Below are 144,179 nucleotides of genomic sequence, written 5' to 3'. Positions count from 1 at the left end.
CCCCCATAAAGCATTTATAAACATTTGAAAACATTTAAAAGGTTAATTCAAGGGGTATGAACTCACCTGTTGCGAGCGGATCGGAAGGAAGTGTCAGATAAGTGCTTGGTGTCAAGTAAAGACTTAGACACGCACAAAGATCCTAATAACATATAAGGACATATGTATATAAACAATTAGTCTTTAAACAACTAATAAACAAGTCAAGACAGTCTAGGACATGACAAACACTTTGTATAAGTGTTGTAAGTGTTAAGGAGTGCATCTAAGTGTTGTAGGGAAAGGCTAGTGTGTTTAGGGTTCAAGTAACACTCCTAAAATGAGTTTACTCCCTAAAGACCAACACCCCTTGAGTTTACGGTCGTAAACTCTTGAGTTTACTACCGTAAACTCCTAACCTTTTGACCATTTGTTGTTTTGAAGTCTTTTAAGCTATTCCAAGCATTCCTTCTTCATGATTAAGCCTTAGGAAGTGTTGTGTGGCAACAAAACACTCCTAAATGGAGTTTACGGTCTAAGGACCATTTCTCCATGAGTTTACTTCCGTAAACTCTTATGGACTAAGGTATTTTGGTGTTTTCAAGTTCTAAACACTTCAAGGTAATAACCTAGGTTAGATTCTAGGCATTAGGAGTAAATATGGGACATTTATACAACTTTTAAGGTGTTTACGGTTTTGGGAGATCCCCAAACCGTAAACACATATAAATGTGAGGTTTTTGTGCTTTTTTTTTGATAAACTCATCAAGGATGGATCTAGACAAGTCCCTAAGGCATTGTGAAGAATCTAGACACCCTAAAGCACCCTTTGGCACTAAACTTGGTGTTTATGGTTTTGGGAGCCTCCCAAAACCATGAACACCTTGTTCATGGTGTTCTTGGGACTTTTCCTTGGTATAAATATGTATAGCAAGCTTTAAATGACTCTAGGATAGAAGTACTTACTTTGTGGAAGCTTGAAATGAACTTAAAGTCCAAGAACACTAGTGTGTGCTCTTGGTGTTTTGGAAATCTAGTCAAAACACATAAATGGATGGATGAAAAGATGTACAATCACTAGATTAAGTGTTATAGTAACTTGAAAGGGCTAGAAACACTTACTAGATTGAAGATATTGAGCAAAAACTTGGATGATACTTGAGAGAGTTTTTGGAGTTTACTCTTTTGGGTAAAAATGAAAAGTGATCTACTTTGGGGAGTAAACTCATGCGTAAGGCATGGGTTTACGGTTTCTGAGGGTGTTTACGGCCCAAACATAAAAGTTTCGCCGTGAACTTTTAAGCTACGTGGTATTCGCGGTTTAGAAATTTCAAGTCTCGAGACGGCCCATCCGTTCACCCGTTCGTTTAAAGATTAATTATTAAAATAATCAAACGAACTTCAATTGCCTAAAAACAAGTAAAAGTGAACTTGTCTTATAATATGGAGTGATTGACTTTTAGGGTTTGACCGAATGAAAATTCCGGGTTGTCACATATATGATATTGTTTGTATGTGTATAGTGGGCGGGGCCTAATGAAAAGTGGGGCCTGGGAGAAACAGATCTGTATACCGAGCGGGGCTTGATGTCGGACATTGTTCGACGCCGGGCGGGGCCCTATAAAGGGGCGGGGGCCTAGTATATGTGATTATGTGTATGGTATGTGGTAATATGTGGAACTCACTAAGTTTCGTGCTTACGGTTTACAGTTTTGGTTTCAGGTACTTCCAGTTGCAAAGAGAAGAGCTCGGGATGATTGCATCGCACACCATTATGATTAGCCTAGGATGTTTATTCTGATGTTTTGATATGATACTCTGACTGATTTTTGGAAGAATACTATGACTTATGTTTTGATGGAATGATTTTAATAAATATGGTTTATTAATAGTTTAAAAATGAAATTTTTGGTCATGATTTTTGGGATGTTACAGCAATAATGCCCTGGCAGGCTCCGTGGTCGACAAGACTTTATGCCAAACGTTTGGCACTTTCGTAGGTGGTTGGGTTAGCAAATATAACTATTCCTTGAATCTGGGGGGGGGGGGATAGTCCCCATATGTAGCGGTCCACCAACTTGGCTTCCGAGGCGACCATCCTGGGGCACAAAACTGCCAAGTCGTTAAACCTGGTAGTATAGGCGGTCACATCCGAGTCTGTCATGGTATGGTTCTAAAGCTCTTGCTCCAATTTCTTGATTTCGCTTCTTGGGCAGTACTCCTCCAGCATCATGACCTTTAGATCTTCCTAACTCATAGAGTTGGCCATAACAAGAATCATGGTTTTAACATGGCCATTCCACCAGGATAAGGCTGAGTTAGAGAAAGTACAAGCTGCATACTTGACTTTACATTCATCTGCGCATGAACAAACTTCAAACACAAATTCGGTTTTCTCAAACCATCTCGTTAAGGTGATGACACCTTCGTCGCCATGAAAAGTCATAGGCTTGCAGTTCATAAAATCCTTGTAGGACACACTCGTTGCTGTCCTTGATTTTCGCCATGATTGGAACTGTTGGCACCGTTCCCATTTCTGTTTGTGCCATTTGTGCTAATTTGCGCCATGGCGGTTGCTACTACGGCTTCCACAACGGCTTGGAACATAGCGGGGTCCACCTGTGGAGTTGATGTTGGTGGAATTGTTGGTGTTTCATCGGTACGTCGGTTACTTTCGCGTGGTGGTATTCTGCTGCCATAGGGATGGGAGCTGGAATGATGGTAAGTCCTCATTAGTTATTATAAATTGGGTATTATCGAAGTAGGACGTATCAGCTATAGGTTTGTTATGTCTCGATTTTATTGTAACTTGTAAACATTTCATAAGAAAATATCTATAATAAGTAAACAATTGCATGACAATTTATGAACTTAACAGTAATACCCAATGAAATAAAATGCAAACCATTTCATTGATAATGTTTCATAGTAATACATGTTGGATTAAGTGTCTAAACTCATAACTATATTTGGTATGTACTTGATTTGATTATGAGCATGGTCCTTTTGGGTTGCCTTCACTCATGCAACTTGATAGGATGACTAGTGGAGAGTGAGTAGGATTTATTATATGAATAATAAATTGGTACTCATAATGATTTTATTGATATATTAAAAGATTAATATATTATTTGGAAATCATATTGTAAATTGGTAATTAATCAGAAATTAATCTAATATTAATTTTGGGATTAAGAGGAACTAATTAATAGTTGAGGGACTGTTGTGCAAATCATTGATAGTTGCATAATTGAGCTGATGGACTCCATAGAGTGGAGTGGACGAAATCCTAAGGGAGAAGCCCTATAGATTTCGTCCAAAGGGCTCTAAGGAGGGAGATGGGCTGCTTGGTGCCTAAGTAAGGTATTAAGGATTACAACTAAAAACCCTAGCAACCACAACTATTTAAATACCCTCTAATTAGGATTTTCGGCTCTAAGAATTCTAAGAAGAACCCTAGCCGAATTTCCTTACCTCTCCAAGTCTTCCTTTACATTGGGTGTTTGTGACTCCATTAGAGGTGCAACACTTGGGGCACTAGGTTTTCAGAAGTCAAGATCAAGCAAAGATTGTACTTGTTATTACAATATAACAAGTGAGGTAATGACTAAACCCTAATTTACATGTGAATTTCGAAATTGTGTATGCTAGTCATAGGGTTTATGCTTTGGATGATTATTTGCATATATAACTTGAGAAAAATTTAGATCCAAAGCATTAGGGTTGCATGTACACCATAGGAATGTTGTAGTGCTCAAAACTAGGGGTGCAAACGAGCCGAGCCGAGCCCGAGCCTGGTCAGGCTCGGCTCAGGCTCGTTTAAGTTATACGAGGCTCGAGCTCAAGCTCGACTCGATTCGAGCTTTCTTGAACTGAGATCGGCTCGAGCTCGTAAATAATTATACAAGCTCGGTTCGGGCTCGGGCTCGACTCGTTTTTTGTTCGACGTGCCTAAATAAGCTTAAGCTCGGCTCGAGCTCGTTAAGAAGATCGTTTATTAATACCATAAATTCCTAATTCCCCAAATATATTTTTATTTTAATATATAAAAATAATAATAAATTATATTATATAAAAGCTCGTTTAGGCTCGCGAGCCTAATCGAGCTTAGTGACATAGGCTCGAGCTTGAGCTCGTTTAATAAACGAGCTCAATATTAAGCTCGAGCTCGGTTCGAGCTTGTTTAAAATCTGTTTCGAGTCGAGCTTTTAACGAGCCGATCTCGAGTAGCTCACGAGTAGCTTGGCTCGTTTGCACCCCTACTCAAAACCCATCAGATGTATCAGAGCCTGTGATGCTTTTTCTATTATATGATGCAATTGTAATGTTTTCAAAGCTGAGAAAATTTTTTCATTTTTTGTTATGTCTGATTCCATGACGTGGCAAAGCCTGCCATGACGTGGAATCGGGTCTGATGGAAATTTCTGGGATTTTGGCTTAAATTAGATAAGGATGGTTACCATAAGTTGTTTTACTAATTAAAAATCCGATTTTCTAATATGGTAATGGAATCCTAATCTAATTAGAAGATAATGGTCAAAATTTAAGATAATTACTAGATTATATGATAAACTAATTATTTGTAAACTTTGAATTGTATTTCTCTTGCAAAATAAAATTGGATTAGGTCAATTTTAGATAATGGTAAAATTATATGATTATTTAAATTATTTTAAATTTGATTTAGAAAGTTTTGAAAAGTTTCAAAATTTGCCCTAAAGTTATGGAATTTAAAATTTGATTAAAAAGTTTTAATTTCGAAATACTAAATTCTAAAATCCTAGTGTTTTAAAAGTTTAAAAATACACCCTCATGGATTTAATTAATTAAGCGTTTTAATTAAAAGACAATTAATAAATCCATAGATAGGTTTAAATTTAATTTATTAAAAGATTAAACCATTAGTATTTTAAATGTATAAAATACACCCTTATACTATATAAAATTAAAAGTCTAATATCTTATATATGTATAAGTAAAAGGTAGTCTCACCGTTAGTAGGCCTCATTCACGAAGCTGATCTATAAGGGGTGTTTAAGGAAGCGGTCTGTAAAATGACCGCCATTGGGTTTCCACTCTTACCCACCGCACACTTGACCCGTGGAGGGTCGTTAGCCGAACGGGTAGGATAGGACATTCTCATTAAAAGTATAATGAACATATATAGTAACTAAACCTTTTATAAATTCTCAATCTTATTTACTTTAGGAAAAATGTTAATTTGATGCTAACCCATTAAATTGCACATTGCACCTTATTGCTCGTTAGTGGAGCGTGTGTGGTTAAACGGCACACTAATATGAGATTAATGAAGGATGGCAATGGGTAGCTCGTAAATTTTCGTTTATTTATGGAGTGTGTGTGGTTAACCGGCACATCGATTAGATGATAAATGACATCGAGAGTACCAAGCTAATTTGCATGGTTATTCACACCTTGTTTGTGATCCTCGGTATCCCAGTCACAAACTTGAAGGGCATAATTGAGATTAAACATGTCATTGAAAAGTTCAATGAATCTCAAAAGATCTAGGAGTTTCATTTAAAAACCTAATTCGTTTAAAATTTTGTTTTCGTGGTGGAATTGGTAAATCGTCATTTACCTACCGACAAATAGTTTACAATTAGATTACGACATCCCTCTTCCTAATTGTGAATTATTGTGTTGGGTCCTAGCCATAATATTTCATTTGTGTGTTATATTAAGGATTAAATCAACTAACTTGAATTTCTCCCTTTTTGTAGATGTCTAGTTTTGACAACTGTGGTCTTCCTTATCCATTTAGAAAAAGCTTTCCTCATGAAGATGATATTCCACATAATGATTGAGGTGAAAGATCAATCCCTTCTTCGTGCTTTGGTGGAACTTCTCTTCATCCTCCGCCAATTACTCTCCCTGACCCACGTGTTCGTCGACTTGAAAAGCTCAAGGTCACTCAAGCCCTATTGGCAAGCAAACACCAAGATGGAAGGTCTGTGTGTGCACACGTCTTGGAGATGACGTCACACATTGATAGACTAGGGATGTTGGGTGTCGTTTTTCCGAGGAAGTTGGTTGTTGACTTGGTTCTTCAATCATTTCCCGAGTCGTATGGTCAGTTTGTTAAAGGCTATTATATGACAAATCACGACGTGACCCTTATTGACCCGACATATTTGCTAATTGCTGCTGAATCAACAATGATTTGGCGCACTGGTGAATCAAATTTGACTGAAAGATCAATCTCCCAAACTTCCATTGACAATGGCAACATTGGAAGTCCATAAAATTTTTCTCTTCCCAATGGAAAGGGATCGGCCAAGGTCAAACCGTTTGACCAAAAGAGAAAGGATGAGTCTGAGATTGCCCCATGTACCATTCCGAAAGAGTCTGTTTGATTTTATTGCCAAGAAAAGGAGCATTGGATGCGAAGCTGCCATATTTACTTGAAGGATCGCAAGGATGGTTAAGTCAAAATGTATGACTCTACTTCAGGTAAGTTCACTATCTAACTCTATTAAGTTCCTATTTATAGATTCTTAACACATGATGTGATAAGATTGCGTTTTGATGTTTTATAGGATCGAAGAAAAGACAGGTAGCTTAAAGAAAGAGTAAGCTGAGTTTGATCGCGAATAGATGGATTTCAATCGCATGGTTCGGTGATCAAAATTTTTGAGCTGCTGCTTTGGAGTTATGATAGATTGCTTAGGAATATTTAGTGACATAGTTTTCATTGTATGGACAAGTTTTCTGTATTTTATATATAAAGAAAAAATTGATTTTATCCAATTTTATGTTTTCTTGTAATTACATTTGTGAAAATTGTTGTTTGTATGTTTCTATTAATAGAAATGTTGAAAATGGTTTGATTATTAGTTATATCGATTGTGGTAGTGTCGTAATTTTCTAATTAAGGAAAGATTCTCATTGCCCAAGTTTCAATTGGAAAGAAACTTGGAATCATGTAATTTGAATTATATGATGTATGAAAATCTTGGTACTTGGGAAATTTGGACTAATTCCTTGTTTGCATATGTATGTGAGTCACGTGAAGGACTAAAGGATCTAGTACACATTGATGTGAACTGGTCAGGTCCACCACAAAGGACAATAGAGTCTATTCATCATGATTTACTAAAAATCCAATAAATATGGTTATGCTTACAAGATTAAGTGTAATTCTGAATCATTGAAAAGGTTTCAATGTATAACAAAGAATCGTTTAGGCAGAAAGATAAAAGGTTTCTCTAGTCTGAAAGGAAAGGAGAGTACTTTAGTATCATGTTTTATGATCATCCTATTGATTGTGGAACCATGTCATGATTGATCCTCTAAGAACACCTTAGTGCACTTATATGGCTAAGAAGAGGAATCAAGAATTGCTAAAATGGTTTAGTCAAAAGGATGAGTCGTAATTCATTCCAAAATCAAGTTTTGAGTGATACTTTAGTTAAATCAAGATTGTGCCTTGAATAACACATCTAAGTTGGTTTATAATGCCTCATAAAATGTGAAGTAGAAATGTCTTCTTACTTTTGCACATTTGAAATTGGTAGTTTTGATGTCTTAGATAAGACAAAGACCAACTAAGACCAGTTATATGAAGTGTTTTTTCTTGATAAGAACCCACACTAACTCTTGAGTATTTGTTTGTCAAGGAATGTTTCTTGAAAAGGGAATCTTATATGTCAAGAGGTCAGTGTGAGTCTCAATGATCTTGAATAGTTTCAAGAACTAATCAAGAATAAACCTATTGATTGTCACTAGCACACGATTTGAGGTTTGTAACCTATCATGTTGACATATTCTTGTTTCTGTGCCCATTCCAATTAGTTCGAATATACATGTGAGTTCTATGAGTTCTCATTTGAATACATAAGGCAAAGCACCTTGATCAATGGAAAGTACATTGATCTGTAGGGGTGATCTACACAATAACTTGGAAGCAATGGTAGGACCCTTGTGCTACCAGATGGCAAGAAATTAAGATTAAAAAGTTCAGTTCATATGAGTTTGAATCTGTCATAGACCTTATCTTCTGATAGTGGTTGGAAATGACAAATCCACATGGATAGGAACATATACACCATAAAATCAAAGTGGTAAGAAGTTTCTCTTTACTTCATGAAAATGATTTTGAGGGAACTTATTCACTAGTAGATTTTATAGTTAGCAGATGTGATATTTGCTTTCTCGAATTCGAATATGATTACGACATCCCTTTTCATAGTTCGAACTATGAGAAATGGCAAATAGTTTGAACATTCAGACTTATTGCTTTAAGTTCTGAAAAGTTTAAACACACACTTGGGATATCTAATGAATGGTGTATGATCTTGAGAAGTCTAGATAAAGACTTATCGAAGCACCACGTATCAGAAATCTGAACTTTGGTATGAAAGTCAATATTTATTGATTTCTAGAAGTCCAGTTGATTTATGGATACATGTCAAAGCTAGTGGGAGCATAAGTTCTATGCTAGTAAGGACATGATTATTGTGCTAGTGGGAGCATAATCATTATGATAGGTGTTGTGAGTTAGAAATGCTATTTATAGGAAACAAAGTTTTATTTGCAAAGCTACAGAGTTTGAAAAGTTGTTTTGCTATGGTAAGGGATAGGATACTTATACTTTATTTCGAATCTAAAAGTTTAGATTGAAGTATTAATCAAACTTAGTCATGAGCATATATGAAGAGCAACTTGAAATGTTTCAATGCTGGAAATTCCATATATGGAAATATTATAATGAGAGATTGGTAAAGTATCATATCTTTATTATGAATCGTATCCCATATGCTTCGGGTATATGATCAATTGCATATGTTATAATATTCGCCTGCTCTGATTTTCCAAATGCCTAGGGCATTAAGAGGGAAAAAGGACAAGAACTTGATATGACTAAAATTATTAAACAACTATCGAGGACAATCTAAGGTTTACCAAAGATTGGTTGCTTGTGGACAGTTGGAAGTATAGTAATGGATGGACCATATTGATATGATTCTAAATAGATAGGATTCTATTTACAATGAATAGTCATATGGAAATTATGGAAATGTTTCCATAATGAGAGTTGGTTATTAAGAATCTATGTGTAAGTTAGAAACTTTCATGCGAGAAGGATGTTCAAGGAACGTACCTTGAATGTTTCTGTAACAAATCTGCAGTGGAATGTTTTGTAATATCATTGGCAAAGTCTCTGTAATTTTAGTGCCTTGACATTACAAGAGGAATATTGCATGTAAGTTTAGATCTAACAAGATTCTAATAGTGGAAAGAATTTGGTATTCTTATACTTGCGATAAAGATTTGGAATTGTAAAATGAGCATCGTTGAAAATGTGTTCAACTGATCTATTTCACAAAGGACGGACCATAGATAAACATAGTGTGCATGCTTGGAGCATGGTATAACTATTGTTTTAATTCAAGTATTTAGTTGATTAGTCGAAACATTATACAATGAATAATGTGTAATCAATATGGTGATTAAATAATAAGTGTTTTTTTTATACTCAATAGTTTGAGACCATATCGGATTAGGTTATTCTTGTGTTTCACTTCGCATGTTTTACTTCACGAATAAATAAGATTATTCAAACATCCACAGTCAATCATACTTTGGAAGTAAGTAATGAGGTAAGACTGTCATGAATCCGACTGTAGATTGTCTAAGTGTTTAGACATAGCACAAGTTTGCTGCAATGTTCATGAGTACTCCTAAAATAAGAATTTGAGTATTGGATTAAACCCACGCTCACTTGAATCACTTCATGGATTTTATCACGAGTGATTGTGAGACGATAATATCTTATATTCTTGAAATGGAGACACATGAGTTGTCGTTTACGAGTTGGTTGCGCATTGATAGTACGTAAACACATCAGTAACTTGATGTTATAAAACGTATTATTGTGTGTGATTTGATGAGTAAATAGTACAAGCATATGAGTCGAAGTTTATCCGTTCCTTTTACCAAAGTGGGATAAAAGCGATATATGTGGTCCCCTTGATGATTTAGTGATGACATCCTAAGCGCTTGGCCAAGCCTGGACTAAGTTGATGTGTTCAATGGTAGTCTGAAGTCAGTCGTCATAAATTAGAAATCAGGAAACAACACATGGACAGAGAGAATGATCATAATCCATGTCTCATGTCCATACGATATCTTGTAGAATGGAGGAATATTTGATCCCTTATCTAAAGGACACGTTACTAATAAGATCAGAGTTCGACAATGACTTTTTAAAGCTACGATTGCTTATCAGATTCTGAAGTCATACTTGCAATAATAGTTATTAGACTTATCCAAGTGGGAGACTGTTGGATTAGGTGTTTAAGCTCATAACTATATTTGGTATGTACTTGATTTGATTATGAGCATGGTCCTTTTGGGTTGCCTTCACTAATGCAACTTGATAGGATGACTAGTTGAGAGAGAGTAGGATTTATTATATGAATAATAAATTGGTACTCAGAATGATTTTATTAATATATTATTTGGAAATCATATTGTTAATTGGTAATTAATCTAGTATTAATTTTGGGATTAAGAGGAACTAATTAATAATTGAGGGACTGGTGTGCAAATCATTGATAGTTGCATAATTGAGCTGATGGACTCCATAGAGTGAAGTGGACGAAATCCTAAGTGAGAAGACCTATAGATTTCATCCAAAGGGCTCTAAGGAGGGAGTCCATGGGCTGCTTGGTGCCTAAGTAAGGTACTAGGGATTACACCTAAAAACCCCAGCAACCACAGTTATTTAAAGACGCTCTAATTAGGATTTTAGGCTCTAAGAATTCTAAGAAGAACCCTGGCCGAATTTCCTTACCTCTCCAAGTCCTCCTTTACATTGGGTGTTTGTGACTCCATTAGAGGTGCAACACTTGGAGTACTAGGCTTTCAGAAGTCAAGATCAAGCAAGGATCGTACTTGTTATTACAATATATCAAATGAGGTAATGACTAAACCCTAATTCACATGTGAATTTCGAAATTGTGTATGCTAGTCATAGGGTTTATGATTTGGATGATTAATTGGTATGTACTTGACCCAACTTGGCATGGTCCATTTGGGTTTCAATTCACCGAAACAATTTATATGGATAATCCTTTGAGAATAGCATGCTTATGAATTATATTAATATATTATAAGTTCTAATATATTAATATATAATCATATTATTTAATTAGTATTGATCAAGAATTAATTTATAATTAATTAAGTGATCAAAAGGAACTAATTAAATATGGACTCTTAGATATATATATGTGTGTAGTGGGCCAAGTTCATTTAGGTTGGGCTAAGTCTTCATGGATAGTCCATGGAGCTTTAACCCATGGATCCTAGGAAATGAAAGGTCATGGGTATTAGGGTTTAACCCTAATCCTCCACACTATATAAAGGGTCTTATGGTTCATGAAATTGGGCTAGTGGCTAGTGTGGATACACTAAAGAGGGCAATAACCGATTTCATAAGTGTGAGCCAAGTATCCATATTCTCTAAAGGTTTTCCAAGGTGTTTTGGTGGTTTGTGATTCCACTTGAGGCTTCCACACTATTGGGGCTAAGATCTTAAAGTTCAAGACTTCAAGCTTCATCAAAAGGTATGTATTCTAACTTGTTATATTACCCAAGTATCAAGGATTGTATGCTAGATAGGGTAATACCTTGGAATATTCATATTTTCATGTATAATAGAGAAAACATAGATCCAAGGTATTTAGGGTTGCATGTACACTTAGGAGTGTTAGAATGCTCAAAACCCAACACTTAGATCCAAAGCATTAGGGTTGCATCTACACTATAGGAATGTTGTAGTGCTCAAAACCCATCAATACATAGTTTTGGAAAATTAACCTTCATGGAGGTTTGTAATACACCTGAACCTGATATAAAATTGGCAACATAACGACCCCTAGAATAGTGTAATCATTTATTCGCAGGGTCATACCTACATACATGAGGGAGTAGCACCAACGCTTACTCACAAAACCTAGTCTACAACAAAAGTTGATTAGCATGAACACTACTCGTGGCGAGTGATATCCTACGGCCTTCGAAGTATGGCTATGAATGCTCGTATCTCCCTTACTTCCTCTCTGGCCCTCGGCTCGACGCTTTGCCTTGACCACCCTCTGCTCCATGATGGAATGCCTGTCCATGAGCTCTCTAACCTCGTCTCGTCAGTCGTGACATCCTCCTGAAGACAATCAATGATCCTGCGTGTCTGATCATGATCTTCATCTAGACAACGAAACCGGGTGGCGATGACCTCAACAGTGGCACCGACATCTAGGATCTGGCTGGTGGACGCCCTAGCCTGCTCGTCCAGGCACGAGATGCGGTGAATCATGACAGGTAGAGCCCTGTCGGCTGAACCGCCGTTGCGGAGGTCGTAGAACTCTCGACTTATACCGTATGTGGGATGTTGTACATGCTCGCGGATCCATCAATGTAGGTCCTCTGCCCAGCGGGGTGTCGGTCCCTGGAGTGTTACATCTGTCAGAAAAATCTCGGGTCTATAAATGGGAGCTATCCTCTTACGAGGAGTGCGCATCCATAATGGACCACCTGGATGGCGATATGCCTGGAAGCTCGGCTCAGGCATAAGTCGGCTCAAGCATAAGATTGATGGGTTTTATGCACTCTAACATCCCTATGGTGCACATACAACCCTAATGCTTTGGATCTATGTTTTTCTCTAATTATACATGCAATATTCTTTTTTCCAAACCATGAAGCCTAACTAGCATGCAACTTTGATATATGAATAATAAAAAAAACTAGTTAGATGGTTACCTCTTGTAGTAGCTTGTAGAAATTGGCCTTATAAGAGCTTAGAACCTCAAGTGTGATGCCTCAAACAAGTCACAAACACCAAGAACAATTAGAGTGATATGAGAGAGGTTTAGGAGTCACCAAAATCGACTAGCCACTTCTAGGAATACATGAGTGCCGATTTTGGAGCTAAGGGAACACATTTATAGTGTAGAATCCAAGAGTCACTTCTTAACCCTAATTCATACACTTAGGATTTTAATCCAACAACACTTCACAAACTCTTATATGAACTTAGTCCATTACTAGTTAATCATGGATCATTAGCCCAAATCATATGTTTCACTGATTTACATAATCAACCCCTATTAATTTAATCAGTCTTTTTTGATCACTAAATTAATTCTTGATCAATACCAATTAAATAACATGATTTCTCAATTAATATATTATTCTTATAATATATTAATAAATCACAAATAACCTCTTTCTCAAATATCCATCCTATCAAATTGTTTTGGTGAAGGAAACTTGAAATGGATCATGCTACTATCGGGTCAAGTACATACCAATTATAGTTATGGGTTTAGACACGTATTCCAACAAGGATTGTGTAGGTCACGGACGGCATATCGTGGGTTGCGGACCTTAGAGTCAGCATCAGATTCCTCCTCCATAATGTCCTCGTCACTGTCCTCATCATCCTCTTGACCCCCCTCTAGGTCCTCCTCAACGACTGGAGCGTCAGACTCGACCTGCTCCTCGGGCTCCCCCTGAATCCATCCACCATTCCCATTATTGGGAAAGTAAGGTTCTCTGGGTAAGTGAAATCCAACCATGTCGACTGTGCAAGAATAAAGGTATAAGAGGCATGTAAGGAGTCCAGGTGTATGGTTCTATAGTATCATAAAACACTCCTATAGTATTTTTAAACTTTATGTTTAGTTCTACAGTTTATTTGTATGGGGTGTTGGTAAGTTTTAGACTTGTTGTTCACCACGACTATTCCCAATCACATGTTAGTCACATCTTGGACAAATATAGTTGATCATGCTATATCCATCCTAGATCTGATTACATACTACCTAGGCCTACTCGTAGTGTTCAACTTTTCTTATTACTTTGGAATTGTTCTTGTTATGACACCGTTCTAGTAGGTAGGTATGTACTTATACTTTATGAAAATATTATTATATTTTAAAAGTATACTTGTATGAAATGTGTTTGTCAGAGAGTTTTAGTCCCATTGTATTTATAGTTGTATATCTTACATGGTTTGATATATTTATTTCACTATAAGCAATGCTCTGATACCAATCTGTCACACCCCCAAACCAGGATGGCGGAAACGTCTGAGGGTGGATGACTTTCATGAACAATACCACAACATAATGTACAATAGTGATCAAAGCAAACACAACCATCATAAATATAATTGAAATTGTTACATTGTTACCATGTATTGTATGTTTCAAACCAATTACATTATGATGACAAAAATGAATAATATGACGTCGTAACGTCCCATCCTCAAAAGCTTTGTGGTTATCAGTTTAACGGTTTCCTGAGAATACAATTAGTTTTGAAAAGTGTCAACAATTAAGTTGGTGAGTTCATAAGAGTTTTGTATGTGAAAAATATGTAGCTTTTTCCTTGTAAAATGATAGTGTACGTTCCCAGAAAATCCAATATTTTCTTAAAAATGAGTTGTATTCTTAAAAATCCTAAGACCAAAAATGTATAAGTCTTTCTATACTTAAAATAGTATTATGAAGTTTTATTTTTATATAAAACAATTTGAATACATATTACCCCGTAAACTAAATGTATTGTTGATTCACCATGTGACTTATTACAACCATGCTAAAGCCGAAGTTGGCCTGCTACGACGTTCTTCAGACATCAGAATGTTATAAAATTGTCACCCCAGACCTGCCAGTGTTGTAGGTAGCAGCTTAGGTGCGGAATTGTCAGTCCCGTATAGATCTATACATAAGAGCCACACTCTCTTACCGAGATTCTGGTTATAATTATGGACTTTAGTGTGTAATCTGGTAGGTACGGTGAAGACCGTGTCTCACATAATTGTTTCAACAAGTTTACGTATAGTGTAATGAAAACCCTTGTAAGTGTAAATATCAAATTTCCATAGTATTTACATAATGTAAAATAATTATACTTTTATATAATTATTCGTATTGTATCAAAATGGTAAAATAGTGTCAATGACCCATAAACTATACATATTATAGTTTATTATACATGTTTTGTTGTGCCCATATATACTCACACACACACACACACACACACACACACACACATATATATATATATATATATATATATATATATATATATATATATATATATATATATATAACTTAACATGTTTAGATGTCCCTAAATAACATATAATTTACATCTAACCCAAGTATATGAACATTTAGTATGGTGAAGCCAATTTGCTAGTTTTTGCCCTTTTTATTTCACCAAACGGTAAAAATTAAGTTATAAATACGGTAAAAGTTATTTTTACCTTTTTTTGGAGATTAAGTCAAGCTAACCCTATATATTTTAAACAACATATTTTAGGTAAATCTCATAAAAATGGTACCATAAGCTAGTCATGACTTTTTTTTGCTAGAAAACCCTAATTTTTACATAAAAACGGTGGGTTTTTAGGTTTTCTTTTTGTAAAACCAAAACCTTGTTATTTATAACTAGTTTCATAACATATGTCCAAAATGAAATATTTTGGTTTATATCCCACAAAAATGATGTAGTAACGTGGTTATAACCCTTTTTGCTAGAAAAGTCATATTATGTTCATAAAAACCCTAGTTTTTTGTAGTTTTGTTTTTATGACTTTTCTTAAAAACATATAGCATGTTTATACTCATTTTTCATAGATTTGCATTTTTAACAACATACCACACATAAAATATTCATAATGCTAGGTAATAACCTTATTTCATATAAATAATACTTTTACACAACTTGAAGACAAAGCATGTATAACAACTTGTGTTATTATACAAATTTACTTGTATTCCCCTCCCACCCCCACCCCCCACCCTAAAACTTGGATGAAAACGAAAATAAGGGGTATAAACTCACCTTGGATGTGTTTCTAGGTGGATAAAGAGGTGAAGATGAAGGTTTTCAAGCTAAGAACACTTAAAGGTTGAATTACCCTATGGATATTAACACATATTAATGTGTGTAATTGTAACAAAACTAGTATATTTATGTGTAGAAACACTAGATTATTAAGGAAAAGCTTACCAAAAGATGAAGAACCAACTTATGGAGAACTAACCTTAAGAAGAAGAGCTTGTTCTTGAGAGGAAATGAAGAGATGAAGAAGTTGAAGAAGATGAAGAGAGAGAGAGAGAGAGAAAGAGAGAGAGAGAGAGAGAGAGAGAGAGAGAGAGAGAGAAGGGGAGGGGGGTCAGCCGCAAGTTAAAAGGGAATGGGGAGGGTGAGGGGGTGGGTAGGGGTTGACTTCTTTTGATTAAAATAATAGAAATTAAATTACATCCTACATTTTATTCCAACAATTATTCCTGCCCACTAAAATTATGACAAATCACCATTCAATTTAATTTTATTTGATATATTCCTAATATAGCCTTAATGAGTTAGTTAAAAAAAATATGGAATGATAACATTTGTCATAATTTTATTGGGTAGGAACATTTGTAGGCATAAAAAGTAGGAAGCAATTTAATTTCTCTTAAAATAATATTTCTTTATAAAAGGTGTCAACACCTTATGGGACAAAATTGAATCTTTTTTTTTTCTTTTTATAAAAGAATGGGTAATTTTATAAAAGTTGGTGTTTTTTTTATAAAAAGTGTGGGAAAATGAAGTATAATCACTTAATTTAAATTGTCTAAATTCAACTAACTATAAAAATCATTATTATCAAAGATAATAACACTTTACACGAAGGTTAGGATACTTCCTAATTCTTTTCGTCAACATTTGAATGTTTAAGTCGGGTATAGAATTTGTTGCATTTTGTGATGAATTCACCAAAAATCTGTATATGTAACTTTTGTTATGAACGTGTCATGTAGTGTAAGGTTTATGAACTCCACTATATTGTGTTATAAATATTATTTATACCCAAATAATATATAATTGAATTATCGAGTTGTTCTGTTACTAACCTTAATTAGGGTTTATATTCGATAATTGGCAACCAGAGAGGTACTATGTATTATAACTTGTCAATAGTACATTAGAAACATTAGGGAATATCACATTTCACCTAAAATTCTAATATGAGTTGAGTTGACCCGATTGACTTTTGTTGACTTTGATTGACCAAAATTGACTGTTGTCACACCCGATCATCACCGCAAGCCCATACAGCTGACTTTATTTCCCCAATACTGATTTCAACTTCCAGCATTTCATTATTCAAGTTCGAAAGTTTTTGAATTCTCGAACTTCTAATTTTCGGTCTCGAGGGCTAACATTCCATGAACTTGGCCGAGAAGAATTTATGCACCTTGTCTTTGATATCAACAGGTTCCGAAATCCAACAGTTATCGATTTTGAATCCATAAATGGGATTTTTCCTTGTTTTATTGCTAACAAACTCATGAAAAAATCTCGTATTTTCGTCTCCATCCATAACCCACTTCACCCTGGCCTTCTGACGCAAATCCAAAGTTGCTATGCGTACCGATTCCATGTATTTCTTAATTCCAAAGCTCTTTCGTCCAATTCTTGCACCGATAACAACCTAGACTCAGCAATGAAATCAATATCATCGATCATTTTTTTTCAAACAAAATCGAATTTGACTCCTTAGGGAATTCACTAACACGCCACTTTTTGATTCCTTCCTTAATGCATCTCAGTTTTGCAGCCAACCTTACATCAGGAGCCCTATAACCACAGAATTGAGAACAACATTGATGCACAATTTGGTCAAAACTTTATCGTAGAAGCCAAGAGTTACAAAATTAAAAAGGCCTAGGGCTAAAGTACGGAGGAGGATCGAGCAATGGTCTAAAAGCTCACGGGGTAATGCAGTCACGGAAGCACCAGGGAACATATTAACAAATTTCGAACGTACCGAGAATCTATTGAGTTTACTTAGCTTGGACCTTCTTGCCGGAAGTATGTAAATTTGTGTCTACCCATGCCGAGATCATGAACCTCTACTTCAATAATAAACTAATTAAAAGTATGAGCCGAAGAAGCACAGAAACGAGAATTGATTCTGTCGTCCTGGTGCCTGACCACATTGAAGTCACCAAGTAGAATCCACATTGCATTCCTGTTACTTTTTATATGGAGTAATTCTTCCCATACTTTTGCCTTTTCAACATAGGATTTTGGACCATAGACATTTACCAATACAACCACCCCATCAACACCCAAACATTCACCAAAAAGTTCTAGAAATGTTTTGATTTTATGACCTCCGACACCTTGAAGAAATTTGCATCTCGGATTGAAACATTTCCCCCAGACCTACCATTGACATTAATACATTCACATGCAAAATTATTATTTCCCCAACATTTACTAAAATTAATTGAAGAGGAATCTGTTGGAATAGTGTCTAAGGCTGCAACTATATTAGGCAAGTATTTGACCCGGTTGTGCATGGTCCTTTTGGGTTGCCTTCACCATAGCAACTTGACAGGATGATTTATTATGAGAGAAGAAATATTATTAATATATTATGAGAATAATATAAGGAATAATAATATTATTTGATTAATATAAGTCATAAATTAATTAAGAATTAATTTGGTGACTTAAAGAGATTAATTGAATAAAGGGGCATAAACTGTCAAGTGTTTGATAGTTGTACTTTGGGCTATAAATCCCTTATGGATAAAGGGGGACGGTTTTAAGGACTATGGATAGGCCTTGAAATCGTCCAAAGGCTTATCAATTAGGGTATTGGATTGCTTAGGGCCTAAGTTATCCAATTAGGGTTTAAGGGTAAAACCCTAGGAGCCTCACTAGTATAAATAGACCCTAGGGGTCAAGGGAAATCGGCACCTATGCTTTAGAAGAAACCCTGGCCGATTTTGATCCCCTCTCCTCTCTCTCAAATCATCCTCTTGCTAGTTGGTGTTTGTAAGCCATTAGAGGAGTGACAATTGTGACTCTAAAGCTCCAAGGACAAGAAGATCAAGCAAGTGATTCAAGGTAATCTTCTAATTCTGATTTCTTATTGTTATTATACTCTATTAGCCATTAGAAGTCTTGGATTCAATGTATGTTCAATTAGAGAAACCTAGATCCAAGCATTAGGGTTTGCATGTGCACATAGGAATGTTCATATGGCCAAAACCCATCAGAATCCACCAACTGAGTTTCTTGTATACCTACAATATTTGCCTTATTTTCTTTCCCGGCCCTTTGTATCCACTCTAATTTTGAGTCTTCGCCCATACCTCTAGAATATATTGATAAAAGATTCATTGGGAAATGATTCTCTCACCATTAACACCTAGGTCTTACAGTTGAACCTCATTGTTCCTATCAATTTCGATCCCAATAGTTTCCCAACTTTAATTGTACGACTAATTTTGTCCATACTGTTCATGCAACCAGTGGGTAGGGTATCTTGTACGAAGCTTAATAGAGAATTTATGAAATTTACAATTTTACAACATTATTTAGAATTCATAAAATTTACAATCTTTATAAATAAATGTATATAACACTTCATGATTACAAACACTAAATTAAACATCATACTATTGTTAGAAGTTCGAAAATGTTTTCGAAAATAAAAAACGATTCTTTTTTTTGTTTTTTGAAAAAATATATCAAAAAGACCTTTTTATTTTTTCCTCTGAAAAACAATCAAACTTTCCCCAAATGTCTCCATGCCCGCACCCGTAAGAGAAGAAAAAGAGCATTTCGAAAAAAACTCCACCTACATATTCTATTCATCAGGAAATTTCAAAGATAAATATTGAGTTAACACCATTCATTGGTGTATACGATGAAAGTGGGTGAAAAACAAATAAATATTTATTTAGATCCATGTTAATTTGAAAACTTTGGATTTACTATATTGAACTTCTTAATTATTTGAGTACCACAACTCTTCAACTTCTAGTATAATGTTCTATTTTTGAGAAAACAACAAATTTAGACAAATCTCATAAGCTTGTCCCAAGATTTAGCCAAATTTTAAATAAAAAATATAAATGGCCACTATTTTGTAAGTACCAACGAAAACCACATCGTTTTTCCCATTTTCTTAGGGTTTCTGATATTTTCAAGAGGGTACCTGCAAAAATGAAGAGGCCTTGGTGCCTTCGACCCATAAGTACAATGAGGAAACTCACCTCTCAATCTGAACAATAGTTGATGAGGACCCGAATCCGAATCTCAGCTATAACCGTCACCTATTCATCCAAATGAGCAATTCTTAACCACAATCCAAAATACCTAAAATACCCTTAAGTCAAACTTGGTTACCCTTGGTCAAAGTTAAAGTCAAACTAGTTAAAATCAACAAGTCAACTGAGTCAACCCAGCCGAGTCAACTTAGGGGGCGTATGTGAGGCGTACTTGAGCATTGACCACCGCCGAGGAGGTTGACCATGTACGCATTGCATACTCAGATTACGCAGGGCGTACGCCCAACCTTCCCAAAAACACATTAAGAGCTTAATGTATTAAGTTCTCACGTCCAACATCCAGATCTAAAGCTAAAATACCATAGAGAGTCATAAAGTTTCCAACTTTATGACTTTGCATGTCCATTAAGTGGTTAACTCAACATCTTAATACATTAAGACCTTCTAAAGAATGCATGGAGAAAAAACAACCATTAAGATCCTATTTTTATGACTCAAGACCCTTCCTAAGGTCTGAAATGACCGCTTATTGGGTCAAGAACATGCTATGCTAAAAAATCACCACTTTGGGACCAAAAGTGTCTTAAAAGACCAAAAGTATAGACCTACAAGATGGAGTGATCAAGATGATAACTTTTTACCTTCTGGAGTTTGCTATCAAAGAAGAAATCACAGATCCAAGGTGCTTCCCAATTCCAAGCTCTTCATACCACACTCTTCTCCTTCAAGAACACTTCTAAACACTCAAATGGGCTTCAGAAAGGCACTCTTTCACTTAGGGTTTGCTTGGGGTCGTTATCACATAGGAAGGAATGGGACACGAGGTTATAATGACGTTTATATAGGGCCAAAACCCTAAAAACTAGGGTTTTGACATCCTATGCGTATGACCTGCATACAAGGTGTACGCTCAGCGTACGCTTCATACGCCCAACGTACTAACCCAACGCTCAAATTATCACAGTGCCACTAAGGGCCATTCATGCAATATTTTCCAATTCCAAGGGCTAAAGTACGTCATTATTCAAACATAGGGTCAAGATTGAATTTACCTTGACATCGGGATGTTACAGAAATCCATTTTAACAGTGAAGGAATCGGTGTACTCTTTCACTGATATGCTTCCTTTTGTCAAAGCCATGAATTGATTCTCCAATTCCAGCATCTTCTCAGCCAAACAGAACTTCCTATTGAAATGGGTCAAGAATTCATCCCAAGTCAGTTGTAATGGCTTATTGGGGCTCAAAATCTTCCCTAATGTGTTCCACTAATGCATCGTCGTACCCTTGAACTGCTTCACAACATAGGTGGTTTGTAGCCTTCTTGTGCATCCACACGCTAGGAAAGCCGACTCCATCTCCGATATCCAATCCATGACTCATACGGGATCTTCCTTCCCATTAAATGATGACGGCTTGCAAGTCATAAAATCCTTATACTTGTAGTAGCCTCTAGGTTCATCATTTCTCTGAACTTCAGGCTGCTCCGGTCCCTGATAACTCTATGAGTCATCATTATTTCCTTTTTGGACCGTCGTAGCATGTGAAGGAATTGGTTCGTTGTTAACTTGTTCAACAACTACCGACTCGTTGACTACTGGCGCTCTTCCTCTAATATTAGCTAGTTCCTGATCTAATAACTCCTTAAACTCACATTGCTGATGATTGAGCATTTCTTGCATCATCGCCCGAGATTCGTTCGTTGGGATTTGCACAACAGCTGCTCCGGCGTTTTGAGGTGCTAGACCTCCTTTCGTGACAGCTCTACTGCTCCTCGTGATGGTCATGGCGTTCGAGTACTAAAGTCGCAGAGGCGATAATTTTAGGATACAGAAGATAGACTATCTACCATATATATTTAGCACATAGATAAGGCATCTTCATATAGCATCCTAAGGAAAGTGTCTAAAGCAACTAAGGCATCTATCACACATCTTACTGATCATACTTAGTATCTAAGTTTAAGTCTAGAAATTTTCCTAAATTCCTAGTTCGCTTAAACTAATGCTCCGATACCAACTGTGATATCCCCTATTTTTCATATCCGATTTAAAAATTTCCTTTACGCTTTTAAGTATTGAAATGTGGAAGTTCCCAGTTAAATAAACATTTTTGAAATAACAAAAGTTATTTTATTAAAACCTTCGGCGTGTCATTCGTTTATATTCGAACATACGTTACAGCGTAAATAAAAAGGTCACGAAATAACTAATGCAAGCCTATCATTTATTCCACTCAGCATCCTAACTAGGCAATTTCAACTTTGGCACCACTACCTGCGATGCAATAAAATGAGTGGGTCAGGTTTGGAAAACCTGGTGAGATACGTTGGGTTTTCAAGCCCATACCATTTTAATGATAAAATATCATTCTTGCAAAACATATATATATATATATATATATATATATATATATATATATATATATATATATATATATATATATAATATAATATAACCTGACCTAAGACCATCTACCCAATCTCAACCGATCCTCACAGATCCTAATTTGATAATCATTTGGAAGAATCACCTTACTGGATGAACTGTCTAAGCAACTGCTTGACTGTACTTCCTAGTGGAGTCGTTGACTAGTGTAATTCATATAAGGCAACCAATGTTCAAAGATTTTGATGAATATGGCTTTCCACTTCATCTACGTCCATGGGTTATAAAGCCATGCTAGCAACGTAATTCACAAGATCGCCTAGAATAGCCAAGTGTTGGTCATCTACTATGGTCGATGACCCAGACATACCGTCCGGTTGTCTGATCGGGACCCACCATTTTAAGTCATCCCAAGACGGGGAGGATTACACTCTGATCTGGTCCCACACTCTAACCCAACTATGAAACCTAATCGATTTCAAGCCTATCTGACACTAAGCAATCCTTTATAAGTCTTATTCCTAATCTAAGGTAACCTATATCTAAAGACAATTGATTTCTACAGTAATTCCTAATCCAAATGTTACTATCTTATCTTTACAAATAACACATAACACAGATAATACAAGCAACATTTATTATATGGATATTTTAAGTTAAGATTATATTCTTGATAATAACTACGCACTCACTTGACAAAGTGTCTGGCGAGGGGTGAATCGGGCAGAGCGTCGCCTTACACCTTTCTCGAAAGACCTAGATGTACATAATGCTACGTCTTAGTCTAGTTTCATACTATGCAGAACTATTATCTTAAGAGTTTAGATTCCTCGACAATTCCAAAGTCTACTTCAAGATCAAATAAGTATGGATCAGCTAAGCAGGACAGTCAGGAGGCATGATCATTTCGACATATAGTCTTTCTGAAATCCAACAACCAACCGACATGACCATTCTAGACACCTCTCCCATAGTACATCAATCAACATGAAAAATTGGAATCATTGATAAGTCTTAATTATAAGATCCTAGTAATGACTTACAACTATAATTATAAATTACACAGGGCTAGAGTAAGTGTAGCTCACTTATAGAGTACAATAGACGAGAATTGGGATCAAAACGGGCAGAATGCTAACTTAGGTCCATACTACACGAAGATTATGGCAAGCTGCTCGCTCGAGGTTCACGAAGATTATGGCAAACTGATCACTCAAGGGTGTCGTAGGGCTTCGCCGCAGGTTAAAATGAAGAAAAATGGGCTAACTATCAAAATTTTCAGAGAGATATCGACTGGAGGGTGTGAGGAGGAGTGAAAGAATGATTTTGTATTTATAGGTGAGTTTGGAGTCTTGCGAGCCACAAAACAGGAGCTGCGCCACACATAAGGGTGACGTCAATCCACTAGGTTGCCGACACGTGACACGATCTGGGTGGGTCTATGCGGCCGACTTCTCACGCAAGCTACATGCGACGTGCGTGCGTGTGACTTTTTCTTTCTTTAGAATTTCTAAAGTGTATAACTTCTTTATACGAGCTTCGTTTTTATGTTCTTTATATCCGCGGAAAGCCCTCGACGAGATCTACAACTTTCCTTTAGACTCCTTCGGCTAATTTTGACTTTCTTTTTATTTACACAGGCTTAGTCTATTAAAGCATGTATAAAATGCATAACTCTCACATCTGACTTCCCTTTTCGATGGTTTTTATATCGTTGGAATCCTAACCACGATATCGCAACTCTCGTTTAGATTGTTTTGGCTAACAATCTATCGATCTAAAATTCGATATCGGTGCGCACATTGTTACGCCGAATTTTAGAAAAATCATAAATTCCTCTAGTGAAGTGAGATTTAGACAATACCTATATGCAATATTACACTTTTACAACATCTATGAATTTCGTTTAGAATTCCTAAGCTAAAAAGCAATCTAACCCAGATTCACTTTTTACGCTATCCGTAGGCGTGTCGGTTTTAACGTGAGACTTTGGCGTTTCCTAACTTCTTCGTTCTAAGTCGGATTAAGGCGTTCTAGATATGTACGGGTTCCTAATTATGAATACTATAACTAGGTTGAGATTATTTTCCCTAAGTGATCTTTCATTTTTGACGTGTATTTTAAATCTTATTTATTTTATTATATAATATATCTTAATATCAGTTAAAACACATAAGCACAAAATATATGAATAATATTGTCTTATTCATTCACAAAATTACTACATGACTTGACCACAAGGGTTACATGTTTGATTATTCATTCACAAAATGACTACATGACTTGACCATAAGGGTTACACGTTTGATTACTAAGCCTAGCTGGGAACGCGGATGTAACATCTCGAGTTCAGGTGTGCAAGTTCAGGGTTCAAAGTGAAAATGTGGATGGTCAACTCGGCGAGTAGGGTCGCGATTTTGGTCACGTGTTAAGTGGCCAACTCGGCGAGTTGGTGGCTGGACTCGGCGAGTTGGTGCTGTGTGGAGAAAACCCTAATTCCGGGGGTGGAGCCCTATATAAAGGACATAATACCCTCTCCCCTGCCTCTTTAACCTCCATTGAAGTCCAGAAACCCTAATATTCGTTTGTGAGAGAATTAGAGATTATTTGGATCTTGAAGTGTAACGCCCGGGTTTCAGGGCTAAGCATTTTTGTCAATGTAATAGTCTAGGTCAACTCTTGTAACTCTTTTGAAGTAATAAAGACGAAATATTTGAGTATTATGTGTATTTATGTGCTTATAATTTAATTATAAATGTATAATTAATAAATAATAAAAATAAGCGTCAAAATTAAAGTATGAGATAATCCCGATATCTCTACATAAAGTTGTATATTATGTCTCAAGGTTTCCGTGCATATAAGGAACGCCGAAATCCGAGTTATAACGAAGAAGTTATGACCCGTCGAAGTTTTACGGCAAAACCGGCACGGCACCGGGAAGCGTAAATAGTGAATTTACGATAGAGCGAGATTTAGCCTTAGCGATCTAAACGAAAGTCGTAGAATATGTTAAACTAAGAACGTCGATAAAAAGAACGCCCAAATCTGACTTCGTATGAAGAAGTTATGATTTTTCGAAGTTTCGGAATAGCAGTGTACAGCCCGAAACTCGAATTTTAGTTCGAGTGGTTTTTGGCTTACGCGACCTAAATGAGAGTTGAAGATCTCATTAATAGGAACTCAACGGCAAAAAGATGGACGAAAACGGAGTTCGTATGAAGGAGTTACGAATTCTTCGCGGTCATTTAACAGCCTAAAGGCCTCCTACTGTTAAATTTGAGATCGGTCGAGAATTAGCCGACGGAGTCTAAATGAAAGTTGTAGATCTTGATTTTACCTACGCGTGGATATAAAGAACGTCGAAAACGGAGCTCGTATGCGAGAGTTATGATTTTTCTAAGTTCGAAGGCTGACACGCGATAGGGGGTGACGTGGCACCACCAGAATTGGACACGTGGCACCACCAGAAGGCCACCACATGGACCAACTCGGCGAGTAGGTCCCCCCTACTCGGCGAGTAGACCAGTCAGCACCCCTATAAATAGAGGTGTCGGGCATTCACTTCTCTTCACACCTCTCCAACTTTCTTTCTCTCTCTACACTCTCTCTCTAAGCCTCCTTAAGCCCCCTAAAGCCTAGGTAAACCCCCTAGCACCCGAAGGAAGCCCCGAGGCTCCCGGAGTTCCGAGAAAAGAGCCTTTCGGCTCGGGAACGCTGCTCCAGCGAAGCCCGGTTTTCGAGAAAACCCGCTGTAAGTGAGCTATACCTACCCTAACTTTAGTTTAGCTTATGTTTTAATATAGTAACGTTATTAGGAACTTATAATAAGTACGTGGGCTATTATTATGAGTATTATTAACGCTTAATAATACTCGGACTAATTAATTTGTTGCGGTTATCGTTAAACTAAACCCTAATGGTACCGATACTAGGTTTCATCGAAGGAATATTGTTTTGAGAGTATCGAAGCGCCGTCCGAGTGCTGAGTCACCACCTTTCAGGTGAGTGCATAGTTACTTTCAACTTACACATAGATATGAAGTATTTTATATAAATTACGTGCTATGTGTGCATATTATTTGAATACTTGCTATCTATGCTAGATGAACGTTGTTATACATGTTTTCAATGATTTAAACTGTATATGTATTTTATATCTACGAAAATGTTGGGGTAAAACATGGGTAGATGCAATAGGTGATGTGTGATAAAATGATGAGAGGCCTCGATGTTGATGTTGTTGTTTCTGTCATCTAGCGGAGTATGGATGACGACCACGGACTCTTCTAGACAGTCCAGTGGAACACTAGCAGGCTCGCAACCTGTAGGTGTTTGTGAACGATGTGTTCACCGGTGTACTCCATCCCCCACATGGTTGCCTTTAGGACATTTATTGCTAAGGAATCCCCTTAGCAGTAGTGTCCGTCCCGATGATGATCCTTAGGCTAGGTCCCTTATGATAGGTGTTTAGGGACGTAAAGTGAGGATAACGGGAACGGGTAATCGGGTTATTGTTGATTGATGAAATTAATAAACTTATTTATTGTGGGTTGAAAACCCTATGTGCTCACCAGGCTCCCAAGCCTGACCCACTCAGTTTTATGTATTACAGGTAGTGGCGCATGAGCATAGATGTGATGTTTTGGACGAGGGATTACGGATATAGGCCTGTAGATATGGAATAATGTAGTAAGGCTTATATTGTACTGTTTATGCTTTTGATCTGTACGAACATGACATCCCAAGTCTTTTAATGAAATACATTTCTATGGAAATGCTTTTGATAAATCTTTATCATATTTTGTTTTGGGACAAATTCCGCAACACTTTCATTTAAAATGTAACTCTGATTTTTAAACAAAGCATAAACAAACCGGTCTTTTCTGGCCGTGATTTTGGGGATGTCACAGTTGGTATCAGAGCATTAGTTTAAGCGAACTAGGAATTTTTAGGATTTCTAGACTTAAACTTAGAATGCTAAGCGATGATTGTGAGGTGTGAGCACTAGCTTATTTTAGGAATTGTGCCTAAAATGCTTTTATGTGCTAAAAGCTTTGTGCATAATATGCTGTTAATTGTTCGGATCTATGGTCTGTTGCCGACCGGATCTGGAAACCTTATGTGTTTAGGATTCTAAACGTACGACTACGATATTAGAACTAGCATGTAAACGTTTCGGAGTGATAAGGACGATTTAAACGTCTATCCTAAATAAAGATCTAAATTCACCTTATTCGGTGTATAGATCAAGATGGTAAGGACCCGTAGCGGAAACGTGAACGCAAATGGAGGTAGGAACCAACCCCCAGTGGTTCAGTAAATACCTGTTGTTGAAGAAGTTGCACCTGAGCCAGTCACCATGGCTGGAGTTCAAGCCTTGATTCAGGCTATGCTAGCTGAACAAAGGGAAGAAATGAGACGGATGCTCCACGAAAATAGGGACGAACCTACCATACATGTTGAACCGACGGAGCCAGTTCCCGAGCCATCTGAGGAAGGGAACTATAGCCGCCAAGTGAGTCAAGTAGGGACTCAAGGTGAGCAAAAGGATGGCCCAGAAGGGAGGAACAACAAGGATGGGCGGATGTACAAAAATTTCTTGGGTGCAATGAAGAAGGGCACATTTTGAAGGACTGCCCGAAGAAGAAGGAGACAGGAAGACCCAACATACCACCGAAACCGAAGGCAAGAGCCTTCCAGATGACGCTCGAGGCTGCAAAGGAGGCAGCAGATGTCGCTTCAGGTACCTTCCTTGTAAATGGTTTGCCTGCAAATATACTATTTGATTCCGGAGCCAACTACTCCTTTGTATCGCATAAATTTGGTGGGAAATTAGCATTGCCTGTAGAAAAACTAGATAATGCCCTGATTGTAGAAGTTGCCAGTGGCAAATTCGTACCTGTTAGTAATCGTATTAGGAACATCGTCATCGACCTAAACGGAAACGAATTCAACGAAGAGCTATTACCCATAGAGTTAAACGGTTTCGACATCGTTTTGGGTATGGATTGGCTTAGCGCCAACGATGCTGAGATTCAATGCCGAAAGAAGATAGTAAAGGTAAACCCACCCGGAAAAGAATCATTTATGGTGTATGGGGACAAACGCAGAGTAAATTCTGGAATCATCTCCCTGATGAAAGCCAGGAAATGTTTGTCCAAAGGATGTGCATCATACTTGGCATTCGTAATCGATGCCAAGAAGGAGAAGAAAGAGGTGCAGAATATACCGGTTGTGTGCGATTATCCGGAAGTCTTTCCCGAAGATCTTCCCGGATTACCACCTGATAGACAAGTGGAGTTTCGTATAGACTTGTTACCAGGAACAACACCAATAGCAAAGGCACCTTACCGATTAGCACCGACGGAGATGAAGGAGCTCATGACGCAACTTCAGGAGCTGTTGGACAACGGTTTTATTCGACCTAGTTCATCACCCTGGGGAGCTCCGGTGTTATTCGTGAAGAAGAAGGACGGAAGTATGAGAATGTGTATAGACTACCGAGAGCTGAATAAGGCAACGGTGAAGAACAAGTATCCATTTCCGAGGATTGATGACCTATTCGATCAGCTGCAGGGTTCGAGCTACTTCTCAAAGATCGATCTTAGGTCAGGATATCATCAGCTGAAGGTGAGAGAGCAGGATATTGAAAAGACTGCATTCAGAACAAGATATGGACACTACGAGTTCTTGGTTATGTCATTTGGACTAACCAATGCTCCTGCAGCATTCATGGATTTGATGAATAGGGTTTGTAAACCATTCCTCGATAAATCTGTGATAGTGTTCATCGACGACATTCTTATTTACTCGAAAAGCCAAGAGGAGCATGGCAAGCATCTACGGGAAGTATTAGAAGTGTTGAAGAAGGAGAAGCTTTTTGCAAAGTTCTCCAAATGCGACTTTTGGATACGGGAAGTCCAATTCTTGGGTCATGTTGTTAACCAGGAGGGAATAATGGTTGACCCCGCAAAGATCGAGGCTGTAATGAAGTGGGAACGTCCAAAGAGTCCCACGGAAATTCGAAGCTTTCTAGGATTAGCCGGATATTATCGACGATTTATCCAAGGCTTTTCTTCGATAGCTGCTCCATTAACAGCTTTGACTCATAAAGGAGCTACATATACGTGGAGTGAGAAACACGATGAGGCATTTGAGAAACTAAAGAAGAAGTTATGTGAAGCACCGATACTTTCTCTACCCGATGGAGTCGAAGATTTCGCGGTTTATAGTGATGCTTCTGGAGTCGGGTTGGGTTGTGTTTTGACCCAAAGAGAAAAGGTGATAGCATACGCATCTCGACAATTGAAAGAACACGAAAAGAACTACCCCACTCATGATCTGGAGTTGGCAGCGGTAGTTTTTGCCTTAAAGATATGGAGGCATTACCTCTATGGCACGAAGTGCAAACTCTTCACTGATCATAAGAGTCTCCAGTATCTCTTTAATCAGAAGGAGTTGAACATGAGGCAACGACGCTGGCTAGAACTTCTCAAGGACTACGACTGTGAGATACTTTACCACCCAGGTAAAGCAAATATTGTTGCTGATGCTCTCAGTCGGAAAGTTAATCTTGAAAGGAAAAGGCCAAGAGCGTTAAGAATTGAAGTCGTCTCGACGATTGTCGAAAGCATCAGGAAAGCTCAAGAAGAAGCTTTAGAGAAAAATGACCGAAAGGAAGAACGTTAGTGTTCGGTACAAACAGTCGAGGACTGAAGGTATTCCAAGATCGAATTTGGGTACCTAAGACGGGAGGAATAAGAGATCTTCTGATGGAAGAAGCACACAAGACCATGTACTCGATTCATCCCGGTAGCACTAAAATGTATAGGGACCTAAAACCCTACTACTGGTGGCCGACGATGAAGCTCGATGTTGCGAAATATGTGGCCGAGTGCGTAACATGTGCGAGGGTTAAGGCACAACATCAGAAACCGTATGGGAGTTTAGAACCCTTACCTGTACCCATGGGTAAATGGGAAGACATCACCATGGATTTTGTGACTAAACTGCCCAGGACGAAGAACGGTCACGACATGATTTGGGTAGTCGTGGATCGTTTCACCAAGAGTGCACACTTCATAGCAGCCAACGAGAAGTGGTCTATGGATAAGCTTGCAAATGCTTACGTGAAGGAAATTGTAAGACTTCACGGTGTCCCTCTTACGATTGTATCAGATCGTGATAGTCGTTTCACGTCAAGGTTTTGGAGGAGTCTACAAGAGGAGTTGGGTACAAAGTTATGTTTGAGTACTGCTTACCATCCGCAAACTGATGGTCAGAGCGAAAGAACGATTCAGACACTGGAAGATATGCTGAGAGCATGTACCCTCGAATTTCAAGGAAATTGGGACGAGCACTTACCTCTGGTAGAATTCTCCTACAACAATAGTTTTCACTCGAGCATCAAGATGGCACCTTACCAAGCCTTGTATGGACAAAAGTGTCGTACGCCGTCTTGTTGGCTTGAAGCCGGAGAGAAGCAGTTTATGGGCCCCGAGATAGTCCATGAGACTGCCGAGAAGTTGAAGGTGATTAGGGAAAGAATGTTAGCAGCCCAGGATCGTCAGAAGAGCTATGCTGACAAGAAAAGACGACCGATAACCTTCGAGGTTGGGGATTCCGTTCTGCTTAAAGTCTCACCATGGAAGGGACTTATAAGATTTGGGAAACGAGGAAAGTTGAGTCCAAGGTTTATTGGACCGTTCAAAGTTCTTCAGAAGATTGGGAACCAAGCTTACAAGCTGGAATTGCCCGAAGAACTCAATGGTATTCATAACACTTTCCATGTGTGTTATTTGAGGAAATTCACGGGAGATGTTCCCGACATAATTCCAATCTCAGAGTTAAGGATGGATGAGAATAAAAGGCTGATTGAAGAGCCTGAGGCAATTGTTGACCGTAAGACTAAGAAGTTACGACGCAAGATGGTCGACTTGGTGCTAGTCCGATGGAAACATTCGAATGGGCCGAATCTCACTTGGGAAACAGAGGATGACATGATGAGTCGCTATCCACATCTGTTTGCTGATGCATGATTCCGGGACGGAATCATCCTAAGGGGGAGAGAATTGTAACGCCCGGGTTTCAGGGCTAAGCATTTTTGTCAATGTAATAGTCTAGGTCAACTCTTTTAACTCTTTTGAAGTAATAAAGACGAAATATTTGAGTATTATGTGTATTTATGTGCTTATAATTTAATTATAAATGTATAATTAATAAATAATAAAAATAAGCGTCAAAATTAAAGTATGAGATAATCCCGATATCTCTACATAAAGTTGTATATTATGTCTCAAGGTTTCCGTGCATATAAGGAACGCCGAAATCCGAGTTATAACGAAGAAGTTATGACCCGTCGAAGTTTTACGGCAAAACCGGCACGGCACCGGGAAGCGTAAATAGTGAATTTACGATAGAGCGAGATTTAGCCTTAGCGATCTAAACGAAAGTCGTAGAATATGTTAAACTAAGAACGTCGATAAAAAGAACGCCCAAATCTGACTTCGTATGAAGAAGTTATGATTTTTCGAAGTTTCGGAATAGCAGTGTACAGCCCGAAACTCGAACTTTAGTTCGAGTGGTTTTTGGCTTACGCGACCTAAATGAGAGTTGAAGATCTCATTAATAGGAACTCAACGGCAAAAAGATGGACGAAAACGGAGTTCGTATGAAGGAGTTACGAATTCTTCGCGGTCATTTAACAGCCTAAAGGCCTCCTACTGTTAAATTTGAGATCGGTCGAGAATTAGCCGACGGAGTCTAAATGAAAGTTGTAGATCTTGATTTTACCTACGCGTGGATATAAAGAACGTCGAAAACGGAGCTCGTATGCGAGAGTTATGATTTTTCTAAGTTCGAAGGCTGACACGCGATAGGGGGTGACGTGGCACCACCAGAATTGGACACGTGGCACCACCAGAAGGCCACCACATGGACCAACTCGGCGAGTAGGTCCCCCCTACTCGGCGAGTAGACCAGTCAGCACCCCTATAAATAGAGGTGCCGGGCATTCACTTCTCTTCACACCTCTCCAACTTTCTTTCTCTCTCTACACTCTCTCTCTAAGCCTCCTTAAGCCCCCTAAAGCCTAGGTAAACCCCCTAGCACCCGAAGGAAGCCCCGAGGCTCCCGGAGTTCCGAGAAAAGAGCCTTTCGGCTCGGGAACGCTGCTCCAGCGAAGCCCGGTTTTCGAGAAAACCCGCTGTAAGTGAGCTATACCTACCCTAACTTTAGTTTAGCTTATGTTTTAATATAGTAACGTTATTAGGAACTTATAATAAGTACTTGGGCTATTATTATGAGTATTATTAACGCTTAATAATACTCGGACTAATTAATTTGTTGCGGTTATCGTTAAACTAAACCCTAATGGTACCGATACTAGGTTTCATCGAAGGAATATTGTTTTGAGAGTATCGAAGCGTCGTCCGAGTGCTGAGTCACCACCTTTCAGGTGAGTGCATAGTTACTTTCAACTTACACATAGATATGAAGTATTTTATATAAATTACGTGCTATGTGTACATATTATTTGAATACTTGCTATCTATGCTAGATGAACGTTGTTATACATGTTTTCAATGATTTAAACTGTATATGTATTTTATATCTACGAAAATGTTGGGGTAAAACATGGGTAGATGCAATAGGTGATGTGTGATAAAATGATGAGAGGCCTCGATGTTGATGTTGTTGTTTCTGTCATCTAGCGGAGTATGGATGACGACCACGGACTCTTCTAGACAGTCCAGTGGAACACTAGCAGGCTCGCAACCTGTAGGTGTTTGTGAACGATGTGTTCACCGGTGTACTCCATCCCCCACATGGTTGCCTTTAGGACATTTATTGCTAAGGAATCCCCTTAGCAGTAGTGTCCGTCCCGATGATGATCCTTAGGCTAGGTCCCTTATGATAGGTGTTTAGGGACGTAAAGTGAGGATAACGGGAACGGGTAATCGGGTTATTGTTGATTGATGAAATTAATAAACTTATTTATTGTGGGTTGAAAACCCTATGTGCTCACCAGGCTCCCAAGCCTGACCCACTCAGTTTTATGTATTACAGGTAGTGGCGCATGAGCATAGATGTGATGTTTTGGACGAGGGATTACGGATATAGGCCTGTAGATATGGAATAATGTAGTAAGACTTATATTGTACTGTTTATGCTTTTGATCTGTACGAACATGACATCCCAAGTCTTTTAATGAAATACATTTCTATGGAAATGCTTTTGATAAATCTTTATCATATTTTGTTTTGGGACAAATTCCGCAACACTTTCATTTAAAATGTAACTCTGATTTTTAAACAAAGCATAAACAAACCGGTCTTTTCTGGCCGTGATTTTGGGGATGTCTCATGAAGGAGTGTTGTTGAAGACATCTTTGAAGATTAAGAGGCTTGGAGCAAGGGGCTTTGCAAGGCTTTGGCTTATTCTTCTGTTGGAGTCTTCTCTTGAGGTAATGATTCGTTGTTTGAGCTATTATCCATCTAGATCTATCATTTGTGGGATTTTTGGGAGTATATCTAGTGCTATCTTGAGTGTGGAGGTTGGATCTGAGGTTGCTACCTCAGATCTAGTGTAGTGATGATCCAAAAGAGCGTAAAGTCCCTGTTCAAGAGTTGTTGATGAAGCCTTTTATTCCCAAACACTAGCCCTAGAGTGTATTATGCTTAGATCTCCTTGGATTCACGTAAAGTTTGCCACTTTACATGATGGATGGCTTGTATAAGTGTAGATCTATGGATTGGAGACTCTGCATGGCTTGGAAAGCCTCTATATGGGTTAAGAGCTAGGGGTACTCGGCGAGCCACATTGGTGTACTCGGCGAGTTGCTTGAAGATAGGCAGCAACTCGACGAGTTGGTTGAAGATAGCCTTGGACTCGACGAGTCTGTTCTTGGACTCGGCGAGTCTGGTCGTGAGGTCTTAACCTCTCCTGGTTGAGCTGTGAATCGGTAAGTCAAGGGATAACTCAGTGAGTTGAGTGCGATTAGACTCATAGTTGTGGGACTCGGCGAGTCTTGGGGCGACTCGGAGATTTGAGTCGTGTTATGGGAGTTTCAGAGCATAGGGACTCGACGAGTCAGCGGGGTGACTCGGCGAGTAGAGATAGTCTTGTGTTGGCTAGTTGTCTTCCAGGGGTATTTTGGTATTTATTGATTTCAGTGTTTTGGTTGTTGATCAGTGGTGAAGTTCGTGTCAGAGGTTGGAGCAGCGTGATCTTTTCTCTTCAGTCGGCAGTTGCGAGGTGAGTTATCCTCACTATATCGACAGGGTCTACGGCACCAAGGCCGGCCCTTTATCGGATTGTAATCTGGGTATTGTTGTTATGTTTTGCTTGCTAAGTTTGCATCTTGGTAGTTAGGATGGTATATGTTAGAGACCTGGTTAAGGTCGGTATCCTGGTATATAGGATGATGGTATGTTCGTGACCGATTAGGTCGGTATCCTGGTTAGGATGATGTTATGTTATGTGATCTGCTAGATCGGTTTGATTGGATGTGAATTGTTATATGATTGAATGTTTATGTGCACATGGTTGTTGAACTAGGGTTGGGTTGAGGCGGGTCCAGCTTTGTGCTGTAGGCCACTATACCCAGGGAGGGCCGGATATTCCGAAGGCCCAACGAGCGGTCTGGATAGGCTGTAGGCCCAACGAGGGTGGACCAGACGTGCCGATGCTCGGAGAGTGGACCAGGCCGACTGAAGGCCCGGTGCGGGCGGACCAGTCATATTGTAGACTCAGAGAGTGGACCAGGTGGGTTGAAGGCCTGGTGCGGGCGGACCAACCACACTGCAGAATCAATGGATATGGCTAGACTCGGAGGGTGAACCAGGTGGACTGAAGGCCCGGTGCGGCGAACCAGTCACACAGTAGACCCGAAGTGCATGGTTGTTCTGTGTTCTGTTATGATATAGCATGTTATGTGTATGGTATATGTGGTTAGTATTTTGGGGGTATCTCACTAAGCTTTCGGGCTTACAGTTCTGGTTTAATGTTTTCAGGTACTTCAGGAGACCGTGGCAAGGCAAAGGTGTGATCGTACCGCTCCTCATGATTATGTTTTATGATATGATTCTGGGAAGACTCTGATAATAATTGTACTGAAAACCTTTTTGTAATAACTTAATGAAACTGGGTTGTTTTAGAAAAGTTTAAATTGGTTGGAATTTTTAGAGCGTTACAGCGGACGTTACAACATACCCCACAACATAATGTGGTTGTGGAAAGGAAGCACAAACATTTACTTGAAACCGCTAGAGCACTGATGTTTGAAGCCAATTTACCCAAAAGATTTTGAGGAGAGTATATTTTGAAAACCACTTTCATTATCAATCGATTGCCCTTAAAAGTCATCGGTAACATAACACCTTATGAGATTCTATTTAATCAAAACAAAATTATGATTATATGAAGGTTTTTGGCTGTCTCACCTAGTATAGAAGCACCTTTACCAAAAGAGATAAGTTTGAAATAAGGGGGAGACCAGGAGTGTTCTTGGGATACCCACAAGGAACAAAATGTTACAAAATTTACGACATGGAAGACAAGAAGATAATTGTGTAAAGAGATGCAAGGTTCTATGAAAACAAGTTCCCTTTTGACAAATTGACCCATACAAACGATTAGACAGACCCTTTTGACTCATAGGTTGAACTGGCCCAATATGATGATCCAGGTGAGAGTTTCGAACCTAACAACCCTACCACAAATAGTCAGCAAAGAGCTGACAAAAACTTGGACCACAATACCATCCATGAAAGCCAAAATCACGACACAAATAACCCGACTTCGAACCAATCAGACGACACGAATAACGTTACCGAAGACGAAACATTTTAATCTTTGAATCAACATGAAAGACACAAATGACATCGATCTCAACTAAAACACCTTGATGATTTCGTTGTAAAATTTCCCCCCTTCGGTTGACAATACAAGAACTCCACTACCTCAAGCTTCCTCGATGGTACACTCTCTATCAAATTTTCTTTCATATAATCTTTTCACTGACTCGCACAAAGCATTTTTAGCGGCCATCAGTTCCACTGATGAGCCAAAACTCTTTCATCAATCAGTAAAAGATGAATGATGGGAAGAGGGTATGAGGAAATAAATACGAGCTCTTAAAGAGAATGGAAGATGAACACTCGAAACCTTACCCAATGGAAAACATTTCATTGAATTCAAGTGGGCTTACAAAGTAAAGTACAAGCCTAATAGGGAATTTGAAATATATAAAGCACGCCTCGTCGCAAATGAGTTCACACAAATCGAAGGAGTAGATTACCATGAAACCCTTGTTCCTGTCTCCAAACTGGACAAGGTTCGAGTTCTTTTGGTTGAGGCTACCAAAAACAATTGGTTAATTCACCAACTTGATGTGAACAACATGTTCTTACATGGTGCTTTGGCTGAAGAAGTTTATATGAAAAACCGACAAGGTTTTGCTAAGGAAGGGGAAACGAAAGTTTGTAGGTTGAGAAAATCTATTTATGGCCTAAAACAAGCTTCATGAAATTGATATAAAAAATTCATTAAAGCTCTTCTTGCCCTTGGATTCAATCAATCCAAAGTTGATCACTCATTGTTCATTCATCAGCAGAAAGGAAGCATTGTAGCAACTCTCATCTATGTCGACGATGTCATATTAGTTGGCAATGACATCACCAAAATGCAGCATGATAAAACAAAACTCAATGACAGATTCAACATCAAAGATCTCAGAAAACTCAAGTATTTTCTTGGAGTAGAAGTGGCTCGCACTTCTGAAGGTATAGTCTTAAATCAAAGAAAATATATATTGGGCTTTCTTGTTGATTGTGGTTTTGAGGGATGCATGCTAAGATCTTTTCCCATGGAGCAAAATCACAAGTTAGATAAAAGTAACAATTACCCAAAGGTGGATGCCAGTCGTTACTGTCGCATAGTTGGTCATCTTCTATACTTGCAAGTTATTCGACCAGATATTGCCTACTCGATTAACATCTTGTCCTAGTTTGTTGCTGACCCTAGACAGCCACACATGGATACTATTCACCGGGTTCTCCGTTACTTGAAATCTACACATGGTCGAGGTGTGTTGATGTTGCGAACAAGAGGTCATAATCTCAATACTTATTGTGACTCGGAGTGGCTTGGATGTCTTTATACACAACATTCCAGAACTCGATCCATTCTTCTTCTTGGTGGGCCCCCATCTCTTGGAAAACAAAGAAACATTTTGTCGTTTCTCTTTCGTCTGTTGAAGCAGAGTATCGTTCTATGGCTTCCACTGTTAGTGAAGTTCTCTAGGTCAAATGGCTTCTTCAAGAACTCAACATTGCTTCTGCTGGACCGACCCCACTATTTTGTGATAATTAGACTGCTCGTCACATTGCAAATAACCATGTTTTTCATAAACGCATAAACGGACCAAACACATTGAACTGGATTGTTTTTTTTTTGTTCGTGAATGTGTCGACTCCAAAGAGATTCATCCGTGCCACATTGACTCCAACATGCAGATTGCTGATCTAAAACAAAAGGGTTAGGAGATCAACAACTTTGTTTCTTACTTGACAAGTTGGGCTCTCATGATCTCTATGCTCCAACTCGAGGGTGAGTATTGGATTTTACACATTAATTTATTATTATTTCCGTATCTTGTGGCTTGAGTTTAAGACATTCTGTTTTTATCTCTTTGCTTGCATTTAACCCATTTTGTTTCCATAGCTGAATCTTCTAGGCAATGTGTTTAGTTTTTAGAAACCATGAATTGTGGTTACACGTATTTTAATGTATCAAAAGATTGCATAATGCAAAGTCATGGCATGATAGTAGGAATGAGTGTAAATTGATCAAACCAAGCGACCATGCAAAGTAATCACACAACCGTGTACTCCTTGATCAACACACACGACTTTGTAAGATACACAACTTTGCAGGAAAGAAGACACGGTTGTCTACCTCCTGACATAAAAACAAAAAGTACTATCTCAACTTTCATGACTTTGCATAGGAATTACCATTGATGCTTATGTGTGTACTATGAGTAACTTTGTTGACCATCTCATTAAAAAAGTCAAGTCATGGGGAAATATTTATTTCACTCTATTATTAGTTTGGAAACGTTGTTGTGAAGTCAAGCGAATATATTATATATATAGGCTAGGAGACGGATTCCTTCGGTTTTTAGTAAGTATTTTTTTTTAATAAGTTTGTCACTCCAAATTGAATATATAAACTCCTATTCTTTATCTTTTGACCATCCATGTTAAGTTAGAGTTAGTGTTCGGCGGTTTAGATGTTTAGATGATAATAGTATGTGAGAAATGTTGTGTGTAACTGATTTAATCAACATTTTAAAGAACAATTTCAACTTTATTAAACAAAATCAAAGGATTTATCCATGGGGTTCATGTATAATTGGGTCTAATTGTAATATGATGATGAATTTAGTATTATTGATGATGGGTATAGATTTCATTAATATATAATAATTGAGTACGAAATAAGAACAAATACATGGCTAAAGAATATATATTTTAAATATTCTCAATGATTTTAGTCCCAACAATGATAGCTTAACGATTGGGACATATATAAGTTTCAAACTTTGCTAAAGAATGTATTTTTTAAATATTGTAAATGCTTTGTGATCTACTCACCACAGTTCTATAACAAGTTGTTTTTAGGATGCGATTTACCCATTTTTATAGCTAATATATTAAATATGTAATTTATCTGTTTTTTCATAATTCATTATACAGTTTACTATATCTTCTGTATCCCAAATCATTGAATATTCCAACTTTTATATTCTATATTTTGAATAAATGCATTAGATTTTTTTTTTTTTTTTTAATTCCATATTAATGATTAACAATTATATGTATTTGGTTAAACTTATTTGTCAAGTTATTATTCCCTTTTCAAACAAAAAGTATTCTTCTTCATTATAAAAAATGTTGGCACTTATTTCTTGGTATTAGCAGTGTACAGTGTACTCATTTACCAATTATTATGATATACTATAATATATAATAAAATATTTAAATCTATATACCATTAAAAATATTCCAACTATAAACCTCAGCTTTTCAAATAAAAAAAAAACTATATATTATTAAATGGTACCAAAATTGGTATAAACATTTTAAATGTGGGAGGTTGGATCGGATAAGTTGGTTAAAAAATGGATGTATTCTAATAAATTCCATCAAATATTTAATGCTAAAATTTTCCATTTGATGACACGTAAATCATATCAAACGGTGGCTTTTTTCATCTCCTGATCTTTCAAGAAAACGACACACACACTCTCTCTCACACACACTGCAAATCAATTCGTTGCAGCTACTCTATTGTACCATGTGAATGTGTGAGAGAAAGATTGGTTCTGCCATGTGAGATGATTTAAAGCTTCAACTCATGGACCCAATAACACATCTCTCTTCATTTACATCTCACTTATTATGATTTAAGGTTCTGGTTTTTGCCCCAATACTCAAAAGGGTTTCGCCTCTTCTTCCTCTTCTTCTCCTTCTTCTTCATCTTCTTGTTCTTGATTTACAGCACCACCGAACGACCACCGCTTTCCGGCTTTTTACGGCGGCAGGATGAAGCTCCACAACTCCCGTCGCCGCTTCCGGTCACTTTGTGGCCTGTTAGTGATTCTTTTGCCTGCCTTGTTCGCTTCTCTTTTCGCTCAATTTGGTTACGCTTCGCCTTCGGTTCTTTCGGTGAGATTCTTTTTCGCAATTTTAATCGAACATTGTTATTTAGATTCAGTTTCTTGTGTGTAAAGTGCATTATCAGGTGGGGTGTTTTTTAGATTTTTATTTTTTCTGTCAATAAAGTTTAGCTGGTTTTGGTAAAGAGAAATTTCTCCATGATTGTGAAATAAAAGATGGATCTTTTGTTGTCTTGCTAACATTTGTTTTTATTTTATTGTTACTTTTGGCCTTTGGGTGTGATTCCTTTCTTGAAATAACATAATTACACTTTGTGAAGATTCATATAAACTAGATTCCTCTGAATTAAACATTTAAAAGATGTCTAATAGATGAAATGGGGAATGCATGTTTGGGTCAATCATGCAAATGGAACCGAAATATCTTGACCTATTTGTGTCTTTTAATCTAATAAAGAAAGATGAAGTCTTTTTGAGATTGAGGAAATCGAAATTCAAAGTTTATGGTTTTGAGGCAAATAAAGGCATCTACACAACCAAATGTTCCATGATTGAAAATATAATAACTATCTAATCTTTTCATGCAATTGTGTACTTGTAGATTCATTTGCTCTAAATGTAATACTATCATCGATAAATAAAAGCATGAGCAAATGAATAATCCTTTTGGGGCTTCTAGTAGATTATCATGTGGTAAAATTTCTATCCCTTCATTGTGGATTACCATTAGTGTTTGCAACTATCTCATGCTTCTTCAAACACTTTTATGTAGGATTCAAGTGTTCCAAAGTTGAGGCACTCACGTTTACTCAAGAGTGCATTACAACACCAAACTGTGAGTCTGTTAAGTCGTTCTTTCTGTATTAAGTCAAAAAGAAACTTTCATATATAGCTTACTAGATTAAGTCATTATTTTATATTCACTTTCTTTGTTTTTTGTATAGTTGAATGAACAACAATCGGATCTTTGGACACCTTTAGCTAACCAAGGATGGAAACCTTGTATCAATTCTACTTCCTCTTCTTGTAAGTAATGTAAATTTATAACTTTTTTTTAATGTTCAAATAACATTCTAATGGTTTCATGTCTAATTTAAAGCATCGATACCCGAATCTTCCGGATACATCCAAGTATTCCTTGATGGTGGATTAAACCAACAAAGGATGGGGGTACGTTACATAAATATCAAACCAAAAAATTCCATAAAAGAACATTTTTTTATAAAAAACTATTAATTTTCCTATTATTTCTTTGATTAGATTTGTGATGCAGTTGCTGTAGCCAAAATACTCAATGCCACTCTTGTAATTCCATATCTTGAAGTGAATCCCGTTTGGAAAGACACAAGGTTCTTACTTTTTACAATTTACATTTTCGTACTTAATAATATTATAATCTTTAATCTAATTCATATGCTTATTTGCAGTTCTTTCGAGGATATTTTTGATGTGGATCACTTTATGAATGTATTAAAGAATGATATATCAATAGTTAGGGAATTGCCTGATGAATACACATGGAGCACAAGGGAATATTACGCTTCTGCCATTAGATCCACACGAGTTAAAAACGCACCTCTTCATGCTTCTGCAAATTGGTATCTTGAAAACGTGTCTCCTGTGTTAGAAAGGTTCGAATACATACATATCTTTTAATACATTCGATTTTCCATATCATCTAAAACCCTAATTTTACCTTTTTTAGCTATGGAATTGCTGCAATTTCCCCGTTTTCCCATCGGCTAGCTTTCAACAACATGTCCAATGACATCCAACGGTTGAGATGCAAAGTCAACTTTCAAGCATTGACTTTCGTTCCTCATGTTAGAAATCTTGGAGATACGCTAGTTAATCGCCTTCGATACCCTAACCACCTTCAACAAGTAGTCGACACAAAGGGCAAAAAAGGAATAGGAAAGTTCGTTGCTTTACACCTTCGGTTTGACAAGGTACATAATACATTGACCCTAAAAAGTCAAACTCAAAGTACATTTGCCATTTTTGGTTATAATTTTGGAGTTTTAGGATATGGCGGCCCACTCTGCGTGTGACTTTGGCGGAGGAAAGGCGGAGAAGGTGGCTCTGGCTAGATACCGCAAGGCGATTTGGCAAGGACGCGTGTTGAATTCTCGATTTACAGATGAGGAATTGAGGAATCAAGGTCGTTGCCCTTTGACCCCTGAAGAAATTGGTTTGTTGTTGGTGGCTTTAGGGTTCGATAACAATACGCGCTTATACCTAGCTTCCCACAAGGTATATGGCGGCGAAGGGCGGATCTCCGCCTTACGGAAGCTATTTCCACAAATCGAAGACAAAAAGAGCCTCGCCACGTCAGCAGAAAGGGCGCAAATTACAGGGAAAGCTTCTTTATCGGCTGCGGTTGATTACTATGTCAGCATGCATAGTGACATTTTTGTTTCGGCTTCTCCTGGAAATATGCACAATGCAATGGTAGAGAAAAAAACATTTGGGACCAAAATTGCAAAAATTAGATATACCCAGGGACGAAAAATGTAACTTACTCTAAATCTTGAATTTTTGACAGGTGGGACATCGTGCATACCTGAATTTGAAGACGATAAGGCCAAATATGGCGTTATTGGGGCAGATTTTTATGAATAAGAGCATGAGTTGGGTGGATTTTCAAGAAGCAGTGGTGGAAGGACAAAAAAATAGGTTAGGGGAGATTAAGGTAAGGAAAGAGAAACAGTCGATTTACACGTATCCTGTTCCTGATTGTGTGTGTATCAACAAGGTTGAAAATGATGAGTGACATCATCGTTTCATTTGTGTTGTGTAGTTTGTAATGACTGAAATAAGTTGGTGGTGGTTGTTTGATGTGATTGTGAAGTATGTTGTAGTTGTAGAAAGTAGTGTCTAAGTGTGGCATTGTTGTTGTAGGTATTATTACAAGGATGGATGATAATATATGATTATAATGAGTAGTGTATTGCATTTGTATATTGTTTGATCATGTTTTGAGAGATTGGAGTTGTTTATAGTTACAATTTGATAAAGGTATATGCGATATTTTGTGATGAATAAAATGAGGTGGAGAAAAATGTTAGAAAAATGGGAATTGTAGACAAATAATCAGTTACATGATCTTTTTGAATGTGAGGTGATATTTACATTTTATGTTTTTATTCATATATTTTGAAAATAATATATTTTGACTTCTATACCTTTCATTTCAAATGAAGAGTGGGGATGTAATGAGGGTATAAATGTCAAAACATCTTTTATTTTAAATGGATAAATAAAAACATAAGTGGAAATATCAAATCCCTAAATGAATAGAGTAAACAAGATGGTCCTGTGAAATTGAATCTTACAATAAATATTTTATCAGCTTTCCAACGGTAAAAAAAATCAATATAGAAACAAGCCAAAAGAAAGAAAATAAAAAAGGGAAAAGGAAGCAACGGTCACAAAAGGCAAATGAAAAAGGAAGTAAATTAAGATAATAATATAATAAGTGATGAGTAAAGAAAAGCTTTGTAGTCTATAAAGGCTTTCTTGTCTTGTTATCTTTCTTTGAATGCTTTTCGCTTTTCACTACAAAAATAAAAGTTAATTGTTTTATTATATGTTTGCAGTGTGCTTGCACATATGTTAAAGCCACGTCCTACTTTAACATAAGACTATATTCATGGTTAGAGATAAATTATTTGTTTAATGTTTAATTATGAATCCAAGTTGATGTTGTTTTTTAAAATATAGATGTGAGGAGTTCAAACTAAATTAAGTTTCGATTTTAACCAACCTAACATATAACATAATTCGGTTGGATTAGTTTTTATTTTTATAATTCGGTTTTCAAAAGTGATATTAAAAAAAAACATATAACTTTAACATTTAACATTATAGAAACTTGATTTATCAAACTTAAAATCCACAAATTATTCATTATATGCCATCTTAGTGAACTAAAAAATAATAATAAAACAAATGACTTAACCGTGAATCAAAATTTATATTAATTAAGAGTTTTTCTTTTTTTTATTTAGGACATGCTTTCTAATTTAATTTTAAAACTATTATAATAGATTAACAAATAACTAAATATACATTACAAAAACTATAAATAAATAATTGTTATTTGATTTGTTTTGATTATTCGGTTTTTGTATGTTAACTAAAACCAAATTGAAATCTAAAATAATAATTTGACTTTTGTCAAAACCAATTTAAATACCTTAATCAAATAGTTCAATCAAAATTGTCGAATTAGACAATTCGATTTTAAAGATACAGACTTAGTTTTATTACATAGTAACTTGTTATTTTATTTATATTTATATAGGTAGCTTTAATACGTAGTTTATAAAGAAAAAGCTCTTAAATCACATTCGAGTTTTGAGGATTTTTTTTTTTTTAATATTTGCATTTTTTAGTAGTTGTATATAATTTAGTAAGGTGTGTAGAAGATATAGTAAATAACTTACTGACCCATGTTCAAATCCTAACACTACTCAGTCCTTGTGGTCATGAAGATCCGCCTACAGTGACTCCAAAGCATAGAACATAACCTCATGTTTGCAGCGGGATATTAGTTGGTGCGCGAAAGCTGACCCGAATTCCCTTTCTAAAAAGAAAAAAAAACTTAGATTTTCTTTATATAGAGTGCCAATTTGCAGATTAGTGTTCCAAACAAGATGGTTTTTTTAGCACGAGCAAACAAATCACTCTGAAATTTAATTTTGTTTATGTTTTCATAAACTTGCATCATAGTAATTCTCTATTGGTTTGTCATATATATTCTCAATTTTAAATGCCATCTTAACCATAAAAAAACTATATCTTCATACCATTAAAATAGTAAAAACTGTCTTATAAGAAATGTTTATGTCGAATCATAGTTGACTTTTATGTTGATTCTTATATCAAACTTTTGTTTCATCTTATGCTTAAATATGTTAGATAATGTATTATTTGACATAACAAAAATTAAAAATATCCAAACATGCCCTAAAGGAATCCGAAAATATATATATATATATATATATATATATATATATATATATATATATATATATATATATATATATATATATATATATATATATATATATATATATATATATATATATATATATATATATATATATATATATATTGTTTGTATTTATATTTAGCATGCCTAAATAAAGCGAAAAATGAAGCATCCAACGTATTCACATAACACTGCATCACAATTCAATGAAATATAAATCAAAAACCTATCCATCACCCCCAATTATAAAACCTCAGGAGTGGAGTCAACTAGATTAACTTGTTTACTTCTTATCAACCACCCGTAGAGCCAGGGGTATTTCCGTCTTTCTTATCCTTGGTACTCGCGGTTTTAGTAAGCTCCTTGACTTCACCACCACTCTCCATTTCTTCATCTTCAATAGGAAGAGTTCTCTTGGATCCATCCAAAGCAACACCAAGTACAATATTCTCTTCCATTGCATTCGAACCAACCCTTGACCCCTTTTGTTCTGTTACACTTGATGATGACGTGGCATCTGAATTAGGCTTCTTATCTGTTACAGACACTTCTTTATTAATGTTCTTAACATTAACATTAACATCAGCAGCTACTGGTGGTGGTGTGTCTTTGGTTTTGGAGTCGGGTGTCTTGGTGTTGGTGTTTGACTTGACCGAAGAAGACTTGGTTTGACTTTTTGACTTGTCTTCTGTGTTGACTTTGTAGTTGGGTTCCATCAAGAGCAAGGGGCGGTTGGAAGGGCCCCGCCCACGGGTGAAGGCTGAGTCAGCAAAGGGGAAGCCGTCCAGGTCAGCATCGTTGTATATCTTTTGAACTGTACGGATTGGAGTTGCAAGTCGGGCCCGGTGGTGACTAATCACTCTCAGAAGATCCAACAAGATCCCTTCCTGTTTTTCGTACCATTTCATATCACAAAAATAGAGTGAATTACAACTTTGGTCCCTGCGTTTGCCATGTTTTTTCAGGTTTGGTCCCAAAAGAAATCTGTTTGCTATTCTGGTCCTTGTTTTGATGTTCCATAACAATTTTGGTCCCATGATCGTTGAATTTAGAGTAAATTACATTTCCGGTCCCTGGGAATACCTGATGTTTGCGATTTGGTCCTTATTTAAGTTTTTGTAATGTTTTTTTATCCTGGTTCGAAGTAAACCAACTATTTTTGGTCCCCGAGTTTAGCTGGTTTTTACAACATTGGTCCACAAAAATAGTCATTTTACTTGAAACAGGGACCAAAAATGTTACAAAAACCTCAAATAAGGACCAAATTTGAAAAAAAAAAAACTTTTTGGAAGCAATATTGAAAAAATCAGCTATACTTAGGGACCGAAAATGTAATTTACTCTTGAATTTAACTACTCAGCTTTTAATTTTTTAAAATGACCATTTTGCCCTTGGACCAAAACTGGGAAAAAAACAGTAAACCATAGAGACCAATATTATAAATCTCTCTTAATTTTATTATCAACCTATTTTCTAAATTATAACGTATTCAATTTCAACTTGTCTTGATAAATATAAGTTTTAAAGCTATTTTACATGCAAAATGACCATTTTGTCCTTGGCCCACATCACTTTTAGTTCCTTTTTTTTTTTTTTTAATTTTGTAGATACTAATGTTCTTGATACGAATTTATTATGAATATAAATTTTTATAATATTACCTTTACACATAAGTACTCTTCAAAATGAGAAGTTTTCACAAAGCATGATATCAGAATCTGCACAACAGAGCCATTAAAATAAGTAAAAATGGAAACAAATCAAAAAGCACATTGCTTGCTATTAAATATAAAATAAGATTTAACACCAACCAAAAGAGCTTGATTTTCAGGATCAACATTTTCCAGAAATACCCTCCTATGCAATCTTTGCTGTTCTACTTGAGGATTCTTTGCCAATACTTTTCGCATATCAGCCACAATACTCTGTAATTAACAGTTAAATCTTAAAACTTTGGTGTAATAAAATAAAATATATAAAAGTTTTATAGTTTATATAACTTACATTAATCTTGTTGACATCTAAATGACTAATAGCTAAATGAGTTTTAATTCGCCAATGAGTCTTTTGAGTCATATTTCTCACAACATTCATAGTAAACTTATGGTTTGGAATGTGAATAGCTTCACGATCTTCACCTCTTATAACTGTAGGAGACCACCATCCAACATGCTGCAATTTCAAATTTTTAAAAAAATAAGTATACAAATATATAAAAGTTTTTATATTTTTTATCATTAATAAAAAGAAACAAACCTCTACAGTTCCAGAAACTTCATAGCCTTCAATCTTTGCTTTAATCCACTCATTCACAACAAATGGCCTTGTTGCATGAATCATTGCACTTGACAGAAAATTCGTGAAGATCTAGATATATATATATATATATATATATATATATATATATATATATATATATATATATATATATATAAAGATTAACTTAATTAAATATTTAAATATTTGATTAAAGATTTGAGAAATAGGAAAATATTTACACCTCACGCCCAGCAAGTGTCAATAAAACTGTCCCAAGGCCTCCTGCAGTAAGCCATTTTTGAGTAGAAAAACCGAGCAACTCCATGAAAAGTGATACAGCAGCAACCCATACACCTGTGTATACAGCTTTTCCAGCAAATTGAAACCCCATCTGTGAAAAAACAATAATTAAATTTAAAAGTTACTAAAAAGATTATTATATGTGTAGAAAGAGGAAGGAAACTGAAAATCAGAAAATGAGAAAATCGTACGTTTCTTGTATCAGTAGCATCATTTTTCTCCAGTAAAAAGTTTTGTGTTTGTTGAATTGCACTGCATAGATGATTTAAAGATAAAGTATTAGTTATATGAATAAATTATAGTCAAAACATTTTTATAACTCATTACTCACCTGGATAAACAGTAAGCAAGTGCAAGAACAGTTGACAATGATTTCACAAAAGTTAAGAGGCGTTTTATAACAATTTGGCTAGCTTCTGATGGAAGAACAATTGGATCCAATGCACTGAAAGAAAGTTAGATGTTATTAGTTTGAAATTAGAGTCAAGAATTTCAAAATCATCCCCTAATTTATTATAAGTTTTAAACCTGCAAATAAGCATTGCCCCTGTCCATAGCAACAAAGGCTGAAGGTATGAGGTCATGACAAAATTTGTGCTACTCTTTCCCCAACTCCCATCACTTTTCTGAAGAAAGAAATGTGAATACAATGTTAACAAAAAGGGAAAGAAAAAGGGGAAGAAAAAATGAGATGGAGATGAGAAAAAGACACAAACATGGAGAAAGATGTTTCTGCTTTGTCTCATTAGTGGCCCAAGACCCCATACAGCAAAAACAACAATTCCCACTGCTGGAAGCAGCTTGAGTATAATAGGTTTACCTTGCAAAGCACTGAAAGAAGTTTTCATCAATGTTCATATTGATAATATCTGAATGTTCAAGAACATGTAGTTTTTGAAAAAAAAAAAAAAAGAGAGACTAAGATCTCACCTTGACAAGGCTAGAGCAGTGTTCTTGATTGCAGAAGCCCCAAAAGATTGGGTTGGATTCAGAACACAATTGCATTTCAATAGATTGAATCTGTTAGGAGCAGTGGTTAATGGTTTCTGTAATTGAATAGAAAGCTTGATGCTCAGGGAATCGTGTTGCTGAAAGAAAGAGATTAAAGAGTTATTACTTATTTTTGTGATTTATGTAAGTAAATTTTCACTTCTAGATTCTATTCATGATGAAAAGAACCATACTGAAGCAAGTGATGAGAGACTGGAGGGTAGTGTATGTAATTTGGTACTTCTAGGTATGCCCTGTTGAGTACACATGACATTTTGTGAAAGATGTTATTAGCTTTGAGAAGGGTTAATATGATTATTGGAAATAAAGGAGAATAGATTCATACCTGAAACTGCTTGTTGTAGTGCTGATTCTTGCAAATTCCCCATTTGTGAGAAAAATTCAAAGAACCAGTCATAGCCATCATCTGATGAGGATGCAGTTACCAACATTCAGCATAAGATAAGAATGGAACTCAACATTCAACAAACTGCTTTGGCTTCCACCAAGCCTTTAGAAAGAGACCTAAAAATTTAGGAATTAGGAGCAATGTCAATATGGAATGCATCAAAATGCGAAGTACAAAAATGAAGTTTACATTCGAAAAACAAACAAACAAAACCTTGTAACGCATCAACGATTCACCATTTGAGACAACTAGATATTCAAACTGGCAATAATTCATCAATTTTCTCAGTGACGGATTATTCGCAGACTTAATAAGTAAGTATCATATAGAAAACAGGACTAGGATCTCGATTAGACACAAAGAAACCTCTCGAACCCTAAAGTACCAATTGTTTATATTTTTGGGATTACTTTTTTCTAGAAAGCAATCACAAATTGATGACGGTGGAAGAAATAATAACATTGAAAGACGTTTGCTTAGTAATAGCTCGATAGCATCCATATACACATCGAATTATGTAAACAATAAGTCGAAATTTAGGGAAACGCTGAGGTGTTATTGATTCATTGAGGGAAGAATTTGAGAGTAAAATCAGGAAAGCATTAACAAACTACATTAATAAGAGGAAAGTGATAACCTCTACAGCAAGAAATCAGAGCAATATTGGCTGGTTATCCAAAGAAGAGAGGAACGATGGTTGTTTTTCCCGAAGGACGTGCGCCTTTTTCCTTCGTCGTCAACTTTGAAGCTCCTTCGTCTTTTAGCCCTCCCTTTCTTCCAAAATTTATTTGCTGATTCACGTGTGAGTTGTGACAACTTCTTAGAACATCTTTATTTTAGTCAAAAATTACGTTTTGTCCCAAAATAGTTATCAAAATGGTAGGCCATTAAAATCGTCTACTATTTTGCTTAAATTGTCTACCATTTCGAGTTATGTATTTAAAGATTTTTTTGTTTCATTTTTGCAAAACAAAATCTTAGATCATAAAATGGTCTACGGTATCCTCTAAGTTGCATAATATATCCCAAACCATAGACTATAAATCCTAAACCATAAACCATAAATGGTCTACTGTTTCAGCCATGGTCTACGGTTTTGGTGTTATTTTTTTCTTTTTGGGTATTTAACTACTATTTGGTAGAAGTTGACTAATAATTCATGAATTTTGACTATTATATACTACAATGAGTATCTTTTTTAGATAAAGGTTAATGTTTTTGATCTTGTTTTCTCTCAAAATTATAGTATAAGTTGTGAGTATTTCGTATTGCTTATCATGACGGAAGATGATAATTTGTTATTTCCCAACTATCATATGTATGGCCACCGGGATATATTCTGAGAATGTTTTGCTACGGTGTTAAATTTTACGAAAGCACCACATTCGCTGAATTTGTTCATTTGGTGAAAGGTATTCCCGATGAATCAAAACTCAGTTTGTCTTATCAACATCCTGAGCAAGTGTATTATTGTGCTATTTGTAACATCCCAAAACCAAAATAAAAATTTTCATTTTATAAAGCATTTTCACAAAAAAAAAAAAAAAAAAAAAGAAAAGAAAAGAAAAGACAAGACAAGGTCGTCAAGTATTGTTTTCAAGTCAAAAATCCATAGAACCAAAGTAAAAAAAAGTGTAACATTCGTAATTTGGTATGTTTTCCTTTTATCCCTTAATGCAAAATCTTTACCTTTTTGGTCTCTAGGTAGTACGCGGGGAGTACTCTATGAGTACGCTTAGCATACTAGCTCTTTTCTGGATGCAGGATTCATCCACGTACGTGGGGCGTACATAAAGTACGCATGGCGTACGTGGTGCATGGGCAAACCCTAATTTTTAGGGTTTTGCACCATATTTAAGCAACATATACCACCTTTGGACATTCTATTGATCTACCTCCATCACTCTTTACCACCGCAGAGAGAGAGAGAGAGAGAGAGAGAGAGAGAGAGAGAGAGAGAGAGAGAGAGGGAGGGAGGGAGGGAGGGAGGGAGGGAGGGAGGGAGGGAGGGATTTTATTTTTTGTTTTTTATTTTAATTATTTAAGTACCAAAATAAATAAAGAAAATAGTAAAATGAAATGAAAAGGGCAAAATCGACTTTTTCAAGTGTATCATGGACCAAAGACCCAGAAAAACCTTGATTTTGGACCTTCAATACAAGTTGAAAACTTTTTGAATCTTATCCAAAGTTTTTTGAATACTACAGGGACCAATCTTGTAGTTTTGTCTTTTTTTTTTGTTCATATGAGCTTTGAAGGTTAGTTTTAGTGTTAATATACTATGAATTTTGAATGCTTGGACATGGAAGAAAGTATTTTTTTTTTTTTACTGGTAGATGATCCATTTTGTTGGTATGTTGCAAGAGAATTTGCTGGAAACATGGAACTAAGCTCAAGTCTGATTCTAATATATTCTCTATAGGTGAAATCGAAGGTCATGGATTGAGTTTTGTTTTGTACTTCAAGATTTCTGATGATAATTAGTTGAATGAACTTTCATCCCAATTTCAAGGCAATTTAAGGCTAATATTGTTTATTCTAATACAATCCTTAAAAAATATTGTATATGTAGATGAGGAGCTTGATTGATTGAGGGGCAATGTGACAAAGGTCTCTATCGGATGGATTTGGCAACAACAAAAAAAAAAAGTTGTCATGTTTCCGTTTGACATAAAAGATTAGGACACACTTCTGAAGCAAAGTTACATCAAGTAGATTTTTTTAGCTAAATTTACATTTGAATTGAAGAATAAAGTTTGTGACTCATGTGTAAAAGAAATATATACTCGTTTACCTTTTTTCAATAACTCTATTAAATCTAGTGAGTGCTTTGATGTTTTACATTACGACATATAGGGAAGCTATTGTACACCATCTTTATCTGGAGCACGTTACTTTCTCACAATTGTTAATGACTTTAGTAGAGCAGTATGGGTATTTCTTATTAAACACAAATATGAAGCAAACAATTGTGTAATAGATTTTTACAATATGGCCAAAACACAGTTTGGAAAGAGCATAAATAAAATAAAGAGTGACAATGGAGATGAGTTCACATTCATCTCAATGATTGATTTTTATGCTCAACAAAGGACCATACTTGAAAGCTCATGCCCTCATACTCCACAACAAAATGGGGTGGGGGTAGAAAGAAAACATAGGCATTTGCTTAAAACAACAAGAACGTTAGAAATTTGAGGCAAACTTGCCAACCAAGTTATGAGGATAATGCATCATGAAGGCTGCCTACATAATAAATAGATTACCTTCCAAGGTAATAGGGTCTAAAACGCCTTATGAAATCTTATTCGGAAAAGTACCCGGCTATGAGCATATGAGGGTATTTGGTTGTCTCTTATATGTGAGAAACACGGAAACAAAGGGAGATACGTTCGAAGTACGGGGGACCATTGGATACCCGCAAGGCCAAAAAGGTTACAAAGTATTCGACGCCGACAACAACAAGATTATCACTTCAAGAGATGTTAGATTTGTTGAATATGTCTTCCCTTTCACAACAGGGGCCAAGAAGAATAAAGATGAGGATGATAATTTATGTAACTAAACATATTATGACGACATAGTTGCAAACGATATTCTAAAGAAAGAACATAAAGAAAAATTAGAAAGGACATTGTTATTTATTGCATTTAACTAAGTAATTTTTGGCTTCGGTTACAAAGTATTGAAAGTATGATGCTTTAATAATATTTTTTTTTGAAAATATATTGCTATTCTTGGTGATAATAATTTCTAACATTTTTATAAAATTCTTATGATTATTATGTATTTTTAGTATATTGGTAATTTAATATATTGAGTTCATAATTGCAAAAGAGTTTGATTTGTTGCTTCCGTTCTTTATTACATTGTGTAAATCCTTCGGTATTGATTTATTCCTTCATATTCAGTTGGAGGTTAGGAAGATGAACTTGCTTACTATAATAAAGTCTTGGAAGATGAAATTTTCAACAATTTTGCTTGGAATGAGGTATATTTTTGGCATATGATTGAAGCCCAAACAATCTAACATTACAATGGTTTACCCTTGTGTTTAAGAGTGATTCTAAATAACAAATGACCCTTTATTTTAGGCATGTTATTAAGAAAGTGTAAATAAGTATTTATTTGATATAAATCCATTGCTTGTTGTTTTGCAGAGGTACACTATTATCACCGGATTGGAAGCCGAAAAGTGTACTAGAGCTTCTGAGGTTAGTTACACTATGAATAATTCAAAGAGAGAAACCCATGGATATATCTTCATGTTCTCTTTAAATCCAACATGCAACCATTTATAACAAATCCCAAAGTCTCAACGGTTTCCCTAAAAGTCAAATGTGTGTTATTTGTTTGTTGGCAAGTGTTGCCAAGTTGTTTAATTAGATGGAAAACAAGTTCTATGCAAAATTTGTTAATATAATAGCCATAACAAGACTATATGTAAAAAAAGGACAACCAAAACCTAAACTAAAAGTGAAAAAGAGACAAAAGATAAGTACACTTCACTTTCCTTAGCATTAATTTAGAGTACAACTAACATAATTATATTGAAAGAATGTTGAGGAGAATACTAAAGTGTATGTTGAATGGCATGTGGAGTTTGAAACATATTTTGAACACTTGTTTAATTTGTGTCAATTTTGATGGTTGTTATATGTCACTTTTGTTAATCAAAATTTCTCTTTCAATATTATCAGTTTGTATGTAAAATCTCAAACACAATCAACGACATAAATGCAGAATTAGAGATGAGAATTATCAAGGAATGATCAAATCAAGAACACAATAAGAAGATACAAAACATTCAAGATTTCATTGAGAAAGAATTGAAAAAATAGCCTTCTCATTAAATCTTTAGTTATGTTATTTTTAGCAAATGGATTCATACAAATTACAAACAAAAGAATCAAAAAGAATAAAAACAAAATACATTGTTATATGTAAAAAGAAAAAAAAAATTAACTGTTGAGAGCTCTCAACGGTGACCGAAGATCATGACCACTTTCCACCATAGTCCTCCTTTTAGGAGACTGAAACACATTTGTGTTTTCTTTCACAGGGTCAAAACGGTCTTTTTCATCATCAAAACTCCTCACTATACTTCTCAAAGTCCCCATCATTTGTCCATCTTCTCTTGATAACTTATTAATCCTTTCAGAAACACCTCCAATAATCTCCATCAACTTTTCTTTCTCTAAAAATATCTTCTCTAAATCTTTTTCCATTTCCACAATCATCAAATCCCTTAATTCCACTTCAATCTCCTTCATCACCACACTTGTTCTTATCTTCTCCCAAGCTTCATGAAAAACATTCACCTCACTTTGCATCTTTGATAATTGAGAAGAAAAACAAACACTCGAATCATTAAATTCTTCCTCCAAAGATTCCATAATCTTTTGAAGATTCTTAATCCTCTCATCTTTCTCTTCTACAATCTTATCAAGACTTTGTTTTTCTTTACTAAATCTCAAAAGGGTATCCATTTCCATTTTTTTCTTTGATTCTTCAAGTTGTTGTTCAAGATCATTGATTCTTTTACCCTTTTCTTCATTTTCTTCTTTTAGGTTTACTTCAATGGCGACTTGAGATAATAAAGAAGCTTCCACTTCGCGTCTCATTTGATGGTTGACTTCTAAGTTGACTTTTAGATTTTCAGCAATCGATTTCCATATCTGGAGCTCAAATTCAACTTCATTTACTTCACAACATTTCTCAGCTACTTCCTCATTTGCCATATCTAACAAATCGCATACTTTCTTCATCTCTTTTTTCAATGACTCCATTTCTGCATCTTGTTCTTTCATACTTTCTTGAAATTTAACAAGATCATGAATCTTTGACTTGGCCTCCAAAAGGGTTGACTTTAATGCCACTATCATGACTTCAGACTCTTCTTTCTCCATTGTTGACTTGAACATTAAAGAGTTATAATCATCTAACTCTTTTGTAATCTTCATCAAATGTGAATCTTTCTTTTCTATCTCTTTTCTGCAAGAATTCAAGTCTGAAACAACTTTTTCCATTTGAGATCTCCATTCAGCTTCTTTGACTTCAATTTGACCAGAACATTTACTATGAATCTGTTCCAAAGTCTTAAGCTTTTTTTGAAGCTTTGCAATAGAAGATGAGTTACTCGCTTCTTGAATTTGATTCTTTCTTTGATTCTTTTCATGAGCAAGATCTTGATTGGATGCCTCTAATCGTCTTTTTAGATCTTCTGAAAGTGTGATTTGAGAATCTAACTTTGTTTCCAATGTGGATATTTCATCAAAAAAAGAACTTTTTTCCATATCCCATTCTTTTTCCTTTATGCGAAGTTTATCTCTAAGTTTTTCATGGGCTTCTTCTAAGTGCTTAAACTGTTCATTCTTCCATTTAATCTGTTCTTCAAGCTTCACTTTTTCCTCTTCCAGCTTTTCAAACATATCTCCTCTTTCTCTCATTTGTTTAGAAGCTTTAGCCACTTTGCTTTCACTTGCACATTTCTTCTGTGAAACAGACACAATCCCTTCTTTCAGAACCTCAATCTTGTCCATAAAATCACGGTTTTTTTGCTCTAGATCTGAGATTTTCATATTGGCTTCATCTAATGAAGAAAGAAGGTTGATTTTCTCCTCTTCGGTTTCCTGGAGTTTTGAATTGAAATCAATACGAAGCTTCTCATTGGTAGAAGTGAAACTCTTGATGATATTCTCTTTATCTTTAAGTTTTGATTGGAGTTCTTTGAGTGATTGATTTGCAGCATGGATTTCATCTGTCTTTGCTTCTACTTCCTGTGATTGTTGCTCGAGTTTCAGATTGAGTTCTTGGATTCTTTTGATTTGATCATCATGTGATCTTTTCAAGCTGTTACACAGATTGGATTTCACATGATATTCTGACCTGAGCTTTTCAATTTCAGCTTTTGCCTTATCTAACTCTTCATAAACTTTTTCAGTCATGTTCACTGTTTTGTATATAACCTGTGACAAACTAGTATATCATTAGGAGAATCACAGGAGAAAATGGAAAATCAATATTGGCCAAAAGTCATCATAAAATTAGCAATATGAAGCTTCCAATACTCTTATCACATTTGTCATGAACACTAAACTAACAGAGTCATTGAAAGCATAAGATACTAAATTCATCACAATTTCAAGATATTAGTCCAATTTCAGAGGCACTATTTGACTTTCGAGTTCAAAACCTACCCTCATTTTGGATATAAAATGGGAACTAAAGAACTAATTACCATGTTATGAACAATCGAACTAACATTTCACAAGTGAAGAGGTCCCAAAAGCCTGGATATGACGATTTGGGCAAGATCGGTTTTGTTTACATCACAAAATGATGACTATATTAAAATCTAACATCATATTTGGATACCTAGACATGTTTAAACTGAAATATATATAAAACCCTGTGTCAAATTTCAAATTGGAATGCTAAAGGTTCGAATATAGAAATATTTCACCCCTCACCTGAATTCAATCGATTACAGCAACCACATAAAGAATACGAACAAATTAATGGCTTAGGGTTTTGATAATTTGTTTGTGGAATGAGAGAGAAGGGGAAACAAAAGTGTACCTGGTGTTCGGAGTCAAGATTAACCCATTAACAACAGAGCGACAATCGAGAGATTGTTGAATGTGATCGGTTTATTGAAGCGAGTTAGGAGTTCTACGAGTGGAAAAAAAAAAATGGGGGAGGAAATCTTGTTGCAGGTAGCCGTTGTAACTGAACTCTGAACCATACCTTATTTTAAATTGTTCCCAACTAAGTTACCGTTTACCTTCCGTACGGCGTCGTTTATTAGTTTTATTTCTTATCTCCACTTTTTTGTACTGCCCCATAAAAAAATAAAAAAGTAAACTCATCATTGGGTTTCTTAGTTATTTAAATAATATATATAAGTAATAAATATATAAGTAATTTTATTTAATATATAACCGAACGGGGCGAAGCAAATAAAAAAAAAATTAGGTTCTTTCTCAATTTAACATGAGGAAAAAGAATACAAATGAGGAAAAATGCTTAGGAAAAAAATAGAATATAACATAAATATCCAAATGACATTTTATTTTTAAAAGCAAAAAAAAAAAAATTGAAAATGTGAGGGTGGGCCTTGGTCTACCCTAGTCCTAGGGTGTTTCCGTCCTTGTAATAGAAAATCATTAAAATAAATATGATATTGTACCAATGACCTTGTCTCATTTCATTTTTTTTTTTCTTCTAAATATCAGACGGATAAAAATAATCAAATTTGCCTAACTAGTAAAAAACCCCCGAACTACGTTACGAGTTTGAAACAGGTTAATGTGTCGGGAAACTGTAACATGCAAGTTTTATGATTGATGATTTGTTTTTATGCTAATTATTGGTTGTTTTGTAAAATGTTGGGGCAAAATAGGCAAAGAAATGTGAGCAAAAGTAGATAAATGTGGATAACTAAGCAAATTGAGATAAAAAAAAAAACAGAAAAGACAGATGAGTCAGCCACATGATCGGAAGTTAACAAATGTTGGGGCAAAAAGGCAAAACAGAAAATTTTATTATTTTAGGGACTAAAATTGTCAAAACAGACAAAGAAATATGACAAAAATCTAAAACATAAAAGCTTTACTATTCCTAAGACAATTAGGAACTAGTAATAAAATATAATATTTATCTTGACATTTTACGAATTTATACACAACTCTCATTCCATAAGAATCGACATTTTAAAATTCTTTGGCTCACAAAAATATTTGATGAAATCTGACATTTTGTTACAACCTAAAAAAGAATTGTTTCCATGGGAAACGAATTTGTTGTCTTATATATACAAAAACAAACATCAAAAATTCCAACATCAAAAATAAAATAAAATTGAAAGATGATTAAATATAATCTCACATTACCTATTAATATATATCTTTGTTACCAAATCAACAATCCTTGAAATGTTTGTTTAAGAAGAGACAAACCCTTATATTAAAATGGGATATGATATGGGCATGTATATGTTGACAGTAATGTCTAAAAAAGAACGAGAGTGATTGTGTTACAAGTGATATTCACCGTGTGCAAATAATAACTTGTAAATGAGAGAAATAAGGTGAAAGTAATCAGAGTGTAAGACATAGAAACGAGTAAATAATAATACAACCATACACATCCAAGCACTTGGGGAAACAAAGGAACTAAGTCAATGTGAGCAGTAAAACAATATATGAATAAATCAAACACATCCAAGCACCTACAAAAGGAGTAAGTCAATGTCAGTAGTAAACCAAAACATGAATAAATCAATGTATATATGAGCAATAAGCATATATGAACAATAAAGATGATAAAACAAACAATACAATGTGATAATGCTACCTATCTATCTTGATGTTTAGCTTCATTACATTCATATCTTTCTATCTAAGGTCATGTCAAAGGAAAGAACAAGATCCTACATGTCAATCCTCATGCTATCTTCTCAATTCCTTCTAGGATGTCATCTCCTCCTTTTACCTTCCATACTGTTGATGATGGTAATTTTATTTAATGATGGTAATTTTCTTTGGACATGTCTATACCACCTCAATCTTCTGTCCCTCCCTTCAGTGTATGGTGATTGTGCCACTTCCAAGGAGTTTCTTAAGAATGTGAAGCTATAAGAGGTTTTATTTATATAATAATTGTAAAGATGTTCGTTTTAACTTGTAAAAATAGCATTCAACTTGATGTGATACTAAAGTGTAGGAAGACTAAGTTTGAATAAATATAAAAATATTCTGTTATAATTGTGGGTCTTTCAAAATGAGAAAAAAAAAATAGAAAAATGACAAATATGGCAATTTTGCTTAAGTTTATCAAAATTTAGCAAAAAGCTAATATTTTTCATGAATAACCATGTATTTCATATCGCATGTACTCTGCAAAATGCTTATAGGTATTGCGAAATGTCATAATGACGTTGCTTGGCATTTCGCAGCGCCCATAAACATTTTGTATGGTTCTCTACGAAATGCAAAATGCAAAATATTTATGTTGTATGAGATGTTAGTATCTATAAAAATACAAACAAACATAAGAGAAAAAGACCTTATATATGTGAATCAAAACTATTACATAAGAAAAACCTACTCGAATAAGCCTATGTTCCTTTTTAGTATATATGAATTATGAGTGTTTCTTAGTTTTGCAAAATGTCGAGAGAAAAATTGAGTTTTCATAGTAACATCGACTTAAATATAAGGTCCGGATCCGACCCATGACAACCCATTTCACAGGGGACAAACATATTTCGCAAGGCACTCTCAATATATTTATGGACATTGCGAAATGCCAAAATCAATGTAAATTTAGGCCAATTTCAAAAGGCATTCTATGAAATACATGGTTATCGGTAGAAATTTGTTAATTTTGGTTAGTTTTTTAAAGACAAAATTGCAAAATTGGTCCATGTGGTATGCATTTTTTTGGAATTTTAGTCCAAACCCTGACTTTTCTAGATTGGTGGTCCTTTTGAGCTAGTTTGCTTGTAGTTTTGGTCTCTGTCCAAACTAAAAAGACTATTATACCCTTAATGAAATTATTTTTTATTTTTCTTTCACTTTAATATTATTATTATTAAATATAAAAATGGGCCCACTTATCCTCTCTCTCTCTCTCTCTCTCAATTAGTTTTTGGTTCACACACACACTTCTTGCATGATTTCTTTCAATTTTCTAGTTTTTTTTAACTACATGTTTGTATGATTTCAATTAGTTACATATTCAGGTAACACTGAATGAGTTGGTAACAGAAGTCATTGAAATCGAAACGTAGAAACATTGCTTTTGAGGATTGTAGATGAAAGGGATTTCTTCAGTTCTTAGAATACATACACCCACATATGAAATAATTTGGGTCCATTCACACATGATTTTCTAGAGTAAAAACCAAAGATCATAGATGTATCCTAGGACATGAACATGAAGATCAATTCATTTTACTGTTCAGTAGCCTCCCCTGTAACCAACCAGTCACAAATTCACCACCGTCTACCATTTTTGATGAATTGAAACAATCCATCTCCCTCTATGCCTACCCTTAATCTTCCTTTGAAATCGATTCCGGATTGTAAAGCAAAAACATGAAGAACAATGGTTTGAAATTGTAGGGGAGGTTTTAGAGAAAACGAAAGTGGTACAAACCCCGATTCCGATTGTCGGATTTCAAATCAAACACCGCCATCGTGTTCCCCTTGATGTTGAAGTCGAGTGCAATCCCGAGAAAATCGAAGCAAGCAGAATTGACCACACGATAACAATGGTCGGATTTCAATCAAAACTGTGGTAGGTGGGATGAGGGGCATCGATTTCGGTGTCTCCAATCACCCTTTTCGTCATTTGGCTAAGATTTGACGATGAAACTGGTCACTGTAAACCTAAGTCACCACATTATGAATCTGCATCTGAAGAGTACTCTATCATCTTCTTGAAAATCCCAATTTGGGTTTGATCAATCCTTCCTGAAAATCCCAATCCGTGTAGAGAACTAGCTGCTGCAATAGTCGAATAATAGGTTTGCGTAAAAAGATGAAAAAACGAAGGCTTTATGTTTTAGGTTCTTGAAGGTGGTCAATGAAATTGAAGAACCAGGTTTCTTTCTCTTGGGTATCTCTTTGTGAATGTAATCAGTGGTTCTTCTGTAACGATATATATATATATATATATATATATATATATATATATATATATATATATATATATATATATATATATATATAGAGAGAGAGAGAGAGAGAGAGAGAGAGAGATGGGGTGGATAAGTGGGCCCATTTTTATATTTAATAATAATAATAATATTAAAAAATGAAAAGAAAAATAAAAAATAAATTCATTAAGGATATAATAGTCTTTTTAGTTTGGACAGGGACCAAAATTGCAAGCAAACTAGCTCAAAAGGACCACCAATCCAAAAAAGTAAGGATTTAGACTAAAACCCCAAAAAAATATATACCACAGGGACCATTTTTGCAATTTTCATTTTTAAATAATAAGAAACAAAAAAAGTAGCTATTGTATATATAAACCCCTTAAATTAGGAAGACAAATGTATCAATATAACATAAAAGTTTGTAGGGTTTAATAAAAAGAGAAGTTTATTGTTTTCAAGATGTCTTCATGTTCATACCCATCCCTCTTTATAGGATGGGTGTAAAATGTAAATTACTCAAATTAAATACCTAATCAATCGTGTGATTTAGGGTTTAGGGTTTATAGAAATCATGTATACCAATGAACTTAACTACTTAAAATTTCTCAATAACATGGTATGTTTATAAAATATCATAAATATGATTTATTATTTTATTTAAGAGATTATACATGTGGCATAAAAAAAATCCATTTTCCCAACCTCCATATATATTTGTAGGTGGTGCAAAGATTTTGGCGCTAAATAACCTCTCAACATTTTATTATCATTTCTATTTTGAGCGCCAAATTCTCTTCATAACATTCCCCATCACCTCAATGCTTCCTAATTTGCCTCAAGAAAAACAAATTTTGTTGTTGTTAGTGTTGCCTAATTATCCCATTTACCCTTTTGCTCTTTGTCTGGTTTGCTACACAATTTTCTCTCCAACTTCCCTTCCTCTTCTTCATTCTCTCTCCCCTCTGTGTGGATTTTCCGGCGTTAAACTGGAGGGGAAGAGAAAACACGACGGAGTAAAACAAGAGGAAAGAAAGCAGATCTGACGGACGTCATTGATCGGAGAAGATGTTACAGAAAGCAACAGGCGGCGGGCATTCGTGGTGGTGGGCTAGTCACATTCGAACTAAGCAGTCCAAATGGCTCGAACTAAATCTCCAAGGTGATTGATCACTCCTATCGATCGATTGATTAATTATCAGAATTTGGAAATATCATCGGAAATGTAACAAGTTTTTGTATGATTGTTTGCAGATATGGATATGAAGGTGGATCACGTTCTGAATTTGATTCAAAACGATGGCGATTCATTCGCTAGAAGGGCGGAGATGTATTATAGACACCGGCCGGATGTTATAAGCTTCATCGAGGAAACTCTTCGTGCTTATCGAGCATTAGCTGAACGATATGATAAATTATCGGGCGATTTGCAGAAAGCGAACACCACCATTGCTTCAATTTGTCCGGAAAAAGTCGATTTAAGCCTCGATGAAGACGACGATGATTTCAACTACGATTCTCCGAAAACACCTAAACTCAATCGTCAAAATCGAATCAAAATCCCTAAATCCCCAAAACCTGTTAACAAAGACGTGAATTGTGTTCTCGACAATGCATCAAAGACGATCGATGCAACAAAGACGAGCGAAGAAAAGGAAAATCAAAGTCCTCCGAAATCTGGATTGACGAAAGACGATGCTCTTGAAGAGATTGATAATCTTCAAAAGCAAATCCTCGAGATGGAAACGTTGAAGGATTCCATGAAGAATTATTACGAGAACAGCCTTGCTGAGTACTGGGATGCGGAAACCCAAATAATCGAAAATCAACAGAGGATTTGCAGATTAGAAGATGAATATGAAATATGTAAGAAAATCGAAGAAGACAATAAAGGTACTTTAATGGCGGAAGAAGCTTTGAAGTCATGCCAAGAGACCTTAGCTATGTTACAAGATCATCAAAAGAAATTGAGGTACGATGTTAAATTAGAGCACCAGAGATTCGATCAAGCTAAACAAAAACTCAAATCAATCAAACAGAAATATAATTCGGAATCAGATCTAGAGCAAGAACAAGAACACGAACAAGAAATCAGAAACGTCTCAAATCAAAGCTTGGAAGGCGTATCGAAGAATCCAGAAAAAATTACAGAATTGGCAGATACGATTGATACGCTTGTGAACATGGTGATTACTTTAGAATCCTCGATTTCATCCCAAACTGTTCTTGCAGACATGTTACGAAAAGAAGCAGATGATCTTCAATCACAGATTCGAAAAATGGAAGACGATATGCAAACACAAGCTCAAAAATTTGAAAACGATCTTCAAACTCAAACTCAAAAAATGGAAGACGAGCTTCAAACACAGATTCAAAAAATGGAAGACGAATTTCAAACACAGATTCAAAAAATGGAAGACGAATTTCAAACACAGATTCAAAAAATAGAAGACGAACTACCAAAAGAAAGTGATCATACTTGTGTATGCAACGAAACAGTTGTTGAATCAAAATCAGAAGAAAAGAACATTGACATTAGTTGGCAATCGATGTTGTTGAATGGGATTGAAGACAAAGATAAGATCATTCTAGAAGAGTACATCACGATCTTGAGACACTACAAGGATACTAAGAAGAAATTGAGTGAAGAACAGAAAATAAACCAAGGATTAAAACAGAAGTTGAGACTTGTTCAAGAAAACATACCTCATGAAGATGAGAGCAAGACCACCATTGATGAAGAAGCTCAAGCTTTTTCTGCCATGGATATGATTCTTGATGAGAATGTCAACTTCTGGTTGAAATTCAGCACTGCTTTCCATGAGGTTCACAAATTCAAAACCCAGATTGAAGATCTAAATGATGAGATTAAAAAGGTGAAATCAAGGTCAGATATTAAGTTGATATATAAAAATCTTAAGGATATAAAGAGTAAACTTACAATATGGTTGGAGGAAAGTACGTTGCTAAAAGATGAATTAAGGATGAGATTCACGTATTTATCGAATATCGAGGAGGGAATTAAGTTCAGTAGCCATGAAGAGGCTGCAAAGTTCCAAGGTGAAATTATGAAAAAGAAACAAGAACACAATGAAATTAGTAAAGAACTTGAAGCAAGTTTAGATCATGTGGTTGCTATAAAACTTGAATTGGAGAAGAATTTGGAAAGGGTAGAAAAGGAATTTGGGCTTTTGAAGAATCCAAATCAACAACAGAAGGGGAAATTATCTTCAAGTAAGTCGATAATACCCTTGAAGTCATTCCTTTTTGGGGTTAAGTCAAAGACGCAAAAGTCTTCCTTTTTTTCTTGTATGAGCAGCCCTAAGAAATCAAGATCAAAGAAAGGTGGATGTATGTCCATATAAATATATAAAAAACCATTGTACAAAAATGTATCTGAGTTTAAAAAACATGGAACATATATACAAAGAAAAAAAAAAGTGACATCATTTATGAATTGTGATTCTGATAGCTTTTTAAATATCATAAACATGGGAATGGGAAGATCACTTCTTTGATGGTGTAAATGACACTTCTGACACCACAATAGCTCCCCTGCTTTTTGCCATGTATAGCCCAACATGGTGCATTAGTTCCTGTTAGTGAGATTTAAAGTTAAGTGGCAAAATTGTAAATAATGAGTTTCTCTGATAGACTCCAACATATACAAAGACAAATTGGACTTGATAGGAGCTTTGATTATTTATGGGACCCACTAATTTTGTTTTTATTATTTTATTGTTTACAATTGGTTGAAAACCAATGGGGCCCACCACAATGGGAGATTTTTCTTAATGAACAGATGTGACTTTGTCTAGCTGATGTGGGACCCTGACAAATTTGCATGAATGAAGACACGGGTACCTGAGGATGAGCAAGAGCACCGGGGATGTCTTTTGCAACATGTAGTGGAAGATCAAAAGTTGCACATCCACCAGAATAGACAATAACATCCTTTAGAGGCTTAAGATAACCACGGTTTCTTGCAGAGAGTGTAGAACAAACAAAATCCAATACACATACATCCGTGCATATCCCTACAACCACAATCTAAAAAAAAATAGAGTGGATATAAATTACTATTTGTTTGATTGCATGATATACAAACACAATACTTACAACTTCAATTTGGTGTGTTTTCACCCAATCTACAAACACATTTGATCCATCATTCTCAAAAGAACCAAGAAATCCATCAATGCAGTCTTTTCGTCTAAGTGTCACATTCGACTCGTTTTCCAACCATTGTAAGCCTACAAAAAGTCAAAATTAGAGCAACAAAAAGTAGCTTGAGATGAAGAAAAGTCAAATTTACCAGGAACCAAATTTGATTCATCTGTCCCGATTATACAGTGAGGAGGATATGGGGGTTCAAGGACATCTGGATGATGAGAATCAAGGAAAGCAAACACAGGCCATTTCTTTTCACAAAACACTTTCGCAAGTTGTATTGATTCATCAACCATTCCAGATATTTGCTTATCAGGTACTCTTGGAGCCTGAAACAAGATCATGATACGCATTAGAAAACTAGCATAATTTAGCATCGCATTCATCGACTAAACAGTTAAATTGAATGTAATGTGGTCGATTGTAAGATCAATTTTAGGTTAAAAGTCGAAACCACTTCCATGATCTATAAAAATTTGGTTCAGAGCTCGATAGGTACTTATTGCTATTCATCAATGGTAATAGAACATATGAATTTGAAGGTGATGAGAGACCGATTGGATGGATTATAACATGTTACAGCAACCATAACCATATGCGATCGATTGCACAGTTGAGAGAGAGATGAGAGATGAAATTGCGAAAATTTAAATGAGAGGGAAAGTTTTACCAGATTTCCAGCGCCAACGGTACAGAAGCCGTTAACGATATCGACGAGGACAAGACCGGTACGGAGGTCACCGGAAAACACCACCGACTCCTCATCCACGGGTAGTTCGTTCTTCACCAGATCTATTGCCTTTCTGGACGCCATTTTCGCCGATCAAAGTTAGATTTTCAACTCAACGCATTCAACGCAATATATATAGTATACACACCAATTCAAGTGGACCAAATCTGTGTTAGATTTTTTAATTATTAATTAATTAATTAATATATGATATATCTCACCTTTTTTAGATTGTTTTTTTACGGATTTATTTTACAATTGGCTCCCCTAAGGATTTGAAAAATGTTTTGCATGGTCCTTTTTTGCTATTTTATTTAATTATCAACATGAAAATGGCTATATCCGTCTGGTCAATATGTGTTTGTTAAGTCCATGAAGGAGGTGGTGGAGTCTTTCGAATCCAATACACTTTAGGTTAGTTCTTTTATTTTACCAACCAAAATGACATATCATCAGATAATATGTCTAACTCTAATATCAATGATCATGTCATATAAGTATCATGTCAACAAATATGTCAACTCCTGAAAATTGACTCCATAACATGCTAAATGGTCACAAAAATGGAATCCAGTGATTTTTTTTTTTTGCCAAAATATGAAATTATGCTGAAAAAGATAATGGGTTATATTGAAGTGGCTTTGTTTGTAAGTTGTCTTTTAATATAGTTAAAGGAGAGATGTTTGTCATTCATATACTAAATTTTAATTGGTCACTATTAATTCAACTTAGAAACTAGAAAAATAAACATGTCTCCACCCAAAAAAAAGTTTAATCTCAAAGAAGGAACAACAAAGAGATGTGAATATAGTTTCTAGGGAAGAATTCTTTTATATAAAGTTATCTTTGTTGGAACTTTGTTAGTGTAAATTACCTTTGTGAGACTTATCCCACATTGGAAGAAAGAAAGAAGAAACTTCTAGTTCTTTATAAAGCTCCATCTTAGTCGTTTACTAGTTAGACCAAAACTTTGAGTTAAAGAGATTAAATTGGATTTGGTAATTTGGCTAGTTAAATTGGGGTCTTGAGCGAAAGCCTTGAGTTAACATCTTGGATCTTAGTTAAATTGGTCTTGAAAGAAAGACTTGAGTTAACATCTTTGGTGTCATTGACTAATTAAATTATTTTTTAAATATTAATTTCGGTTTTTACTTTTTATTTATAATTAAATATGTTAATTTCGATTTAATTGCTTTGACAATTATTTTTGGGTGTATCAGTTATTGAAAGGAAAGACAATTATAAACTGTCAATCTATACCTATAAATGGATCACCAAAGAACAAATTTTGGGGTTGGAAAAACTCTTTCATATCTTCTTACAATTTATTTTTTGGAACAATGAAAGAAACATAAAAATTTTCAAAGATTCAATATCATTTTTTGGATTGTTTGTTGTATCCTCAAGTCAGATCAATATCCTGAATTTTTTTGCTTTAGGGCACTACTTGCAGGCCTCAATCTTTTACAAATTTCGAGATTGTAATTTTGTATGTAATCATTATTAAGTACGTTTTCCATGAATTAATTTTTTACATTGTATATAATTGAATTATGTTTGTATTATTCTATTGTTTTTCATTGATTGTATACACTTGTCATAACAATCTTCATTATCATTTTATTTTGTAAGAAATGCAATATAAGATTAGACATTTACTTTTGTTCTTTGTTTGTCTCATATGGACAAAAGTGTCAAAGTATATATCTAACTCTTTCATTTTCCTTTATATCAACAAAAAAAAAATCAATTTCGGTTTTGACTTTTTATTTATAATTAAATATGATAATTTCGGTTTAATTGCTTTGACAAATATTTTCGGGTTTAGCAGTTATTGAAAGGAAAGACAATTATAAACTGTCAATCTATACCTATAAATGGATCACTAAATAACAAATTTTGGGGTTGGAAAAACTTTCATTTCTTCTTACAATTTGTTTTGTGGAACAATGAAAGAAACATAAAAATTTTCAAAGATTCAATATCACTTTTTGGATTGTTTATTGTATCCTCAAGTCAGATCCATACCCTGAATTTTTTTGCTTTAGGACACTGCTTGCAGGCCTCAATCTTTTACAAATTCCGAGATTGTAATTTTGTGTGTAATCATTATTCAAGTATATTTTCTATGAATTAATTTTTTACACTATATATAATTGAATTATGTTTGTATTATTCTATTGTTTTTCATTGATTGTATACACTTGTGACTTGTCATAACAATCTTCCTGAACATTTTATTTTGTAAAAAATGCAATATAAGATTAAACGTTTACTTTTGTTCTTTGTTTGTCTCATATGGACAAAAGGGTCAAAGTATATATCTAACGCTTTCATTTTCCTTTATATCAACCAAAAAAAATCATATAGTAAAAAAAACCTTATCAACTACGTAGGATTCTAGTGTGAACATATAATTAACCATACTAAACAATGAGCTCGAGTGGACCTCAATAATGTTGAGTCGGGTCACGAGATGAAAATGGGTCAATTTTAATAAATAAATAAATAAATAAATAAAGTGTTCCCCTCGATGAAAATGGGTCAATTTTAATAAATAAATAAATAAAGTGTTTACCTCTTTTTCTTTTCTAAGTTGGTGTGGGATGAAAGTTTTACTTTTGCTATTTGTTTGTCTCACAGGAATGAATGTACAAAGTTACTTCAATCTATTACTAGAACTAGAAAAGCAAAGTATTCACAGAAAATTAACATAATTTTTACAAAGTTTTCTGTGACAAATCCATTGTTTTATATCACTGAATGAAAATCATTTTGTTCAAGAAGCATACAAGAATATAAGGGATTCATTATTACGATCAAAACATTGTCATATAGTGATCTCTTATTTACTTATATTTAACAGAAATATATTCATCGATCATGACAAGAGGGAGAAAGAACATATTATTATCTGCTAAATAAATCGATTAGGGAACTTTCATAATTTAGATTAATAGAAACAACTAACATAAGGATAATAGAATGAAACAAGTAACATTTTTTTTGGGAAAAAAAGTTATTCATCTTTGCAACCACCAATAATGTTTTATATTTAGCAATTTGATTAGAACTTGATAAAAAGTAATATAAATCCGATTATGAGAACATAATCTTTTATTACGAAAAACTTTTTCCACTAAAATTAAATGACTCCACAATGGCACAACTAATAAGTAAGGTTAATAAAAAGTGACTGTATTCATGTAATAAGTGACGACTACTATGTGTCTCAGTATAGGGTTATAAGAGCAATTTCTAAAATTAGCAGGGAGTCAAATGACATTAAAGCTTATTACGAGGACCATAACTTCATAGAATCAAGGTAGGCCCCAATACTTTCCCATTTCAAGAGATTTCCCGAAGCGACAGGGCATTCAGAACCTTACTAGTTACTTCTCTTTTGTCATCATCTTACAACACATTTCTGAATGACTGAATGTTGCAATAATAAAGTAACATCTTTTTTTTTATAACATGTAATTTGTTATTTTCTTAATCTAGAAAATTTTAGGTTTTGAAAATTTGTTAAAATAATCATGACAAATTATATATATTATGTTTTATATCGAACTCATTTTAAAACATTTGATGATATTTTGTAGTGATATGCCATATGTTGGTTTCACGTCAAATATTTAATATAATGTGTTTGATGTAAAATAAATAATAACACACCCAAATTGATATGCTACTAATAATTTGATGTTGGATTCCATGTCAGTTGTATGGAAATTGGACATTTTGGTGTTATCACATGTAAGAACACTTTAATTTCAAATTGATCAGATACTTTCCGGATTCAATCTATGCTTGTATATTTCTAGATTAGTTAACGAATATTAGTCTAACTTTTATAAAAGCACGTCTTTTTAGTTCTTCACCTTTTGTTTTCCAAAATATATATGTGTATTGAAAAATTATTTATGTGTTAGATGATTGATTGATTGTATTGTATAACTATATAAAACATAAATTATAGTGTATGACCAAAAAATTATGCATATAAATCATAATTGTTTTTGAAGTCCTCTCTAAGTTTATAAAAGAAGTCCAAATAATTTGCCGAATTTAAAAAGGCACAAGAATATCATGAATTTTAAAATTGGTTTCATTTATAGTTTCATACCAAATTTGATTGTTTTGGTTAAATGTTTTTTTCAAAAAAAAAAAATCCAAACTTCACCTCCTTATATATTATTTCATGCAATGCAGACTATTAATTGAATTAAGTTTCAATAAATTCTTCTAGTGCAAAGATAGTCATGTTAGTATATGTCATATTGATATGTCTTTATATATGTTGGAGTTGTAAGATATATGTGGAATCTTTAGTTTAGTCTTCAAAAGAGTCCTTATGGACAAAAAAATATGCCAACATATATAGTGATATATAAGATCGTGTAGCACCGTGTGATACACTAACACTGCCTCTAAGAGGAGGCTCGATGAGTATAGACAATGATGTGTTAAATTATTGAGGTGCTAGACATCAACTCTGATATCATGTAAGATATATGTGGACTCATAGGTTGACTATCCAAAACAACCCTTATGGCAAGAGGGGATACTATGATATACACAAAGATGTATACGATTGTGTTACGCATATGTGAGATACAATAACAAGAGTCCTCCCTCTATCTCTAAGGTCCCTTTTGGAAAAGTTACACGGTGTTAGAGTCGGTGTCCCACACCCTCGTTGCTTAATCCATCCTTATGTGATGGTTTTCCTCAGCAAAGACTTTTATATGTTGTTTGGTTAGCAGAATGTTTATGAAGGAAATGGATTTGGAATTGGAATTAGAAAATGAATCTATTAGGAATTTGAATCCAATTCCATATCCTGTTTGGTTGATAGGAAATGGAATTAGAATTAATTCCAAATTATGTTTAGTTCGCAAAAAATGAAATTGTAATCCATATAAACTGACATAATTACTTTTTTTTTGTCTGCTTTGCTTAATTTTACTTTATTTTCTAACTTATATGTAAAGATACATTGTATAAATTACAAAAATAGTAAATTGTTAAAAATGGCGACGGTAGTTGTGGCGGCGGTGGTGGTGGTGGTGGTGTCAGTGGTGGTGATGGTGCCAGTGGTGGTGATGGTGGCTTTGGAGACAGTGGTGGTAGGTGATGGTAGCAGTGGTGGTGGCAGTGTTAGTGGTAGTTGTGGTGGTGGTGTTGGTGGTGGTAGAGGGGGTGGTAGTGGTGGTGGCGACAATAGTGATGGTAGCAATGGTGGTGGTGGTAGTGGTGGTGGTGGGTGCTGATAGTGGTGGTAGTGGTTGCGGTAGTGATGGTGATGGTGGCGACGACGATGGTGGTGGTGGCGGTAACGGTGGTAGTGGTGGTGGTGGTGTAGAGGTGGTAGCAATAGAGGTAGTGGTGATGATAGTAGTGGCGGTGGGTGATAGTAGTAGTGGTGGCGACGACGGCGGTAGTGGTGATGGTAGTGGTAGTGGTGGAGGTGGCAGCGAAGGAGGTAGTATCAGTGGTGGTGGTTGATGGTAATAGTGATGGAGATGGTGGCGGTAGTGTTGGTAGCGGTAAGTGATGGTAATGATGGTGGTGAAGGTGGTGGTGGGTGATGGTGGTAGTGGTGGTGGTGACGGCGGTAGTGGTGGGGGTGATGATGGTAGCGGTGGCTGGTGGTGGAGAGGGGTAGTGGCTGGTAGCGGCGGTGAAGGTGGTAATGGTGGTGCTAACGGTGGTAGTTGTAGGTGGTGGTGGAGGTAACAGTTGGCGGTCAATAGCAGTAGTGCTGGGTTTTGGTTTTCTGATAAGTAAATGGGGTATTTTTTGTAACATGTCACATTCTGTAACGCCCGCAAATCCGGGCTAGTCAAATTAGAGGCAATAAGTGTCGAAAACGACTCTTCGACAGAAGCTTATAAATAATTTGAACCAACTTGTAGTATATGTCACTAGGTTTCCGCACATATAAAGAACGCCGAAATCCTAGTTATAACGAAGAAGTTATGACCCGTCGAAGTTTCGCAACGGAACCGGCTCGATACCGGGAGGCGTAAATAGTGAATTTACGATAGAGCGAGATTTAGCCTTGGAGCTCTAAATGAAAGTCGTAGAATATGTTAAACTAAGAACTTCGATAAAAATAACGCCCAAATCTGACTTTGTATGAAGAAGTTATGATTTTTCGAAGTTTCGGATTAGCAGTGTACAGCCCGAAATTCGAATATTAGATCGAGCGATTTTTAGTCGACATGACCTGAACAAGAATCGAAGATCTCGTTAAGAGTAGCATAACGAGAAAAAGATGGGCGAAAAACGGACGTCGAATGAAGAAGTTATGAGGATTTAACGGACCAATCCTGTCCCGGCCTGTTAAAAATATAACTTTAAAAATAAAGTCAAAATTAGCCGATAGAGTCTAAACGAAAGTTGTAGAGTACGCCTCCACCTACGCGTGGATATAAAGAACGTCAAAAACGGAGTTTGTATGAACGAGTTACAAATTATAATAGCATATTTACGTATTAAAATAAAGTATAAATCATATATACGTACACATATATATACATATGTATATATCATTAGAAAGGTATCGACGATGCGGTCATTATAAGACTAATGTTGAGTCCTTTCGACATTATTTTAGTGCAAATATTGTTAAATCTATTTAAAATAGTATTATAAAGGGGTGTTTAGTTGTTTATATAACTATAAGGTCATTAAGTAATTATGGAGGGTAGTTTTTGTAAATTTAATTACTGTAAATAAGAGGCTTGGGCTCTCATATTTCTTGCACCATTCTCTTGATTCAAGAGTCTTTCTCTCCTTATCCCCCGAGCATTTCGGCCCCTCGTGATTCGACTTCTCTTTCTATAGTTTTAATATAGTAAGGTGAGCGCTGAAGCGCTGCACGAATCTTTCTTAGAAAGATTCAGCGACGAAGTTCTGCCCCTACAGAGCCCGACTCCTAGCTAAAATCCCCTTGTAAGTAAGTTATGCTTACCCTATTTTAAATATAGTTTATATTTAAAATTAGTATTGTTATTATAAATTTATAATAAATATTCGAGCTATTATTATGACTTATATAAGTGTCGTTATAATATCTTTTTAACTACTCGCGGTACGGAGAATCTGGTTTAAAGGGCCGCATAGGGTTGTTGGATTTCAGAAGTGCTATATGTCAAAATGGTCCTGCCCTCCGGTGTTTTATGTCTGGCCCCTGTCTGTACATAGTGGTTGGAAAGTATTGTTTAAACGCTTATATAATAATAATAATAATAAGACTAATAATTAATCACGGTAAATATTAGACTAAAATCTAGTGGTAATAATACTAGGTTTCGTCAAAAGAAATTATTTTAAAGTATACGAAGCGCTGCCCGAGTACCGAGTCACCACCTTCTTAGGTGAGTGCATAGTCCCTTTCATCTTACACATAGATATGAATTATTTTAATATAAATTACGTGTTGTGTGTGCATATTGTCTGAATACTTGTTGTCTATGCTGGGTGAAAGATTTTTATACGTGTTTTAAATGATTTAAACCGTATATGTATTTTATATCTACAAAATGTGTTGGGTAAAACATGGGTAGATGAAATAGTTGTTTTGTGATAACACGATGGGAGACATCAATGTTGTCAGTGATCCAGTCATCTAGTGGAGTATAGATGATGACCATGGGCGATACTAGACGGTCCGGTGGAACGCTAGTAAGCTCGTAACCTGTAGGTGTTTTTGAACTAGGTGCTCATTAGGTATTTTGAACTGAGTGTGTTCACTACGTATCTTTGAACTGAGTGTGTTCACTAGGTATTTTGAACTAAGTGTGTTTACTAGTTACTTTTGAACTAAGTGTTTACCAGATGTTTTGGACTACGTGTTCACCAATTGTAATCTATAAGCTTTGGTAACGATGGACTTCATGCCGATTCCTTAAGATAATCCTTAGGAATAAATGAACAAGAAATAGCTGATTCTTAAGGTAGATCCTTAAGAGTAAAAAAGATAATGGGGATGGGTAATTGGGTTTAATTGCTTGATTGTTTAAACATAAGAATTATATTATTGTGGGTTGAAAACCCTATGTACTCACCAGGTTTCCCAACCTGACCCACTCAGTTTATTTATATCACAGGTGTTGATATGAAGTCACATTACACTGAGAGATTAAAGAGATGTAGATCACTAGTGTAAATAAATGTAAGTTCTGTTTATACTTATGTTTCTGTATTGACAATGACATCCCAAATGTTTTAAAATGAATAAAATACGTTTCTTCGAAAATGTTTTAATAACGTATTTATCGTGTTTTTCTGGGAACAAATTCCGCAACATTTTTATGAAAAGAAGTACTCTGACTTTTATAAAGCATAAACAAAATTGGTCTTTTCTGGCCGTGAAAATAGGGATGTCACACATTCCTTGATGAGAATGAATGTTTTCCATCCAACTTTGGAAGAAATTAACTTTCCTCCGTATGGTGGAAATTTTATTTCATTTAGGAATCTATTTTCCCCCTCTGGTTGCGAGAGGGTTCAGGTCGAGAGTTGTGTTAGGACCTCTATGTCTGTTCTGGTATGATAAAGGCTTTGGGGTCTGAAGCACGATCCGAACACCTGATAGAGTCGGGTAGAACGGGGTTTTTGACTCGTAGAGTTTTTGGTTAGTGTGTTGTTGTCGGGGTGATGTAAGACTGCGGAGCAGCTGTAGTATTCCCCAAGCTAGTGTGCAGTTGTGGGGGTGTTGTAATACTGCAGAGCAGCTGTAGCATTCCCCAAGTTAGTGTGCAGTTGTGGGAGTGATGTAATACTACAGAGCAACTGTAGCATTCACTAGGATAGGATGCGATTGTTGAAGTGTTATAAGACAACGATGAAGTCGTAGCATTCACTAGGTTGGTAATGATAACAGGGATGGAAGTCTATGACTTGGATCATGGTATTCTCTAGGATGATTTAGATCATCATGAATTTGGGTGAAGGGTTGTGAGTGGGCCTCAACATTTGTAATACTTGGGAAATCATAGACTGGCTTGGTGCCAATGTGATGTGAGAACTCGGTTCGGTTTATAGCCATTGTTGGGGTTAAGTGGACTTGGCGATCGTCGAGCATTGGTTGGTTGAGTTATCCTTCATCGGGAGTGAATGGTTGATGAAGTTGTATTGGTGGATAGACCAGGACCACCTATACATGTTCAAATTTTGATTCTGAAGCTAATTTTGTTTTCGATGAGAATTTTTCAGTATCGGTAAGTTGTCGGGGCATATATGTTTCGGGTATCCGTGAACCTGTTCATGACATATTGGTTTGTGCGGTTCGGGATCTAAAGTTGAGTCATTATGGAAATGGTTTGGAGTGGTTTTGCCTTCCTGGGAGTCAGACATCGAGTAGGGCTTTCAGTTTCAGGCATAGCGGTTGGACACTCATGGGCTTAAAGCAAAGTTGAGGTTAATTCTTCGTTAAGGATTGCGATTTTTGCTATTTTAGGTTCAACAATAATAAGGGTGGATGGTTACCAGAGTGAGGTGATTTTCCTAGTCATCTTCGTAATTCAGAGAGCTCAGTCAGGATCGTTTGGCTTTGCAGAAGAGATAGTAAGGATGGATTTCGAGGATCAAATTTAATTTAAGTGGGGGAGAGTTGTAACACTCTGTTTCAGGTCGTCTCATAATTCATGGCCATGACCCGAAGATCAAGTATCATAAGGCTTCAGGCTTTGGTAACGAGAGGTTTAGACCTATTTGGATGTGGGTAATGTAGATTGTGTGATCCAAGAGTTCGATTTGTGCTTTGGAGTCAAAGGGTAAAATGGGAAGTGGTGTTTTAGGCTTCTTCATTGAATTATGGATTTTTAGTTCGATGAGTTTTAAGTCAAAAGTAATTAGATAGGGTTGTAGATCTACTCAACACCTTTTTGTGGATATAAAGAACATCGAAAATGGAGTTGGAACGAAGAAGTTATGACCATTTGAAGTTAGGGCAGTTATGGGTTGAGTTGCGTACGTTGGACGTACTCAACGTGTACGATGGGCGTACTAGGGCATCCATACTAAGTTGGCATAATTTAAGTACATTGGGCGTACGCGATCAGTGCCTAAACCCTATTTTCGTGGTTTGAGCCTTATTTAAGCTCCTTAACTCCTCCAAACCCATTCCATCGTCAACCTCCACCTCTCCAACACCCTTTCTTGAAACCCTAACCCTATATTGAGCCTTGTGAGCAAAAAGAATGTGCTTTTAAGTGTTTTGGAGTGTTCTTAGTGAACCTTGGAGAAGAAGGAACTCATTGAAGAAGTATTGGTTACATCAGAGCTTGTAGATCTGGACTTTGTTCACCTTGATCTCTCTTCTAGAGGTATAAAGTTTGAATCTTGATGATGCATTTGTTAGATCTAGCTAGTTTTTGGTTATTATGAGCTTTTGGTCATTTTAGAGCATAAAGTTTAGATCTTGAAAGTTTGTGACCTTTTTATAGATAAAGTTGAAAATTTTATCCATCTAAACATCATTGTGATTTAGATATGAAGGTTGGAGACTTGGTCTTAATGGATTAAGTTGAAAAAGATGCATTTTTGGTCCCTTTGCTACTTAAAGTCTAGATCTTGATCCTTCTGTTCCTTCCATTAAAGTGGCATGATGTCTTAATGGATTAATAAGTTAAAGTTTTGGCTTTTGGACCTTTTCTAGACATGGAAAATGATAAAGGTGGAAACTTTATGACTTAGAATGATGTTTTTGGACTAGATCTAAGTGTTGGATGAAATGGCTTAAGAGATTAAGCACTTAATGGAAAAAGTGCCTTTTGGCCGAGTACGCTGGGCGTACTCGTGAGGAGTCTCGTCCCTGGATGGTGAGTACACCATGCGTATGAGCTGAGTATGTTGGGCGTACTCAGCCTGAAGTTGACTTGTTGACTTTAACCTCCGTTGACTGTTGACTTTTAGACCAAGTTTGATATTGGGTCAAACTTGAGGGTTTTGGGCTATTAATTAAGATTTTATCTGATTCTGGTATTAGTGGATTCGCGAGTACAAGCAATGTAGAAAAGGGATCGTGTCGTAGTGTTTCAGAGTTCTTCAATTCAGGTGAGTCTTATCCCTATGCTTGTGAGTCGAAGGCACCAATGTCGGCTCACTAAATTGTGTATGTAGGATGCTAGATGTCTTTATGACTTTTACATGTTTGTATGAGTCTGTGTGGTAATATATGTATATGTGTACTGACCAGCTGGGTCTTGCCTGTTGTTACTATGATATGTGATAATGTATAATGAGACTACTGATAGTCTCCAAAGTTTCCGATAACCCACCGGGCATGTTGTTTGCCCACTGAGATTGCTGATAGTCTCCAGGGTTGCTGATAACCCATCGGGGGTGTTGTTTGCCCACTGGGATTACTTATAGTCCCCAGGTTTGCTAATAACTCATAACTGTTTATTTGTGATGTGCTATGTGTGATATTTTGGGTAACTCACTAAGTTTTGTGCTTACGATTTGTGGTTTACATGTTTTAAGATCATCATATTAAAGGAGGCGCACGGCTCGATTGCATCGCATCAATGGGGGACTTGTGTACTTGATAAATTTTAAGGCTACTCTGATAAATGTTTTAAGATATTGCAGTTGTGATTTAAATAAATACTTAAAGTTTTAAATGGAAATTTTGGGTTGAAATTTACGACGTTACAAAAATGTATTATGAATTCTTTAGGTGCGCTTTTATTCATTTTAAATTATTTCCTAATGGATAATTTGGTCCATCTTATCCATAGATATAAAACCAAGGAGTCTTTGATAATATATTTAAAGGATGACTAAACTATTGTGATCATCATACCTACACACTTAATGACATAGAAAAGATGTGGATGAAAATGACATACAACATAACCTGCATATCTCCATTTTTGAAATGATCTAATTGTAGTCTTGAGTGAGGTCCTTACTTTATTGAAAACAAATATTATAACGTCTTGAATTCAGGACAATGATAAAAATATCATCGACTTTATTCTACAGAATAACATTAGTCAATGTATGGATATAAACCACATAACACATAAGGACTCTCACTAAACCAATATATTAAATATAATAACGCTCATATGAGTAGTCTGCTAATGCACACCTTATGAGTCAAGACTTTAGTTAGGGGGTCTGCTAGCATTAAATCGGTTCCTATATGTTTATAGAAACTCTTCCATCCCGAACTTTCTTATTGACAACTAGAAACTTGATTTCGATAAGTTTTAACTTCATCGAGCTACTATTGTTGTTAAATTAAAGTAGTTAAACTGTTATCACAGTAAATCTTTAATGACTTATCAATCATATTTACTATTCATAATTTCATGATTTTTTTTAAAAACCAGATTCCATAATTAGCTTAAAACAATCTATGAACTCAACTACGATGTTGAAGTAGCTATACGATGTCGATTTATAAGACTTCTTAGATATAGCTTCTCCAGCCAACATAGTATGATATATAGAATTTGTTGTATGGGTATCCAAGAAAGCTCGATTAAGAGAAACCAGTGACCTCTAAAATCTTGATTTTTGATAAGTTAGCATATAGTCTTCTTGTTATTTTATTTGATAACACGTCACATGTTTTGCCTTCTTTTAATGTTGAATACATAAATTATTCTATATTTTCATTCTCGGGAGGATGGGTGCTTAAGTATACCTAAGACTCCCCACTTATGAAGCATATAATATATTTTGTATATGATTTCTCCTAAGATCATTTTTGCACATTGTTTAAAATTGAATGTCTCATTTAGCGATAATGTATCCCATGGTATACTATCATTCCATGTCAAATCTACTTAGATCTTCATTGATATAACTCTTTTGTGACAATACAATAACAAATTGAGAGCAATCTCTTATTATATTGATTCCTACTATAAAAGAGACATCACGAAGATCTTTCATTTCAAAATTATTTCTCAGTAATTTCTTGGTTTAGAGAAGTATGCTTATATCGTTAATCACAAGAAGAATGTCATCAACATATAATAACATAAAGAAATACTTATTCCTACTTAACTTGTGATATACCCAATGATCAACATCATTTACCTTAAAACCATTCGAGATGATGACATGATGAAACCTGTGATACAATTGACGAAAATCATGTTTGAGACTATAGATGGATTTTAAGTTGCCAACCATAGACTTTCGATCTCTCCATACAAAGCTTTCTAGTTAACCATATAAATATTTTTCTTAATAACTCCATTTAGAAACATGGTCTCTACAGCCGTCTAATGTATCAATTTTCTTGATATTTTGAAGTTTAAAAACAGTATGTTGATGATTGATTAAATAATTTTCAAACGACCCATGCAAAGGGTATTACGAAACTGGAAAGATTTTTGTGTACCCTATATGTTATAAACTTTCCACCACCCATGGAGACACGAGATTTTGTATGAAGTTTGAAATTGTTGATGATGTACACATAGAAAGAAAACTCCCAAATCTACGAAAATGTTTGTATTTTTGAAGGTAGAGAATAGCCTCACCATCTTTATGGTTAGATTACAAGGTTTTATCAGGAGAAAACGAAATCCTTACCTTTGGGAGAATGAAATGGTAATATCAATAATGAAAATGTTATTGAGCATGAATATGTTCATTTATGATGATGTTGATGAAAATCTAACGTGCGAAAGGATTTACATCAATACTAGGCATGATTTAATTGTTATAAAAAGGGAAATCTCCAAAAAAGTCCTAAAATTTTAGTCCAATTTATGAAAAAATCCCAAAATAAATTTTAATTACAGAAAAGCACAGAATACCGGTTAAAACTTCGAAAAAACCCTTTTCGGCCGGTTTCGCAGATTTTGCAGGTATTCTGTCCTTTTTCGTTAGTTTGCTCAAAATTTTGGGACTTTTCCAAAAATTACATAATAACCAAAATATTGGGACTTTTTTTGAAAATTACCATGAAATTAATGGATATTATTATTAACAAATCATTTATAAATTACATAATAACCAAAATAATGGTGGTCTAAGTGCTCCTCTATTGTTTTCTGACCACTTAAACTCTCTATGTTCTTCCTGTGCATTGTTGTGGGTATGATGGTGAGATGAAGTTAGTTAGCATTCCTCTAATGTTGGTGTTCCTCTTATGTTGTTTTACCTAACTACCAACCAACATTCATACCTTACATGTTAACAACCATCGGCTAACACACATCTATAAAATGTGAAAAGTGAACCGTGAATGATAATTTATATGGAACCAAGTGAAGGGTGATTATCTATTTAAATTGTCATTCAAAGTTTAATTTTCACTCTCTATAGATGTGTGTAATTTCATGGTTGTTACCGGGTAATGTTTGGAGGTTAGGTGGTAGTTAGGTTAAAGAACATAATGAAAGATCTATACGTTCATGTAATGATATTTTCTAATAACACATGATCATATAGCATCACGCCTAATAGCAAGTAGACACTTATTGATTGTGTATTAATAAATATTATCAACTCTTGTATTGGTCACGCCTAATAGCAAGGTTGTAGAACTCGTTACTCGGTACCTGTTCGGCCGACTACCGAGTAGCGAGTACTCGGGAGTACTCGGGATTACTCGGGGAGTACTCAGATTTTGTAATTCATGTATAAATATTTTTAGGGAAATTATATATGTCAAAATCATAAGTTAAAACCATCAGTTGATTGAAATATATAACAAAATTAGATAAGTGTGAATACACAAAAACTAAAAAACACATAACGGTCTCACTTTGAGAGTAATTACTGAAAATTTAAGATATATATGTAGTAATAAGCACATGTTTTTGTGCTAAATAATAAATCATTAAGTATATTATACATATTAATCACCGAGTTGACCGAGTTTTACAACATTGCTTAGTTCAGTAAGGGACCAATCGGGGAGTACTCGGGATTCTATAACTCGTCTCGGTAACGGGCCGAGTAGCGAGTACTCGGAGGAGTAATCGGCCAACTCGACGAGTTTTACAACACTGCCTAATAGAGTATTTCTCACTATGTCACCCACAACTATACATAGGAAGAACATAGAGACTTTGAAGTGGTCAACAAACAATTGAGAAGTACATAGTCGACCATTCCATTCCTAGAAATTAGCAACAAATGTATTTCATTTGTTTATAATAAAAAAATATTTTTTATGTCTATAAATGATTTGTTAATAATAATATCCATTAAGTCCATTGTAATTTTAAAAAAAGTCTCAATATTTTGGTTATCAGGTAATTTTCAGAAAAGTCCTAGTATTTTGAATAAACTAACGAAAAAAGACAGAATACCGGCTAAATCTACGAAACCGGCCAAAAAGGGTTTTTTCGAAGTTTTAGCCGGTATTCTGTGTTTTTCTATAAACAAAAATTAGTTTGGGACTTTTTCATAAATTGGACTAAAATTTTAAAACTTTTCTAGAGATTTCCCTTATAAAAAAGTAAAGATTGAAATTAAGGTTAACCCGTTGATTTCTTGTCAAAATTTTCAAACCCAACCCAATCTATCAAATCAGACCCAATCTATCAAATCAGACTGCTTCATCAAACCCAGCTGCCTAATTAAGCGACTTAAAAATCTCAATCCAGCATATGATAATTTAGGTATTTGTACTATTATACAAAATAATATATAAAATAAAGTTTTTAAAATCATTTATCCTTATGATCTTGTGGGAGTTGAAGGCCCATAAGTCCAAGCAAATTGGAAGCTGGACCCGGTAGCCCCTCTTGAGAAGAAAACGAACCAAGAAAATTCTTCACAAGGTTCACATCCACATCCACACGACTAAACTCTTCTTCTTCTTCTTCTTCTTCCACTTTTGATGTTCCCTGAAATTTTTCATAAACAACCCCCATCAATATCACTTGTACAAAAATGATCCAAAATTCTTTAAAATATAACAAACAAACCTCATCCTTCTTTAATTCCTTCTCATTTGCATTTGCACGAACAAAACTTTTATCAAGTGTTGTCCTCTTCAGTTCCTTACTCAAAACATCAGAATAAGAATTCATGAAATCCATTTCTTCATCATCATCATCATCATCATCTTCAATATCTTCATCATCATCATCATCTGCCACAATTTGCACTTATATTATTATATATATCTAATTAGATATTTTGGCAACAACAGTTTTGTATCTTGGCAGGTTTGGTCCCTATGTAGAAAATAAATTACAAAAACTGTCCCTCTAATTTATAGAAAAGATCCATGTGCACAACTTTTTTTACATAAATGGTCTATCTGTTTAAAGACTTTCATATGATGGCAGGTTGGGTCCCTGTGTAGAAAATAAATTACAAAAATTGTCACTGTAATTTACAGAAAAGGTCCCTGTGCAGATTATTTTTACAGAAATGGTCTATATGTTTAAAGACTTTCATATGTTGGCAGGTTTGGTCCCTGTGTAGAAAATAAATTACAAAAACTGTCCCTGTAATTTACTGAAAAGGTCCCTGCGCAGATTTTTTTTTACAGAAATGGTCCATATGTTTAAAAAAACTACAAAAATGGTCCATGTCTAATAGAAAACTTACCCAAATCCATATCAGAATCAAGCTCTTCATCTCCATTTGAAGGATTCATAACCGAATCAATTTCTTTCATAAACCGCTCCACATCCAGATCCACATCTTCCGAATTTCTAAAAGTAACAAAAAAAAGAATTTTATATAAAAAAAGAAAAGAAAACATGAAGATTTATTTAATAAACGGATAAAAAAAACTTGCCTGTTTCCAGGAACTTCTGCTCCTTCAAAGCTTGACATCTTCTGAACAAATTCTTGCATTGATTTTGCTATATCACCAAGATCATAATCATTTAAATCTGAAGAACATGAGGGACCCACATCATCCTCTTTATTCTTTTTCATATCATAAAATTCCATCTCCTGTTGTCTCTCAAAAAGAGCAGCATTTAATTCATCTTCACCATTATAAAGCCAAGAATCATCATCTGAAGGAGGAATTTCTTGATTTTTAAACTCATCTAATGAAACATTACAATCAGCAATGATATCATCTATTCGCTTCACAGGAGCACTCATAATTTCACTGCAAAAATCGCCAATGTATAAATAAATATACATATAAAACTTTTAAATTTATCTATTAAAACATACCTTTCTCTAGAATGCAATGAACTTTTCTTGTAATAACTTTCTGCATTCTCCATTAATCTTTTATACTCTTTTGACCCTGAAATTAACCCTTCAAAGTATCCATTTTTTTCCAAACTCTCTTTATAAACCTCCCATGTGCTTCCTTTTCCTTGTAACTTTTCTTGTTTTTTAATCTGATAAATCATCTCAAACCCACAAGCTATCTTCATACCCAACTCTGCTGACGTGTACCCACTCTCACTCCTAGCTGGCATTGGGTAACACTTTGGTGCTTGAAACGTTTGTTGCATCAATTGTGCATACATTGCACGTGACATTATCACTGACACTTCAACAATCTCATCAGAGCTTTTATTTGGCAAAAATCTTTCCATTTTTGCAGCATACTTCATTGAATCTATATCACGATCATAAAACCCTTCAACTGCTAATGAGATTAAACACGGTTCGTGTTTCAAGATTTGGGCTATTAGAATCGGAACCCTAACCCTAACTTTATGCATATTCTTGATTGCTCTTTCTGGGTAATCCCCAATTCGATTCTTTATGGATAATTGGACTGAATTTGGAGCTTTGGTTTGGTTTTCTTGTTTGATTAGATATGAAAGAGCATTGTCTAAAGTGGGATTTGAAGGGAAGTGATCTTTGGGGATGATGTGTAGGTTTCCATTTCTGATAAAGATTCTGTTGGTGGTGGTTTCAGGGTTGACCCATTTTGGGAGGTGGAAAGCCGATTCGATTAGGAGAAACTCTCCATCTGTATCCCATACATGGATTGAAAGATTTGGGAATTTTTGTGAGGTTTGAAAGAGTAGGAAAACAATGAACCATTCGTCTTCAAGATTGTCTCCATATCTGAGCTTTCCATGAAGATGAGGGATGTGATTTGAGGGGCAAAAGGAACAGGGTGATTGGGTAGAGGGGGAGAGAGTGAAGGGTTCGTGTTGCCATATGTAATTGGTGGTGTATTGGGAGAGATATTGGAGGATTTGGAGGTGGAGAGACTGGAGGTGGGGGGAAAGAAGAGGGGTAGTTTTGGAATTTTGGGATTTGGGGTCTGGTGAAAGGGAGGAGACAGGGAATATGGTGAAGAAGACAGTGTCTTCGGGGAGTCTAGAGTTTTTTTGGGAGAAGATGTATGAAGGGTCGGATTCTGACATTGTTATTACAGCTTATGATTACAGCAACCAAACTGTAAAACAGAATCAATGAGAAAAGTTTAATACGTGAAGAAACCAAATCTACACATGCAAATTAGGGTTTACAATATCTTGCAATTTTCAGGCAATTGAATGGCTACCCAACCACTGTGTTTGAAAATAACAATCAAAAAATAACACAGTATTGTTTTCTCAATTGGATACACAAGTGTGCTTAAAATGAATGAAAGAAAGAAACAGTTAGTGATCTTTAAGGTTTTGAGGTTATTTATTAGGCATAAGACAGCTATGAGTTCAATTTGGAATCTGATGTATTGTTGTGTTTTTATCAGATGTTACATGACATGTTTTCTTAAAACTTAGAATAATAGTTTTATATAGGCATTTCATCAAACACTTCATATGCTTGTAAAATACAAACATGTTGAAAACATAGCTCACGTCTTCACAGACTAGATTGGAGCAAGGAATTATCAAAGACGACGAAAGAAGCGATCACATACCTGTGACTTCGTATTGGTAGATGCGAGATGGAGTTTTCGGTTGATTGTTCAACAGCAATTCTTCAATGAAGTTTTCAGTCGAGTTTTCAACAACGATTCTTCGATAATAAATTTTTAATCTGGAACGGAATGACTGATTTCATTCCCTCCTCTATTCCCGCTTACCAAAAAGACACAAAGGGACACAGGTGAAAGGCGGCAGACAGAAAATCTCGCTGGTTACTTCCAGAATCCAGAATGGGTTAGAACTTAGAATAGAAAGGCTGTTTTTGGACTGGATCAAGTATTTTGGGTCGTTTATGAATTTCGGCCCGTTAGTTTTTTTATTTTTTTTTGACAAAACTTCAAAAATGGTCCTTGTGGTTTTCAAAAATATCAAGTTTAGTCCTTAAGTTCAAAAAACCTCACAGATGGTCCCTGTGGTTTCAAAACTTTTAACAAATGGTCCTTCCGCCTAACTCCGTTAGCTTTCTACCGTTAAGTGAGGGGCATTTTCGTCATTTCAATACACAGAGACCATTTATGAGGTTTTCTCTATTTAATATATATATATATATATATATATATATATATATATATATATATATATATATATATATATATATATATATATATATATATATATAATTATTTAATTAAAGAGCCCCACCCTCTCTCTCTCTCTCTCTCTCTCTCTCGTCAACCACAAGTTCATCTTCTCCTGTGAGACCAAAATCACCCTTCTTCATCATCATCCTAGCTACCAGAAACCACCACCTAGTCCACCATTATACTTTCTCTTTCCCGTTCGATTTTTTAGATATGGAATCCACAAAACTCAAACACCTTGCATCCGATTTCAAACTCAAACACGAAGATGAATGAAAGAAGAGGCAAGAAGAGGAAACAGCCTCCCTCGTTCTCCACCACTGTTCCTGTCGAAGAGGCTCCACCCAAACACCCCCTCACAGTCGCTAAAAACCCCAATCCAATTTTCTTCATTGGCTCACGGGAAAAACGAAGCAGAACACGAAGAATGATCAACAGGTTTTGAAGAACGAAGAATGATCAACAGGTTTTCAAGAACGAAATTTTCGTCATCAAACACCAAATCAACCATGAACTCAAAAGACACGACGATGAAGACGACCCCAATGCGTTAAACCCTAGTTCTACCGCTGGCGACGCTCAATCTCAGAGTTCAGGGGGAGCCGGAGTAATTCCTCCGGATCTCAAAACCCTAATCGCATAAGAAGATACTCTCGTTCCAAGAGGAACTTCAATTCCGATTTGGACACCAGTTTAAAGAATGACGATGGTGATGATGATAACACTGAAAACGATGAGGCACTGCACAACCACCACCACTGGCACAGGGAGAAGGTTAGGATTTCGTCTCTCTCTCTCTCTCTATTGTATAAAATTCTTCCCCCTGTAAGTTGTATAGATTCCATGTCTCATTCATCATTTGATTCCATATCTTCATGAATCAAATTGAATCTGAATTTGTTTTGAATCGCCTTTGTATACCTTCGACTCCATGGCAGTGTAGAGTCCATTAGATGGTCTACTGTGGGAAGATACAGAGTCGATGTAGCATCATTCGAATCATTAGCTTTGCCTGAGTTACAGGTTCGTTTAGCTTCATCTCCAATTTCTCAGTAAGAAGTTGATTTTCGATTTCATTTTCAATTCAAAGAAGATACAGATCTGTTTGTGATTGATGAAGTTGGAAAGATGGAGCTCTTCAGTTCGTTGTTCTTCCCTGCAGTGTTACGTGTTCTTGAGTCAAAGAAGATAAATCTCTGGTGGTTGTTTCTTCCGACGGTGAATCGGAGAGAGAGAGAGAGAGAGGACCCTTGCATATTAAATATTATATATTTATTTATTTATTTTTTAAAAGTAATTAAAAACCTCATAAATGGTCCCTGTGTAGTGAAATGACAAAATTGCCCCTGACTTAACGGCTAAATAGTAACGGAGTTAGCCGGAATGACCAAATGTTAAAAGTTTTGAAACCACAGGGACGATCCGTGAGGTTTTTTAAACTTAGGGACGAAACTTGATATTTTCGGAAACCACAGGGACCATTTTTGAAGTTGTCTTTTTTTTTTATAAGTATAATGCCCTTGTAAAAAGGAGTAGTTAGTATATTGTGGCAAATCCTTTTTGACATAAATACGTAAGATTAATGGTAAAATGTATATAAAAATTTTTAATGGTAAAATGTGTAAAAAAAAAAATTAATGGTATAATATGTACATAATAAACAGTAAAATTCATGTCAGCAGCCTGGTGACCTACTACTACCGGTAACATAATGATATTTTTTGAACAAATATGAAGTTTAATGGTCATATGCACAACCATTATAGTTGATTGACAATATGTGTACAAAAAAAATTCAATAATAATTATACACTTCTAATTCTTTGTTACTTTACAAGTCATTTTTCCTATTAATCGATGCATATTGTACAAGTATATAGAAGAGAAAGAGAGGGCTATCTAAACCAAGAGGAATCCCATTTGGCTGTAATGTTGTGAACCCATTGGAAAAAATCTACACCCTTAATAATATTGAAATAGGAATATTAGCATCGTTTTGATTTTATATTTTTATATTCATTTTTAAAATCAAAGTTTGAGAACAAAAAATATTTGGTAATTATTTTTACATGCATTTCAACATTTTTATAATTTTTACGTTTTTTATAGTAGCTTTTTTGTTTGCTTGCACTAGATTCTATTTTTTTTTCAAAAATATTTTTCTATTTTTCAAAAATATTCTTATTGTACTATTTAAATAAATACTAAAAATACCACAGTGCAAACAATTCATTATGAACAATTTAATCACTATATCTTTTAAATAGTTATTTTATCTATCGAACATTTTTAATAAAAAACTAAAAATAAACTATTATTTAGATAAAATATATAAGTGCAAACTATCATATAATAAAACGATAACATTAAATATGTGTTATGTTTCCTCGTAATCGTCTATTAATTTTAGATAACTGATGTATAAAATGAAAGAAATATAGTATTAAAGTGTATAAGTACCCATTAATTAAGTGCCAAAATATAATATTGGAGAAATATATACTACACGTATCCATGAATGAAAATGTTTACACCTATTTAGTAAAAAACTTATTATAAATATATTTTCATTATGTAAAAGAATGTTATATAAATGAGAAATATAATTAAAAAAGATAAACATTAATATAAAAACAAAAAGCATAAAGATAATTAAAATATGGTTACAGATAAAAGCGAATAAAAAAAATTAAAAATACATTTAATAAATCATTTTGATAGGATATTGACAAAGAAACTTGATGATTTTCACAATATTAAGGTATCATCAATAATATATAGGACCCATAGTTGTAGAAGGAAACCGATGGGAATATTCTAGAAAAAGACTTTCAAATTGAAGATCAAAGTCGCCCATGAACAAACCCGAAGCTATACCCAAATCGTCTTCATCGTCGTTACTCTATGAATCGCTCTTCCATTGCATATTAAGGTTTAAGTCTATTTTCATGCTAGCGTTATAGTTTTCCTTCTTTTTCTAGTCTAACTGCTACTAAATTAAATTTACAGATCGAATCTAGTGAAGTTGCTTTTGTTTGATGAAACAAAGTGAACTTAAGGATACGAGAACGAATTTCACTTAGTAAAATGTGTGATCTATATATATGTTTTTTTTTTTGGCTTTTTGTATGATTTCAATGTAGTTGTGGTTATTAATTATATACAATACAATCACATTGCAGCTAAAGCAACATGAGTAACACAATTCAAGTGTATGGGTATCCCACTTTAGAATCAGCAGATGTAATCAAAATATCTCTAGAAAACTACACAGGCCTTGGGACTATTCATGCACTAGAGGTTAAAAAATCAAATCGAGGGTCAAGATCATATGCAAAAGTACAATTCACAACAAGAGAAAGAGTTGAATATGTTCTAGATCTTGCTAATCATAAGCGTTTGAGATTTTGGTACAACGTATTTAAAGGCTTATGTAATGGATCGTGACATAATTCAGAGGCCCAAACAATTTGCATTTGAAATGGAAGATGCTACTCTTTATTTTGGTTGCCAAGTGTCAAAGGAGAATTTATATGTTTTATGTATGATGCAAAATACTTCAGTGAAGTTTGGATTTGGATTAAGAAGGTTATACTTTGTTATTTCATATTCTACTACTTGTTACAAGTTGCAACTCTCTTATGAGAATATTTGCCAAGTTCAACTACATCGTTCACATGGCAATACTACAAAATTTGTTGTTATTCAGGTTAGTTTGATTAGAGTATTATATTTTTATCTTTATCTTATAGTGACTAAATCAATTTTATCTTTTTTTTTTTATAGCTTTATGGTGCTCCTAGAATATTTCAAAAAGTTGAAGAAGACATTCATAACTATTATAGTGACATTCCTGATGATCAGTGGATTAGGGCGACTGATTTTACTCCATATTCTTCAATCGGGCAATCTTCTCATTTATGTTTGGAACTTCCATATGGTGTTGAACTCCCTAATCTTTCTCGCTATTTCCCATATTATGAAGAAAATAATCGTCAATTCAAGTTGATGAAAGGCCATAGTTTCTCCAAAAACTTGGATCTAGTCCCAATAGTGGGTCCCACTTTTTATCTCCCATACAATATAGTGTTCAAGATTTGTGCATTGGTTCAACATGGTTGCATCCCGGGCCCACTACTTGATTCAAGTTTCTTTGAGTTATTGGACCCACAAAGAAGACACATTGGTTCCATAGAATATGTTCTTGAAAAACTCTACTATGTTAAAGATTGTTGTTATGATCCTATAAGGTGGATAAAAGATGAATACAAAAACAATAATAGGATACGATCATCCCCCGCTATATCACTTGATTCTGATCTTGTGTATGTGAGAAGGATTCAAATTACACCATCAAAAGTTTATTTTTGTGGGCCAGAAGTCAATGTGTCTAATCGTGTTCTACGCCATTTTGCACAATATATCGATAATTTTATTCGTGTGTCGTTTCTTGATGAAGAGTTGGAGAAACTTTATTCAACGGATTTATCTCCACGTGCGAATAATATATTTGGGAAAACAAGAACTGGGATTTACAAGAGGATTTTGTCTGTTTTAAAAAATGGAATAGTTATTGGAAACAAAAAGTTTGAATTTCTTGCTTTTTCATCAAGTCAATTACGTGATAATTCTGTATGGATGTTTGCTTCAAATGGTAGATTAAAGGCTGCTGATATACGCGAATGGATGGGTGATTTCAGTAGTATAAAAAATGTTGCAAAATACGCTGCGAGACTCGGTCAATCCTTAGGCTCTTCAAAGGAAAGTTTAAGTGTCGCACATCATGAAGTTTTAAAGATTCCTGATGTGGGAGTTATAAGAAATGGCGTGAAATATATTTTTTCTGATGGAATCGGGAAAATATCGGCTGAATTTGCAAAAAGGGTATCCATTAAATGTGGATATGATTTTATTCCATCTGCATTTCAAATTCGATATGGTGGGTATAAAGGTGTTGTAGCTGTGGACCCCACTTCATCGATAAAATTATCATTGAGAAATAGCATGTGTAAATTTGAATCGCAAAACACAAAGTTAGATATTCTTGCAATAAGCAAGTATCAACCTTGTTACATGAATCGCCAACTCATCACACTTCTTTCCACCCTTGGAGTCAAAGATCATGTTTTTGAGAAAAAGCAAAAAGAAGTCGTGGACTTATTAGATGCGGTTTTAAGGGAGCCAATGAAGGCACAAGAGGCTTTAGAGCTAATGTCACCTAGTGAAAACACAAATATTATGAAAGAAATGCTTTCGTGTGGGTATAAGCCTAATGCTGAACCATTTCTTTCAATGATGTTGCAAGTTTTTCGTGCAACAAAGTTGTTAGAATTGCGTACAAAAACACGGATTTATGTTCCTAAAGGAAGGACAATGATGGGATGTTTGGATGAAACTCGAACACTTGAATATGGTGAAGTTTTTGTACAATTTTCTGAAGCAGGAAGAAGGACGATGCATCATGATAATGATGTTAATGGTGGTGGTAATAAGTGTAGAGTTGTTGTTGGGAAAGTGGTTGTTGCTAAAAATCCATGTTTGCATCCGGGCGATGTACGGGTTTTGAGGGCTGTTGATGTTCCAATGTTACATCATATGGTGGATTGTGTTGTTTTTCCACAGAAAGGGCATAGGTAAAAATATAATATACATTCAAGTTAAATTTATATATTGTTTTATGAATATGTATAAATATGTTTTTTTAGGCCTCATCCAAACGAATGCTCGGGGAGTGATTTGGATGGAGATATTTACTTTGTTTGTTGGGACTCGGATCTAATTCCGCCAAAGCAAATTGAACCGATGGACTATAACCCCACACCAACTATGCAACTTGATCATGATGTTACTATTGAGGTACATATACTTTTACATTTTAACTAGATATACTTGGTCCTATTGTATAAGTTTTTCAAATTAAATATTTGATAGTAAGGTAGTGTTTTTGGTACAAAGGAATCAGAGACACAATGGAATTCTTCATTCCATTGCAATCGAAAAATAACGGTTTGTTTTGATTAATAGAATGCAATGGACCATTCTTGATGGAACGTTGATTCTTTCCTTTTTGTTAAGTTTCATTTCTAATAAAGAATTAATCACAAAAATACCAAACAGATTACGTAGTCTTTTTAAAACTTAAAAAAATACAATTAAATCATAAGCATGTAGTAAATTTTAAACTATCCAAACAATTTAAATAAATCCTTTGTTTCTAAAAAAATACAATTAAATCATATATGTTGTTTTATTTTGTAAATAAAACAAGAGTTAAAACTATAAGTTGTATTTCATTCTAGTCCAATACTAAGTCCATTTCTTTCCATCCAAACAAATAAACAAACCAACCCTAACTTCTACAAATGTGGTAATATGAAGATATTTAATTTTTATTTTTTTGCGTTATTTTTTATTTTTAGGAGGTGGAGGAGTATTTCACAAACTACATAGTCAACGACAGTCTAGGAATCATTGCAAATGCCCACACTGTCTTTGCAGATAGAGAACCCGAGAAAGCAATGTCGAAACCGTGTGTAGAACTGGCGAAGCTCTTCTCAATAGCCGTCGATTTCCCAAAAACCGGTGTCCCCGCAGAAATTCCCGCAAATCTCCGTGTCAAAGAGTACCCAGATTTCATGGAAAAACCAGACAAAACCACATACAAATCCCAAAATGTAATTGGTAAACTCTTTCGCGAGGTCAAACACATGGCCCCACATAACAGCCTTGTCATCCACACATGACGTGGCAAGACAATCATACGATGCTGACATGGAAATAACTGGGTTTGAGTATTATATCGATGAAGCATTTGATTTTAAAACCGAATATGATTACAAATTGGGAAATTTGATGGATTATTATGGGATTAAAACCGAGGCTGAATTGTTAAGTGGTAGTATCATGAAAATGTCGAGGTCTTTTGATAGGAGGAATGACGCTGAAGTGGTTGGTTTGGCTGTGAGGTCTTTGAGAAAAGAAGCTAGGAATTGGTTTAAGAAAGGGATCAATGATGATCATAATGTGGAAATTGGAGATGATGATGATGATGTTTATGCAAAAGCATCTGCTTGGTATCATGTGACATATCATCCAGATTATTGGGGTCGATATAATGAGGATATGAGACGTGATCATTTTTTGAGTTTTCCTTGGTGTGTGCATGATAAGCTTATTGAAATTAAGAGATCCAAAGCGAGGTTTAGAAGAAATGTTGCTTTTAACTTGATATGATCGGACAAGTTTGAACTTAATTGTGTGGTATTTTTCTTGTTGGATTGTGAATATTGTGATTCTTGATTATTTTATTTAATCTCAAACATTACATGCATACATTCTTAATCAATTGTCATCATAACACCATAATTATCATCATGATCAAGATCAAGAAACTCCATGTCTCCATTTATACATTTTGTATAGTTACACTTACACTTACATTTACATATAGTTTATGATACAGAAATCGATCTTTTGTTATGCCAATCTTGAATCAAAGAACGAAGGATATGATTAGGAGTAAGCCGATTGTGTTCTAGCTCTAAGTTTGTCAATGGCGACGTATTATGCCCCATTCCAAACCACCTCTCTATAGCACTAAGCTCATACGAAAATCCATCTGAAGCAACATGTGGGTCCCTCATTATATCCTGCAATATAGGACAAAAAAAGAAAGAGGGTATAACAGTCTCTTCATCAAAATCGACACTAATCTTACTATTTCCAACTTCATCCGCCTTCTTCCTCAACTCCTCCATCTCCTTCATCACCATTGTCATCCCTGTATTCCCACCTGAACACCTTATTGCTATTCTAGCAAGCTCCATAGCCACCTGCAATGGCCACTCTCCATCTCTCTGATCTAATACCTCCATAACCGAAGCTTCATTTACCTCATCAAGAATCCCACTCCAATTTCTTCCGGTTAGCAGCTGTAACACCAAACTCCCGAAATCTTTAACATCAGATCTGATATCAGATTCATTATATGAAGAATCCAACCGAAACCCATGTAGTTTTGCAACATTATTTCGATCCAAAAGGATGTGGGTTAGGTTCAGATTGCCATGAACGATGGGTTTTGGTTTGGATAGATGGAGAAAAGTCAACCCTGAACAAACTTCGGTTGCAATACAGACTCTCGATCTCCAGTTTAAAGCTTGTTTCTTCCGACCATTGGAGAAAAGAACATTCCGGAGACAACTTCCGTGCATATACTCGAATACGATGCATTTAAGCTCTGTACAGAACCCTAACATGGCTACCAAATGTGGGTGTTGTAATCTGCTTAGAATCTTTACCTTGCTACCAAATTCTTCTTCTGAAACTTCGTATAACTTGACAGCAACTGTTGTATGATTGATTCGAGCTCGATACACGTTTGTGAAATCCCCAGAACATTTTATTCTGGAATGTTCTGAGAAGTGTTCAGTGCTTGATTTGATCTCATCGGGTGTAAACTCTTTGTAAGAAAAGGTCAAATGATTCAATCTTGCGGCTGTTTCTATGGCTTCTTTATCTCTGCAAAACTCGATTCTTCGTTGCATGACGTCTTTTTGTTTCCGGAGTTTTTCGATCTCTTGAATCATGTCAATACGTCTGTGGATCATTTTGGTTAATTGTTCTTCGGATTGGGATTTTGAGAGTGTGGATGATTTGAGTTTGTTTGAAAGCTCCCGTTGGATTTCGAAGGTGGAATCAATCGTACTTCTGGTTTGCTCGATTCCATTCCGGGTTTCGATGAGTTGCTCTGTAACGATTTCTAGTTCCTTCTCTAGATCTCCTCGTTTTGTGGTTTCTTCGTTTAATCGAGCTTCAATATCATCCACCTGTGTAACCCAGAATCGATTTATACAAGAAAGTAATATCAAAAACAGAATCGAATAAGAAATCGATGAGAGTTAATTACCCTTGAATTACAAAGGGTAATCGCCCATTCCGCTTTTGAATATCTTTGAACACTTTCTTTGGCTTCTCTTCTCTTCAAATGTATGGTGTCCTTCGCTTCACATATTTTAACTCTCAGGAATCCAGTTTTCTGTCTCGAATTCTGAAAATTGTTCTTGGTTTATTCTTTTTTGACCTAAATACATAACTATTCCAGTAATACGATAAGAAATTTACCAAATCTTGGGGTATATCCAGTTCCGTGGATCCATTGTTCTCCAGAATAGCATTTGAAGCTTGCCCAGATTCTTCTTCGTCTTCATTTGAATCCAGCAATTTGTTGAAATACTCTTCAATCTCTTCTGCAGATCTCTCCCAAATTGAAGGTGAATCCGCGCTTGATGAAGAAGAAGGCGAATCCGAAGGGCTTTTTGGATTTCTGGGGTACATTTTGCCGATCCAACCTTTAAAAGTACCTCTCTTTTTGTTTAATTTAGCTATCATCACCCCTTGATCGTCTTCTATGAATCCCTCATTATTTTCTTCTTTCAAAAAGATCAATTTCCCTCCACTTATTAAGTATAATTCACAGAAATTAGGCTTCTTTTGCTGAATTTTCTTTAATCCCATTATTAAATTTCCAAATTTCCTGTGGAAACGAAGAACAGAGTATAATCGACCCAAGTATAAACGATAAATTTTCTTCGCAATTACCATGAGGATTACCTGAAGAAAGTAGCTCCTATCACTAGTTTGCATATTCGAAGACCTGATATGAGTTGCAGGATTCGTTTGTGTATTGGTTCATCATATTTCTCGATATTTAAAGTTTCTGTTTTCACCTCGCCACAAAAATCTATGTATTGCTGTAAAATCTTGTTCAGTTTTCCTTGTTGATACTTATTGAGTAAGTCGACACTCTCATCATTCACATAACTTGCAGGGAGTTTTCCATCTTGAATCAAGAAACCATGTGAGTCAAAATGTAAAAGAAAAAAGTCAAAATTGAGAACTGTGCGATGAACTTACAGTATGTGTAAACGAAGTCCCGGTTGATATCTGCATGAAGGATAACAATGGAGATTTGAGAAGAAGACCATTTTCTTAGTGTCCATTCGAGAGTTGCAAACCCTTCTTGTACGTCATTCCCGATTGCTACATACACCTTCTCCATCATTGTCTGTGTGTGTGCGTTTATGGGGGTTGTTTACACTAAATCGGGTCAAATGTGAATAAACTCATGTAGAGAAATGATTTTTCTTGATGGGTTTTGAAATTTGAGAAAAGGTTGCTTAAATAAATCCAAAATAAAAGGGACGGTTTTTCTTAGGTGAAAGGGTGGAATTGGACCATAATATTGTAGTCGCCGTCTTTGAAAGCAATTTTTCCTTGGATATGTCATGAAAACCAAAATTATACTAGTATTTTATATACTAAATTTCGGAAATGGTACCTATGATTTGTGGAACATTGCAATTTTAGTCAAAGTTTTCAATTTGTATCAATTTCTTCCATATGGTTTTTAATTTTTAGACAAAATTGCAAGAATGGACTGTATTGGCAAATTTTGTCCAAACAAGTTTGGACAAGTAAGGATGATCCAAAATTTTCATTTTTTGCGAATTTAGTCCAAAATTTTCAAAATATTTTTTAAAGACATATTTGCCCTTGGTATTTTTCCTTTTTTGATTTTTTTTATTACAAAATCTCTCTCTCTCTCTCTCTCTATCTCTAAAAAAGCTTTAGCACGTTGTATGCTACAACCCAAACTTGTTATTGCTTACAAAAAGGTTAGAAATTTGAGTTCTTGAGTTCATATCTTGTATTTGTATGTGTTCATGTTCCAGATTTCTTGTGTGTGTTCCAAATCCATTTCTTTGATGCTCTGATTTTCAAAAATTTGATCTGGAGATAAACTACAACATGTGTGTGTTCTTGTGATCTGAAAATCAAAAATCAATCATTACACTCCATCTCTCTCATACACACAACATCAAGAGCATAGTAGAATCGATGATTTCAGGAACAAAAACATTTCTATGTGTGTGTTTTCTAACCCAATTCCAACAACATAAAACATTTTTTTAGAACTCAAGAACCCAAGAAAGTTGCAGATCGATGGATAGATCTGAAGCAAAAAACCCTAACTGAAGAACGAAGACGAAAACCCTAATTGAAGAACGAAGCCATCGTCGAGATCTGAACATATCTGACGCGAATCGAGAAGAAGAAGATGATCGAAAGCAAGAACACGGGTGGATCGATGGTGGTTGAGGAATCACGAAGAAGGGAAGCCTGTTTTTCCCGCAATCCTCTTAGCCTCTTTGTCATCTCCGACAACAATTGAACCGAAAAAAGAAACAATGGTAACAGTCGACCAATGGAGAGCAACATCAGTGCTCGATCTGACTAAAAAAAGAAGGAGAACAGAAACGAAAGCAGGTGTGGGTTTCTTGGGATTTCTCAACAACCGGATGATGGGTGGTTGGAACTGAGGCAACAACCTCCTTCATTTTGTTTCGTTTTTCCGGTGAGTCAAGGAAGAAAAAAGGGAGAAGGGAATCGGGAATAGCAACGGTTGAGGGTGTTTGGGTGGTGCTTCGACAAGAGGAGGGTGAGAATTTGTGAAATCGCTGGTTCCTCCTTCTCTTTCTTCATCGGAGGTCAAAACGAGAGAGAGAGAGAGAGATGAGTATTTTCTTTTTTTTTCTTTTCTTTTTTAGATTTTGTAATATAAAACAGAAAAAAGAAAACACCAAGGGCAAAATCGTCATTTTATAAAAACAACATTTGTAATCGGTTAGCGTAGGTTTTAAGAGTTAAATTGCAAAAATAAAAATCATGGATGACTTTTTCGTTAATAAGGTTAAAGTTTAAAAACTTTTCTAGAGATTTTTTTATATATACTGAATTTATTTGAAGAAAAATTATATTTATTTATTAAAAAACTCAAAATAATGATATTTTTTTATGAAAAAACACAATAATGATAATTCATATATCATTTTTGGATTTTTTTATTCTCTTTAATAAATATCGTTACTAATGTCATAAAGACCATCTATACTATATATAACTTAAAAGAATTTTGTTGATTTGTCGCAAGAAGTGCATTTTTTCTAAGCCAATTACTACTTTATTGTTGAATTTTTAGGTCTTGGGTGTAAAACGTTTACCATAAAACTACAGCTTACCGGAAATCTTTTCACAATCGAACGACGCCTTAGAAAATAAAGTTTTATCAGGGTTTGTTATTCCTAAATAGAACTCTGTTATACACACTATGTGGCCTAAAGATGAACTACTTATGACAAGTCAACAAAACTCCATTTTTATGTTCATTAATGCCTCACATCTGTCAATTTTTTCATTTTAACATTTTATCAGGTTCTATACCCTCTTTGTCGGTCATCATTACAATAAAAGCCCTCATATTTAAACATCACCACCACCACACTCCGTCACCACTACCACCATTTGCCACCAACAACACCATCTTCACCACAAAACACAGGTATCCCCCATCAACACCATCTCCAAATCACCTTCTGAGTTCTTCATCTTTGACCAACCATCATCACCATCGTTCACTTACTATTATTTCTCTTCACAACCTGATAAAAATCCCAAAATGATAAAACCTACCTATTTGTGAGACATTAATGAACACAAATTAGGACATATGATATAACCTCACATTTCATGTAAATATGAGGGCTTTATGACAATAACCCTAATACACGAGCTACAATACTTATGAAATCACATGTTAAATATAATTAATAGGACTTTTGTTGATTTTTCATAAGGAGTGTGTTTCTAGGCCATATATATCATGGAGCTCAATTTATGAATTATATTTAAATGATACATTTATAATTGTAGTAATGGTATTTACTAAAGAGAATCATAAAAAAAATCCCAAAAATGATATACAATTGATCATTATTGTGTTTTTTAATAAAAAAATATGATTTTTTTAATGAAAGGGATGTAGATGTTATCTTTATTTTATGATTTTTAATAAATAAATATAAGATTTCTTTAAATAAATTTAGTATATATACAAAAGAAAAATCTCCAAAAAAGTCCTTAAACTTTAACCCTATTAACGAAAAAATCATCAAAGAGTTTTTTTTTTAGCAAAATTAACCCTTAAAAGTGACACTAATCAGGTAAAAGGGTTGTTTAGCACGTGTTTACCGGTTTCAATAGTTAAACTGCAAAAGAAAAAAAGAAATCAGTGATTACTTTTTTGTCATTAGAGCGAAAATGTAAGGACTTTTTTATTATTATTATTATTATTATTATTATTATTATTATTATTATTATTATTATTATTATTATTATTGCATATTTCCCTAGTTTTTGCAATTTACGAATATTTTTATGGTTTGTAAATTTTTTTAATCTTATGCAGGTAAAATTTAAATTTAGAGATTTTCTTAAAAGTATTCATTTTCAAATAGAAAAATAAATCTCTGATTCCCCGCTAGAGATCCCTGGTCCCCATTAGAGATGAGGATGAAGATTGAAATAAGGATTCTAGGATGGGGATAGGGATTCGGGTCCCTACTATTCTCCGACCCCATTTCTATATCTATTCTTAATGCATTGACCACAAGAAAACCTGTGGCACATACTCTCATTCCTTCAACTCCCGATCTCTCCTTACATCTCATCCCATTTCCTTATGCTCGTAATCTCACCATCATTGTATCTAGATCATCATTCCTTCCATAGAGGAATAGATAGTTGTTCCTTCAGGGATGTATGTGTGGGTATCACATCGGAAACTCCTAGGAAAACATCTCTTTGAATCTAGTTGTTCCTCTCTGGAATACCAAAGATTAGTTCAGAAGATGCTCGAACCACTCAGGTTGAGTGTCCGTGGAAGGGTTGGTTAACTCGTTGTACTGATTTCTATCTTTAGCAGGGGAAGAGTTGATGTTTATCTATCAACCAACCTTAAGGTGTGGTGGATGCATCTTCATATGGGCTTTGTTTAGTAGTTGAGATTGCTGAGGGTCTTCAAATTGTATCAGTTGATGGTTCTTTGGGGTGCATAGATCTTACATCAAGGGTGGAATGATGGATTTTTTTTATTTTTGGTTAAGGATCAGAGCAGCGTTGTTCATTTTTCAAAATGGGCCTCAGATCTATACAAGATCCGATTTGGTAAGACGTGTCGGTAGGATTAGTAGGGGTGTCGATTTGATCGTGGTCCTGGCAACATTCATGTCAAATTTGGAGTTTTCTTCAAGTATGAAGTTAATAATTTGTTTGGCTAACTAAGAATGGGATATTTCTTTGAGTTTGGAAGGTTTATGGTAGGGTTGTTTATTGATATGGATTGGGAGCACAAGTTGGAAATCTTGGGGTCTTGTAGCTATGGATTTGCAATCGTATAAGAAAATGGATATTGGAAAGTAAGATGGTGGTGGGTAAGTAGAGGTGGGGTAGGATTGCTATTATTTTTCTTTTTCTAATTTTTTTAATTAAAGAAAAATATAAACTTAATTAAAAAGATTATATAAGTCGATCTATGTGGGTGAGAGACCAACCATAATAGAAATTGAAACCACATGGACCTTCCATGAAACATAAAAAAGTTAGGGACTAAAATTGATATTCCTGGAAACCATAAAGACCATTTATGAAGATTAGTAGTCTTTCTCAAGGCTGTCAAGATCAGGATCCTACATAGGACTGTTTTTGGGTTTGCAAGACCAGAATCCTAAGATCGGGATCAGGATCCTATGATCCCACTGAAAATGATATAATTATAAGTTTAAAACATGAAATATATATTCACCAATCACTTTACTGTTTATTGTTCTTCATATGAAACATAATCAACGAGGGTATGAAGCGTAATCATCGGTTTATATTTCATAAAATATGCAATGGATGAGATTATTCTTGATTGACATGTAGGTATGGAGACCGGGTCAATCAACAAAGGAGTAAAGAAAAGAAAAATCATATTACAAATTTTCAATTTTCATAGAGTGGTATGACGGGATTGGATTCTGATATGATCCTACGATCCATTTTGTGATCTTACATATAAAATTATCTATTATGATCTGATACGACTTATTTAGGTAGGATCTTAAGATCTTACGGTCCTACGATCCGGATCAGGATCTTAACAACCTTGTCCTTCTTTTATATATTTTTTTTAACAGTTGAATTTTTATTGATTAAATTTAGCAAACCACGAATGAAAAGTAATTACAAATGAATAGCCAAAATAGGGTTTGAAAACCATGACACCCAACTAACACTTACTTTTGTATTCCTATCGACAACCAATTGTATAAAGTCAACCAAACTCTCGATCAACATATTTTGTCTAACATTATGAGGACCAAAAAGAATTCCATTTCGAAAGTTGCAAATAAACCACCACATAGTCATAACTATTGATTCTAACGTCAATGATTTCATACTAGACATCTGAACCGAGTCTAACCAAAGGATAACATATTCAATCACAATGAAACCTGAGATAATAATATCCCACCATCTGCCCACAAAATTCAAAATGTCTAACATCGCTTTCACAATAAACTAAAAGATTTCCAATATCCTCCAATTCCAAATTACAAGAAGCACAAAACAATATGGGAATATCAATACCTTTTGCATCCAAATTTAATCTAATTAGAAGCCTATTAAGATGACAATTGTAATGTCTCAAAAATAACGATACAAAATTTTATTTTTAAACCATTAATTATGTACAATCATTTGTTCCAAAACCCATAAGAGTGAATTGTATTTTCCAAACATCACGGTAAAACAAATATAATCAGTGCGGCAAAGCCATCGGGAATGTTATGCAGTCAATCCATGCATTTCCCTTTGAAACTGGAAGTACCTGAAAAATCTTAAACCACAAACTATAAGCACAAAGCTTAGTGAGTTCCCCAAAATACCACATACCATACATAACATTGCGTCCCGCCCATATATCGGTCCCCGCCCAACATACGAATGCGCCCCACCCAACATACATTGGATTGTCCAACATACATAATGGGCCCCACCCAGCTTTCAAATAGGCTCCGCCCAACATACATGATAGGCCCAACCCAACATATAAATGGGGCCCGTCCAGCACACAATGCAAGAGTCAGAAAGACAGCTAGCATCCTACACAGTATAGTGAGAAGACTCACCTTAACCCCAAAGATAAGATAAACCGCCCACTCGATCCGACGAAGTCAAGCCTCCTCTTGCTGAACATATCCATAATAAAACCCTAATTAACAACTAAGGAAATGACTAACTCACAAAATGTCTAGGATCATAATTAAACCTCCTTTGGGCAAAAGAGCGTTTTACCCTTCCAGGACTAGAATCCACCCCACTTGACCAAGTATCCATTAAGACCTTTAGAAGAACCAACTTTGAGATTTTAAGCTCTTGAGGTTAAGGGATAAGTGCTTAATCCATTAAGCTGCTTTGGACGCTCACCATGGCACGGTGAGTGGTGGGTTGATGCATGATGGTAGGTTTCAACAACGTCTGTTTTTCATTTTGTGACCAATATACGGTCAAAGGGTTTGGCCTCGGCGTGATGGTCCAGGATGGTTGACTATTGACTTTAACCGTTGACCGTTGACCTGTTGACCGGTTCGACTTTTGGTCAAACATTGGTAGAATTGAGTATTTGACTAAGGACTAGTCTCGGATTAGTTATTCTGTAATTATTTTGTTGAGGCTGTTTGTTGAGTTTCTGTTGTTTAGCTCATGTGAGTATTCTCACTGTACTACTAAACACTGGGTGTCATTATATGTTTTTTGTCTTTGTGACTCTTGTTGATATGCTTGTATGATATATACATGTTGTGTTGAAACAAACCTGTTGGCTGAAATCTGTTGTTGGGTTGAAACAAACATGTTTGATGCAATAGGTTATTCGGCTGAAACAAGCCTGTTGGCTGAAAATAGGTCGTTGGGTTGCAACTAGACTTGACAAACATGTCGTGTCGTTTCAGGTTCATGTCGTGTCAAGACATTAAATGAGTTGAGATGGCTTGACCCTAACCTGGCCCATTTAATTATTGTGTCATGTCATGTCAACCCTTTTATTTTCGTGTCGATTTCGTGTTGGGTTCCGGGTTAAGGTTTAGACCTTGTAAATATGTAGTAGTATGTCAGGTTGAAACATTTTAAATGTTGGAAAGTATGATACGGGGAGGCGAAAAGGAAAAACTAAGACACTAAAGGATGTAGAATGACAAAATTCATACTAAATTTAAATGGTAAAAAGAAAAGAGTTAGAGCTTGGGAGCAAAGGGGATAGTTGGCGAGGATGAGTAAAATTAAGTCACTTTGAAAGTTTGAATTTTAATTTTAGTTCTTGAGTTTGGCACACTACAAATCTATAATCTATAAGATATTTATAAAAATATGAAATTTAAAAAAAAAAGATATATAAATTAAACAATTCATATTCGAGCTGTAAGTCTTAACCCTAACCCAACCCGTTTAATTTTTGTGTCGTATCATGTCAACCCGTTTACTAAAACGTGTCGAAATCTCTGACCTAAACCCGCTAATTTCGTGTTAAGTTCGTGTATGTTTGTCGTTTTGTAACGTCCCATTTTCCTGAACAAATTTTTTTATTTTTGTTTAAGTAAAACTTACCAATTATAAATCCATTGTTGAGAAAACATTTATTCCAAATACATTTTTTAAAGATCAGATTAATATTTAAAATGTGGAATCTTCATTGCTACTGATGAATGTGTATAGTCACGCCTTTGCCTTCCCGAGATAACCCATGATACGTGAAACAATTCACAACCTGGTAAGCACAAAACTTAGTGAGTTTTCCCCAAAATACCCTATACGATAACATACAAACATGGATCGTGTCCACTCAGCCATCATGCTAGAATACCCTCGAGTCCACAACCATCGGGATGGATTACCCCTGAGCCCATAGTTTGAGTCTGGTTGCCTTTCAGGTCCACAATTCATACCTGGTTTGCTCCCGAGCACACATCATAAGTTTGGCTAGCCCTTCAGGCCCACATCTTATGTCTGGCTTGCTCACAGATTTGTTGGCTACCGCACACAGTAGTACCACCTCAAACCAACCATACTATGTCGAAAAATAAACAGTCAAGGCTCACGTAGGCCCACAATACAGGAAAACAACAATCATACAGATCACTACCGCTTACTAGTCCTTGCACCGCACACTATCCCGCTACCATCTAACCTCCATGAAGTGTGTAACTACAAGTAACCAGAGGTGAGATAGCCACCCGAATAATGATCCTACTCTAGAGCCACAACCAAACAAGGAACATGAAAGAAAGCTTAGATCAAGAGTTCTCAGGCTATCCTACATGACCACATACAGTACCTAGGTCATTCCACAAGGTGATAACCAACAAGTAGAGATAAACATATAGTTCTACAAATCACTACTGCGTAGCAACATCCTATATACCAGGACATAGATCTAACCCATCACTACAACATAGAAACATACTCAATACCATGATACATATCTAACAACATAGCAACCTACTAAATATCAACAATCTAAGGAATGCATAATCATATATACTTAGAGGTGAGATAGACACCCAGACAGGTGATCCTACTCTAGAACCACAACAAAACAAGGGAAAAGTAAAAGAGCCTAGGTCAAGAGTCCTCAATCTATCCTACATAACTATATACAATCCCTAAGGCATCCCTCTACTAACAAATAACCAAAACTAGTGGGTCGGCGTTGGTGCCTTTGATCCACGGTACAATGAGGCAAAATTCACCTGAATCAAAGAACTCTGAACACTGCGATACAGTCCCTTTTCAGCGTTGCTCGTTCCCACGAATCCACTAACACCAAAACCAGATAGAATCTCAATGAATAGCCCAAAATCCACAAGTTTGACTCAAAGTCAATTTTGATCAAAAAGTCAACGGTCAACAAAAGTCAACAGACAAACCCTCACGACGTGAACATCTATGGCCTCACGTCGTAATCTACTACAAGACAAATTAGTCGGGTCTTACAATCCTCACGACATGACATGCATCTTCCTCATGTCGTGAGAATTCGTCTATACCATTTTGATCCAAAAACCTCTTAAAGCCATTAATCCATCTTTTCCAGGAGGCTTCCTAATACTCCTAGGGTCATAAAAATCGATGATTTAAGGTCTTGTATGTCCAATACAAGACTTGAGCTCAAACTAGGTCATTAATGAAGAAAAAGTATGTAACATCTCAAATTTTAGAAGTATGATTTAAGGAATGAAAGTGCAATTTGAAGAAGGGACTTGACGAGTAGGCTCGCTTACTCGCCGAGTTGGAGCGGGGTTGGGTCGCAGATTAAGTGACCAACTCGCCGAGTCGAGTTGGTGCTGAAAGGAGAAAACCCTAATTTTGGGGGTTGTACCCTATATAAAGGGTGTTATGTCCCTTCCTCAGCCTCCATATCACCCTAGAGAGCCTGTAAACCCTAGATTTCGTGTGAGCTTCCATCATTTGAGAGAAAATAGCTTTGGAGGAGGGAATCTTTGAAAGGAACTTGAAGATCAAGAGGGTTGCTTCAAAGGAGAGGTGTAGATCCGAGATATACTTCAGTTTGTGCTCATCTTAGAGGTAATGAGTTGTTATCTTCCCTCCTTTGCATCTAGATCGATTTTTGTTATGAGATTTTTGGGGTTTTATGGTTGTTTGAGATCTATTTCGAGTTTGGGGATTAGATATGAGGTTGCCACTTCAGATCTAGTGTTGGGATGGTCCTAAATGTCATAAAGCATCAGTTATTGAGCAGTTGGTGAAGCCCTTTTGTCTTAAAACCTAGCCCTAGAGTGTTTTGAGCCTAAATCTCCTTAGTTATACGTAAAGTTTGCAACTTTACGTAAGGAATAAGCCTTGGAAGAGTGGATCTACAGTTTGAAGTCCCTGCATGACTCAAAAAGCTTCTGATTGTATGTAGGACTGTATAGACTCGGCGAGTCCTTCGAGTGGACTCGGCGAGTAGTATGAAGATTAGGAGGAACTCGACGAGTTGGATGAACAACTCGGCGAGTCTGTTGAAGTTTTCCTTGGACTCGGCGAGTCAGGTCGCGAAACCCTGAACCCTTCGATTTAAGACTCGAATCAGTGAGTCGGGTGGAGACTAAGTAAGCTGGACAAGACAGGACTCGGAAATCGGTGGACTCGGCGAGTCATGGGCTGACTCGGCAAGTCGAGTCGCGAATGAAAGGACTTTGAGCATATGAACTCGGCGAGTCAGTAGGCAGACTCGGCGAGTAGGGTTGACCTGTAAGGTTGACTTTGACCAGGACTTTGACTTTGACCAGAGTTGACTTAGTTGACTTTCGGAGGACAGTTAGACTAAGTGTTATATTGATATTGATAGCTCGAGGAGCTAGTAGAGCCGCAGTTCATAAGAGTTGTCAGGCAGCAGCAGAGGGGTTTCAGCAAGTTCAGCAAGTGCAGGTGAGTTTCCCTTTTGTGTGAATGGGTCTACAGCCACAATGCCGACCCATGTAGTTATGAGTAGGAAGACCCAGGGGTTAGCCCTAGGCACAGTATGCTAGTATGATATTCAGGACGAGGTCCAGTGTAGCGGGCGGGTGCCCAAGGGAATGGTTTGCATGATAGTTATACATGTTGTCTGTGTGATACATGTATGTGCCTGGTAGGAAGGTGAGTGTGAGCGAGGTCCCGTATCTCACCGGCAACAGAGTATGGACGGTGTTCCATGTCTCATTAGCAGTAGAGTAGGGGTGCGGCCCAGGTGAGGGAAAGAGTGAGTATGGGTCGAGCCCGTATCTCACTATCAGTAGGAGCGTGGATGGGGTTCCATGACTCATCAGTTGCAGGACATGGGCGAGGCCCAAGATAGGCGAGGCCTTTAGAACAGGATTCGGTAGTATATGTTTAGTGTATGCGTTGCGTTATGTTTATGTGTTAGTATATGTTAGTGGGCGAGGCCCAATGACAGACGAGGCCTAAGCGAAACAGATATGTATCCGAGCGGGGCTCGAAGCCAGGCGAGGCCTGGAGCAGCGGGGCCGTTGTAGCGGGCGAGGCCCGAGGTAGGGGCGAGGCCCAGAATAGCGGGCGTGGCCCAGTATGTGCAGTATGTGGTTATGCATGGTATGTGGTAGGGTGGGAAACTCACTAAGCTTCGTGCTTACGGTTTTTCAGTTTTGGTTTCAAGTACTTCCGGTATCGAAGAGAAGAGCTCGGGGTGATCGTATGGCACACACCATAGATTAGGCAGCATGGGAATGTTTTACTCTGATAACGAACATGTGTTTTGGAAATTAATACTCTGATTATGTTTTGGATTGATGATTTTGCTTTAAGTAATGTTTTATTAAAAGAAATTTTAAGTCTTGAATTTTGGGACGTTACAAAGTAGGTAATTTCTTAAGCATGGACTTAAACATCTTCCAAACTTCAGATCCATGACATATAAGCACCAACAGACCCTAAGGACTCATAAAGTTGCCAACTTTATGGAGTCCCAACAATCTAACTCTTAAGATCTTGGATAAATATGCATAAAAACTTAGATCTAGCAACAAGGAAACATAAATCTTGGACCTTGATTACTCACATTGGTTCAAAAATGTGTCTAAGGGTTGCAAATGAAACTTCCAGGCTGAAACTATGCTTCCATGGTGATCTCTGTTGGATTAGTGTCTAAGCCCGTAACTATATTTGGTATGTACTTGACCCGGTTGTGCATGGTCCTTTTGGGTTGCCTTTTCCAAAGCAACTTGACAAGGTAATTTAAGGAGAAAGAGAGAGAGAGAATATTATGGTTTATTAATATATTATAAGAATAATATATTAGAGGAGAAATCATTTTTATTTAATTAGTATTGGTCATAAATTAATTAGGAATTAATTTGGTGACTAAAAGAGATTAATTAAATAAATGGGTATAAACTGTCAAATGCATGATAGTTGAGTTTTGGGCTGGAGATCCTAATGGACTAAGGGAAGAACGAAATTATGATGGGGATCCATCATATTTTCGTCCAAGGCCTTATTCCAGAAGGTTCCATGTGCTGCTAGGTGGCTAAGCTGTCCATTAGGGTTTAGACTGAAACCCTAGCAGCCTGCAAGCATAAATAAGACCCCTAGGCTATGAAAATCGGCTACACTTGATTCTAAAAGAACCCTAGGGCTGATTTTAGCATCTCTCACCCTCTCTCATATTGCCTTCTTGCTTGTGGGGTTTGTGAACCATTAGAGGAGTTACAATTGTAACTCTAAGCTAAAGATCAAGAAGATTACAAGGATTCAAGCCACTTGAAAGAGGTAAAACACTTAGATCTATTTTATTAATGATAATTTCGAATTATATATGATAGATCTAGGTTTGTAAGTCTTGGATTCAAAGCATTTACAATAGAGAAACCTAGATCCAAGCATTAGGGTTTGTATGAGCACATAGGATTGTTCTTATGCATAAAACCCATCAGTGGTATCAGAGCCTTGATTGGTTTCAATTGAATGTGATGCTTTAACTATTTGCTTGCTAAAAATCGTTTTTCTTGCTTCTGCCCGACTCAACTCGGCGAGTCAGTATCTGGACTCGGCGAGTTTATGCGTCAGGCAGAGGATATTTCGGGATTGAGTTGCTGTTTTGTCATGGATTTGATGCCTAAATCGTTTTTTGAAGTTAAAATCTGAATTTTACTTTAATTAAATGATTATCCCTGCCAAAACAATAGATAATTTCAAATCTTTTGAATATTGGTTGTTTATATGATAAATATGGATTATTTAAAATTATTTGGTAATTATCTTATGACTAAAATTGGACTAGGTCAAATATAGATAATTATGAAATTAATTGTTTAATTTAAATTATTTGTTATTTGATCCCTTTTGTTTTGAAAAGTTCAAAACTTGCCCTCAAGTTTTGAAATTTGAAATTTGTGATTAAAAGTTTAATTTTGAATAATTTTAATTTCAAACCCTTAGAGTTTTACAAGTTTAAAATTCAACCCTATACTATTATATATTATTACAAGCTTAATATATATATATATATATATATATATATATATATATATATATATATATATATATATATGTATAACTTAAAATGCTAGTCTTACCGTTAGTAGGCTTCATTCACGAAGCCAGTCTATAAGGTGGGTATAAGGTTGTTGCCTATAAAATGACGCTTAATGGGTGTACACTCACACCCACTGCTTGCTTGACTGGTGGAGGGTCGTTAGCCGAACGGGTAGGATAGGGCAACCCTCTCCTCATTAAAAGTATAATGTAAGATACAAAGTAACTACATGTTTTACAAATTCCCAATCTTAGTTACTTCAGGGTAAAATGTGAAAAATGATGCTAATCCATGGAATTACACTTCATACCCTTGTCAAACGTTGGTGGAGCGCGTGTGGTTAACCGACACACTAATTTGGGGATGACATTGGTAGCGAAGGGTGACTTGATGTTTGTCATAGATCAATGGAGCGTGTGTGGTTTACCGACACATTGATTAGGTGATAGAGACATTGAGTGCACCATGTTGATTTGCATGGTTATTCACAACTTGTTTGCGATCCTCGGTATCCCAGTCGCAAATTTGAAGTGCATATCGAGATTTAAACATGCCAATGAAAAGTTCAATGAATCTCAAAGATCTAGGAGTTTTCAATACATTTAAAACCTAAATCTCTTTTTCGTTTTTCATGGTGAGAATTAGTGAATCATCATTCACTTACCTTCAAATTATTTACTTTTAGAGTACGGCATCCCTTTCTAAGTTGTAAATAATGTTGTTGGATCCTAGCCCTAATTTCTCATTTGGGTGTTTAATTAGGGATTCATTTATAATCAAACATTGTTCCCTTCTTTTTCAGAAGTCTGCAACCAACAACAACAATGCTTCTGGGTCATTCTCATTGATGAACCTGTGTCAGAAAGTGACATTTGATGGGTCAAACTTCAACGAGTGGATGAGGTATATTCGCATGATCACACGCTACCAGGACATAGAATATGTCCTCGATGAAAAGATTGAAAAGATCATCCCAGATGTTGCTACTCCAGAAGAGTTGGCCACCATGAACCTCGAACTCTAAAAGTCCTATGAGGACATGTATCCGTATGAAATGCATTATGATTTGCTGGACAGGTATCACCAGAGCGCGAGGCAAGAGCGCTATGAGATCAGTACTAACATGATCACCGCTAAGATAGGGAGTGGAGAATCCCTAACCTCTCATTTGCAGAAAATGCAGAGGTATGTTGATCGTCTTCTCAAACTTAATGTTAAGTTTGATGAGGATTTGGCTATCAACATAATCCTCCACTCCATGCCCTCCTGCTACAACCAGTTTAGGATGACCTACCACATGAACAAGGAAGAGGTCTCCTTGAGCAAGCTCCAAGGACTTTTGAGGACTGCTGAGAGCAACCTCAAAGACAAATATGTTGCATCTTCCCCTGCTGTGGCTGCTCCTGTTATGGCAATAAGTCAAGGAAAGGGTAAAAAGAGGAAGGCTCCATGTAAGAGCCACCAAAAGGGGAAGCCCCGTGATGGTTCATCCTCAAGTGGGACTAAAGCAGGCCCTGCTAAACCCTCCTCCGATCCCAAGGAAGCAGATTGCTTCTATTGTCACCAAAAGGGCCACTAGAAACGAAGCTGCCCTCAATATCTGCAAGATATAAAGGATGGGAAGATTAAGCCCATCTTTGCAGGTATGTATTCTATTAAATCTAATAACTCATCATTTGCTACTTCATGGGTTATTGATACAGGGTGTGGTTACCACATTTGTTCTAATATGTAGGGCCTAAAAAGAAGTAGGGAGGTGGAACATGGAAAGATGAACCTGATTATGGGTAACAGAAGATCGTCGCCTGTGACCAAAGTCGGTGTTTATTCTTTAGTGTTGAGTAATGGGTTAGGGATAGATTTAAACAATTTCTGTTATTCGCCAGATATGGGAAGAAACTGTTGGGTTTTGAGCATTCTAACACTCCTAAGTGTACATGCAACCCTAAATACCTTGGATCTATGTTTTCTCTATTATACATGGAAATAAGAACTTCCAAGGTATTATCCTAATCTAGCATACAAAACAATAATGTAACAAGATAGAATACATACCTCTTGATGTAGAAAGTCTTCATGAAGCTTGAGTGCTTAGTGCCCCAAGTGTGACACCTCAAATGGAATCACAATCATCAAAACACTTAGAATGACTTGAGAGAATTCTACACTCACCAAAATCGGCTAGCCCTTTCTTGAATAATACTAGTGGCCGATTTTTCCTCAATAATAAGATGCTTATATAGTTACACAATTAGGGTAAACTCTTAATTGTCATGGCTTTCCATTTCCTTGGATCCATGGGTACAAATACACCATGGAGCATCCATGGACCATCCTATGGGTTTTAGCCCAACTTGATTATCCATGGAGCATTAGCCCACTATACAAGTATGGATGATTTACACAATCAACCCATATATTTAATTAGTCTTCTTTTGATCACTTAATTAATCCTAGATTAATTCTTGATCAATACTAATTAAATAATCTTATTATTCTTATTATTAATATACTAGAACTTATAATATATTAATAACCATAAGTGTCTTATTTCTCTCATTCAAGTGCATGATGGTATGCAACCCAAATGGACCATGCCGGGTCGGGTCAAGTCTTACCAAATATAGTTATGGACTTAGACATTAATCCAACAGTCTCCCACTTGGATAAGTCTAAAACTATTATTGCGTATGACTTCAGGAACCAACCGGCAATCGTAGCTCTCAAAAGCTTCTGTCGAACTCTGACCTTGTAGATGAACTCTGACCTTTGTCAGTGACTTGTCCATTAGATAAGGGATCATATATTCCTCCATTCTAGATATCATATGGACTGAGACATGGATTATAATCATTCTCTCTGTCCATTTGTTGTTTCCCGATTTCCGATTTATGACAACTGACTAATTGAACAAATCAAATCAGTCCTGGCCCGGCCGAGCACTTCCATTTGTCATCATCAAATCATCGAGGGGCCCACAGATATCGCTTTTATCCCGAAGGTAAAAGGAACGGATAAACTTCGACTCATATGGCTTGTTCTACTACTTGTTGAATCATACACAAAGGCACGTTTTATAGCACCGAGTTACCAAATGCATTTTCGTGCTATCAATGTACTATCAACTCATAGTAACAACTCATATCTCTAGGTTTGAAGAATATAAGATATTATCGTCTCATGATCACTCGTGATAAAATCCATGAAGTGATTCCAATGAGCGCGGGTTGAATCCAATACTCAGAACTTATGAGCACTCATGATTGTTGTAGCCTTGTCCAACACCTTAGACCTCTACAACCCATCATGACAGTCTTAATTCATATCTACTTCCAAAATATGACTGACTGTGGATGGTTTGAATAACTTAGTCATTCCGGAAGAATAACCCAGTTTATTCGGGAAGTCAAAACATGCAAAGTGAAACACAATAATAATTGAATCCAATATGGTATCAACCCTTTGAACATAAATAAAACACCTTTTATTTATCACCATATGATTACACATTATTCATTGTACACTGTTTCAGCTATCAACTTTATTCTTGAATTTAAAACAATAGTTGTCCCATGCTCCAAGCATGTACACTATGTTTTTTTTCAAAACACTAGTCATGCCACACACTAAGTATGCATACTATGTTTGTCTATGATCTTTACTTTGTGAACTAGATCCATTGAACATAACTTCAATGATTCTCTTTTCACACTCCCAAATCCTTACTGCAAATGCAAGAATTCCAAATTCATGCCATTTACTGGAATCTGTCAGATTCTAAACTTATATGCATTGATCCTCTTGTAATGATTATGCACAAAGTCATAAAGACTTGACAACAAACATTACAGATCATTCCAAAGGAGATCAACTCCTTGGAAATATCCTTCTTGCATTAAGTTTCCTTAATCTTACACAGATTTGAAAATCCTAACTTTGAAACATTTCCAGATTCCATTTTGACTATCACTTCTGAACAAGAGTTGTCTCCTTACAGATTATGTCAATATGGTCCTTCCAGAATTATCACTATACTTCCAATTGTCCTTGAGTAACCAATCTTTGGTAAACCTTAGATTGTCCTCGACAATTGTTTAATCCTTTTAGTCATATCCAGTTCTAAACCTTTTCCCTTCTTAATGCCCCAGGCATTTGGAAAATTTTAGAACGGATGATTATAGCACATGTAATCGATCCTATATCCGAAGCATATGGGACACGATTCATGATGTCTCACATAAAGACTAAACCAGTCTTTTGCTATAACATTTCCATTTCAATTTGCCAAGTTCTCATAATTCAGATTATGAAAAGGGATGCCGTAATCATAATCGAATTTTAGAACGCAAATAATGGACTCATATACAGAATTTCCTTATGTTGAGCCATTCCAACATGAAATTCATATATATATCCTTGACTAAATGATTAAAACCTCAGATCTAAACCTTATAGATTTGATATGAAGTATAATTTCCTCTCCCTTAATTATAGCAAAACAACTTTTTCCCAATTCAAATTTTTTGTTTTCTATAATTAACATTGCTAACTTGCAATACTTATCATAATTATCATGCTCCCACTAACATGATGATTATTAGCATAACACTTATGCTCCCACTAGCTTTGACATGTACTCAGAAATCAGCTGACTTTCTTACCAAAGTTCAGATTTCTGATACTAGATTGTTTTGATAAGTCTTTATCAAAATCATACACCTTCCCTTAGATAGCACACTTGTGTATCTAAACAATTATGAAGAGGGATGCCGTAATCATAATGTTTAGACCTTTTTGCCACTTCTCACAAGTCCAGGTTAGTGTGCCGGTTAACCACACGCGCTCCACTAACGACTTTGAGAATGCAAATATCACAATTGCTATCTAGATAAAATCTACTTAGTGAAAGTGTTTCCTCACCATCATTTTCATGAATCGGAGAGAAACCTTATGACACTTAGATTTATATGGTGTATGAGTTCCTACCCATATGAATTTGTCAAACCATAATCACAAGACAAAGATAATGACAAATCCAAAACCATATGGATTGAACTCAATCTTAACTTCTTGCCACCTGGCAGCTCAAGGGCCTGCCATTGCTTCCAAGTTGTTATGCAACAAACTGAGAACTCTAAGAACTCATATGCAAAGCCAACTTTAACTGGAATGGGCACTGATATGTCAACACAATAGATTATAAACCTCAAATTGTGTGCTAGAGAAGAACTTTAGGTTTTATTCTTGATTAGTTCTTGAGACTTTCAAGACCTTTAAGACTCCCACTGTCCTCTTGACATATAAGACTCCCTTGTCAAACATCCAAGAGATAGTGCGGATTCTAATCAAGAAAAACACTTTACCCAATTGGCCTAAGTTGGTCTTTGTTTTATCCAAAACATCACAACTTACCAATTTCAAATGTACAAGAGTAGAAAACTTTTACTCTTACATTTGACAAGTGTTTTAAACCTTCTTTAAGACATGTCACTCAAATGACAATCTTGGAGTATGACTCTAAGACTTGTATTGGAACGAAGTATGACTCATCTTCTTGATTTAACCACTTCAACAATTCAAGTTCCTCTTCTTAGTCATAAGAATGCACTAAGATTTCCTTAGAGAACTAATTGTGCTATGGTTTCTTAATCATTAAGATGATCACAAAACTGATACTAAAGTACTCTCCCATCTTTTCAGATTTGAGAAACTTTTATCCTTCTGCCTTATTTGATTCTTCTTATCGATCTTTAGTGGTGGACTTAATCAGTGCACAAGAATGTGTACTCGATCCCTTAGTCCTTCACTTGAATCACACATCCATGTGAACAAGTAATTAGTCTTAATTTTCCAAAACTTGAAAGTTCTCATTCATCATGCTATATAACTTGCATGATTCCAAGTTCCGGTCCAATTGAAACTTGGGTGATGAGAATCTTTCCTTATTTGGTAAATTTAGACATTACCACAAATGAAAGAATCAATTTCATACTTCCACTCTTGCTACTAATGGAATCTTATAAGCAACAAAAATTTCCACAGATGCCATTGTAAGGATATTTTAAAATAAATAAAATCAAAAATTTCCTTTTATTTTAAAACTTTGCGGAAAAACTATCCTTACAATCCATATGAAAACTTGTTGTTATCTATTCCTAAGCAATATCTCATAACTCCTAAGAAGTAGCTCAAGAATCCAATTTTTCAAACTATGCGATAGAAATCCATCTATGCGATAAGATTCAGCATATTCTTCCTTTAAGTTTCTTCACTTTCCTTTGATTCTTAAACCATCACCATGCGACCCGGTCACATCATGTATCAAGAATCTCAGAATAGAAACTTAACAGAGTTAGATAGTGGATTTTGCCTGAAGTAGAGTCAAACTTATTGACTTTAACATCCTTAGGTAAATTTGGCAGCTTCGCAACCAATGCCCTTTCTTTGGCAATACAAACATATGGACCCTTTGATAATGGTACACAGGACTATCACAGACTTAGCTTTTCTCTTTACCATTTGGTCAACCGAGTTGACTATAGCCGATCCCTTTCCATTGGGAAGAGAATGCTTTACTGGATATCCAATGTCATCATTGTCAATGTCCATAAAGTTTTAGGAAGTTGATCTTAACAAATAGATAAGATCATTAAGGGTCTTGTCATAGTCTTTTTCATAGGTGTTCCAAAAGAACTCACTATGTGACTTAGAAAGTAGTTGAACCACCAACTTTCTCAAGACTTTGACACCCAACTCTCCCGGCTTGTCAATATGTGACTACATCTCCAAGATGTGACCACACCTAGACCTTGCCTTGCCTAATAGGGCCTGAGTGACCTTAAACTTTTCAAGAACTTGTAGGTTAGGGAGAATAATTTGAAGAGGTGAAGAAGTATGATATCCATGGGACATCATCTTCATTAGGAAACCTTGTTTCAAGAGATTTGGGAAGATCATAGGTGTCTAAACCAGACATCTTTTGGGAGATATTCAAGATAGTTGATTTAAAGTCCTTAATATGACACCCAATATGAAATATTAAGGCTAGGACCCAACAGACTATTTTATAACTTAGAAGAGGTATGCCGTAATCCAAGCTATAAAATATTTGAAGGTAGGTGAATGACGATTCACCAATTTCCACCAAGATAAACGAAATGTATTATTAGGTTTTAATTGGTTTTGAAACTCCTAGATCTTTGAGATTCATTGAACTTTTCAAAGGCATGTTTCAATCTCGAGTGTGCCCTTCAGGTTTTGTGACTGGGATGCCGAGGATCACAAAACAAGGTGTGAAGTAACCATGCAAATCACTTGGTACCCTTAATAAATTACCCCTCAATCGATGTGCCGGTTAACCACACACGCTCCATCGATACTATGATAAATATTAAGTCACCCTTTACCTACCTTGTTAAGTCCAAGTTAGTGTGCCGGTTAACCACACACGCTCCACTAACGACTTAGACAAAGTGTAAAGTGTAATTTCATGGATTAGCACCTTATTCACATTTTTCCTAAGTAACTAAGATTGGGTATTATTAAGAGTTTAGTTACTTAGTATTATCATTAATACTTTTAATGAAGGGAGAGTTCTAGTCCTGTCAAACCCGTTCGGCTAACGACCCTCCACCAGTCAAGCAAGCGGTGGGTGAGAGTGGACACCCATTAAGTTGCCATTTTATAGGCAACAACCTTATACCCACCTTATAGACCGGCTTCGTGAATGAGGCGTACTAGCGGTAAGACTGACTTTACTCTTATACATATATATATTATTAACTTATAATATTATAAAGTATAAGGGTTGAATTTTAACTTTTAAAATTCCAAGGGCTAACTTGGAATTAAAGTATTCATAAGTGAAAACTTTACAAATTCCAAAACTTGAGGGCAAGTTTTGAAACTATTCAAAACTAATTAATTCCATAACTTATGTGTTTAAAGTAGTTTTAATCCAAAAACTCTTCAAGTTCCATAACTTGAGGACAAGTTATGGAAGACTTTAAACTAATAAAAGAATTAACTTTTCTTTATTTTATAACTTATGGAATTAATTAAGGTTACACCTTTTTTTTATTTTATTTTATTAAATGAAGAGACTCTTGGTCCTCCATAACTTGAGGACAAGTTATGGAGTCATAAAACCATTTAATTAGAACTAGACTCTTCATTTTTGTAACCTTTGCCAATTTTTATGAGTTTTATGATTCTTAAATGTGACTTTTCATATAACTTGATGACAAGTTACAAAAACACATTTTAGAATCAATTCTTAGATTAATTTGGATTAAAACCAACTATCACATAATTTTATTCATTAATCTAAATTCACTCATAAAACAAGCTAACACAAAAAACTTTTGGTGATCCATAACTTATTCTTAAGTTATGGAATCCTTTAAAACATTAACACCAAATTTTTTTTGTAACTCCATAAAACTTTGAATCAATTTTTTTTTAAAACCTTTTCATATCCATAACTTATGGAGGTTTCAAAAAATAAAACTCTTTAGATCAAACTTTTAAAACTAATAAAATAATCATATTATTTTATCTTTTATTAAATTTGACCTAATTCAACTCATAAAGCAAATTATTCAAATTTTACAAATAATTAGTTTTTTCACAAGAACAAGTAATTATCTTAAAATTTGACGAACTTCATGTTTTTTTTTCTTTTTTTTCCAACTTTGAAAATAAAATATTTGCATCAATATAACAGAAAACAACCCGTGGCTCTGATACCACTGTTGGGTTTTGAGCATTCTAACACTCCTAAGTGTACATGCAACCCTAAATACCTTGGATCTATGTTTTCTCTATTATACATGCAAATAAGAACTTCCAAGGTATTATCCTAATCTAGCATACAAAACAATAATGTAACAAGATAGAATACATACCTCTTGATGTAGAAAGTCTTCATGAAGCTTGAGTGCTTAGTGCCCCAAGTGTGACACCTCAAATGGAATCACAATCATCAAAACACTTAGAATGACTTGAGAGAATTCTACACTCACCAAAATCGGCTAGCCCTTTCTTGAATAATACTAGTGGCCGATTTTTCCTCAATAATAAGATGCTTATATAGTTACACAATTAGGGTAAACTCTTAATTGTCATGGCTTTCCATTTCCTTGGATCCATGGGTACAAATACACCATGGAGCATCCATGGACCATCCTATGGGTTTTAGCCCAACTTGATTATCCATGGAGCATTAGCCCACTATACAAGTATGGATGATTTACACAATCAACCCATATATTTAATTAGTCTTCTTTTGATCACTTAATTAATCCTAGATTAATTCTTGATCAATACTAATTAAATAATCTTATTATTCTTATTATTAATATACTAGAACTTATAATATATTAATAACCATAAGTGTCTTATTTCTCTCATTCAAGTGCATGATGGTATGCAACCCAAATGGACCATGCCGGGTCGGGTCAAGTCTTACCAAATATAGTTATGGACTTAGACATTAATCCAACAGAAACATTATTTCATTTCATTGGTTGTTTAGACAAGGTTTCGGATATTCTTTTGATAATAGTATTGGTTCTATTAATGTTTATTTGAATGGTGTCTTTTACTTCAATGCATTACCTTGTAATGGGATTTATGAATCTTTGATGGTTGTTGATAATTTAGGAAATAATGTTTTGAATATTGATTCGTCTACTAGTCTAGACAAAGCATGCTTGTGGCATTGTCGCCTTGGCCATGTAAACAAGAAACATATAGCCCAACTCCAAAAGGATGGAGTGTTGGAGTCATTCGACCTTAGGGATGATGACATGTGTGAATCTTGCTTACTTGGGAAGATGACCAAGTCAGCCTTTACTGGCACTTGTGAAAGGGGTGAGGGTCTATTGGATCTCATACACACTGATGTGTGTGGGCCCTTTAGATCCACCACAAGGGATGCTTGCCACTTCTACGTGACTTTTACAGATGATTATAGCAGATATGGATATATCTACTTAATCAAGCAAAAGTCGGAAACCTTTGAAAATTTCAAAGAGTTTAAGAATAGAGTGGAGAATCAGCTAGGCAAGAAAATCAAGATGCTTTGGTCAGACCGAGGAGGAGAGTACCTAAGTCTTGAGTTTCACGACTATCTAAAATAATGCGGAATTGTTTCGCAATTGACGCCTCCGAGGACGCCACAATTGAATGGTGTGGTTGAGAGACGTAATCGGACTTCATTACCAATAGCTTTCTGGGGGTATGCCTTAGAGACTGCCACCCATTTCCTTAACTTAGTTCCCACCAAGAAGGTTACCAAGACTCCTCACAAGATGTGGACATGGAAATTTCCCTCGTTGGCACATATCAAGGTTTGGGGTTGCGAGGCTTTCGTAAGACGAGAGACTCACGACAAACTCGAACCTCGTAGTGAGAAGTGTTATTTCATCGGCTATCTGCAGAAGTCTTTTGGCTATCTTTTCTATAGACCGAGTGACAATGTTGTCTTCGTTGCTAGAAGAGGAGTTTTTCGAGAAAGGGAATTGATAAGCCAAGAATTCAGTGGGAGGCAAATTGAACTTGAAGAGATTCAAGATCAAAGCGATGAAGGAACCTCTGACACTGGCACTCAACCTGAGGAGGAAACTCCTGTTGAACCTGTTGACGAGTCCTTACTTCTTCGACGTTCCACTAGGGCTAGTGTTCCACTCCATTTTTATGGATTTCATATTACTACTGAAGGGGATACATTTATTAGTGATAGTACACTAGTAAATTTGGACGAACGTAGCAGCTACAAGGAAGCCATGGCAGGCCCGAAGTCTGCTAAATGGAAAGAGGCGATGGACAACGAGATTTAGTCCATGTACGACAACCAAGTTTGGAATTTTGTTGATAATGTACCGGGTCGTAAGACAGTCGGGTGCAAGTGGATCTTCAAGAAGAAGATGGACATGGATGGGAAAGTGCATACTTATAAAGCGCGATTGGTTGCGAAGGGCTTTACTCAAACTCCCGGAGTTGACCATGATGAGACCTTCTCACCAGTTATAAAGATAAAGTCTATTAGGGTAATGCTTGCAATAGTTGCGTTTCATGATTATGAAATATGACAGATGGACGTGAAAACTGCTTTCCTTAATGGAAAGTTGGCTGAGGATGTTTATATGAATCAGCCAGAGGGTTTTGTCGATGCGAAGCATCCAAATAGATTATGCAAGCTTGAGAAATCCATTTATGGATTAAAACAAGCGTCTCACAGATGGAATCTTTGTTTTTACGAGAAAGTTAAAGAGTTTGGCTTTCTGCGAAGCGAAGATGAATCTTGTGTATATGTCAAAGCCAGTGGGAGTATAGTGAGCTTCCTCGTACTGTATGTCGATGACATACTACTCATAGGAAATGATGTCCCAACCTAGTAAGAGGTCAAGTCCTGGCTTGGGAAATGTTTCGCTATGAAGGACCTCAGAGAGGCTGCTTATATTCTGGGAATAAGAATAGTAAGAAACAGGGAAAATAGACTGATAGGACTCAGTCGGGATATATACTTGGATAAGGTACTAAAGCGTTTTAGTATGGAAACTTCCAAGAAAGGAGAGTTGCCAATCCAAAGCAATACCAAGCTGAGTAAGACTCAGAGCCCGAGTACAGAGGCAGAGATAGCTGATATGAGTCGAGTAGCTTACGCTTCCGCAGTAGGCTCTATCATGTACGCTATGACTTGTACTCGCCCTGATGTGGCCTTCGCTTTGAGCATGGTCAGCAGATATCAGGGGAACCCTGGTAGAGCCCATTGGATTGCAGTTAAGAATATTCTTAAGTACCTACGAAGGAACAAGGAATGGTTTCTAGTCCTCGGTGGGAGTGATGACTTAAGGGTACGAGGGTACAGTGACGCTAGTTTTCAGACGGATCGGGATAATTACCGATCTCAATCAGGCTGGGTCTTTACCCTAAATGGAGGAGCAGCGAATTGGAAAAGTTCTAAGCAGGAGACCGTAGCTGATTCAACGTGCGAATCAGAGTACATTGCGGCGAGCGAAGCATCAAAGGAGGCTATATGGTTGAAGAACTTCATTGGAGACCTTGGAGTTATGCCATCCATAAAGGAGCGATGGAAATTTTCTGTGATAATGAAGGATCGGTTGCCTTGACCAAGGAACCGAGAGATCATAGTTGATCTCGACATATCGACAGAAAATACCATTTTATCAGACATCGGGTAGAAGAGGGACTCCTCGTTGTGAAGAGGGTATCATCAGAAGAAAACCCAGCAGATGCCCTTACGAAGGGACTGAGTAGGGTCAAACACTTGCAGCACGCTAGGAGCATTGGGTTGAAGGATGATATAAGTTTGGATTAGATAGGAAACGGTAATAGATAGTTTGTACTTGACATTTGATGAATAAATAAAATTGTGTTATTTATGAGTAAAGCTACTATCTTGTGTTGGTTATTTATCTATTGTTTCAATTTTGCATATTTTGACTTCCTGAATGATAGGATTATTCAAACAATCCACAATCGATCATATTTTGGAAGTAGACATGAATGAAGACGTAACATCCCAAAAATCCGAACCAAAAATTTCTTTAAATCATTACCAAATCCATATTCATAAAAACATATCATGAGTCATAACGTGAATTCAGAGTATCATTTGCAAAACATATTTTCATTATCAGAGTAAACATCCCAGGCTGACTAATCAATGGTGTGTACCATCCGATCACCCCGAGCTCTTCCCTCCACTACCGGAACTACCTGAACCCAAAACTGAAAACCGTAAGCACGAAGCTTAGTGAGTTCTCCAACCTACCACATACCTTGCATAAGCACATACAGCACATACTCGGCCACGCCCGCTACCTCGGGCCCCGCCGCTCCAGGCCCCGCCTGGCTTCGAGCCCCGCTCGGAATACAGATCTGTTTCACTTAGGCCTCGCCTGTCACCGGGCCTCGCCCGCTAACATATACTATCACATAAACATATCATAACACATAAGCTAAACATATATTAATGAATCCTGTCCTGAGGCCTCGCATATCTTGGGCCTCGCCCTTGTCCTGTTACTGATGAGTCATGGCACATACAAGTATCACACAGACAACAAGTATACTCTATCATGCAAACCATTCCTTGGGCACCCGCCCGCTATCAATGGACCTTGGTTCTAAATATCATCCTGGCATACAGTGCCTAGGGCTAACCCCTGGGTCTTCCTACTCATATCTAGATGGGTCGGCATTGTGGCCTTAGACCCATCCACACAAAGGGAAACTCACCTGCACTGCTGAACTTGCTGATAACTCTCTTGCTGCTGACCGACAATTCTCCGAACCACTGCTCCACTAGCTCCCCGACCTACCAATATAAATATGCATATCACTTAGTTCCGAAATGAACTCTAGAAACCAAACTGAGTCAACTTTGGTCAAAGTCAATCTTTCTGGCTGACTTTACTCGCCAAGTCAGTCCTTTGACTCGTCGAGTACATATACTCAAAACTCTCATAATGCAATGAGTCACCCCAAGACTCGTCGAGTTCAACGATATCTGAATCTCATCTTGTCCAACTCACTGGGTCACCATTCAACTCACCGATCTGAGCCTTAACCAGAAAAGGTTGAGGTTCTGCGATCCGACTCGGCGAGTCCAAGAACAGACTCGGCGAGTCCATGGCAATATTCAACAGACTCGCCGAGTTGTTCTTCCAACTCGTCGAGTTCCTGCCTATCTTCATCCAACTCGCCGAGTCCACCAATGTGACTCGCCGAGTAGCTTCAGTTCTTAATCCATACAGTGGCTTTTCGAGCCATGCAGGGGATCCAACTCATAGATCCACCCTTCCCAAGTCTATTCCTCACGTAAAGTTGCAAACTTTACGTGAAACCAAATAGATATGGGCTTAAAACACTCTAGGGCTAGGTTTTGTGACCAAGGGGCTTCACCAACAACTTATCGGCATAAACTTTATGGCTTTCTGGATCCTTAATAGCCTATATCTGAGGTAGCAAGCTCAGATCTACTCCAAACTCGAAATAAACCTCCTCCATACCCAAAAATGCCCAAATCTCAACCATAAGATAGATCTAAATGCAATAAGGCCAGCTTATTACCTCAAGGGATCTGAAAAGTCACACCAGCTCTGGATCTAAAGCCAATCCTTGAATCACCAAAGGTTTCCTTCCTCCTTCTTCCTTCAAATCACCCAAAATGGCAAGAAAGCTTGAATTTGCTAAAATGAAGGCTTAGGGTTTCGTGTTCTGGATAAGAGAGTCTATAGAGAACCCTAAGGGAGAGAATGAGATGTTTATATAGTGCACAAAGTCTCGAATTTAGGGTTTCCTCTTCAGACCGGACTCGCCGAGTCCTCTTGCCGACTCGTTGAGTCGGTTACTTACTCTTCGACCCGGATCCCGTTCGGACTCGTCGAGTTCCGCCCTGGACTCGACGAGTTGACCCCCTTGACTTAGGGTTTTCCTTTCCTTTCTTGGTCTTTCTGATTATGGGTGTTACAACTCTCCCCCACTTAAACTAAACTTCGTCCTCGAAGCTTGGTAGACCTATCACCCGCTGACCACCTTCGCTGGCCTTCCGCCCGGTCATTTTGACTAACATTAATCCTTGCGGATAATATTCTCGGTTTTACCCTAACCCTGACCATCCTGGAAACACAACTTACTCTACTGAAAATCCTTCAGGCACTCCCCGAGGCAACGTTCCATAACCAACTACTTCCTTTGTCACTGTGAAGGTCCTATCCTTCACCCAATCCATTACTCCCGCTACTTCCGGTACGGGTCATTACTGCCAGTATCCATTGGACACTTCTCATCACTATAACTTAGTGTTGGGCACCCCTCTCAGCGAATTATGCGGATAATCCTTCGAGTAAAAGATTCATTCCCTCTGAGATTATCCAACCAGATGTGATGTGCATAGCACCCCTCGATCAACTAACTGTATTCCACCATAGTCTGCTTACCATCACTGCCACTGCCTAAAAATTTCTGTTGTCCCTTATCTGCCTTCCGGATGAACCGAGACCACCCTGGTCCCTACTGATCTATAAATATCTGGATTACCGGCTCCCACCGGTCGCTAACCCCAACACAAACTTCTAGTCGCTCCCAGTGACTTCTAAGGAAACTTAGGCTACCTAATACAAGATGCCTCTACTCTGTCACCCTGGCGCTACAAGTCCTGGGATCCTCGATCCCCTAACTTGACCCTAAGGTCCTTACCAGGTCCCACCTGTGCTACTAAAACTCATGGGCCTCGCCCACGGGTCTCATCCGACTATACTACTGAGCAACCCTGCTCTCAGGTCTCACCTATACTGCTACTCACATACGGGCCTCGCCCACAGGTCTCTCCCGGCTATGCAGGCTAGCTCCATACTATTCTCATCTACTACCCATTCCTGATCCCCACCTTGATCACTTAGGAGATAAGGGCCTCGCCTATAATCCGTTAACTAGGAGATACGGGCCTTTGCCCACACTCCGCTAACTAAGCAGCTAGGGAATGCTACAACTTATCCGTAGTCTTACAACACTTTCCATACTCACTGGCTGCTGACGAAAAATGTTGCGGCTCTCCCGCTGCTCTACCATGCTCTACCTGCTGTCTCTGCCACTGACTGTTAACACAAAAGCATACCATGCTAACCGTTCTCAAAATCCTCCTTCCAACTTTCTCGAGTCCTACAAGCGACCCTCTAACCCGAATTCCTAACCAGCTACTAACCATCTCGGTTACTTGAACTAACTGTTAGGAAGTTTCTCAAACTCCTAATGCTGAACTCCTCAATCCATCAATCGTTGTGCTACTTCTTTTCCTTCTCATAGGTCATGTACTCATCCTGGATTCGCGTACTCATACTCTTGTACACTCGGAGGGTTCTCCCCCACTTTGATCCTGCTTATACCTCACTGCTAAATGTCTGAGAAGAATTCGCCTTCTTCTATACTATACCGCAATCATGTTGGATTAGTGTCTAAGTCCATAACTGTTTTGGTATGTACTTGACCCGATGGTGCATGGTCCTTTTGGGTTGCCTTCACCAAAGCAACTTGATAGGATGAATTATGGAGAGAAAGGATTAAATATGATTTATTAATATATTATGAGAATAATATATTAAAGGAGAAATCATATTGTTTAATTAATATTAGTCAAGAATTAATTGGTAATTAGTTTTGTGACTAAAAGAGATTAATTAAACTTAAGGGACTGGAATTGTAATTATAAGATAATTGCAATTTGGGCCATGGATTGTCTTATATTAAGGAGTGGACGAATTGTATGGGGAAGCCTATAAGGAAATCGTCCAAGGCCTTAATTAAAGGACTCTATGGGTTGCTTAGGGCTTAAGCATCCAAATTAGGGTTTCCTTGTTAGATAACCCTAATACCCTCACTATATATAAGACCCTTATGACCCAAAAACGTGGAAAAGCTTTATTCTAGGGTTAGAACACGTTTTGGGCAGCCTCCATCCTCTCTCCTCTTCATCCTCTTGCTTATGGTGTTTGTGAACCATTAGAGGAGTGACAATTGTGACTCTAAGCTTTCTAAAAGTCAATACAAGGAGATTTGGGATTGTTATTGCTACATAACAATCAAGGTAACATCTTAAACCTATTCTCATGTTAATATGATTACTTGAATGCTAGAATTAGGGTTTATAGTCTTGGATAACTTGCATGTACAATAGAGAAACCTAGATCTAAGCATTAGGGTTTGTATGAGCACATAGGATGTTTTTAGGACCGAAACCCATCAGTGGTATCAGAGCCTATGTAACACCGTAAATTTCAAGACAAAATTTTCATTTTAAATAATCATTTTATTCTTAGAACACTTGTTTAAAATCTCATTCATAACCGAATTACAAAACATAGCTCCATTTTCACTTGCATAGAAAACCAGGATCCTCCAAAATATGACTCTTGCTCTGGTGTGTACAATCAAGCCGGTGTTGTACCGTGATACTGAAAGAAACCTGAAAACAACATAACACAAAACATTGTAAGCACGAAGCTTAGTGAGTTCCCCAAAATACCACACACATAACACATATAAGCCACTCGAGGCTATAACTCTATGGGTCCGTGCACCCAAACTCTGTGAACCCTCAGGTTCTAACTCTGTGAACCTTCCGGTTCTAACTCTAGGAACCCTTCGGTTCCAACTCTGCAAACATGCACAGCATAAATCACATAGAAATAATGCATTACAACACATAACATACATAGCATACAAATACTCTGTCATATAACTCTGGTTACCTACTCAAGGTAAAGTATAGTGAGAAGACTCACCTGGCAAGCAGAAAGCAGATATCTCCATACTCGGATCTCGAACTCGCCACCGCCTAACACGTAAGGCAAAACTCTCATGACTATAACTCTCGAGACTAGAATCAATCCTCTCAATGCACCCTCTTAAGGGTAAAAGACTATTTTACCCCTCTCTTGGCCCAAAGGCCACATCGCTGACCAAACCCTAAAAGTCAACGGTCAACCCTTGGTCAAAATCAAAGTCCTCAGTCAAAGTCAACCCCTGACTGACCCTACTCGCCGAGTCAACTCTATAACTCGCCGAGTTTCTATAATCAGAACTTCACTCAATCCGCGACCTAACTCGCCGAGTCACTCCGAGACTCGCCGAGTCCAACAACTCTGAGTCCACTCGCACACAACTCACCGAGTCATCCCTTGACTCACCGATTCTCGACTCAACTAGGGAATATCGGGACTCTTCGACAAGACTCGCCGAGTCCAAGAACAGGCTTGCCGAGTCCAAGACTATCATCAACCTACTCGCCGAGTTGTTCATACAACTCGCCGAGTTCCAGGCCATCTTCATCCAACTCGTCGAGTACACCCATGTGACTCGCCGAGTACCACCGGTCTGAATCCATTCAGAAGCATTCCAGGCCATGCAATTACTTATCCAAGCTCCAATCCACTCAACAATGGTGCTTCTCCGCGATTTAGGGTTTTCTGGGGCTCAAGGGGTGATAAGGAGGCTGGGAGGAAAACATAATGTTCTTTATATAGGGCTCAACCCCGAGAATTAGGGTTTTCTCCAATCAGCGCCTACTCGCCGAGTCCTCCTCACTGACTCGCCGAGTCGGCTACTTAGCACGCGACCCAGTCGCGACTCTACTCGCCGAGTCCATCCATGGACTCGCCGAGTCACTCTTTCACAACTTACTCTTTTAGCCCTTCAACTCTACTCTTGATATTTCGGGATGTTACAATTCTCCCCCACTTAAATTAGGCTTCGTCCTCGAAGCCTATGGCAACTCAATTCCAAAATACTCCCACGACGCGCCACCTGGCCCTAACTGGACCAGGTTCCTCAAAGCATAACCATCGAACTCGAACTCACTTCCTCTTTCCTTGCGGTGTCCTGACCACCGTCTCAAACCGGGCACCGGCTGTACCCTCTGATAATCACACTCAACAATCGAGAATTACCCGAGATGCATCACTGCTCCAAATCTCAACAATCGCTTGACCCATAAGGGCTAGAAAGCCATGAACCATCGGATCCCCGATCCGAATCCCACTTTATCCATTCCGTGCTGACAGAAAGACCCACTCTTCAATCTCAGAGCAACTCCCACGAGTTCTCCTCTTGCAATCATATACGCATGCTGAACTTGCCCAGTACCCTCGGGTTGGGAAAAACCCGATGCACTGATGATATCCTCCAACATCTCCCCAGGAAGAACCACTAGTACATATCCAATACCCTGATCAGAATCAAGCTGGGAGTCCTCGACTCCCTCCCTGCATTCATCCTGAGACTCTTGGCCCTACTCCCGCGGAACCCCTTCCGCGTCCTCAGCAGACATCCCAACATGATGTCATTCCATACCACTGTCACAGACACAATGTTCAACCACCATACTCCAAATCATCCACTCTCACTACTACTTTCACTTTCATGAACCAACACTCCCCCCCCCGGGGGGGGGGGGGGGGTTACATACCTTTCTCTTCCCTTACCCAGGGAAACCACTAGCCAACCTTGCCACTACTCCATGTATCACACATGCTCTGGATCTGCTCGCAAGGGCCCTCGGGTCCATGCGCTACCTCTCCCCAACAAATGAGGGTTCGACACCTCCTCCCATACAACAGCTCAAAGGGTGGCATACAAATGCACTAATGATGGCTGTTGATATAGGATAACTCAACCAAAGATAAATACGTGCCGCAACTCCCTCCGAGATCTAATACACATGCCCGAAGCATGTCTTCGAGCGTCTGAATCGCTCGTTCGCTCAGAAGTGTCCTCAGACATCATCATGATCCAAAGGTTTAGTAACAATGATATTCGTCATGATTTAATAAAGGTTTAGTAAATATGATTATACTTACAAGATTAAGTGTAATTATGAATTGATTGAAAAAGTTTAAATCAATAGCAAAACGAATAAGAAGAATCATGTAGGCAGAAAGATAAAAGTTTCTCCATTCTAAGAAGAAGGGAGAGTAGCTTTTATGCTTTATGATAGGTCTTAATGATTAAGAACCATATCTCAATTGATCCTCTAAGTGAGTCTTAGTACAATTGTATGTTTAAGAAGAGGAATCAAGGATTGAAGAAATGGTTAAATCAAGAAGTCAATCATACATCGTTCCAATAACAAGTCTTAAAGTTAAGATTGTGATAATGAGTGACAAGTATTAAAAAGGTTTATAACATTCATCAAATGTGGAAAGTTGTGATGTCTTGGATAAGACAAAGACCAACTAGGACCAATTTATGAAGTGTTTTGATAAAAACTACACTAACTCTTGAATATTTGTTTGTCAAGAAATGTTTATTAACAAGAGAATCTTATATGTTAAGGAGTCAGTGGGAGTCTTAAATGTTTTGAAAGGTTTCAAGAACAAATCAAAATAGACCTTATTGATCATCACTAGCACACGAGTTGAGGTTTACAACCTATCGTGTTGACATTATTTGTTTCTATGCCAATCCAATCGAGTTAATTTTGCATGTGAGTCCTATGAGTTCTCATTTGAATGCATAAAAGGCAAGGACCTTGATCAATGGAAAGTACATTAATAAGAAAAGGTGAGCTGCTTAACTACTTGGAAGACATGGTGGGCAGCTGTGCTACCATAAGACAAGAAACCGAGATTAAGAAAGTTCGATCCATATGAGTTTGAATTTGTCGTAAACTTTGGTTTTGACAAATTCACATGGATAGGAACAAATACACCGTTTAAATCTAAGTGTCATAAGATTTCCTCCTTCATGAAAATGATTGTGAGGAAATGCTTTCACTAAGAAAGATTTTAAGAAGATAGTGATTGTAAAATTGCATTCTCGAATTCGATTATGGTTACGGTACCCCTTTCCATAATTTGAATTGTGAGGTTTGGAAATTGTTTACACACACATATGAACTATCTAAGGCAAATGTGTATAAGTTCAAGAAGCCTTGATAAAAGATTATCAAAGCACTGAGTATTAGAAACATGAACTTAAGAAATTCAATAAGCATTGTTTTTCTGAAAGTTAAGCTGTTTCTGAATACATGTCAAAGCTAGTGGGAGCATAAGTGTTATGTTTTATAATAATCATCATGATAGTGGGAGCATAAAATTTATGATTGTATGATTATTATGGAAAGTATTGCAAGGTGGCAATATTAATTATAGAAAACAAGAGTCATCTTTTGCAAAGTCGCAAGGATGGAATAGTTGTTTTGCTATAATTAAGGGAGAGAATATTATGCTTCATTTCAAATCTAAAGGATTAGGTTGAGAAATGTTAATAAATTTAGTCAAAGGTACATAGTGTGTTCTTAAAATTTCGATTATGATTACGACATTCCTCTTCACTATTCGAAATTTAAGGATATAGCAAATAAAACATTATGCGTCGTGTCCCATACGCTTCGGGTATAGGATCGATTGCAAATGCTTTAATATTTGACCATTCTAAAATTTTCCAAATGTCTAGCACATTTAGAGGGAAAAAGGACAAGAATCGGTTTTGACTAAAATAATTAAACAACTATCAAAGGACAATCCAAAGTTCGATGAGGATTGGTTGCTTGTGAGTAGTTGGAAGCATGGTATTGAATAGACCATATGGACATTATTATGAATAGAAAAGATTCTATTAAGAATGAGTTGTCATATGGAAAATGTGGAAATGTTTCCATATTGGATGGACCATATCGACATCATTACGAATAGATAAGATTCTATTAAGAATGAGTTGTCATATGGAAAATATGGAAGTGTGTCCATATTGGGAATTGAATATTGAAAATCTATGTCTATATTAGAAACTTTTATGCAAAAGGATGTTCAAAGGAATGTACTTTGAGTGAGAGACATCATATCTAAGGAATTGTATTGTAACAATCTCCAATAGAGGACTTTGTAATATCATTGGCAATAGTCTTTGTGACTTTGGTGTAGTGACATTACGAAAGGATGATTGCATAAAATGTTAGAATCAAGCATATTCTATAAGTGGCAAGAATTTGATATTCTTACACTTATGAAAAAGGATTTGGAGTTGTAAAATGAGAATGATTGGAAATGTACTCAATTTGATCTATTTCACAAAGTAAGAACCATAGATAAACATTGTGTGCATGCTAGGAGCATGGGACAAGTGTATTAATTCAAGTAAGAAGTTGATTACCCGAAACGACAAATAATGAGTAATCGATATGGTGATAAATAAAAGGAGTTTTATTTATACTCAACTGTTTGAGTCCATATGGGATTAGTATTATACTTGTGTTTCACTTTGCATGTTTTGACTTCCTGAATAATTTAATTGGTTATGAACAGTTAAATTATTCGAACGGGCCACAGTCGTTCATATGTTGGAAGTAGGTATGAATGAAGACTATCGTGAATTGGTGTGTGGATTGTCTAAAAGAGTATTAGACATAAGCAAATGTTTGCTGCAACATTCATGAGTGCTTATGAATATGATTTGAGCGTTGGATCAAACCCACGCTCACTTGGATCACTCCACGGATTGTATCATGAGTGATTGGTGAGACGATAACATCTTATATTCTTGAAACCGAGATGTGTGAGTTGTATCTTGCAAATCGGTTGCACATTGATAATATGTAAACGCACTAGTAACTTGGTGTTATAAAACATATTGTTGTGTGTGATTCGGTGAGTGAGTACAAGCAAGCGTTGTATCAAAGTTTATTCGTTCCTTTTATCCAAAGAAGGATAAAAGCGATATCTTTGGGCCCCTCGATGATTTAGTGATGACAAACGTAAATGCTCGGCCGGGCTAGGGCTAATTTGATTTGTTCGATTAGTCAGTCGTCGTAAATCAGAATCGAGAAATAGTACAAAGAGAATGATTTGAAATCATGTCTCATATGATATATAGAATGGAGGAATATATGATCCCTTATCTTAAGGACACGCGTATCTGATAGGATCAGAGTTGACAACGGCTTTGGAAAGCTACGATTGCAGATCAGGATCTGAAGTCATACGCAGAATAGTTATTAGACTTATCCAAGTGGGAGACTGTTGGATTAGTGTCTAAGTCCATAACTGTTTTGGTATGTACTTGACCCGATGGTGCATGGTCCTTTTGGGTTGCCTTCACCAAAGCAACTTGATAGGATGAATTATGGAGAGAAAGGATTAAATATGATTTATTAATATATTATGAGAATAATATACTAAAGGAGAAATCATATTGTTTAATTAATATTAGTCAAGAATTAATTGGTAATTAGTTTTGTGACTAAAAGAGATTAATTAAACTTAAGGGACTGGAATTGTAATTATAAGATAATTGCAATTTGGGCCATGGATTGTCTTATATTAAGGAGTGGACGAATTGTATGGGGAAGCCCATAAGAAAATCGTCCAAGGCCTTAATTAAAGGAGTCTATGGGTTGCTTAGGGCTTAAGCATCCAAATTAGGGTTTCCTTGTTAGATAACCCTAATACCCTCACTATATATAAGACCCTTATGTCCCAAAAATGTGGAAAAGCTTTATTCTAGGGTTAGAACACGTTTTGGGCAGCCTCCATCCTCTCTCCTCTTCATCCTCTTGCTTATGGTGTTTGTGAACCATTAGAGGAGTGACAATTGTGACTCTAAGCTTTCTAAAAGTCAATACAAGGAGATTTGGGATTGTTATTGCTACATAACAATCAAGGTAACATCTTAAACCTATTCTCATGTTAATATGATTACTTGAATGCTAGAATTAGGGTTTATAGTCTTGGATAACTTGCATGTACAATAGAGAAACCTAGATCCAAGCATTAGGGTTTGTATGAGCACATAGGATGTTCTTAGGACCGAAACCCATCAAATCAATCTGCTAAAGAACTAAGCTGGCCATAGCTAGGGATCTAACCGATCCATCACTCAATAACACCTTTCTGAATCCAGTGGGTCACTACTGAGTTCCACACAAGCATGCTATAGTTACTGCATCCTAAGTAACCTGCTTCCATAAGGCACGACCCCTAACTACCATTTTGTTATCAAAGGCATGCAGATGGCATAACTAAATCACAAGCAAGCCGCTCAATTCTAAAATACTTACACCACCAACGATGCAGAACCATAACAATATAACCATGGATGAAGTAAACAGAAAGCCACAGTCGCGTACCTGATACGTCCAGCGTTGCTCGCGCCTCTAAGGTAGTCATCTGTAAACCCCTGCCTCCTACTGCAGGTGCCTCTGCTTGGCCCTGACGGCCACCTGTGATCCTCAGAGTTACAGGGGCAGGTACTATCACCCATCCTGTCGAAAACAAACTGGGGTACTGGGCCTTCTTGTGGCCCCGCTAACTGCAGTGGAAACATATCAGGTCTGATCCCTGTGTGGTGGTAGCAGTACAATCCCTGCTAAGATGACCAGTCCGGCCGCACTTGAAGCAGCCTGAATCTCCACCACTACCACTCCTACACGCACCCTCGTGCGTCCTGCCGCACCTCCCACATCGGCCGCGGCTCGATACTCACTCGATCTCAAATCTGACCCCTTAGGCCTTTTGCCCGAACCTGTGGCTACCTGAACCTCATCCGACTTCCTCTTCCGGATCTGTTCCAAATCAATCTCCCTTTCTCTAGCCCGAGAAATCATATCTTCCAGCGTCTTACAGCCGGACCTGCTCACGAACTCCCTGATGTCAGCCCTCAACATCTCATGATATCGGGCCTTCTTCATCTCCTCGTCCGCGACATACTGCGGAACAAGAAGGGCCCTCTCCCTGAACTTGGCGGTGATCTCCGCCACAGTCTCAGTAGTCTGCGTCAAATCCTGAAACTCCTGTGCCAGCTGCTACACCTCAATAACCGGCGAAAACTCAGCCCTGAACCTGGCCGAGAAATCGCTCCAGGTCATCGCGTCCAACACGACATCATCACCAATGGCGTGACCAACCTCCTCCCACTAATCCCTCGCTCTGTCCTTTAGAAGACAGGAGGCGAGTCTGACCTTGTCCCCCTCAGGACACCGACTCGTACAGAATGCATTGGAAACATCGGCCAACCACCTGCTACTAGCGATGGGGTCCCTAGCCCCGTGATAATCTGGCGCTCTGCAAGCTCTAAACTCTCGAAATGTCATAATACGTGCTCCCATCAAAGCCATTATCTCGGTACGAAAGGCTCCCAGCCTCTCATCCAAGATCTCCAGTATACCCTCCTTGACCGTGCCAAAGATCACAGGGGTCTGATCTAAGATATTGCGCGTAACCTCAGTTGATATTAACTCCCTCATCCGCTCCTCGAGCTGCTCGGCCCCTGAACCCGAGCTTGATCCCTCTCCGGCGCCTGATCCGCCCACTGGTCTCTCACGCAACATCACCATGTTGAAACATATCGCAATAACTATCAGGATACTCATCACTGCTAAGGGATCATACATACACATTACAAGTTTCCCGGTCTCATCTCGGCCTTTCTCGAATCGAGTACGGATCCTCTGCTTTCAGTAGTACGGGCCTATACTACCTTCCACATCTATCCGTACTTTCCTCAAGAAATGCTTCGACTCTACTAGGTCCCTTTTTCTACTACTACAGCTCCCAACACTATCCCATCCTAGGCTTACCCTAGGGAAAGCTCTGACTCAACTCAAACCAGTCCTCAGCTGCTGAAGGCCTCCTTGTGATGCCAATCAGCCATCACCTGAATACCATCACATGTGACGAGGCTCAGATAATCCTTCGAGTAAAAGACTCGTCCCTACAACGGTTAGAATCAAATGAGAGCTGCGCAATAGGGCCAAATCCAACACTCTGAGATTATTCAACCCTGACCACATGTGACGTGATGTATTCACCTAATGGCTAACTCCCATCACTCAGAATCTCACAATGCACAAAGCAAGCAACATTCAGACAAGGGAAAATCTAACCATAACATACTCAAGCAATCATAATCTCATATCAAGAATCTGCTCTAGCATGCGACATAAGCTCATAAACTCAGGCATAACCTAAACAGGCTATCCTACTACTGTCTAACCAGCACTATCATGCAGCTCAAAGCACATATAACAGGCACATAAGGCATCCTCCCTAGATCCATAGTCCTAGTCTAGCATGCTGTTCTACTAAATGATAATCATAACATAAACTTGTATGGGTATTTTGGGGTACTTACTTGAGCTCGACTGATTGCATGCACCACACTCTTTTCTCTTATCAAAATTCTTTTCCTTCTGAATTCTTTTCACTTTTCTAAAACTATTTCATTTAAAAAAAAACTCTTTTTACAAAACTGTCTTTTCATTTTGAAAACTTCTAGACCAATCCCTTAGTTTGAGTTCAGACACACCCAAGGGTATGTCCGAATCCCTCAAACCAAGGCTCTGATACCAACTTGTAACGTACCAAAAATCCGAACCAAAATTTTTCTTTAAATCATTACCAAATCCATATTCATAAAAACATATCATGAGTCATAACGTGAATTCAGAGTTTCATTTCCAAAACATATTTTCATCATCAGAGTAAAGATCCCAGGCTGACTAATCAATGGTGTGTGCCATGCGATCACCCCGAGCTCTTCCCTCCACTACCGGAACTACCTGAAACCAAAACTGAAAACCATAAAAACGAAGCTTAGTGAGTTCCCCAACCTACCACATACCCTACATAAGCACATACAGCACATACTGGGCCACGCCCGCTATTTCGGGCCTCGCCCCTACCTCGGGCCCCGCTCGCTACAACGGCCCCGCCGCTCTAGGCCCCACCTGGCTTCGAGCTCCGCTCAGAATACATATCTATTTCACTTAGGGCTCGCCTGTCACTGGGCCTCGTCCGCTAACATATACTATCACATAAACATATCACAACACATAAGTTAAACATATATTAATGAATCCTGTCCTAAGGCCTCGCCTATCTTGGGCGTCGCCCTTGTCCTGTTACTGATGAGTCATGGAACCCCGTCCACGCTCCTACTGATAGTGATATATGGGCCCAACCCACACTCACTCCTTCCCTAACTTGGGCCTCGACCCTGATCTGCTGCTAATGAGATGTGGAACACCGTCCACACTCTGCTATTAGTGAGATATGGGACCTCGCCCACACTCACCTCCCTACCGGGCACATACAAGTATCACACAGACAACAAGTATACTCTATCATGCAAACCATTTCTTGGGCACCCACCCGCTATCAATGGACCTTGGTCCTAAATATCATTCTGGCATACAGTGCCTAGGGCTAACCGCTGGGTCTTCCTACTCATATCTACATGGGCCAACATTGTGGCCTTAGACCCATTCATACAAAGGGAAACTCACCTGCACTGCTGAACTTGCTGATAACTCTCTTGCTGCTGACCGACAATTCTCCGAACCGCTGCTCCACTAGCTCCCCGAGGTACCAATATCAATATACATATCACTTAGTTCCAAACTAAACTCTAGAAACCAAAATGAGTCAACTCTGGCAAAATTCAATCTTTTTGGCTGACTCTAATCGCCAAGTCAGTCCTTTGACTCCTCGAGTACATATACTCAGAACTCTCATAATGCGACCCAACTCGCCGAGTCACCCCAAGACTCGTCGAGTTCAACGATCTCTGAATCCCATCCTTTCCAACTCACTGGGTCACCATTCAACTCACCGATCTGAGCCTTAACAAGAAAAGGTTGAGGTTCTGCGACCCGAATCGGCGAGTCCAAGAACAGACTCGCCGAGTCCATGACAATATTCAACAGACTCGCCGAGTTGTTCTTCCAACTCGTCGAGTTCCTGCCTATCTTCATCCAACTCGCCGAGTCCACCCATGTGACTCGCCGAATAGCTTCAGTTCTTAATCCATACAGTGGCTTTTCGAGCCATACAAGCGCTCCAACTCATAGATCCACCCTTCCCAAGTCTATTCCTCACGTAAAGTTACAAAGTTTACGTGAAACCAAAGAGATATGGGCTTAAAACACTCTAGGGTTAGGTTTTGTGACCAAGGGGCTTCACCAACAACTTATTGGTATAAACTTTATGGCTTTCTGGATCCTTAATAGCCTAGATCTGAGGTAGCAACCTCAGATCTACTCCAAACTCGAAATAAACCTCCTCCATACCCAAAAATGCCCAAATCTCAACCATAAGATAGATCTAAATGCAATAAGTCCAACTTATTACCTCAAGGGATCTGAAAAGTCACACCGACTCTAGATCTAAAGCCAATCCTTGAATCACCAAAGGTTCCCTTCCTCCTTCTTCCTTCAAATCACCCAAAATGGAAAAAAAGCTTGAATGTGCTAAAATGAAGGCTTAGGGTTTCGTGTTCTGGATAAGAGAGGCTATAAAGAACCCTAAGGGAGAGAATGAGATATTTATATAGTGCACAAAGTCCCGGATTTAGGGTTTCCTATTCAGACCGGACTCGCCGAGTCCTCTTGCCGACTTGTCGAGTCAGTTACTTACTCTTTGACCCGGATCCCGCTCGGACTCGTCGAGTTCCGCCCTAGACTCGACGAGTTGACCCCCTTGACTTAGGGTTTTCCTTTCCTTTCTTGGTCTTTCTGATTATGGGTGTTACAAAAGACTGTCATGAATTGGTTGTAGATTGTCTGAAAGGTTTTGGGCATAGCAAAGGTTTGCTGCAAAGTTCATGAGTGCTTATGAATATGATTTGAACATTGGAATAAACTCGTATTTGCTGGTATCACTTCGTGGTGTTTTACCTTAAGTGATCACAAAGCGATAATATCATATAGTCTTAAAACTTAGAGATATGATTATTGTTTGCTGGTTGGTTATGCATTGATGATGTGTAAACGCATCAGTAACTTGATGTTATAAAACACATTGTTGTGCATAATTTAATTAGTGAACAATGGATGCATATAAGTCGAAGTTGATATGTTCCTTTTATTCTATGAGAATAAAAGTGATATCTTGGCCACTTGATGATTTGGTTTGACTTATGTGTCGGGCCTGATTAGAACGAAGTTGATGTGTTCAACTAAATTCTATGTCAAACAAATCGGAAATCGAGAAACAAATGTTGGACAATAAGCATTGTCAGCATGATATCTAGAACAGAGGATTATACGATCCCTTATCTGAAGGACCAGTTGATCAGAGTTGACAGCGAAGTATAAGAGCTACGATTGCTAATCGGATTCTGAAGTCATATGTGAGATATAGTTACTAGACTTTTCAAAGTGGGAGATTGTTGGATTAGTGTCTAAGCCCGTAACTATATTTGGTATGTACTTGACCCGGTTGTGCATGGTCCTTTTGGGTTGCCTTCTCCAAAGCAACTTGACAAGGTAATTTAAGGAGAGAGAGAGAGAGAGAGAGAGAGAGAGAGAGAGAGAATATTATGGTTTATTAATATATTATAAGAATAATATACTAAAGGAGAAATCATATTTATTTAATTAGTATTGGTCATAAATTAATTAGGAATTAATTTGGTGACTAAAAGAGATTATATAAATAAAGGGGTATAAACTGTCAAATGTATGATAGTTGAGTTTTGGGCTGGAGAACCTAATGGACTAAGGGGAGAATGGAATTGTGATGGGGATCCATCATATTTTCGTCCAAGGCCTTATTCCAGAAGGTTCCTTGGGCTGCTTGGTGGCTAAGCTGTCCATTAGGGTTTAGACTGAAACCCTAGCAGCCTGCAAGTATAAATAAGACCCCTAGGCTATGAAAATCGGCTACACTTGATTCTAAAAGAACCCTAGGGCCAATTTTAGCATCTCTCACCCTCTCTCATATTGCCTTCTTGCTTGTGGGGTTTGTGAACCATTAGAGGAGTTACAATTGTGACTCTAAGCTAAAGATCAAGAAGATTACAAGGATTCAAGCCACTTGAAAGAGGTAAAACACTTAGATCTGTTTTCTTAATGATAATTTCGAATTATATATGATAGATATAGGTTTGTAAGTCTTGGATTCAAAGCATGTACAATAAAGAAACCTAGATCCAAGCATTAGGGTTTGTATGAGCACATAGGATTGTTCTTATGCATAAAACCCATCAATCTCTTCCTTTCAAACCACCAAAACTCCACCAGAAGCTTAAGAATCACAAAGATAGGCTAGGGTTAGGTTTTTACTGTGTTTAGGGACAAAGTAGGCTATTTAGAAACCTTAAACTGAGGTTCATGGGGCTTAAATACGAAGGAAGCCCTAAAGGATCAAGGGCTTGGGCTGCAACGTATCTCACATCATGAGCTTCTTACTACCCATATCGTGAGCTCAACATCATTTAACTTGTTCGTTTAATTACTCCTCACATCGTGACCCTTGGTTTTACCCAAAAACCATCCCTTGACTCCTCGAAACCCTAAACTGATCCGACATGGAAGACTGGGTGTTACACGTATCGTGTCAAATTTTTCCAGGCCTAGTTGAAACATACATGTTGGATGAAATAGGAAGCATATGTATTGTGTTGGTGTTGTTTTTAAAAATTCTAATTGAGACGGATTTCGATAACAAAATCGAGTTAAGTGGGGGAGAGATGTAACATCCAGTTTCGGGATGCTTTTAATTTTGGGATAACGGACCATAAATTGATCAAGTAAAGATTTTGGGCTTCAAGGAAATAAATTTTAGACCTTATTAGATGTTTATAATGTTGGATGAGTGTCTTGAGCCCATGATTTGTGCTTTGGAGCCAAAAAGGGTAAAATGGGAAAAAAATGATATATCAAACTAATTTCATGTGTTAATGAATTGAGTTCAGTATTCATTAAGTCAAAATTAATTAGATATGATTGTAGGGCCTCTTAATACCTTTGTGTGCATATAACAATCACTGAAAATGGATTTGGAACAAAGAAGTTATGACTGTTTGAAACTAGAGGAAATCTGGGAAACCCTTCACCACAACATGGTGAGAATGTCACCACGACGTGGTGAGCTGTGCAACCTATGCTCATAAAATTAGGTTTTCCTCCATATTTAATGGTAATGACTTCCATTTTAGTTCATTTTGTAGCCTCCATCAAATCAAGAGCTCCTTAGGAGCAAACCCTAGCCTCCTCTTTCATAGTTTGGGCATCTCCTCTCTCCTCTCACACTTCTTGGTTGGTTTTTTGGTGGTTTCATGTGATGCTTTCTTGCAATATTGAGTATTGGAGCTTTCCATCAGAAGATCCCATCTTTCACCTACCTTCTGGACCTTTGTAAGTTGGAAAGATCCTTGCTTTATAATAGTTCATCTTTGGATTTATGAGATAATGATGTTTTAGTCTATATTTTGGTGTTTTGGTCCCTTTAACGGTTTGATCTTAGGATTTTGGACAACTCCATGATCATAAATTCATAATGGAATTTAGATTTGACCTTTTGGTTGAGTTATACAGCATGCATGAGCTCTCTTTACTCCATGCTTGAAGAGAAGTGAGTTTTTGGACATTTTATGGACTTAGGGTTTTAGATATTGGCTTGTTGGGGTGTCAAAATGGATAAATTTGGAAAGTTTATTCATTAAGACCTTTATAAGAATCAAATCTGAGCTGTTGAGCTCTGTAGGTTAAGGGATAAGTGTTTAATCCATTAAGTTGTTTTGGACACTCTCCACGGCATGATGAGTGGTGGGTCGCGGAGCAGTGGTAGGTTTCAGTCGTGTTTGTTTTGTCTTTTTGTCTTCATGGTGTAGTCAAGGAGTTTGGCCACAACGCGGTGATTAGTGATGGTTGACCATTGACTTTGACCGTTGACCGTTGATTTATTGACCCATTTGGCTCTTGGTCAAACTTTGGTAAAATTGAGCATTTAACTAAGGACTAGTCTCGAATTGGCTTAGGTAGCTCGAGTTAGTTGTTCTGTTTAGAGATGACAATGGGGCGGGGATAGGTTGGGGTTTAACATCCCTAACGTTTGTGGGGAGTTGAATCCCCCCCCCCCTTTAGATTTTGGTTTTATCCCTGTCCTATCCCTGACACACCTTCGACACATCCCCGATCTATCAATAAACCCATCCCTAGACTATCCCCGACAGATCTCCGACACATCCCCTGCCCTTCCACGTCCCTAATGGTTTCCTCTGTTTTAAATATGAAAAATTTAGGTTTGAAATTCGGGGCGTTACTCAAACGAATCAGAGAAACCCATTTCTAAGAAAAACATGTGAACAACATCATCTAAAATATAAATTCCCAAGAAAGAGAGTGATACAATTTTTCTACCCTAATCAAAGCAGAGTGCTCCGAACTCACTAATGTATTAACAACCTGAGCTAGACGGATAGCTAAATAAATTAAGAATTAAATCGGGAACCCAACTATGAAACCAGTTCTAACCAATTTAAGACCGGTTCCAATATCTAAAGAACTGAAAATTGGTTTTGTTTCCATCATTTTAAGAACCACCAGTTTTAATTCTGGAAAATTTAACCATATACTCGTCTGTGTACACCTTAGTGGAAACTCGATATGTATGTGTGTTCTATCGGTAAGTGTGGCAAAAATAATTGTTATCTAGTAGCTTTTATTTATAGCTTGAAGTTGTAGTTTTCCTTTGTATATAAATCTTTGATAAGTAGTTGTAAGTTTTTGAATAGTGTAAAGCCATAAAAATTACATATAAACAAAAACTCAAATAGATTCTTAATTCTTTATATAGTCTAACAACTTTTCTTAAAATTCTACTTCAAATAGTTTTTCTTTTAGAAGCTTTTTTGTTTTAGATATAAAAGTTTTAAATTCGTACTTTTAAACGGAATTTTCTTTTATTTCATGCGGTTTTTATAAGCTAAAAACCAACACTCTAAAGTTAATGAGAGTAGTCGTAGAAGATGCCGAGCTCCACATTATTGTCATATTTTTGCCAAGGGGGTGGTGTTTGCTATGACAAATAAGGGAGACGGGGGACGAGAGAGAATGTGTGTGGAAAGAGAGGAAAGAACATGACAAACATATGTTTACTTTATGTTTGTAGAGCTCTATGCAAAACATGAGGGGTGATATTTGTTACACCAAGTAGGTGTCATCTCATGTTTGTGAGCTTAGGGGGTGAGGCTACACTACTATAAGGTGGGTCTTTTGACCCACTAATTTTTTAAGATTTACTATAAATTATATATCTAAAAAATTAGGACCCATTTAAAAAAATTAAAAGGCCAACTAAATGAAAAGGTGTGTTAGTCGAAAGAAAAATAGATATGTTTGAAAAAAAAAGATTGATTCAAAAAGTTATATTTACCATCTTTAGTTAGTCACACATCTACCAACTAAGTGAAATATATGAGAGATAATTTCTTATAAATAACAAAATGTGAAAAAACTCTTAATTACCTTTGTGCTTGGTAGCTATGTTAGCTAAAAAGTTAACAATCGGTTAGCCGGGACGCATTTTATTTTATTTTATTTTATTTATAAATTGAATTTTGTAGTTGTTTTTAAAATTTTAATACATATATTTACCAAAACGGTTGTTTGAAAGGCCCAACTGGTTTGGTTGGACAAGTGTTTTTGACAAATCGGCCGGTTCCACCATGTTTGCTAAGAAGTGGTTTTTTGAGATTAAAAAACGGTAATCTAAATGGTTATTGGTTCAATCGGTCGAATCGTCGGTACGACCCGATTTTTAAATTCATGCTTATATTGATGTGGTTGAACTTGTTTATTGAATCAGATGATTGTTTATTTTAGATTCGTCATAGGCCGAACTCCACTATCTAAAATCGAAAAAAGTTAATAATATCGTATGTTAAAACATATTATGTTTGAATGTTTAAAACCATTGTTTAGTGTGAAATGAAGTCTTTTTTTTCTTCAATATTTACTTCTTTGTCAAAAAGTGATGTTATCTTTCTATAAATTTCAAAATCCGTAGGGATGGGATTCGCTTAACATAACCGAACGTTGATTACAAAGCTTACCTCATCTTTTCCTAATCGTTATATTTTTCTAATGATCTAATTTGAAGTTTTTTAATACTGTATGCCTAAATCATATTTTTGTTCCTATACAGTAGTACTTTTATAATTTAATACTAGATAAATTAATAACCTCGATAAAATTAATAATTTGTCTGGTTCCAACTTGTGATCAGAACAAAATTAGTCCCAAATCGATAAAATAATAAAATAATATTTTTTTAAAATCCCAATATAAATATATTGGTCCCAACGAAACTTTAAATTAATAATTACTAAAGTATCCCAAAATTATATAATTGTCTAGTAAAAAATGAATCTATAGTCATTTGTAATTTTGTGAGCTTCAAATCTATATTGAGTTTATCTTTAAATTTCCCAATTGTACTTAAGAGTTGAGACACTGTATTCGCATATTGCAACAAAAAGTTGTGAAGAGTTGTTGCCGCTTGCAATGGTTTTTTCCGAGTGACCGGTTCCAAAGGCACTGAATCATCATCAACCGAATTTTGAACTACATCTGCGATAAGTTCTTCAATGCTTTGAACCTCGTAACATTCATTATTTTCACCTGGATAATCCAACAACTCATTCACATCCATTTTGTGTTGATAATGCATTCCCGTAAGCAAGTTCTCAAGCTTACGAATGTCTTCATAAACATCTCTCTCCATGTTCGGATACTTGGCTGCTTTGTGACGCTTGGAAGATCCATCTTTGTCAAAGTTAGCCAATAGGAACTCCGATGATCTCTTAAGAATGTTTGATATTGTTCCTTGACTAACTTTCAAATCGAAGGTTTTGTCAATCCACTTCACCAAATCTATTTTCATGAAAGGATTAAGAAAACCATTATATTATTTTTTTTAATGCATTTAAGCTTTCATATTTTTTTGAAATTTTTTAATCTAATGAATTGTAATAATCAAAACGTTGAGAATCGATTATTTAATATTTTTGGCTATCTATGATTTACCGAACTCAATGCTTTAAATGATACACTTTAAAAAATATAAAGATTTTAATGTTAAAAAAATAATACAATGAGTTTTTTTTTTTTTTTTTTTTTTTTTTTTTTTTTTTTTTTTTTTTTTTTCAATTGATAAAAATATATTGGGTTTTTATAATGTATTTCCCTATTATTATTATTTTATTAGATTTATTTTTCTTTTTAAATTTGAAAGACTCCTGCCCACCCGTTTCACTCCAAGACCACTGCCCACTGCCCATTACCAATTTCTATCCAAGCCCACCGAGGCACCGATCGTGTAACCTGCCACTTCCTTTTTTATATATCACCGCAGTTAAAACCAAATTTGTTAAAAACATGTTCAAAGCAAAACATATATCCAAAACTACAAAATCAAAAATCAAAATCGAAAAACTAAAAGAATTAAAAGAAATTGCAGATTCTCCGAGAAGGGGCACAAGAGCCGACAATAAACTTGGATTATTTTGTCACAACGAAATACAAGAAGACAATAAACTTAATTCATGTAATGATAAATAAATATTTAAAATCATTATGTTTTCTCTCAATAATATTTGAATTCAAAAATGCTGAATTAAAACTATATACATAGGTGACTATCATTGTTTCACGATAATTATTTTTGGAGAATTAACCAAAAATATGCCTATCAGGAGGTAGGGGTACCAGCAATGGAGGTGATGTTCGGTAACGAGGCAGAGGAGCTGCCAATAGGAAGCAGTTTCTAAAGGGTTTAAAATCATGTAATGATTTTAAACTTAATTCATGTAATGATAAATAAATATTTAAAATCATTATGTTTTCTCTCAATAATATTTGAATTCAAAAATGCTGAATTAAAACTATATACATAGGTGACTATCATTGTTTCACGATAATTATTTTTGGAGAATTAACCAAAAATATGCCTATCAGGAGGTAGGGGTACCAGCAATGGAGGTGATGTTCGGTAACGAGGCAGAGGAGCTGCCAATAGGAAGCAGTTTCTAAAGGGTTTTAGTATATATAATTTACAAAAATAAGGTCCATAGTATATAGGTTTTATCAAATTTGATTCGAGGGCAAAAAAGTATTTTAACAATGGATTAACATGAAATTCTAACCATGTTAGACAGAAAGGACCAATGATACAAGATTTGAAAACCATAAAGATGATGAGTAAAATCAATTTTTGAAAATTTGAAACAAAAGTACATATTGATGCCAACCATAGATACCATAACTATAATTTACTCAAATTTCTTTTTGACTTGGTTAGATGTTGATGTTGATATGATAAAATAATTTTTTCGGTTGAAATTGACATAATCACGCGGTTTTTGGAACACAAAACCTATTGGTTAGTTGGAGTATAGAGACTGCAAAATTGATATAGACTACTAGTAAGTTCGAACTATGTGATAATTACAATGTGTATTCCATTCATTTTGAAATTAGAATGCTTCTATCTGTTCTTTTTCTCCATGAAGATTATTACATTATGCTATCATGATCATGAGATATTTTAAATATTCGATTATTGATTATTAGCATGTCTTTAGTAACTGTTTTTCTTCTTAGTAAATTTTGTATGAACCTGTAAAAACCCCTATACTATTGGCTCGAGTTCGAATAAGTTTAGCGAAATCTATGGATGCTTGATTGAACTTCGTAAATGTCATGACGTTTCTAAATGAGTTTAATCAATAATAATAAGGTTTAAATGCAACAAAATAAAAGATATATTTATATTGATTTGTTCATTTTGCAAAACCAATGAGTAAGCAGACAAAATAGTCAAAG

At 36.3% G+C, this 144,179-nt stretch overlaps 7 protein-coding genes and 1 pseudogene across 10 annotated transcripts; 3 read left to right on the top strand and 5 right to left on the bottom strand.

Moving 5' to 3' along the window:
• Positions 1–39,744: 39,744 nt before the first annotated feature.
• LOC111883419 (O-fucosyltransferase 31) lies at positions 39,745–43,134 on the top strand. 2 transcript variants are annotated; one of them, XM_023879753.3, is made up of 10 exons: positions 39,745–39,963; positions 40,054–40,220; positions 40,944–41,006; positions 41,116–41,197; positions 41,271–41,341; positions 41,432–41,520; positions 41,599–41,802; positions 41,877–42,120; positions 42,197–42,622; positions 42,717–43,134. In XM_023879753.3, the coding sequence occupies exons 2-10, from the start codon at positions 40,098–40,100 to the stop codon at positions 42,942–42,944; spliced, it is 1,530 nt and encodes a 509-aa protein (XP_023735521.1). In that variant the 5' UTR covers positions 39,745–39,963; positions 40,054–40,097; the 3' UTR covers positions 42,945–43,134. The 2 variants fall into 2 exon arrangements, with proteins under 2 accessions (XP_023735521.1, XP_042755162.1); XM_042899228.2 differs by having other exon boundaries at positions 39,745–40,220.
• A 2,185-nt stretch (positions 43,135–45,319) lies between these two features.
• On the bottom strand, positions 45,320–49,926 carry LOC111883379 (mechanosensitive ion channel protein 2, chloroplastic). Of its 2 annotated transcripts, none has more exons than XM_052768469.1 (14): positions 49,763–49,926; positions 49,063–49,241; positions 48,911–48,970; positions 48,657–48,814; positions 48,443–48,557; positions 48,255–48,352; positions 48,058–48,171; positions 47,918–47,978; positions 47,668–47,817; positions 47,424–47,534; positions 47,172–47,339; positions 46,979–47,092; positions 46,829–46,885; positions 45,320–46,054 (listed from the first exon to the last, which is right to left on the bottom strand). In XM_052768469.1, the coding sequence occupies exons 2-14, from the start codon at positions 49,141–49,143 to the stop codon at positions 45,461–45,463; spliced, it is 1,881 nt and encodes a 626-aa protein (XP_052624429.1). In that variant the 5' UTR covers positions 49,144–49,241; positions 49,763–49,926; the 3' UTR covers positions 45,320–45,460. The 2 variants fall into 2 exon arrangements, with proteins under 2 accessions (XP_052624429.1, XP_052624430.1); XM_052768470.1 differs by lacking the exon at positions 49,763–49,926 and adding an exon at positions 49,339–49,731.
• Positions 49,927–53,954: 4,028 nt separating this feature from the next.
• Positions 53,955–56,863, bottom strand: LOC111883477 (uncharacterized protein At4g38062). 2 transcript variants are annotated; one of them, XM_023879802.3, is made up of 2 exons: positions 56,707–56,863; positions 53,955–56,093 (listed from the first exon to the last, which is right to left on the bottom strand). In XM_023879802.3, the coding sequence occupies exon 2, from the start codon at positions 56,070–56,072 to the stop codon at positions 54,087–54,089; it is 1,986 nt and encodes a 661-aa protein (XP_023735570.1). In that variant the 5' UTR covers positions 56,073–56,093; positions 56,707–56,863; the 3' UTR covers positions 53,955–54,086. The 2 variants fall into 2 exon arrangements, with proteins under 2 accessions (XP_023735570.1, XP_042755161.1); XM_042899227.2 differs by having other exon boundaries at positions 53,955–56,103; positions 56,707–56,858.
• Positions 56,864–61,584: 4,721 nt separating this feature from the next.
• On the top strand, positions 61,585–64,247 carry LOC111883446 (protein NETWORKED 2C). Its single transcript, XM_023879781.3, has 2 exons — positions 61,585–61,952; positions 62,045–64,247. The coding sequence occupies exons 1-2, from the start codon at positions 61,859–61,861 to the stop codon at positions 64,153–64,155; spliced, it is 2,205 nt and encodes a 734-aa protein (XP_023735549.2). The 5' UTR covers positions 61,585–61,858; the 3' UTR covers positions 64,156–64,247.
• On the bottom strand, positions 64,126–65,806 carry LOC111883447 (nicotinamidase 1). Its single transcript, XM_023879782.3, has 5 exons — positions 65,631–65,806; positions 65,106–65,289; positions 64,910–65,043; positions 64,655–64,840; positions 64,126–64,386 (listed from the first exon to the last, which is right to left on the bottom strand). Exons 1-5 carry the CDS (start codon positions 65,772–65,774, stop codon positions 64,297–64,299), a joined length of 738 nt encoding a protein of 245 aa, XP_023735550.1. The 5' UTR covers positions 65,775–65,806; the 3' UTR covers positions 64,126–64,296.
• Positions 65,807–81,240: 15,434 nt separating this feature from the next.
• LOC111883406 (protein ecdysoneless homolog) lies at positions 81,241–84,732 on the bottom strand. The gene is made up of 6 exons (XM_023879735.2): positions 84,493–84,732; positions 82,830–84,021; positions 82,438–82,761; positions 82,245–82,351; positions 81,614–81,780; positions 81,241–81,532 (listed from the first exon to the last, which is right to left on the bottom strand). Exons 2-6 carry the CDS (start codon positions 83,987–83,989, stop codon positions 81,353–81,355), a joined length of 1,938 nt encoding a protein of 645 aa, XP_023735503.1. The 5' UTR covers positions 83,990–84,021; positions 84,493–84,732; the 3' UTR covers positions 81,241–81,352.
• Positions 84,733–88,272: 3,540 nt separating this feature from the next.
• On the top strand, positions 88,273–98,717 carry LOC111883367 (probable RNA-dependent RNA polymerase 1; annotated as a pseudogene).
• On the bottom strand, positions 92,461–95,334 carry LOC111883380 (putative U-box domain-containing protein 50). Its single transcript, XM_023879704.3, has 5 exons — positions 94,996–95,334; positions 94,693–94,921; positions 94,204–94,615; positions 93,989–94,129; positions 92,461–93,908 (listed from the first exon to the last, which is right to left on the bottom strand). The coding sequence occupies exons 1-5, from the start codon at positions 95,141–95,143 to the stop codon at positions 92,532–92,534; spliced, it is 2,307 nt and encodes a 768-aa protein (XP_023735472.1). The 5' UTR covers positions 95,144–95,334; the 3' UTR covers positions 92,461–92,531.
• Positions 98,718–144,179: the final 45,462 nt, after the last annotated feature.

This window comes from Lactuca sativa, chromosome 2 (genome assembly GCF_002870075.4).
Source record: "Lactuca sativa cultivar Salinas chromosome 2, Lsat_Salinas_v11, whole genome shotgun sequence".
Classification (NCBI taxonomy): Eukaryota; Viridiplantae; Streptophyta; class Magnoliopsida; order Asterales; family Asteraceae; genus Lactuca; species Lactuca sativa.
Note: the sequence above shows the minus strand (reverse complement) of the source record. Positions and strands in the feature narration are given on the sequence as shown.

Coding starts and splice junctions, on each gene's coding strand:
- LOC111883406 (XM_023879735.2), bottom strand. CDS start 83,989: ATGTCAGAATCCGACCCTTCATACATCTTCTCCCAAAAAAACTCTAGA. Junction 82,352..82,437: donor GCAGAAGTTCCTGGAAACAG/GCAAGTTTTTTT, acceptor TGTTACTTTTAG/AAATTCGGAAGATGTGGATC. Junction 81,533..81,613: donor AGGAATTAAAGAAGGATGAG/GTTTGTTTGTTA, acceptor GAAAAATTTCAG/GGAACATCAAAAGTGGAAGA.
- LOC111883380 (XM_023879704.3), bottom strand. CDS start 95,143: ATGATGGAGAAGGTGTATGTAGCAATCGGGAATGACGTACAAGAAGGG. Junction 94,616..94,692: donor ATAGGAGCTACTTTCTTCAG/GTAATCCTCATG, acceptor TCGTTTCCACAG/GAAATTTGGAAATTTAATAA. Junction 93,909..93,988: donor TTACCCTTTGTAATTCAAGG/GTAATTAACTCT, acceptor TGGGTTACACAG/GTGGATGATATTGAAGCTCG.
- LOC111883379 (XM_052768469.1), bottom strand. CDS start 49,143: ATGATGGCTATGACTGGTTCTTTGAATTTTTCTCACAAATGGGGAATT. Junction 47,093..47,171: donor TAGATGTCAACAAGATTAAT/GTAAGTTATATA, acceptor TGTTAATTACAG/AGTATTGTGGCTGATATGCG. Junction 46,055..46,828: donor AAGAGTACTTATGTGTAAAG/GTAATATTATAA, acceptor TACGAAAAACAG/GAAGGGATCTTGTTGGATCT.
- LOC111883477 (XM_023879802.3), bottom strand. CDS start 56,072: ATGACTGAAAAAGTTTATGAAGAGTTAGATAAGGCAAAAGCTGAAATT.
- LOC111883446 (XM_023879781.3), top strand. CDS start 61,859: ATGTTACAGAAAGCAACAGGCGGCGGGCATTCGTGGTGGTGGGCTAGT. Junction 61,953..62,044: donor GCTCGAACTAAATCTCCAAG/GTGATTGATCAC, acceptor GATTGTTTGCAG/ATATGGATATGAAGGTGGAT.
- LOC111883447 (XM_023879782.3), bottom strand. CDS start 65,774: ATGGCGTCCAGAAAGGCAATAGATCTGGTGAAGAACGAACTACCCGTG. Junction 65,290..65,630: donor CCGTTGGCGCTGGAAATCTG/GTAAAACTTTCC, acceptor ATCTTGTTTCAG/GCTCCAAGAGTACCTGATAA. Junction 64,387..64,654: donor GTGCTCTTGCTCATCCTCAG/GTACCCGTGTCT, acceptor TCTCACTAACAG/GAACTAATGCACCATGTTGG.
- LOC111883419 (XM_023879753.3), top strand. CDS start 40,098: ATGAAGCTCCACAACTCCCGTCGCCGCTTCCGGTCACTTTGTGGCCTG. Junction 42,121..42,196: donor TACACCTTCGGTTTGACAAG/GTACATAATACA, acceptor TTGGAGTTTTAG/GATATGGCGGCCCACTCTGC. Junction 42,623..42,716: donor GAAATATGCACAATGCAATG/GTAGAGAAAAAA, acceptor AATTTTTGACAG/GTGGGACATCGTGCATACCT.